We start from the raw sequence: 144,179 nt of genomic DNA, 5'->3' as shown, positions 1-144,179 counted from the left end.
GTATATTCTATATACAAACAATCAAATACTTGAGAGAGATGGATCAACAAAGCGAACTTACTTCAAATCGTGGAAGAAATGGCTCCGGGTTGCTTCTTTGGCTTCGAGCCTTCCTTCGAGAGGTCAGACTAAGTCAGATGAAGCTGATTTAGTTGAGAAAGAGGTAGAGCAGGTCAAGCTACTCAACCCAAGTGGTTTGAACCAAACAGGGTTCGATCCAAGTCAACTGGGTTCAGTAGGTTCGAACTCAGCTCAAGTAGGCTAAGTCTGGGTTCAGAAACCCAAACCGGAATCAGGACTAAAAAGGACTTTGACTTTGACTTTAAACCCAACTAGGTTCAAGTCAAGTCAACTGGGTTTGGACCAGGTCAAGTGGGTTCAGACCCAGGTCAGGTGGGTTAGGACCAGGTCAGGCAGGCTCAGACCAGGTCAGGTGGGCTCAGGTGGGCTAGGCTAGGTAGGGGAGGTTTAGGAGAGAGAGAGAAGGCAAGAGAGAGAGGGGGGGTCGAAATTATGAGAAGAGAGAGAGTGGGGAGGGCTATTTATAGCCCAAGCCCACCTCCTCTTGGGTTTTTCCATGCCCCTTTTACCCCTTGGCTTCTTTTAAATTCCTGGAGGTTCCTTTTGAGGTGGGGCCCACAAGATATTTCCATAGGATATTTTGTGGGTCCCACAAGATATTTTCTGAGGAATATTTCTGTGGGTCCCACCAATATTTCCGTGGGTCCCGCAAGAATTTCGGGTTTCCGGCGATTTTTTCCGAAAAATTCTGAGTACGCCATTTTTTTCGTATTGACGTAACTAAGAAAGTTGGCTCGTACGAATCTATTGATTTCGTTTAGTTAGGAAGTTATGGCTTCTAGAGTGTTTGAGCATATATTCGCAATTCGACGAATATCCTAAGTATAACTGGCTCGCAGGAATTGATTTGTTTCGCATTCTGAGAAGAAATGCTATTTTTACCGGTAAATGCCTCATGAATTTTATTCAGATTTTTTCTGAAAAATTGCGGGTCTTACATCATTACCCCCTTAAAGGAATTTCGTCCGCGAAATTCAGCTAAGAGTACAAGGTGAAGAGTTCAGGATATTTATCCCGCATATCCGATTCGGGCTCCCAAGTGCAATCATCGATTCCATGATGCTGCCACCTCACTTTAACAAGTGGAATGACCTTTATTCTTAGCACTTGCTCCCGTCGATCCATGATCTCCACTGGCCTTTCTTCTACCGTCATATCTTCTCGGATGTCAATGTCTTCATGTTGAATGACATGAGAAGGATCATGAACGTACTTTCTAAGCATTGATACGTGAAATACATTATGTATTTGCGCGTATTATGGTGGCAATGCTACTCGGTAGGCAGTCTCTCCGATCTGGCTCAAAACTTCGAAGGGACCAACGAATCTGGGGCTGAGCTTCCCCTTCTTTCCAAAACGAAACACACTCTTGGTTGGAGAGACCTTGATAAAAACCTTATCTCCAACCGCAAAAGCGAGTTCCCTACGCCGCTGATCGGCGTAGCTCTTCTGTCGACTCTGAGCAGTCAGTAGCTTCTTTCTGATCATGTGGACCTGCTCAGTATAATGCTGCAACACAATGGGCGAGTCCAAGGTTCGCTCACCCACTTCACCCCAATGGATCGGTGATCTACAGGGTCGTCCATACAAGGCTTCATACGGCGCCATCCCAATGCTAGCGTGGTGGCTATTATTATAAGCAAATTCAGCCAACGCTAGGTGGGAATCCCAATCACCTTTCCATTCCAGCATACAGACTCTTAGCATATCTTCAAGAGTCTGTATGGTTCGTTCTGATTGCCCATCTGTTTGGGGATGGAATGCTGTACTGAACTTGAGTTTCGTCCCTAGGGCTTTCTGAAGCTGCTCCCAAAAGTGAGAGGTGAACTTCGGGTCACGATCAGATATGATCGAAATCGGCACTCCATGGAGTCTAACGATTTCCCGAATGTAGATCTCCGCCAATCGTTCAGTTGAGTATCGAGTGTTGATTGGCAGGAAGTGAGCAGACTTGGTGAGTCTGTCCACGATCACCCATATTGAGTCATGTTGTCTCTTGGATCGAGGCAATCAAACGATGAAATCCATCGTAATGCCTTCCCATTTCCATTCTGGAATCTCGATCCGTTGCATCTTTTCACCAGGTCGCTGATGTTTGATCTTAACTTGCTGGCAGATCAAACACTTCGAGACAAACGTAGCCACATCACGCTTCATACCCTTCCACCAGTACTTCCTCTGCAAATCTCGGAACATCTTCGTACCTCCAGGGTGAATGGTGTACCTGCTGTTATGAGCCTCCTGGAGTACTTCCTGTCTTAGCTCAGGGTTATTTGGAACCCAAATCCTTTCTTCCATCCATATTCCTCCATCTTCTTTCAAATGGAAGAAAGTATCATCTTTTTCAGCACGAGCTTTCAATTCCAAGTACTGGGGATCCTTGAACTGTTCGGCTACGATGCGATCGAGGAACTCAATGTGGATCGTCAAACATGACATTTGGATTCTACCTGAATCAGCCAAAAATGGCTTCCACTTGACGAAATCCTCCATCAACTTCCATTGTCCGGTTAGGCTGGCCAGAGTGCCAACAGTCTTGCGACTAAGGGCATCTGCTACAACATTCGCCTTTCCAGGGTGATAGGAAAGCGTGAATTCATAGTCTTTGAGAAATTCCAGCCATCGCCGTTGCCGCATATTGAGTTCTTTTTGAGAAAAGAGGTATTTTAGGCTTTTATGGTCCGACATGACCTCAAATTTCTCTCCATAAAGGTAGTGTCGCCAAATTTTAAGTGCGAAGACTACCGCGGCAAGCTCAAGATCGTGGGTTGGATAATTTTTCTCATGGACTCTCAACTGTCGTGACGCATAGGCGATTACTTTGCCATGCTGCATCAACACACAACCCAGACCTGTTCCCGAGGCATCGGTATAAGCCACGAAGCCTCCCTGACCAGAAGGTAAGGTAAGGACAGGGGCAGTGATAAGCCTCTGTTTGAGAACCTCAAAGCACTCCTTACACTGGTCAGTCCATTCAAACTTGACTCCCTTTTTTAGTAATTTCGTCATCGGTACTGCGATTCGGGAGAAGTCCTGTATGAACTTCCGATAATATCCGGCAAGTCCAAGGAAGCTGCGGACCTCAGTGATATTTTCTGGCTGCTTCCAGTCCATCACAGCTTCCACCTTCACAGGATCTACTGCGATTCCATCTTTTGAGATCACATGACCAAGGAACATCACTTTATCTAGCCAAAATTCACATTTTGAAAACTTAGCATAGAGTTGGTTATCTTGAAGGGTTTTCAAGACGATTTTCAAGTGCTCCATGTGTTGTTCCTTGTTCTCAGAATATACGAGAATGTCATCAATAAAGACGATGACAAAGCTATCCAAATATGGTCTGAATATCCGGTTCATTAGATCCATAAAGGCAGCAGGCGCATTAGTGAGTCCGAAGGGCATTACTACGAACTCATAATGGCCATATCTCGTTCTGAAGGCAGTCTTAGGTATATCCTCTTCCTTTACTCTGAGTTGATGGTATCCTGACCTGAGGTCGATCTTGGAGAACACCCTCGCTGTTCTGAGCTGATCGAATAAGTCCTCAATCTGAGGCAACGGGTACTTATTTTTAACAGTTGCCTGGTTAAGCATCCGATAATCGATGCATAACCGAAGGGATCCATCCTTCTTCTTTACAAACAGCACTGGGGCTCCCCACGGTGACACACTCGGTCGGATGAACCCTTGTTCCATCAGTTCTTCCAATTGACACTTCAACTCACTGAGTTCAGCTGGCGCCATTCGATACGGGGCTTTGGATATCGACGTTGTTCCAGGTAAGGATTGAATTCCAAATTCAACCTCACGAAGTGGCGGAAGTCCTGGCAATTCCTCAGGAAATACATTGGGAAACTCCCGTACCACTTCCAAACTCTCAAGGGGTTGGTCGTTGGATTTTTCCACCGAGAGACTCAACAGGAAGGCCACACAACCCTTCCTAAGGTATTTTTGTACCTTAAGTGCTTATATGAGCCTTTTCTGTGGAACAGGTTTGGATAACCGGTATTCCATCTTAGGCAATCCGGGTCGAGATAGAATTACTCTGCCCTCGTGGCACAGAATCTTGGCATTATTTTGAGCCAACCAATTCATTCCCAGAATGACATCGTACTGTATCATATCGATCAGGATGGCGTCAGTAGGCAAGTGTTGCCCTGCTATCTCAATATCCAAATTTTTCACACACCGGATACATTTGGTGCGTGAACCCAACGGGTTATACACTTCGATCATTTTATCAATCGGTTGCACTGAAACGTGGAGTTGTTCGGTGAAATCGTCAGAGATAAACGTATGAGTAGCACCACAATCAAACAAGACGTAAGCTGCATGTCCATTAACAGGTACGGTGCCTTCAATCAGGTCACCATTTTCGACTTGTTTAGTCGTTACAGCATATACACGACCTGCAGCAGGCCTTTGTTCTACTCTAGGTGGAGGTCGTTGAAACTGAGAACGTTGTGGTGCTGGTCGAGAGGGTCCGGCAGATCCGGCACTACTCCTCTGTTCATCTGCAGCCTTCTTGGCGCAATCCCTTATAAAGTGGCCCATCTTGCCACAATACAAGCACCCACCAATGTCACGAGGACATGGCTTTCCGGGGTGGTTCATACGACACCTTGGGCAGCTGAAGTTGGACGGCTGACCATTCAGAGTTGTGTTCTGTCTTGGCCTGACGACTTGCTGAGTGTTGTTCCCTCCTTGGAACTTCTTCTTTTGAAAGGGTTGTCGTGAACCCTGACCACTTGGGAACGTCCTTTTACGATTCCCACCATTCACTATGGGCTTCTTTGCTACGATCACTTTAGATCGTGCCCAGTCCTCTTGGATTTTTGAAGCTGCTGCTACCGCAGCCTGAAAAGTCGAAGGCATGCTTGTTATCACTCGAGATCGCAGCCCTTCGCGCAGACCATTCACATATTTGTCGGCCCTTTCTTGGTCTGTTTCGAACAATCGAGAGCAGTAGCGCTCTAGATTCTGAAATTTGGTGGTATAGTCCATTAGACTCATACCGCCCTGTTCCAACTCCAGAAACTCCATCTTTTTCTTGTTTCTGGAATGCAATGGGAAGTAGTTATCCATAAAAGTCCTCCGAAAGTCAGTCCAAGGAATGACTTCGACTTGTGAGAACTGGATAAGTTTAGTGGTATCCCACCACTTCCGTGCATTATCTTTTAATCGATACGTGCCAAAGTTGGTCTTCTTCTCTTCTGGTACTCCCAGTACTGAGAAGGCACGTTCCGTTTCTTCGATCCAACTCTCCGCGAGCTCAGGATCGGCTCTGCCAATGAAAACTGGCGGGTCAAGCTTGAGGAACTTCTCATAAGTTACTCCTCCCAGGTGCTTGTTTCGTGGTGCGACTGGTTCTGGCCTCATTTCACGGATGGCTGTAACCAGGTTGTTGAGTGTCTCCAACAGGAATCCCTGCGTATGGGACTCCTCGCTTGGTATGGTTCTCCTCGTCGTAGGAGCCATTTATCTATGCACACACAAGCACTTGTTTTTAGTTTCTCAATGTATATATGGAAGTAAAAGCTTTATTTACTTAATATACATCACATTTACACAAGCATCGCCTTAAACAAAACGTCATGCCGCACTGGCAGACTTTAGGCGTTGAGAAACTATATACATGAGTCTACTGACTCCAAAGCATCACCAGTCTCTTTAAGACTTGGATTTCTTTGATGATGACGAACTCCAAAAGGTCCATCTATTGCCACATGACCTTGGAGCAGGCACTACTAGCTTTGGCTTGGGCGGCACTTCCGCACTAGCAAGCGAATATTGGGGATATATGAGGGACTCCAGTCCACTTTCCCAGTCAGCAAGATCAAGACTCTGGGAGTCTGGAATAATGATCGGCGAACAGAAAGAATCCCCTTTTTTGTTCCTACCATTTAAGCTCGGCATATGTGATGCCGGATGGTAGCTTGGCGAGTGATAGACCTCCGCAGGGAAGTTCAAATCAAAATCCCTCAGCCTTGGTAATTCATCAAAAGATGTTGGGGCATGGTTGCTCCCAACACTAGAGTGATGCGGTCCACTGACACGCGAAGTCTCATCCCTGAGACCCTTTGAAGCCCGCCGACCCATATCGGCGGTATATTTCCTTTGGCATTCGTTGGCGGAATGCCCATCCTCGCCACAATATTGGCAGTCTTGGACTTCATACGGGCATATCCACTCATCGTGCATGACCTTGCAGCGATAGCAGTATCCACGCGAGTCATGAGTTGCCATCTATACAAAGATGCACCCAAATCAGAACAAAAGTATAAAAACATATACTTACAGTGCGATATGGTGGACAAGACGGATCTCGAACCAGGTTTCTCAGACTCATGCTCTGATACCAATTCTGTAACGCCCCGGATTTCCAAAACAAAGCTAAGTTAAAATTTTCATGAATTTCTTTTTTTTTTCTTTGCAGCGGAACTTAGAAAAGCTTTTAGCAGCGGAATCAGACGATAATGAGTCGTCAGTTTTAGAAAACTCCGAGCACGTTGCAGGTATGTGGCCAAGCAACTCATTGACCACCAAAGTGTTCCATTTATCGAAAACCACTTGTTTATTACAACACCACTGCTTAGAAAAGCAGTGTAGGTTCAATAAAAAGGAAGCAGTACAACTCTGTCTAGAGAAACCCTGGAACTCGATGCCGCCTTGCTCCGCATATCGCCACGCAGGTTCAACACCTGAAATCCCCATAAAACGGGGTCAGAACCACTGATGGTCTGGTAAGCATGCAGTCATACATCCATTCAACTCAAGTACGATATTGACCACTCAGGGTCGCAATGCGCAATAACGACGCTCAAGCCTCCAAGACTTAGCGTATATCGCAAGAGCCTCCTCAGGGCTATGAGTTGAAAATCCGCTCGAGTCCTCATGACTTAGAGCAAGCCTTTTCAGGGCTGTGATTTGAATAGCCGCTTAAGTCTCCACGACTTAGCCATGACCTCTTCCGGGTCTCAAAGTGATGTCTAGCTCAAGTCTTCATACTTGGCACATTCGTATCCCACGCATCTAAGGACAACTCCTCGAGCTTCGCTTAGTCGTGCGGATACAACACGGGTCTTTGCCCAGTCGGTCCAGTAGTATACCGAACATGACACCTTCACAAAGGTTATGCAGGACTGACTCAACACGTCATCCACTCATACATTCAAAGCATCGTTGTACCTAGAACTAATGCATTGTTTGATAATTAACCGCTCCCGCCTTTGGTACGCAGGTAGAGCTATTGTCCGGGCATCAACGCGACGTTCTGGGGGTTGATTATTCTATGTATTTTAGATACCCCAGAGGCCTGTTGACCCTATCCATAGTAGGGCAGTGTGTTTCAACTGGGAGAATCCTACTAGGCCCATATTCGGATGCATCCTCTACTTGCAGTAGTTGGGTTCAATCCTTAGATCTTAAGGATAACCACGACCCCAAAACCCATGAGTGACTGAGGCCATCGTGGACTCTATCAGGTCTAAAGTAAAATACATGTCACTCAAGGCTGTACCATCACTGTCATTCCACAGTGAGCATAATTCCTGAAGGGGTTTGCCAGTCTTACAATTACTTGGACAGAATCTGCATGCCATTTAGGCAGCCCGTGCTTTCAGCACTACGGGAGTATATACCCGACCTCATTCAGTCTTCCCCAACACAGTCATTACTGAGGGGGTACCCCTAACACGATCTTCAACCGCGGGGTATGTGCGACCTTAAGTCTTATTCATATGCATGCAGAACACCGCTCTTTGGCACTTCGGCCTCCACGAGCATCACACCTCTTTGGGTGGAAACAACACACTCTGGCTCTTCGGCTCTTACGAGTCTGGTTGTGTAACCGTTCTCAATGAGCATGCATATGACTCGATCTAAATAGATCGACTACTCGGCGTATTTTTACGCAACGAGTCCAAACCTAGCCAAGGCGCAACCTCTACTCCGGCTCAGCGGCCCTTACGAGCAAGGTGCCCTTGCAGGCACAAGGATACGAGCCGATCTGGCATCGTTCCATCAACGGACATCATTATGCCGTTCCATTGGTTCCGGCAGCTCTTCTGCCGACCATTTCGTCAGCACCTCCCCTGCTCTACCGGCAGTGGTGCGACGAACCCTTCTACGTTGTAGAGGGCAAACCATGAACTGGGCAGCACTCTGCTATATGTCAGAGTATCCTGCTACGTTCTTTCTGAGCTATTCTTAGCTTCTTTAGAAATTTCAGCAGCACTTCCTCTCTTTTACGGAGAAAGCGTGCGTTTCTTTTATCCATTTCAGCGGCATCTCCCCTCTTTGGTAGGAAATCGCCACGCTTAATTCGGGGAAATGGATGCGCACCGTTGTGCGTACTTTGCATCCATCAAGGTTGCAGGAACCCTTGGCCATAGTCAGGCCATACGTAATTAACTTAGTCTTTACGTAAAGAGCATTTTGCCAAAAAGCGAAGCCTTTCCAATAGGGGCTTCATTCGTCAAGCAGAATCTTGAACGAGGAGCGGTCAAGGAATCGCATGGGCGATTTGGAGTTGATCTCCATTTGAACGCTCATTTATGCGCTATATATGTAGTATAAGCAGAAGCCTGTGCTTTATACAGCGGCGGCGTAAAGAAATGCATATACTATTGTTCAGGGTGTGTAACTGAACGAAATATTCTACATATATAACAAAGCAGAAGCCTTGGCATCGTTCGACGCGACGGCGTAAGTAAATACATTGCAGAAAGCAGGAGCCTTGGCATCGTTCGACGCGACGGCGTAAGTAAATGAATAATCGGAAGTGCAGTAATCGGAAGTGCAGAAAACAGGGAGCCTTGGCATCATACGACGCGACGGCAAAGGTAAATTACATAGCCTGTGCGATATAAGACGCGTCGGCAGAATCAGCAGATATAGACCTAGATCTGTATCCAACGATAGTTACGAGGCGAGCGAGTGAACACCGAAGTGTCCTAGAGGGCTCAACCAAGAACTAGGGTGAGATACTATTTTTGAAGAACGCATATACTGCGCATTCGAACATATATATCCGACGATAGTTACGAGGCGAGCGCGTGAACACCGAAGCGTCCTAGAGGGCTCAACCAAGAACTAAAGCAAGATACTACTTCAGAAAGTATATTCTATATACAAACAATCAAATACTTGAGAGAGATGGATCAACGAAGCAAACTTACTTCAAATCATGGAAGAAATGGCTCCGGGTTGCTTCTTTGGCTTCGAGCCTTCCTTCGAGAGGTCAGACTAAGTCAGATGAAGCTGACTTAGTTGAGAAAGAGGTAGAGCAGGTCAAGCTACTCAACCCAAGTGGTTTGAACCAAACAGGGTTCGATCCAAGTCAACTGGGTTCAGCAGGTTCGAACTCAGCTCAAGTAGGCTAAGTCTGGGTTCAGAAACCCAAACCGGAATCAGGACTAAAAAGGACTTTGACTTTAAACCCAACTAGGTTCAAGTCAAGTCAACTGGGTTTGGACCAGGTCAAGTGGGTTCAGACCCAGGTCAGGTGGGTTAGGACCAGGTCAGGCAGGCTCAGGCTAAGTCAGGCAGGCTCAGACCAGGTCAGGTGGGCTCAGGTGGGCTAGGCTAGGTAGGGGAGGTTTAGGAGAGAGAGAGAAGGCAAGAGAGAGAGGGGGGGTCGAAATTATGAGAAGAGAGAGAGTGGGGAGGGCTATTTATAGCCCAAGCCCACCTCCTCTTGGGTTTTTCCATGCCCCTTTTACCCCTTGGCTTCTTTTAAATTCTTGGAGGTTCATTTTGAGGTGGGGCCCACAAGATATTTCCATAGGATATTTTGTGGGTCCCACAAGATATTTTCTGAGGAATATTTCTGTGGGTCCCACCAATATTTCCGTGGGTCCCGCAAGAATTTCGGGTTTCCAGCGATTTTTTCTGAAAAATTCTGAGTACGCCCTTTTCTTCGTATTGACGTAACTAAGAAAGTTGGCTTGTACGAATCTATTGATTTCGTTTAGTTAGGAAGTTATGGCTTCCAGAGTGTTTGAGCATATATTCGCAATTCGACGAATATCCTAAGTATAACTGGCTCGCAGGAATTGATTCGTTTCGCATTCTGAGAAGAAATGCTATTTTTACCGGTAAATGCCTCATGAATTTTATTCAGATTTTTTCTGAAAAATTGCGGGTCTTACAGTTACGGCATAACAGTCCTAACACCATTTGTATGATCGATTTGCAGATATTGATTCCTACACTCTGGCAAACTGAAGTGCATTGGGTCTTATACATGATGGATTTAAAAGAAAAACAACTATGGTGCTACAATTTATTGGAGTTACACAGTGGTGTACGTCGTGACGTTTTGCATTTCGTAAGTTTTCATCTATAAGGATATTGTATCCTTTACGGAGGTCAAGAATTTACTTTCTTCTATATGAACCATAGGTGGGATTCGTTAAAGATGCTTTCGGTGTCGACATTGGCAAGTTGATCTTTCGCTTAACAGAAGATGCTCATTTACAAAATAATGGTGTCGATTGTGGCATATTTGTAATGAAGTATATTAAAGCAATATACGATGGACGAGAACCTGATTTCGATATTGTATACTGATTTCGAGCAGTATTACCTTCTATTATTGGGGACTTAATGTATAAATTGGTGTCACATTACATTTTTGTTGCAGCTTGATATGCTTGGATTTCGCACAGAACTATGCAAAAAATTGATAGAGTATCTAATTGCGGAAAAAAAGAACTCTACCGGCAAGAATACCTACAAGGCAACAAACGACGTGACCCCCCAGAAATAATATGATGTACATCGACTTCTAACAGATTTTATGTACTGTATAACCAAATTTTGTATAAAAAATTTTGTAAGACTATGTATACAAATTATGTAAATATCTCTAGGTTAAAATAAATAAAATTTCAATTTCACTAAATACAACAAATAAGTTGGATTGTTATATAGTAAAAGCAAATCATTGTTATGTTCAGCCTTCATAATTGAAAATCGTAAAAGTGATTAGCGTTGTGTAAAGTAGAAACGAGTTGTTTTCTTTAACGTGACTTTCTATAAGTGTATAAATCTATTTTAATCAGTGTAGCACACAAATGTCAATGAACAAATAGTTGTAATGATCAACCTTCGTAAATTAATATCGAACAAGTGTTTATATAAGGCTTAAATTATTTGCACAAACATTCATAAATGACGATCATGATTTATAATGAGGTCTGTCTTTAAGATAATGAGCTTTGTCTAAGTGAACCATAAGTACCATCACGATTTACACAATGACGTATGAAGGCTACGTGCTATTGTGATTTGCTTTTACAGGCAGTGTCTATGTCAACACAATTTCCTAATCGCTTTTATGGGCGATTGGGGTTCAGGGTTTAAGGATTTTGGGTTTTACTTCAACGATACAAAACGAGTTAAATTCTTAAACACAAATTGATTTCGTTTACGAATACAAACAAAGACATATCGTTCTCATCGTAACTTTGTAACTACAAATCCACATGATTTACAACCACATTAGTATAGAAAAAATATTAGTATTTAGTTACAATATCAATGGGAGGACAATTCCTTCGAACGCATATCTATGTTTTAGAGACTCAATTTTTTACAGAAGAGATCACCAAAACATCTGTATTGTTCATCATTGCGTCCTTCTATGCTGAGGATACATCCTCTGCAAGCAAACAAGCTCGAGGAAAATGGTAGCCCACTGCACCATTTTCCTCAGACTGAGGTCGATTCTTCGAGACTCTAGCATTGGTGCGCTCTTGACAATAAGCTTCAAAGGTTAGGAGTCGTTCCCTTGAAGGAGCCAAGGGGCTACATGATAGATTGCTCACCCTATGTATTTGTCATGAAGTATATCAAAGATTAGGCAGATATTTTTCCAACTGTGAAGTATGGTTTGCGAACAATATAGAGTCTGGCAGTAGGAATAGATCAAACAGATGAACATCTGTGTCCCCCCTCCCCCATGTCTATCAAGCACAAGTAGAAGGAACACATAAGAACAAAGAAGAAAGAAAAATACAAGGAAGAAGAAAGAGAAGAAGACGAAGGCGGAGGAGAAAAAAGACGAAGAAGAAGCTGCGCCGCCGCAGAAAAGAAAGAGGAAGAGAGGTAAAATAGATTAGGATTTTAGACCTGGATAACGGGTCGGGTAGGGTTTTATATGTAGATCTATATTAGGGTTTTACATTTTGCAGAGTTTTAGGCATGTGTACAGGCATCAACACGATGTGTAGTCTTGGTAAAGTACAAATCCAATTAACAGTTGCAAAACGTTATGAGTAAATCGCCATATTACATATCGATATCATTCACATAGACAAACAAAGACATGTCTTTGTTCAATGTTTAGTGCTTACTGTTTAGTGTTTAGGGTTTAGGGCTTACTATTTAGGGTTTAATTAGGGTTTTAGGTTTAGGGTTTAGGGTTTTGTGTTTAGGGTTTAGGGTTTAAGAAGCTACCAAGACAACAATATATCTTTGTTTGTCTTTCTTAACGATAGTGATATTTAATACCGCGATTGATGAGCTTTGTGTTTTAGGTTTATGGATTTTTGGTAGAGGAAATTGGAGTTAGGGTTTAGGGTCACGATCTTTATTTATGTGAACGATATAGCCTATCATAATTTATAATTTCATGTTGATTTAAGTCATAGTTGAAAATTGATTTCGCTGCTATGATTTGTCTAATCGCGATTTGTGTTAACGAGCTTTGTATATATAATGATTTTCCTATCGCAATTTACACAATCACATATAAAAGACGCAAAAGATGATGGAAATCAAATCCAAATGAGACTTGCTATCGTGATTTGACTAATTCGTCCTATCGCTTTGATTAGTTTTGTATAAGGAACATGAAATGACATTTATTAACTTCCTTACTACGCAATGCAATTTATTGGCTCTCATTTTTTGGTAACTGACGTTATTTTTTTGAATATTGGCGGTCTGTGAAACGATGTTTCCTTCATATATGAATGACACATCGCACAAGTACTAGATGGTGTGATTATCTTGTGCTTTGTGAATGAGTAACAAACAAACCGATGGTTCCTTTATAAACCTCATGTTCGTGAATTGAACATATAACCTGCTTCATCATAAATGGGGTATCAATATCGATGAAGGAGACGACGATAGCTACACGACCAACGATGGTGATTCAGGCGTATATTATCTAAACATTGTATCCATTTTCTTAAAAATTCATCTCTTTTATGTCATTTATGTGATTTGTGTTGTGTACTGTATAATGGAATTTCAATGTCGTTTATTGAATATTCTGCTAATTTCAATATCTTTTATTGCAAAAATATTAATAAATGGTGAAATCGATTTGCAAAAGCAATGACAATGCACCTTTACCATGATTTTTGCTCATAAACGGAGCGATTGCCATCTAGTTGTGACCGACATAGACGTCAATCCGTAAATCGTTATACCATCGCAATTTACAAAATGACGTCTATCTTTTAGACAATGAGCTTTGTCTAAGTGAACGATATGTACCATCATGATTTACACAATAACCTATGAAGGCTACATGGTGTAGCGATTTGCTATTACGGGCAATGTCTATGTCATCGATTTCTCTTAATCGCTTTTACGGTCGATTGGGAAAGATGGTTTAAGGATTTCGGGTTTTACTTCAACGATCAAAAATGAGTTAGATTCTTGAATACAAACGATTTTGTTCTGAAATAAAAACAAAGACATATCATTGTCGTCGTAACTTCGTAACTACAAATCTATATGATTTACATGAATTGCATGATTTACAACCTCATTCGTATATAAAAAATATTAGTAGTTGGTTACAATGTCTATGAGCAGCTGAGGATACATCCTCTCAAAGTAAACAAGCTGAGTAGTAATGCCATCACACTGTACCTTATTTCTCAGTAAACGAGCTTTGTTGTTTTGTTAAACTCTTAACAAATTCGACAATATGGAAATTGGGTGATGCAAAGAGGCATGACAACTAACTTGATGGTAATACTTAAAAATAGTCCACACACGATTCTTGTGTTTCATAGCTCACTTTCGAATTTATCTAAGCCTGTCATGAAAAAGAAAATATGAGACACTGCATTAAGTTTCACAAGAAATGGAAACATCCTTCTAACATTGATTACATACCAAAAGACTTGTAAAACTGAAGCTATCATTCTGGAAAATCTGGTCGGGAGGATCGAAGGTTACAACGTTGGAAATTACGTCTATAGGGTATTGTTGCATATTGAAAATTACACAAGTTAGATATTGATAAGCTTCACGTAATGCAATTTATATGAGAAGCAATATAATGTCTTACATACCTGTTCATGCGAAGGGCTTTGTTGCTTTTGATTAGAGGTTGGTTGTTTCTTAGACTTTTTCTTACTAACCAATTCTAGTGCACCCTTTGCCCTCTAACGACTGTGATCAGAGGCAGATTTTCTTTTAATACCCTTCGCTTGGTGAATATTTTCATCATAATCAACAATGTTCACTCCTGACTTATTGAACATGATGTTTACGCTTCGACGCAACTTCTCAGAAGTGTTAAGGGAAGCATGATTTTCACCTACGTTGTTCGATCACATTATCTTGGACTGGTATTCATGAGCTGCAACAGACTGGTGGTGAATTAACTGCATGTTTTCAAGAAACTCCATTGACGCTTTTCTCATGCATACATAGGCTTCTTCACTTTTCGATGCCAAATCTGCAACATGCATAAATGACCTACATAGTTGTTGGTAACGGGAGGTTATATGACACTTCTCATCAACACCAGATTGACTGACATTATCCATATCCAACAGTTCAATCTTTGTCAGTCTCCTCTATCTTTGCATTAAATATGACTCAGGTATTTCTTGTATCTTCTCTTGATTAAGTGCCTCTAATGCATGACGACATAAAATATCTTTGAATTCATATATTTTTCACGTACATTCAACTTTTCCATTGTCAACATTGTACATGACATGTGCTTCTTACCTTTTCTGATGCTCTTCGCCCTCCCATAAAATATGGTATTTATGCATATTCTCGGTTTGCATGAGTCCTTCTATGTTGCAATTCATGACATGTATAACATCTTTCTTAATCCATTCAAATACAATTAGTGTATACAGATCTGCAGGTCGCATCAATATTTTCATGCCCAAAGTTACAGGGCGTGTATTGAAACATTTCTCATCTTGTTCAAGCTCATTTTGTCTTAGACCGTCTATAAATAATTCATATTCTTTCATGAAGCGAAACATTGTTAAACATGAATACAAGGTTTTCTTCAGCGTGGCATGCATAGAATCAGCTCTTTGTGTGCTTATCATACCTGCATAAAAGTATTGTCTTCCATATGCCAATGCCCACTTCTTCTTTTTTGCATATAAATTTTGTAACCACAGACAGTCTTCAAGGTTGAATATCTGAATTGTTTTTTTCCAATCTGACATAAAGGTGACCTCGTCTACGCTCTCAAGTACACACCTTGTAAACTTTTTATCAAACTCTATCTTCTGATTAAATATGTGTCCTATGTTCTTTGTTGCATTTTGAAAGATATGCCACAAACATAAGCAATGATATGCATCTGGTCACACATGAAATATTGCAACCGCAATTGAGTGATCAACATCTGTAAGTACAGCTTCAGGTTACTTCCCATTCATTGTCTGTGTAAATACTTTGAACAACCACTCAAATCTTTCCTTGGTCTGGTCATACAAAAAAGCATCGTCTAATATACAACTCTGTGAGTGATGGTTCACTCTGACAAACTGCGCAAATGGCCACTGTTCAGTATTAATCTTTGAAGCATTCATAATCTACTATTGACTTTGAATCTGCCCAAAATATATTCACAACATATTCATCTTTATCTAGTTGCATTGCACTAAAGAAACTAGGGTTAATGCTTGATTTTTTCTGTAAGTAATCAACCAAAGAACATATTTCTCCATTCTTCATGTTATATGTCATCTTCCTTCTCAAGTGATTTCTTAGATCCATAGGTGTAAATGGCACATTCTCGCGACCACCATTTATGTGCGTTAATAAATTGTATGTCGTCATTGGTGCAATACTTGCGCTATCAGCTATTTCAGCCATTGCAGCATGCGCTACAGTTACTTTACAATATGACCTTAACATAGGAGTCATAAATGAAGAAGATAAATCATGATTACGATCACTGATTAAAGTACAAACTACAAATTTCTCATTTGAAAGTCTTCTTAACACCATTCTTGCTAGACATCCACATCTTGATTCTGGCATGCTCCTTGTTCGATTTTCAATTAATTTCTTCAAACCTTCCTTAGAACAAACATATGTCTTTCTCACCATGACACCCTGTGCATTTTTTGACCAAGGCATAATCATTGTAACATTTATATGCAGCATCCTCAGTATTAAACTGCATTTCTTTTATGGGAACAGATTCAGGTGTACTATCATGTACATTCCCAGTGCCTGCACCTTTATCAAGTGTATTGTCCGGATCGTCTACCTCATTATCGAATTGCATTTCTTCTGCTGGAACATTCAAGTCAAGAGTGAATCCAATGCCTGCACCCTTGTTATCATGTGCATCATTAGTGCACGTGTTCACTTCTTCAGGTGCGTCATTAATACATATGTTCACTTCTCCATATCTTTCAAATGATTGAGATAGATCATTTTCATTACAACCAGATGATAAGCTCACCACTGTTATAAGCAAGATATCGATTTGAGTTAGCAAGTGCATACGTTTACTACGATTTATTCAGGATGCATATAACAACGGATAATGATAAGGTTAAGAAAGTCAAAGAAACAATTTAATGAATCGCAGTATAAAAGCAATTGCGGTTTGTTATTTGCTTATACTATGCATCGAGTTGTTACTTACCATGCCAATAAACGAAACGACATGTCGTACATGTGTGTTGACGATAGCGTTTTAATTATATCTACGATGCTGTGAAGCGAGTTTAATAGAAATTGCTAAATGAGCAACAATTTGAATACGAAAATCGCTACCGCAAGCGCGTAAAAATGTATTTCTGTACGCACACGTTTTAAAAGTCTTTCTACAAATATCTTAGAAATATATACTACAAAACACGTAATATCTTACAAATCGATATACATATCGCATAATATATTACAATTTGGCATAATACCTTACAAATCGACACTACAAAATACATAATATCTTACAAATTGATAAATATAACACAAAATATATTATAAATTGATACAGAATTTTAACATAATAGCAAATAAATCGATATTAAAAAATAAAATAATTGCTCACAAATTGGTAGTATGTTACTAAAACTGCGATTTGATATATACAATGCATATACTGAGTGAATGGAGGATACCGGATGGGGTAGAGGCCCTTCCTCGCATTTGTAAACAAGCATTTTTGTCAACAGGTCCTAACGTCTTACAAATATCAATAAGTTCCCAACCATTAAAAGGACAAGATCCACCTGCAATAACAAAACAATGCTTTAATGGCACTCAAGACGACATACGTTCTTCAACGATAGCACGATGACATGGAAAGGTACTCACGATGCCTTAATGGCACTGGTTGAAATGTTTGTGCGTCATTGCTTTCTTTCATAATGCCTAACAACAATGAAAAAGAAGAGAAGACTGTAAAAAGAGATGGCCAACAAATTCGCCTATGACGTCCACCAATGATCGAACCAGTCGATCGCGAACACGAGAATGTTTTGTAACACAAGGCAGGAACGAGAAGGCGATAATGTATTGTAAAACAGGCTAAAAAATAAGGTTGGAACCTCGACTCAAAATGACGGCAAAGTTTGTGTTGTCAAAGGGAGCTCCTGTTACAGCAGATGGCGCAAAAATTTACTACTTAGGGCGAAAACAAAACGTTTGGACTTTAAAGAATTAACATCATACTTTCTGGATGGAAGACTTTTTTTGTCTTTTTTTCGAACTATCATTTCCCTTCTTTTGAATGGAGGATATTTTTATAATTTTCTTGAACCGTTATTTCATGGCGAGCATAGCAGAAAATAGTACTTAAGTCTTTGCAACCGCATCAGATTTCGATGCTAAGTGATGCCGACACACACAGGGATATGAGCTCCACGAGCTCGTATACGTGGCGCTCATTGGGACCCCTAAACACGAGATGTAGCTAACGGCCGTCTTCGAGGGAGAACACACACCACCCTCTAGTGGAGTTTTCACATGCATCCAAGTGGTATAGGATAATGAGACAGCCCACAAGGGCTCCTCTCGTTTGGTAGGGGAGAGTTGTGAATGTCACCAAGTTCACGGAACTTCACAAGTTCGAAATGTACGTGTGGTATATACCTACTTCAAGGTCCACTCTGGGTGTGCTTTCTGTTGCACAGGAGGACATCAAGGAGTTGGTATTACCAACTGGAGAGCAGTGAATAGGCGGTGGAGGTTCTATTTTTGAATTATCCTAAAAAAAAAAAGAAAAAGAAAAAGAAAAAGGATGAGATCAACAGTTTGGTCAGGCAGTCATTTTTCCTTTGGCTAGCTAACAATCAACAGACTCGTGTTTCAAACCCTATCTTTTGTAACATTTATATACATATATATATATATATATATATATATATATATATATATATATATATATATATATATATATATGACAGGACGTTGGGGCAGGTTGGCATACGTGGGTGTTTGGTCCTGGTGACATGACCATCCAATCTAAGTCTGCTCTTTTATTGATGTGACATCATCTAAGTCTACCAAATCTTTTGATAGGTAATGGAGAACCCTGTCTTTACCGGAAGCACATCAGGTTATTCTAAACATTAGCGTTTTTGCTCACGCGGGCATCGTGGCCGTCTGTTTGCATTTTGGATGAATGCCACCTGGTTTTGTTGACTTTTGATCTTTTTAAAATGCAAATCCAATGGCCACGATATCGGCATGATCAAAAGGGCTCATGTTCAGCATGACCTGATCTGCTTCCGTCTTTACCAGTAGCCCTTCACATGAGAGGTTGAGCCATTTTCTCTCTCTAGTCCCTTGGTATCTCCTCTAATTGGAATGCCCAGCCTATGTCACATTGCCACTTAAGTCCAGCAGTAATGGAACCTAAAAGCTGGAGCATTGGTACTTATGCGCACTCTAGCGTATCGTATCAGGTGTATAAGTATATGAAACTCCTCTAAAAACTATAAACTGAAGTATCAAACTTGTATCAATTACTTGAGAAAATGTGTCTCATCTTACCTAAAAACACATTTTTATTAGATTATAAACCAGTATCAAGTTAGTTTCTATTATCGTTTTTATATTAAAAAATAACTTCATTTTATAAAAATACTATTTTTGTTAAAAAATGAAATAACATATGTAAAAAATTATTGTACCTTAATGACATCATGTTTAACCATTTTAATTTATAAAAATATATACTTAGTATATCAACTTTTGAGAAACTCGTACCAATTCTTTTAGAAACAATATAAATATATATTAGAAATCGTATTGATCAGTTTTATTACACGTTTCAAATAAAAACATACCTGAAACTTTTATGCCCTCATGTACCCGTACAAGTATCTTGTACTCATACTAGTACCTGTACTTGTTTCTGGCAACTATGAACTAGACAAATGCATTTTCACAAGTGACGTCTGGAGTTCATGATTGTGGTCACCTATTGTTCAAGAGAATATACCCTAAGAAACCAAGTTACTTGTCTTAATTCTTAGGTTATACACGAAGACGATGCACATTATAGGATGTGGCCAAGGCATGATGTCTTAACTATGTTCAGTAAATTATGCCATAACCACAAATCTCGTTCTTAGAAAAATCTTGTACTATCTTAAGAATTTTGGCTTTTCTCAAAAAAAAAAAAAGTATTGGATATAAAATTATAAATATATAAAACTATCATAAACATAAGCTAATACAAAAATAGGGAAGGCAGTGGACCTAGGAGAATGGGCCTCGCCCCGCCTCACCCTGTTTGGACCGAGAATAGAGAAAATGAAACGGGGATAGAGGTTAAAATCAAAACCCATGCGGGGATAGAGGCAGGATGAACTTACGTTTTACCCCGCTCCGCCTCATCTTCATTGTGGGTCCCTGCCTTGCCCTGCCCTGCTCCATCCCCAATCTTTCTTTAGAGATGACAATAGACCGAGGGAAAACAGCCCGTTTGAACCGGGGATGGAGGACACGAAATGGGGATGGAGTTTAAAATCAAAACCCGTGCGAGGATAAAGGCGGGGATGGAGGGTAGGATTTTGAGATGGAGACCTTGTCCCCCGCCCCTGTCCACTGCCAACAGGGTAATGATCATTGAAAATATCATGTTAACATAAATATATTTTCAAAATATCAGCTATATTTGTGACCATGAATTTTAATAACCACAACTCTGTAACTATTTTTTGCTGCAGTGCAATCCATGTCAGTTGTACAAACCCTTTTGCCTCTAATCGTGATTATGAGCATCACGCTCATCATCCCTTTAAAGGTGACTTATTAGTGTTGGAGTATTATGATAAGAGAGTTCCAAAGGCAATTTTTCTTGAACTAATTAAACTAATTACCAGCCCCAAGGGAGGGTTGGTGCAGTGGGGTGGGGCCTTAGCTGCTAGATGGGCAGTCAAGGTTCGATTCTTATGGGCATCATCCCTCTGTGAAAGCAGCATAAACCTCAGGGGCAGGGGTCTTAGCCTCCAAGTTACACTGCCAGCACAATGACTTTAGGTATGGCAGACTGAGCCAACGCTACCAGGTCTTTGCGCTGGGTGCGGTTTATTCTGGTTATTAATTAAAAAAAAAATTAACTAATTACCGTTCCTAATCCTTTGAAAATATCTGTCTATATTAAAGGTGAAAGAGAAATTTACGCATGCACCAAAATGGAAGGCATCTTATTATTTGGTCTTCTCCTCTGTGTATCCCTCCATGAGAAAGCGACGTGCCACTTGCCTACCCATACTTTAATGTGAACTTCATGAAAACCAAATTGTACCAAACACAGCTAATTTCCGCTTGTCAAAACACTATACCTTTCCTACTACGCTTCCTTGTATTCCATGCCCCTTAATTTCTCCCACTTCGTTACCATATATCCTTGTCACCTTCTTCAACTTCTTGGTGGCAGCAGAGGAAGAAGCTATATTGCATATACACCACGTTTGGATCCAGGGCAAGATACACAATGGTCATGGGTGGTGATGATCAAGAATGCTACGACTCGGACACATGTCAGACTCCTCTGTGCGAGAATAATCGTGAGTGCCCGCCGGCACCCCGGAAACCGAGGCCTGAACCTTTGCGGAAGAGAAAGGACATGTCAAAGCTTCGCTTGATTGATGTCAGTTTTGACGAGCTTCGGAGTTTGCTCCGGCCACTGCACCTTGATCATCAGCCGGGCGCTTGTCAGAAGCGGAAAATAATGAGATGTGCCGCGGAATAAATAAGCCATCGATGCATCTCTAACCTGTGATGTAAGAGAATTACATTGTTAATAAATATGTCAGTAGATATTTAGTGCCATTCCCTTGTCCATTTGCTGGTGTTTGAAGGGATTGAAACTGAGCTCTATTTTTTGACGTGCCAAAGTAGTGATATGATGATCTTGATATATGTCATAGCTAGTTAGGTTTTGATCCTGTGTATTAATCCCCACAGGTGGCAATTGGCATAGATGTTGTTCTTAATAGGGCGTTTATGGGGTACAATATAGTATTGCTGAGCATGATTGTGGAAGCACTACAACCATAGTCACAAAATATTGCCTATATCTTGAAAAATAAATGTTATATTTTCAACGATCGGTATCATACTAAAAAAAAAATACAAAAAAAAATCATAATATTGCCTATTTTGAAAATACCATGTTTTTAAGCTTATGGTAAAATCATTTTTTCCTAGACACTGTTATTTTATACGTATTAAATATTAAAAATCTCATTTTCTTCCAAATATTGTAAGCGCTTCCCTAGCTGATATTTTCCCAAGAACAAGATTTGTGACTATAATTGCAACAAGTTTTGCATAAAATTTCATGATATTTTTTAACCTAACGATGAAAATGCCAAGGAGTTCTAATTCCAATACACCATGTACGTTATCTTTGTGATCGATTTCACAGAGAACTGAAACAAGTTTAATATGGATCAAATTCGGGTTCGTTCACATCCATGTCTGTCTAAGATGAGCAAAATCTGGATATAATTTTGGCCAGACCAGGAACACAGAGCTAGAACCATTACCAGGTCCACATAACACATCAATTAAGCCATATCTAAGCCATTTATGTTTAGCATTATTTGTTTATGCCATTTTTGTTAATCCATGTGTACTGTATGTAACATATTTTGAAATGCCTGAAAATAGATAGTGGCAGGAATTTGATTAGCACTAATAAGGATCATGTCCTCTTCACATTTAGATAGAGGCTAATATGACACATCCATACCTGAAACAATATCCATATGGGTATTAGCATGAGGCTCCATATCATCACAAATGGATACAATCCAAACAGCTGCCAACTCATATCCCACCTATTTTAATTTCAACCCTAATTTTTATGTCTATTTAATTTTTCATACAATCACAAATGACTCCGAGAAATTTATAGTGCCTGATCAAGCTCTTTCTATCCATCATTGAAGAAAACTTCAGATAAACTAAGAAAGTATGAAAAAATACATTTTTCATGTATTTAGGGGGGAAAATTCAATGTATTCAATGTCCATTCAATTTGATTTGTGTCACTCATGGATATGAAATTTGTAAAAGATGCATGCCTATTTAATTGTCTGATTTATTGGGATCAAGGATTATTCTGTGCTGAGTTCAAATCCTGCTTTTTAGCTTTTCAGATTTACGTTTGAGAGAGGTTGGGGTTTTGAATCCCACTTTCTCCAAATTTTTTAAAAGATTAATTTATTTATTTTTTTGGATTGCTATTGAAGCTCGTCTCGGAACTGTATCATTCAAGCTAGGCTCCGATCTTGGACAGGGGGTATTTGAACCTAGCTGAGTTCAAACACCCCAGGTTTGGCTCGAACTCGGCTCATGTGCATCCCTAGTTATAATGCCTATTCAAAGGCTTCTTTCAACTCGAACTTTTATTCAGAATTAGTACATCAAGATCTTTTGACGTGCTTGGTGTTGGATATTTTAAATGGAAAACATGCGCGAAGGATTAGATTTGCTAACGTGCAATACATTCATTTGTTTATAGATTTCAAGTACGCATATATTACAGCCTCAAAGGGGTTTGGCGTGGTGGGATAGAGCCTAGGCCACTAGGCAGGCGGTCTAGGTTTAAATCTCATGGACACCACATATTTCTCTTGAACATGTTTGTTTCACCCTTTCTAAGAAAGACGCCCTATTTCATTTGAAAGTTGTCCTTCACAAGAAAAAGGCATGAAACAAACTCCTAGGAAGCAGATTAGTTTGTCACCCCCTTGTACAAGCCTAAGTGCGGCGACTCTATGGGGCCAAGGCGTCTAGCTCATGAGTTTTATGCTGCTAGGACAATGGTCATAAGTATGGCAGGCCGAGCCAGCACGGCTAGGTTTTTGGTCATGGGGGCAGTTTCTCAGTGTAAATATCAAAATAAAAACAGTGCCCATATATTGCAAGTTTGTGAATAATGTTAACAACTTTGGCAACATCTTGACACCTTTAAATGCTATTGTGATTGCATTGGTAAAGCCAAATGAAGGGGAAAAAGGGTTTTCCCCACTACCTTATCAAAGTTTCCTGGTTTAGAGGAGCTCACAATGGCAATCCAAATGCAGCTAGGATTACTGTTTCCTTGGAGCAACTAATTTTCCATGCAACTGTACATATGTGTGCATGTGTCCGTGTGTGCGTGTGCATGTGAAATATGCTTCCTAAAATCGAGAAACCATCATAGGATCAGAGACCTAGCTACGCTGACTCTGCCTGTCGTACTTACGGTCGTTGTGGTGACAGCGTAGAATTCTGTGAGCTTACCCTTTACCCCTAGGGATTCGCTTCGCAGAACCTACACGTACACACACACACATATATATATATATGTGTGTGTGTGTGTGTGTGTGGTATTGATATGATCTGGATTCTAAACATTCAAATGAACTTGGCCCCATTTGGTTGACACTGAATTTAAGACCCAGGTTTGAGCGTATTTGAGTGACAACCTAATTAGTAAAAAAGCAGGTTTTTTAAAAGGGTTATTTCCAAATCCATCCCTACCTGACAGGCTAATCTCACATTCATCCTTCCCTTATCTCTAATCCCAAAAGAGTCCCTGCCTTTTGAACTCTTGGGACAAAACCGTTCTTATGTTAAGAATAACAGTGATGTTAACTTTGGTTACCATGGTCAAATAGAAATTGCAGAAAAAACGACTGAGGGTTGCTGATAGGGTTAAAAGCAAAGGCCATGGATATTAGGATGATAGGACCGAGTTAAAAAGCAGCCTATTATTGCATATTAGGATGTTAAGATGTTAGAATGATACAACGGGAAATCTATCATTTTGGGCGAGTTTTTTTAAAAAATAATCCTTATATTATTATATTTTTTGCAAAATCATTCCTCTTTCATGGCAAAATCATCATTTCAGTAAGCATAAATGGTTTCCATCACTTTGACGAGAATCCAATTGGGCATGGTTATGCAAAAGGCAGGGACTGTTTTGAGATTAGGTATAAAGCAGGGACTAATATGGGATTATCCTATAAGACAGGGATGGATTCGAAAAAAAATCTTTTTTAAACAACTGGCTAAGGGGGTATTTTGGAAAATCTGGTGAGGGCGGTTATTTCAACCAGAAACCTGGTTTGTTGGGGGCTATCCCCACCCATTGCCTTGAACCCTCTCTTCCACACCATCGCCTATGGCATCCCAATATTCCACTATGTCATAGGGACATGTCATTTTGGGTGGGTCTCCGTGGTGATACGAGCAGACATGCCCGGACACGTCAACACAGAGGCCACTAGTTTTATACTTTTTTTATATTATTTTAATATTTTCATTAAAATTGTGTTTTTATTGTGAGAAATTTTAAAAAACGCACCTTAAGTTTGGGTATTGACCTAAAATGCACTTAAGTTTTGAAAAAAATTTAAAATGGCACAAAAAATTTTGCACAGTTAATCAAAAACAAATAAATTTTTATCCATCTAACCTAGGTTATCAGCTACCCAAAATGAGTTAAAGAGAATTAATTTCTTAGTTAACCGTTCAACGACCTCTCTTTTTTAAGTGCATGTTTGAAAATATGTATATTGAGGGTAAATGGCAATTCTATATCACATTTAAGAACAAACTTGACGCTAGTAAACTCTTTGGCCTTTTTAATTAACCACAATATTTTTTTTATTGATGCCCAAGGATTTTAAAGGCGAGGCATTTTTTTAATATATTATCAAGGGGTAAGCCTTAATATGTTTCAAAGTTTAAGTTTTAAAAAAATAATAAACACACAAATACTAAAATAACCAGAATCAATTAAACAAAGAAAATATTGTATCAAATTACAAAAACAAAAATAAACTTAAAGTATAAACTAATTTTTTGTATCCCTTTTGCTCTTTTTAAGAAACTTTTTTTACTCAAAACATAGCAAAAAAAATTTGGCAACTGAGTTTGCAGAAAAACAAAAATTAACAAATGGTTAAGATAAAAGGACACGTTTGAAAGTGAGAAAGATGTAGAAAAAGTAACACAAAATGAAAAATTAATAAGGTTTTTCCGACCCTTTCAAATGAGAGCAAATTTATATTTGAAAGAATTTTTCTAAAAACTACACTTTTTTGATAGAAAACATTCTTTTGGAAGGTGGAGGAATGTTTTCAAAAAAAAAAATTATGAGCTCTCTCTCTCTCTCTCCATCTCACCACCACCTCCATCACCATTATCTATCTCACCACCACCACCAGCAGGGAGTTGGAGGGGAAGAGAAAGACGTGGATCTTGGAAGGCTTCATGTTTTCAGGCATGACGAAGAGAGAGACTGAGAAGATAAGGTCTGACCAGACATCAGGTCTAGAAGCTGCATGTACATGAGCATGGTGGTGGTGGCGCCCACGAACTCACCGAAGACAAAGGGTGAAAGGCCAATGTAGGCGGGAGAGTCATGAACGGACTGAAAGAAGAAGAGGGAAGATGTCGTGGATGGGACTGTCGATGGGCCGACACTCGGAAGAGAGAAGACGACGAAGAAGAATCACCACCACCACCAATTCCTCTTCTTCTTTCCTTTTTTTTATATTTTTTTTTATTTTTCTAATGCTACAAAAACAAGTGAAAAAAATTATTTAAAAAATATCATATCAAAACTTCAGGCAAAATTTTATTTTGTTTCGAGAGTTTTTCTTGCTTACAAACGTACCCAAAAAATATATTTTATGTAAGCATATAAGGCAAGTACTCATTTTAAAAGGTAGAAGAGGCGTGGGCTTCAGCAAAGAGGTTGAAGCCTTGAGATTGATGTTTTAGAGTGACGTTAGAGGCGTAGGCTTTTAACGCTCCTTAAAAAGCTAAGCAGGTTATATGTTCCCCCCTGAACAGGGCAGTTAGCTACATCTCATGTTCGGGGGTCCCAAAGAGCACCACGTATGTAAGCATGTGCATCTCGTATCCCCATGTTTGTCAGCATTAATTAGCGTTGGAGTTTGATGCGATTGCAAAGACTTAAGTACCCTCTCCTCCATTGGTGCAAAAAAAAATGACTATTCTTGAAAAGGAGTGATTGTAAAGACTTAAGTGCCCCTAAGATGATTATTTAAGACCCAGTCTCTGCACTGCAGGATTATCCGAGAAAGAAATCTCCCCTAGAGGAGGCCATGAACATCAACCCTCTCACTCTCTCTCTCTCCCTTCTCTTTCTGCTTCTGTGCACATCCAGCACAAGATCTTACATTGCTCCATCAAGCATTGACTGACCTGCACATTGACTGTTGTTGATACTGATTCAGAGTTTTTACCCTTACAGGATGAGGGTTTGGGGGCTCATCCCAACGTGGGTAGCATCATTCAACTAAATGAGTTGTAGATCCTGATTCAGAGTTTTTACACTTACAGGAGAGGGGTCTGGGGGCTCCTCCCAGCGTGGGTAGCACCATTCAACTTGAAGAGTTGTGGAGTCTGATTCAGAGTTTTTACCCTTACAGAAAGGGGGGTCTGAGGGCTCCTCCCAGCGTGGGTAGCATCATTCAACTTGGAGAGTTGTGAAGTCTCATTCAGAGTTTTTACCCTTACAGAAGGGGGTCTGAGGGCTCCTCCCAGCGTGGGTAGCATCATTCAACTTGATGAGTTGTGGAGCTTGATTTAGAGTTTGTTCCCTTATAGGAGGAGGGTTTGGGGGCTCCTCCCAACGTGGATAGCATCGTTCAACTTGATTCGTTGTGGAGCCTGATTCAGACTTTTTGCCCTTACAGGAGCGGGGTCTGGGGGGTCCCCCCGACATGGGTCCCGGGTGTCGTGGTCAAAAAATGCACAGGGTATCGTGGTGAGAAAGACATGTTTGTTCCAAGCAAGGTTGAAAGAAATCAATGAAAAATCCAACAAGGAGCATGTCAGAATCAAGATGTGGATGTCAAGCGAGAATGGTGTTGTGCAACTCAAATAACACAAAATAATAGGGGTATGGTTTTTAGTTAAAATGGGGAATGAAATGACAATAAAAATCGCTGAAAATATACATAAATAACTAGACTCAATAACGAAGACACCACTTTTTACAGATTTGGAATATGACCTTCGGTTAAGGCGATATGGCCCTGACAAGTTGGTCCTAATTCGAGTAGCAATTTACAGCGATATGCTTACTGAATAACACTACAAATCGCTATAGTGATTTACGGAAGACACTACAAATCGCTATAGTGATTTGTAGAAGACACTACAAATCGCTATAGTGAGATCCAACAACACTACAAATCATTGTTCAAAAGCCGGATAACACTATAAATCGTTGTGGGGCTCGTTGGAGACCCAAAAACACTATAAATCGCTATAATGATTTGTGGAAGACACTACAAATCGTTGTTAAAAAGCCGGATAACACTATAAATCGTTATGGGGCTCGTTGGAGACCCAAAAACACTATAAATCGCTATAGTGATTTGTCGAAGATACTACAAATCACTGTTGAAAAGCCGGATAACACTATAAATCGTTGTGGGGCTCGTTGGAGACCCAAAAACACTATAAATCGCTATAGTGATTTGCGAAAGACACTGCAAATCGATGTTGAAAAACCGGATAACAGTACAAATCGTTGTGGGGCTCGTTGGAGACCTGAAAATACTACAAATCGTTGTAGGAAAGCCCGACAATACTACAAATCGTTGTTGGAAGGCCCCAAAAAAATTTGGTTCGGACGGCGCTGCCCTCCGAGGCCCCCGCCAGGGGCGGCCCCTCTTGGGCCCTCGCCCGCTGACCACGCAGCGGGATCCGCGCCGGGGGGGAGGGGGGGGGACCCCCCCTCCTGTAAGGGCAAAAACTCTAAATCAGGCTCCACAACTCATCAAGTTGAATGATGTTACTCACGTTGAGAGAAGCCCCCAAACCCCCTCCTGTAAGGGCAAAAACTATGAATCAGGCTCCACAACTCATCAAGTTGAACGATGCTACAGTCAATGTGCAGGTCAGTCGGTGTTTGATGAAGCAATGTAGGATCGTCTGTTGGATGTGCATAGAAGTAGAGAGAGAAGGGAGAGAGATTGAGGGGGTTGATGTTCATGGCCTTTTCCAAGGAGAACTTTTTGCCTCCCTTGATTTCTTCTCTAGAGAGAAAGAGGGTTTTACAGTGTTTTACAGAGAAAGAAGAAGAAGACTTTGAAGAGTCAACATCATCCTCGACTTTCTGGATGGAGGACATGTTTATCTTTTTTTTGAACTATTTGTTTTTTCTTTTTTGAATGAAGGGTATTTTTGTCATTTTCTCAAACTATCGCTTTATGAGAAAAATAGCAAAAGATGGTACTGAAGTCTTTGCAACCACACCAGACTCCAATGCTAAGTGATGTCAACATACATGGGAATATGAGCCCCATGTGCTTGTATACGTGGTGCTCATTCAGACCCCCGAACACAGACGTGGGATTGAGTGAATCATCGAGGGAGAACATACACCACCCTCTCAAAAACACCGTTAATTGCCTTTCTTAACATTTTCCTTTTATTATTAAAATATCAGAAAAAGTTTTTATTGATTACAAAATTAAAAAATCCCGTGTCCCCTTGTACTACAACAACAAACAAACAACAACTACGCCTTCATCCCAAAACAATTGGGGTCAGCGATATGAACCAAAAAAGAAATTCATTTTGGGTCTTCCACATGAATCCTTTTCCTCCAATCATTTCTATCCAACGCCGTGTCCTCGGTGAGGTTCAAAGCATTCATATCCTTTCCTATCATCTCCATCCACGTCTTCCTAGGCCTACCCCGACCTCTTTTAACTAATATATTTTCCCATTTCTCCAACCTTCTAACTGGAGCATCATTAGGCCTTCGCCGAATATGTCCAAACCACCGTAAACGATTCTCTCGCATCTTATTTTCAATGGGTGCAACACCTACCTTCTTACGTATCTCTTCGTTCTGAATCTTATCTTTTATTGTATTTCCACACATCCATCTAAGCATCCGCATCTCAGCTACACTCATTTTTTGAATATGATGTCTCTTGGCAGCCCAACATTCCGTACCATATAGTAAAGCGGGTCTAATAGTCGTCCTATAAAACTTTCCCTTCAACCGCAATGGCATTCTACGATCGCACAGCACTCCAGTAGCACTTTTCCATTTCATCCACCCAACCTTTATCCTATGATTTACATCTCCATCAATTTCTCCATACTTTTGAATGATGGATCCCAAATATTTGAAATAATAATTCACCGGTATATCTTGCTCACCAAGCTTCACTACACTCCCATCACTACTTCGTTGCTTACTAAACCGACATTCCATATATTCAGTCTTACTCTTACTCAACTTAAAACCTCTAGCTTCCAATGTCTGTCTCCATAATTCTAACTTAGCATTAACTCCAGCTCTAGACTCATCAATCAAAACAATATCATCAGCAAACAACATACACCACGGTACATTTTCTTGAATTGATCTCGTAAGCTCATCCATCACTATCGCAAATAGGAAAGGGCTTAAAGCAGATCCTTGATGTAACCCAACCGTTATCGGAAAATTGGTTGTCACACCTCCACAAGTGCGGACATTGGTTACTACTCCTTCATACATATCTTTAATTATACTAATGTACTTGAGAGAAACACCTTTCTTCATCATTGTCCACCAGAGAACGTCCCTAGGTACTCTATCGTATGCCTTCTCTAAATCAATAAAAACCATATGCAAATCTTTGTTCCTCTCTCTATATCTTTCAATAAGTTGTCTAAGAAGATGTATAGCTTCCATAGTTGATCTTCCAGGCATAAAACCAAATTGATTCTCCGATATCATGACAACCTTCCTCAACCTAGACTCAATCACCCTCTCCCAAAGTTTCATAGTATGACTCATGAGTTTTATACCACGATAGTTTGTGCAATCTTGTATATCACCCTTATTCTTATATAAAGGCACCAAAGTACTCTTCCTCCACTCATTAGGCATCTTATTTGTTCGCCAAATCAAGTTAAAAAGATTTGTCAACCATTTTAAACCTTTCTCTCCCAAGCATTTCCAAGCCTCGATAGGTATACCATCTGGGCCAACTGCCCTTCTTGATTTCATTTTCTTCAAAGCCTCTGCAATTTCTTTCTTTTGAATCTTGCGCATGAAGTCACGATTTATCTCATGAAAAGGAATGGAGAAGTCTCCAAGATCTTGAGCATGACTATCATTAAATAGCTTATCAAAATAATCTTTCCATCTCTCCTTAATCTCCTCATCTTTGACTAAAACCCTTTGCGTTTCATCTTTGATACATCTAACCATACCCAAATCCTTCGATTTCCTATCTCTCATCTTTGCAAGCCTATAAATATCCTTCTCGCCTTCTTTGGTATCCAACTTGTCATAAACCTCCTTATATACCTTAGCCCTCGCGTTTCGAACAACTTTTTTAGCTTCCTTCTTTGCTATCATATACTTCTCCAAATTCTCATTATCACGACTCTTACTTAGATTTCTATAACACTCTCTTTTAACCTTAATAGCTAATTTGACATCCTCGTTCCACCATGATGTATCCTTACCTAGTGGTGCACCGCCTTTAGACTCACCCAATACCTCCTTAGCTACTTTTCTCATACCACCCGCTATCTTATTCCACATTGATTCTGAATCCTCCTCGAGACACCAATCAACTTCCTTAACTACCTGCTCTACAAACATTCCTTGTTTAGCTCCTTTCAGTGCCCACCACTTAATTCTAGGATCTATCCTATGTCTATCCCTTTTGCGGCCTTGTCTAATTCTAAGATCTAAAATTAAGACTCTATGTTGTGTAGCTACACTTTCTCCTGGTATAACCTTACAATCGATGCAACAACCCCTATCTCTCTTTCTAAGTAGGAAAAAATCTATCTGACTCGTATTAACCCCACTTTTAAATGTTACTAGGTGAGACTCCCTCTTCCTAAACCAAGTGTTTGCTAAGATCATATCATAGGACAAACAAAAATCTAAAATCCTTTCTCCACTTTCATTTCTTTCTCCTATACCATAGCCTCCATGGATATTCTCAAATCCATCCCTACTAATGCCTACATGTCCATTAAGGTCACCGCCGATGAAAAGCTTTTCTCCATAAGATGTCTCTTGTACTACTCCATCTAAATCTTTCCAAAATTGATGCTTAATGGAATCATCTAAACCTACTTGAGGTGCATAAACACTAATAATATTAATAATATCCGTACCTAATACTAATTTAATAAGTAAAATTCTATCACCCTTCCTACGGACCTCAACTACATTATCTATAAACTGACGACTCATAGCAATCCCTACTCCATTCCTATTCCTATTTATTCCTGTATACCAAATCTTATATCCACAAGGTTCTATCACTTTAGCTTTCTCACCTACCCATTTGGTCTCTTGAAGACATAAAATATCAATCTTTCTCCTACACATAACATCTACTAACTCTACCAACTTACCAGTTAAAGACCCTATGTTCCAAGTGGCTAACCTAATTTTATGGTCTTGGACTAACTTCTTTACCCCCACCCGTCCAACAAAGTGAGGGAACCCTTGCCTATTTGACACCACACCCGGGCGCCGGTGTGACGCGTCGCTTCTGGGCGACGACCTAGCAACCCTTGCACATTTATCACTGCCTCCGGGCCTAGAGAGTACAGCGCGTCGCTCAGTAGGGAACGCCCCAACGAAATTCTCATATTGGTTCATTTTCATAGGATATGACAAAGTTTTTATGCTGGCTGTCACAGGCCTACCGCAACCCTCCTCCTTTATCCGTGTCCCCTTGTACTATTTTCCAAAAAATAATTCACAGTCAAACATGCGTCACATGTCCTCCTGTCCACATATCATCGTGACAGTATCATGCCTCTTACCAGACATCTTTATAGATGACAATCACCCAATTGTGTAGTCCAGAACTGGTTGATTCAGAGACACCTGCTAACTGTTCGACAGAATACCTCAACGGAATTTTTCTGCTAGATGACGAAAACTGATGTTCATCCTGACAGCTGCTTCTTTTCTGACATGATTATTGCTTATTCACTTCTTCCATTGCTTGATCATGGCAAACAAAAATCATGCTACCATCAAAAGGAATCAAAGTGCTTTAGATGCTTTGGTGAATAATGTGCCTGTTGATATGTATTCAGAGTTTGGAGAATTGAATATTGTAGATGAATTATTCAGTCACATTATTAGGAAAATCGTCTCATGCACTTCAATGATCATTGATTGCACGTAGAGTTTGTTTCAGGTCAAAAAACATAAAAATCACAAAATCAAGTTAGTCGTCACTCAAACAGTGATTTAATCAGGTTCTCTACTTCACCCAAACAACAAAACCAGGTCTTCAAGGATTACAGAAACCAGATTAAATACCAAAGTAAAAAAAAAACGGTTATCAGAAAACTAGGTTTTTCATGATGTCATCCGAACAGGGCCTAATATAAAGGAACTACTCTGCTGTAATGCAAACATTAAGGCGTTCACTATTGTTTCTTTCCTTCTTCCAAGTAATTTAAGTTTCCATTAGGGTTGCAAAGGTGTTGGACTCAGGTCAGATCTTGGTAATACCGACTCTGACCTAATCAGATTTGGATTCAGATTCAAAGTGGGATGGGATCAGCTAAAGCCTAATCTGGATCCGACCAGCTTAAAATCGAACATTTACATGCAATTGGATTTGGAACTTAATTGGATTCGAACTCGGATTCGGATGTTGGATTTGGAACTTAATTGGATTCGAACTCGGATTCAGATGAAAAATCAAATACGAGTCGGGGTCAGATAATCAGATCCTGTTTTGGGCACCAAATCCAACTAATTGGATTCAGATTTGGGTGGGATGTTGGATATTATCCTACCCATTGACATTCTTAGTTTCCATGATGATTCCACCTATTCTTGGACAAAGTGTGATAAAATGTAATCACTATTTTTTAGCATAGAGCATCAAAACACTTGTATAATAATCAAAGTACCTTCCTAGTGTTAGACAGTTAAAAGCAAATTGTCTATCTTGCTTTTCTTCCAATAGTGCATCCTATTTGGCACGCGGAATCCTTTAGATCAATCCCAAATTTCTGATATGGAACTACTTTCATGTTCCAATTTGTTACAACAAAGGTTGGATGATTTGACGATCATAAGCAAGCACCTTAGAGAAGCAAAAAATAGTCACCTTCTTAATTATTCTTCCTAATCTTATTATACCCAATTATCTTTTCCACATCATTCTTTGGGGTAGATTAGAAAGCCTTGATCGTTAAGTTATAGTTAGGAGGTTTTTCTGTTACAAGTGGAGTTTGAAACTCTTTATGAGATTAATAGCGCTTCTTCTATAATAGCAACCATAGAGAAAAGCAAATAAAACTTCTACTATTTGCCTTGCACTTGAGGCTTTTGGAAGTTGGTTATAAATGTTGTTTAGAATTAATGCAAGTTAAGCACTTGAGAATTTCTGGACGCACAAATTGGACAATTATGACCAACTTCCCAACTAGCAGTTCATGTAACTTGCCCAAAGCAACCAAGCCAACTAGATCATAGATGCAAGATAATAGTTAAGAAAGAGGGAATTCATCATCTGTTTTGAATAGAAGCAAGTTAAAATCATGCAATCAGTCACCATCAAGGCCCTTGGCACAATTTAGTGCATTAAGATTGGAGGTCATAAGGCAATTAGTTGCTTGGATCTATCAATTATTGTGCCTAAGACATTTTTCTTTTCTCCAGGTCTTCAAGGTCCATATGATGCATCTATGCAGTTTGAGCAAATTTTGGATTTCTGGATGTCAACACATCGGATGCTATCTAATATCCAACCCGAATCCAATTTCAATAAATCAGATACTGTAAAGCAAATAGAACATGATTAATAGTTAGACTCTGGCTGGCGATTTTCCATCCGAGTCTGATGGATATCTGAACCCGATTACATAAAAAATCGGATTCAAAATTGTCCTTGCGCCCATCTGAATCCGAATAGCCAGTGTCTTTCAGTAAATGGTACGTCCAAACTGAATCCAAACTACTTAATCCCCATTTAGATTGGTTAGCCTGAATGAATTATATGTTACCAAGATGCCAAATAAACAAAATCTTATCAAGTGATCAACATCCGGCAATTTTTTTTCTATGGGCATGTGAAGATGTATTCATGTAGAGGTCATCAAGGCATTTATTTGGCTGTCTTGGCAGCTTGGGTCAGACTTGTACGTAGAGAAATTTTTTGGTCAGCAACCAATATTGCTCTTTTATTAGAAGACACTCGGGAGCAAATTTAAAAAAAACACTAGTACACATGTTCTGATGATATGGGATCTGTGCAACTTGTTTTGAAACCACCTTTGCTATCCCAACAATGGGTTTAACCTTGGGATTTGTAGCCTTCACTTGTTTCATCTGGTCTGTTAATAGTCACTGAGATTATTCACAGCAGCTTCCTATATGTGTGGGCAAAACCTTATACACCCAAGTTTTTTTTAAACTGCCATGTCGCACCCTTCCCACTCTCATCCGCACCCGCACCCGCACCCCCGAAGCAGGTTATATGCCCCCCCCCCCCCCGAACAGGGGAGTTAGCTACATCTCATGTTCGGGGGTCCCAAAGAGCACCACGTATGTAAGCATGTGCGTCTCGTATCCTCATGTTTGTCAGCATTAATTAGCATTGGAGTTTGATGCGATTGCAAAGACTTAAGTACCCTCTCCTCCATTGGTGCCAAAAAAAATGACGATTCTTGAAAAGGAGTGGTTGTAAAGACTTAAGTGCCCCGAAGATGATTATTTAAGACCCAGTCTTTGCACTGCAGGATTATCCGAGAAAGAAATCTCCCCTGGAGTAGGCCATGAACATCAACCCTCTCACTCTCTCTCTCTCCCTTCTCTTTCTGCTTCTGTGTACATCCAGCAGAAGATCCTACATTGCTCCATCAAACACCGACTGACCTGCACATTGACTGTTGTGCAGCCTGATTCAGAGTTTTTACCCTTACAGGAGGAGGGTTTGGGGGCTCCTCCCAGCGTGGGTAGCATCATTCAACTAAATGAATTGTATATCCTGATTCAGAGTTTTTACCCTTACAGGAGAGGGGTCTGGGGGCTCCTCCCAACGTGGGTAGCATCATTCAACTTGATGAGTTGTGGAGTCTGATTCAGAGTTTTTACCCTTACAGAAAGGGGGGTCTGAGGACTCCTCCCAGCGTGGGTAGCATCATTCAACTTGAAGAGTTGTGGAGTCTGATTTAGAGTTTTTACACTTACAGAAGGGGGGTCTAAGGGCTCCTCCCAACGTGGGTAGCATCATTAAACTTGAAGAGTTGTGGAGTCTGATTTAGAGTTTTTACTTTTATAGAGGGGGTCTGAGAGCTCCTCCCAGCGTGGGTAGCATTATTCAACTTGATGAGTTATGGAGACTGATTCAGAGTTTTTGCCCTTCTAGGAGGAGGGTTTGGGGCTCCTCCCAGTGTGGATAGCATCGTTCAACTTGATTCGTTGTGGATCTTGATTTAGAGTTTTTGCCTTTATAGGAAGAGGGTTTGGGGGCTCCTCCTAGCGTGGGTAGCATCGTTCAACTTGATTCGTTATGGAGCCTGATTTAGAGTTTTTGCTTTTACAAGAGGGTGGTCCGGGGGCTCCCCCTGGCACGGGTCCCGGGTGTTGTGGTCAAAAAATGCACAGGGTATCGTGGTGAGAAAGACATATTTTTGTTCCAATCAAGGTTGGAAGAAATCAATGAAAAATTCAACAAGGAGCATGCCAGAATCAAGATGTGGATGTCAAGCGAGAATGGTGTTGTGCAACTCAAATAACACAAAATAATAGGGGTATGGTTTTTAGTTAAAATAGGGAATGAAATGACAATAAAAATCGCTGAAAATTTACAAAAATAAACTAGACTCAATAACGAAGACACCACTTTTTACGGATTTGGAATATGACCTCCGATTAGGGAGATATGGCCCTGATAAGTTGGTCCTCATTCGGGTAGCGATTTGCTTACTGAATAATACTACAAATCGCTATAGTGATTTGCAGAAGACACTACAAATCGGTCTAGTGATTTGCGGAAGACACTACAAATCGCTATAGTGATTTGCGATAATACTACAAATCGCTATAGTGATTTGCGGAAGACACTACAAATCGCTATAGTGAGATCCAATAACACTATAAATCGCTGTGGGGCTCGTTGGAGACCCAAAAACACTATAAATCGCTATAGTGATTTGCGGAAGACACTATAAATCGATGTTGAAAAGCCAGATAACACTATAAATCGTTGTGGGTCTCGTTGGAGACTCGAAAATACTATAAATCGTTGTAGGAAAGCCCGATAATACTACAAATCGCTGTTGGAAGGCCCCCCAAAAAATTTGGTCCGGAGGGCGCGCCCCCCCTAGACCCCCGCCCACTGACCGCGCAGCGGGATCCGCGCCGGGGGGGGGGGGGGCGGACCCCCCTCCTCTAAGGGAAAAAACTCTAAATCAGGCTCCACAACTCATCAAGTTAAATGATGTTACTCACGCTGGGAGGAGCCCCCAAACCCCCTCCTGTAAGGGCAAAAACTATGAATCAGGCTCCACAACTCATCAAGTTGAACGATGCTACAGTCAATGTGCAGGTCAGTCGGTGTTTGATGGAGCAATGTAGGATCGTCTGTTGGATGTGCACAAAAGTCGAGAGAGAAGGGAGAGAGAGTGAGAGGGTTGATGTTCATGGCCTTCTCCAGGGGGAACTCTTTACCTCACTTGATTTCTTCTCTAGAGAGAGAGAGGGTTTACAGTGTTTTATGGAGAAGGAAGAAGAAGAAGATGACGATGAAAAGTTCAAACGAACATTTTTGATGGCTCAGGTTTGTTTCGTCGGATGACCATCGGATCGTCGACTCACCATCGTTTCGCCAGATTACCATCGGCGAAACGATTACGATTAAGGTTCGTTTCGCTGGGTAGATTTTGAAGAGTCAACATCATCCTTGACTTTCTGGATAGAGGACATGTTTGTCCTTTTTTTGAACTGTTTGTTTTTTCTTTTTTGAATAAAGGACATTTTTGTCATTTTTTTAAACCATTGCTTTATGAGAAGAATAGCAAGAAAGGGTACTTAAGTCTTTACAACCACACCAGACTACAATGCTAAGTGATGTCAACATACACGGGAATACAAGCCCCATGTGCTTGTATACGTGGTGCTCATTCAGACCCCCGAACACAGACGTGGGATTCAGTGAATCATCGGGGGCGAACATACACCACCCTCCCCCCGCACCTGCATCCGCACCCGCACTTATGTGACATAGACCCAATGCACATTATATTGGAGAGACGCAATGCAAATCATATAAAATTATTCTTATGATTATTAAAAAGTTCCTAACCATAAAGAAGATCATTAAAAAAAAAAGGACTTTCAACTTTCCTAAAACATGACATTATGTGAATAGTAATTTTTTTTTCTTTTTAACTTTTAAATGCCTAACCATCTTAATTCCTTGAACTAGAACTTGATGGTCAAGAGCACTCACATGAGAGAGCAGATCAGGAACTTTTTATGTAAAACGCCTAAAACAGAAAGCTACAACTGTTCTGTGTTGTGGGACCTACACCTACTTTGAGTATCAAACAAGACGTGTCATAGCATTTGTTGGCGTCTCATATGAACGTTGTAACCCACAGTTTTACCTAATCCGCCGTCGACAGGATGGTGAGAAGAGAACCTAAGCAGCTTTAATCGAGACCACCCCCACACTTCTAAATTTGATGCAAAGTCTCTAAGTTCTGAATTCCCACCTTTTTGATCCACTTTTTATATTTTCTTTTTAAGTTTTATGCTGCTTTCCACGTTGTAACACATACCCATTCATCTTTGCTTGTTTCTTGAGCTTTTAATCCCATACCTATTTCTGGAATGCGTATCTACCAACCTGTAAGCATTTATTGTACATTAGACCATAAAATAGTATGCAATACCTACATCTCCCAACCAACCATTAAACACACCTTAGCATATTAGCAGCATCATGCTCTGTGATTCTTAACTGGCATCCATGGTCTCAATTCTTTCTTTTCTTTCTCATGTAAACATGCACATACTTACACGTAGAAGGCAAGGAATATCCTCAGGAATCAATCTTATGGCATTAGAGTACAAAAGGAGATTATATAATTACCAGCCTAGATGGATGAAGAGGAAGCCAGTGCATCAAGGCAATTCATGTAAGGACATGAAGGAATGACTCCATATGCCAAGTTAACAAAAAAGTAGCAGAGACTCCTCTATCTTTGACATCTATGCCTCAGATGACATCACTTTAATTCAAATTGTAACGGTCGAGTTCAGGATCATACCTATCCTCATAAAACCCAGGGAAGACTTTTACCCAATGACCATCAATAGCAATTGTCCAAGAGATAAAATTAAAATATACAAATAGCAACTATATCTGCACAACACAACAGTCAAAACTTATTTAACACTATTAAGACAGTGAAATGTATCTGAAGTTCGGTATGAAAATCGGTGTCGGTGGGACAAAATGCCCATTTGTTTAGCGCTAAGAACTCGCCCTCTGCATGTTGAACATGTGTCTCCTTAAATTCACAATCCTCACCTTAAGACAGTCTGCCACCTGAGTGAGTCAATTTGCATGCAATCATCGTGCCAGCTCAGCACCCTCCTAGCCATTTGTCTATTTAGACAAATCCTATTCATCCTTTAGATTTCTGGGCACCAATCGCTAAAGCATTTTAAGGAAAGAAGAAAGGAAGAAGGAGAATTACATGCACTTTCATTAGCTTTAATTTGCAAAATTTGCAGTTCCCTTGCTCACATTAAGCATTGAAAGGATCACCATGGGTAGGCTATTTCCAGCCACCAACTTGTTGCCACATAGCCAGGGCGATGCTGCAGAGAATTTTTGATTGGTGTGGAGAGAAATTCAAGCGCCATTCATCGTTTCAATGTTAAAGGATCACCGTGTGGATTTGTGGAGTGATGTCTGTAATGCTTTTTGTTTAGGTCTACATGGCTGTAGTGATTGCTTGTGTGAAATTGTTGGGCAGAAAAAGGTACACCAAGTATAAATTGGATGCTATAAAAGAGGATTTAGAAATGAAAGGTTCCTACCCAGTGGTTCTTGTTCAGATACTTATGTTTAATGAGAAAGAGGTAAAAAGCATTTTTACCTTTTTAGTTTGCTATTATGGAGTTCTAATTTTAATTACTCATTTGAATCACAAATATATCATTAACAATTTCACTATTTTCAAGTGTACCGGCTATCAATTGGAGCTGCATGTGGGCTCTCATGGCCATCTGATAAAATCATAATTCAAGTTCTAGATGATTCAACTGACAAAATGACTAGGGTATGACAATAATCTTGACTCAACCCACACAAAGAAATGGAAAAGATCACCCAATTTGAGGCACTTGGCAAAGTTTGAAATTCTACTAGAGGGGGATGAATAGGGAATTACTAAACAGATCGATAAATTAAAAATATGATGCAATAAAGGCACAACACATAAACACAGAATATATACTGGTTCGGTCAAAACCCTGACCTACATCCAGTCCCCAAGCAAACCACTTGAGCTTTTCACTATAACATCTGAGTCACCGGATAAATAGTACAACACCCTCTTCCTCAGAGGTCTTCTTCTCTCAACAGAGAAGGGGCACACCCTCTTCCACTGTAACGCCCCAACTTTTTATAGTAAAAATTTTGGAGTAAATTTTTTTTTGTAAAATTAGTTGACCGAAGAATTTATCAGTCGACCGGAAAGAATGTCTGTTTTCTGGAAAAGTTTAGCAGCAGTCGACTGAAGGGTTTATCAGTCGACTGATCATAAAATTAGTCGACCGAAAGTTTTATCAGTCGACCGGACAGAATGTCCGTTTTTTTAAAAATTTAGCAGCAGTCGACTGAGGGGTTTATCAGTCGACTGAACAGAATATCAATTTTCTGAAAATTTTAGCATTAGTCGACTGAAGGTTTTATCAGTCGACTGATCAGAATATCTGGTTTCTGGAAAAATTTTAGCATCAGTCGACTGAAGGTTTTATCAGTCGACTGATCAGAATGTCTATTTTCTGGAAAAATTTTAGCATCAGTCGACTGAAGGTTTTATCAGTCGACTGATCAGAATGTCTATTTTCTGAAAAAAATTTAACATCAGTCGACTGAAGGTTTTATCAGTCGACTGAACAGAATGTCTGTTTTCTGGAAATTTCTGCAGCAGTCGACTGAAGGTTTTTATCAGTCGACTGAACATATTATCAGTCGACTAACTATTGTCTCAGTCGACTAATTTTGCCGTTTTTCTGTAACTTTTTAAAAGGGCGTATCTTTTTATTTTTCAAACATTTTGATCATTCTAAATAGACTGTTTTGCCACCCCTTTCATCCTCAATGTATGGAATCTTTCAACTATAAATATGAGTGCATTCCACACTCAAAAACATCGAATCCAATCGAATTACCCAATAGGAATGATATATCTTTATTTTATCATGATGTGAAATAGCAATCACGTATACATAACTTCAGACTTGATTAAAACCATTCAATCTACAAAGTAGGAAAGGTGTATTGAACAAGAAAATACAACCAAACAATAATTTCATGAATAATAATCCAAGATACTTAAGGTTCCACGCCATTTGCCTACTTTATTTTTGTTTTGATCTTGAATCCGTCATGGCTAACACCCACACCAAAATATATGCATTTTCCTACACAGATTCGAACTGTAGGTTTTGATATGAGTACTACATATTACCAGGCACACACATAGGAATAAAATGCCCTTACAAAGAACACCACAGTGCCCCAACGTTGGCCAAGGGTGAGAATCATTGGCTGAACCACTACATATTGACCTATTGGCCAGTAGGTGTTTCAACTCATGCCACCTGGGTCTCAAGGCCCTAAACATACCTACATATAGGTGGTGCTTGTCATGTAACCTCTATGTTATTGCAACATAGATGTGCAACAAGGCATCAAGCACTTACATACAAATAACAATGTTCCTTACCTCTTTGGAGTCTCACGACGGCAAGGCTGCAATCCCTTCTCTTCGTTAGAGCGGCACCCCACGTCGATAATGGATATTCACGCGTTCAGCAAGGGAGGTCCACACAGTCCAACAATGGAGGTCGACCACCACCGAGAGACAGAGAGAGAGGGAGAGAGCGAGAGAGAGAGAGAGAGAGATACGTCTAATGTAACTCCTTACCAAAAATCTCTCATTTAACTCCTCTATCTAGGGAGAAGTTACCAATTTTTCAAAGCATTAAATCTTCACCCAAATCTCACGTTTTTGGTAGGTGATGTCTATTTCCAACAATGCCCCCCTCCTTTCTTTGGCATGATTTCCTCTAACTTCCCTCACTATTTGCTTTATTGGTACCCCTCTTCCATGTCACATGAGATTCTCCTTAATCCTTGGTAGAGTTAGATGAAAAAGCCAAAAATTTAGGCTTAACTTAATCCCACGTTTTTACCCTTTTCACCAAGGTAGAAATCATCACTTTCTTGTGAAAAAAAAATAATTTATGCACAGAGGGTTTTGAACTTGGGTTGTGGTATCACACACCGTGTGTCCTACCACAACACCACACCATCACTTGGTGTTTACTTTTGCAAAAATATTCTTTTTATGTCATATTGGGACGTTTTTCCTTGTTGATGGATTCCTTCCAATTTCAAGTGGGTTTTTCACCCGTTGGTTTTAAACTTGCACCCGCTTACTTTAAATGTGCTTTGGATCTCACGCTATCATCCCGAAACCATCGGGTTTCCTTACTTGGCCTCGTGAACCGGGTCAGATCATCGGATCTCGTCAAAGCCCGGATCCAAGTACCCTTTCCAGTATTCGTTATTGGGTTCGCTCGACTGGCCCGCAAGCCTCAAAATCACATTGAATATCTCATAAACCATATTAGCTCATGTGAACACATTTTTATTTCATTGAAAATTCTCTAAAATTCATGGGTTTTACATCCTACCCTCCTTAAAAAGGATTTCGTCCGCGAAATCACAAACATCACTTAACAAAAAGGTTATGGTATTTCTTACTTATTGGCACGTCTTTTCTTTCAATGAAGTCAAATCAGCTTAAACTAAATTTTCAGTAGACTTCTTCGGGCAAAACTTAGCAATATGTCCTGGTTGCTCACATTTGAAACACTTGCCATTATAGAGAGGGCAAACTCCGAAGAGATGATCATCATCGCACCGTCGACAAATTTGTTGAACCTTTGGTTGTGATTTCCTTTGTTGCTGGCGGTTCGGGTAGCCTTCCTGCCGCATTCTCTTTTTTATAGGTGGTGTGAACTCCCTTTCACTAGGATTTTTCTCATTAGTACTCACCTTGATCTGTTGCTCGGGTTTATTCCATTGATTCTTTTGCTCTTTGACCCAGTCTTCTTTCAATAGGGTCGCTACTTCGATGGCCTCATCGAATGATTTTGGCCCTCGGGTGAACACCTTGGTTCTCAAAGCTGGCTTCAATCCACGAGCAAACTTCATTGCTCGATCCTCTTCCACGGTGTATACATTTGAGCAATATCGTTCCAGACAATGAAACTTAGTGATATAATCCGCCAGTGTTGTTGCCTCTTGTTGTAGGTCTAAAAATTCTTGCATCTTCTTACTACGTTCATGCTTAGGGAAATATGCAGAGTTAAAAACCTCAATAAACTCGTCCCAAGTAACCTTTTCATTCTGGAACTTGACCGCATAGATTGTATCCCACCACTTCTCAGCGTGGTCCTTCAAACGATAAGTACCGAAGTTCACCTTTTGTTCCTCTAGAACATTCAAAACACGAAAAATACGTTCAATCTCATGTATCCACGTCTCAGCCGCTTCAGGATCCGTCTTGCCCTTAAAAACAGAAGGATCCATTTCCATAAAGCGCTTGTATGTGACTGCACCCATATTCTGCCTACCTTGGGCCACCTGTTGAAGGTTTGCACCCACTTGTTGCATTGTAACCACCTGCTGTTGCACAACCTTGGCAAGGTTGTTCACAGTGTCCATGATGTCGTTGCACCTAGCCTCCCATGCCATCTATCAGAATAGAAGCATAATAATAGTTAATCGTTAGGTTACACAATTATGCTTGCTAAGTAATATCCTTAGCAATCTTTCATAGTTCTCAAATGCACGATACGCAATTCAAACAGTGCCACAATAAAATTTATTGGTACAATAACTCATTTTATACATATATTCTTCGAACGATCTCAAGCGACATCGCATAAGGCCGCTATCGTCAGAAAATCACCATTCTAGACGACTCACGTTAGAGAACTTCCACTCTAATACACTATCCAGAGAATTACCACTCCAATATCATAAAGAAAGAGTTAACACTCGAATGACATCGTTAGAAGATCATCATTCTAACGGCATTGTTGAAGAATCACCACTTCATTAGAGAATCATCATTCTAATGACATTGTTAGAGAATCACCACTCTAACGACATTGTTGAAGAATCACCACTTCAACAACATCATTAGGGAATCGCCACCCTAATGGCATCGTTAGAGAATCACCACCCTAACGGCATTGCTGAAGAATCACCACTCCAACAACCTTCATTAGAGAATCACCACTCTAATGGCATCGTTAGGGAATCGCCACCCTAATGGCATCGTTAGAGAATCACCACTCTAACGGCATTGCCGGAGAATCACCACTCCAACAACCCTCATTAGAGAATCACCACTCTAATGGCATCTTTAGGGAATCACCACCCTAGCGGCATCGTTAGAGAATCACCACTCTAACGGCATTGCTAGAGAATCACCACTCCAACAACCTTCATTAGAGAATCACCACTCTAATGGCATCGTTAGGGAATCACCACCCTAGCGGCATCGTTAGAGAATCACCACTCTAACGACATTGCTGGAGAATCACCATTCCAACAACCTTCATTAGAGAATCACCACTCTAATGGCATCGTTAGGAAACCACCACCCTAGCGACATCGTTAGAGAATCACCACTCTAACGGCATTGCTGGAGAATCACCACTCCAACAACCTTCATTAGAGAATCACCACTCTAATGGCATCGTTAGGGAATCACCACTCTAGCGGCATTGTTAGAGAATCACCACTCTAACGGCATCGCTGAAGAATCACCATTCCAGCAACCTTCATTAGAGAATCACCACTCTAATGGCATCGTTAGGGAATCACCACCCTAGCGGCATCGTTAGAGAATCACCACTCTAACGGCATTGCTGAAGAATCACTACTCCAGCAACCTTCATTAGAGAATCACCACTCTAATGACATCAGTAGAGCATCACCACCCTAATGACAATGTTGGCATTACCCGGAATCACCACCTGAGCCAACTCAACTCACCACAATCCCTTTCAACTGTGGTTGGGAAACACGAATTCCCACAACTCTCTTTCAAAAACCATAACACCCAGAAGTCTGGTGCTATGTAGTCCACAGCATGACCCTCTCAGGAGTCGATTGCCATCATCGGCAACCCAGAAGCCATTTGCTAAGCATATAACATCATTTACGTTCTCATCACCAAGAACAACTGGGGATCTACAACATCCTTCAATGAGGAACTCAAAGGTTTAACGGGCACAGACAAGGCTTTCACCTTCTGTCCGAAAGATTATTCGGGAAGGTACCCCTCATCAATGATAGAGTCACTAACATCTCCAACGAAGTTGGAAAAAGGAAAAACATTAACTTAGAACCTCATCTGATGACTCTTATCAAAACAATCATCGTTTCCAATACGATTGGGATAATAATTTTGAGACTCGTTATGATTCACCAATCATTTTCGAGAAGGTAAATTACACAAGCAGTCTTTGAGTTTCGGTCTAGAACTTCAACTCTTGCAGGAGTTGACACGAAACTAGCTTGGGAAGTTACGCCCTCAAGCGCATTCACGTTTCTCATCCAGAAAAATCTATACCGTACTTTAAGTGGCACTCATCTTCTATGTGTCCTCTAATGGGTCACAAGATGTAAATTGTCACCTACCAGTTGCATTGCAGCAACCTGTCGGCCTACCACTTCGGCCAGTTTATGTAGCATCTCCATAAATCATTGCAATGGTTTACCCAAGCCATTCGTTTGGGAAGTAAAAGGCCATTCTAACCTTAGTTATAACTCCATGAAAATATAATCTGCAATTATATGTTTTTATCTCTATATTAAGAAAACCACATTTCTACATACTTACAGAGTCATCGCGGTCGTTGGAAGAGCCAAGATCTCAGATTTTTCAGTCCTGCTCTGATACCAAAGCTGTAACGCCCCAACTTTTTATAGTAAAAATCTTGGAGTAAATTTTTTTTTTTTTTTTTTGTAAAATTAGTCGACCGAAGAATTTATCAGTCGACCGGACAGAATGTCTGATTTCTGGAAAAGTTTAGCAGCAGTCGACTGAGGGGTTTATCAGTCGACTGATAATAAAATTAGTCGACCGAAAGTATTATCAGTCGACCGGACAGAATGTCCGTTTTTTTTAAAATTTAGCAGCAGTCGACTGAGGGGTTTATCAGTCGACTGAACAAAATATCAATTTTCTGAAAATTTTAGCATTAGTCGACTGAAGGTTTTATCAGTCAACTGATCAGAATATCTGGTTTCTGGAAAAAATTTAGCATCAGTCGACTGATCAGAATGTCTATTTTCTGGAAAAATTTTAGCATCAGTCGACTGAAGGTTTTATCAGTCGACTGAAGGTTTTATCAGTCGACTGATCAGAATGTCTATTTTCTGGAAAAAATTTAGCATCAGTCGACTGAAGGTTTTATCAGTCGACTGTACAAAATGTCTGTTTTCTGGAAATTTCTACAGCAGTCGACTGAAGGTTTTTATCAGTCGACTGAACATATTATCAGTCGACTAACTATTGTCTCAGTCGACTAATTTTGCCGTTTTTCTGTAACTTTTTAAAAGGGCGTATCTTTTTATTTTTCAAACATTTTGATCATTCTAAATAGACTGTTTTGCCACCCCTATCATCCTCAATGTATGGAATCTTTCAACTATAAATATGAGTGCATTCCACACTCAAAAACATCGAATCCAATCGAATTACCCAATAGGAATGATATATCTTTATTTTATCATGATGTGAAATAGCAATCACGTATACATAACTTCAGACTTGATTAAAACCATTCAATCTACAAAGTAGGAAAGGTGTATTGAACAAGAAAATACAACCAAACAATAATTTCATGAATAATAATCCAAGATACTTATGGTTCCACGCCATTTGCCTACTTTATTTTTGTTTTGATCTTGAATTCGTCATGGCTAACACCCACACCAAAATATATGCATTTTTCTACACAGATTCGAACTGTAGGTTTTGATATGAGTACTACATATTACCAGGCACACACATAGGAATAAAATGCCCTTACAAAGAACACCACAGTGCCCCAATGTTGGCCAAGGGTGAGAACCATTGGCTGAACCACTACATATTGACCTATTGGCCAGTAGGTGTTTCAACTCATGCCACCTGGGTCTCAAGGCCCTAAACATACCTACATATAGGTGGTGCTTGTCACGTAACCTCTATGTTATTGCAATATAGATGTGCAACAAGGCATCAAGCACTTACATACAAATAACAATGCTCCTTACCTCTTTGGAGTCTCATGACGGCAAGGCTGCAATCCCTTCTCTTCGTTAGAGCGGCACCCCACGTCGATAATGGATGTTCACGCGTTCAGCAAGGGAGGTCCACACAGTCCAACAATGTTGGTCGACCACCACCGAGAGACAGAGAGAGAGGGAGAGAGCGAGAGAGAGAGACAGATACGTCTAATGTAACTCCTTACCAAAAATCTCTCATTTAACTCCTCTATCTAGGGAGAAGTTACCAATTTTTCAAAGCATTAAATCTTCACCCAAATCTCACGTTTTTGGTGGGTGATGTCTATTTCCAACAATGCCCCCCTCCTCTCTTTGGCATGATTTCCTCTAACTTCCCTCACTATTTGCTTTATTGGTACCCCTCTTCCATGTCACATGGGATTCTCCTTAATCCTTGGTAGAGTTAGATGAAAAAGCCAAAAATTTAGGCTTAACTTAATCCCACGTTTTTACCCTTTTCACCAAGGTAGAAATCATCACTTTCTTGTGAAAAAAAAATAATTTATGCACAGGGGGTTTTGAACTTGGGTTGTGGTATCACACACCGTGTGTCCTACCACAACACCACACCATCACTTGGTGTTTACTTTTGCAAAAATATTCTTTTTATGTCATATTGGGACGTTTTTCCTTGTTGATGGATTTCTTCCAATTTCAAGTGGGTTTTTCACCCGTTGGTTTTAAACTTGCACCTGCTTACTTTAAATGTGCTTCGGATCTCATGCTATCATCCCGAAACCATCGGGTTTCCTTACTTGGCCTCGTGAACCGGGTCAGATCATCGGACCTCGTCAAAGTCTGGATCCAAGTACCCTTTCCAGTATTCGTTATTGGGTTCGCTCGACTGGCCCGCAAGCCTCAAAATCACATTGAATATCTCATAAACCATATTATCTCATATAAACACATTTTTATTTCATTGAAATTTCTCTAAAATTCATGGGTTTTACATCTACAAAGGTCTTCTTCTCTCAACAGAGAAGGACAACACCCTCTTTCACAGAGGTCTTCTTCTCTCAACAGAGAAGGGCAACACCCTCTTTCTCAGAGGTCTACTTCTTTCAACAAAGAAGGAATACAGTGAATAACAGAAAGTTACAATACTTCCTATAGAACCTTCAGAATGATATGAATGCACGAATGAAGGATTCTCAGAATGTTTTGTTCTTTTCACTCAGAAGATACTCTTTGTCAAAGAGCTATTCTTGACTTTTTCTCTTTTTTTTTTTAGGCTCTCTTTCAAATATCGAATAGGAATTTTTCTCGTTATAAGCTCACATATCCATTCCTTGTTCTAATAGTTTATTTTGAGTGTGTTTATATAGCTTTAAAAAAGTAGTTGTTACTAATTTGAAATCGTAGTCTTTTTGAGATGTGAAATGTCATGTCATTTCAAAAACCAAATTTATGGGTTTTCGAAAAAGTCTTCTTTCCATAAAAGTAAAATACAGGGTACAATAGTCGTTGTAATATTTTAGGTAATATATATTTTATGTAAAAAGTCTATTTCTTCCAATAGTACATTGAACGTTGGATTGTAGGCTGTCATGTAGTTTTGTCTTTATCATAATTAATGATTTGTGGTACATAAGTACTTCTTTACTTTAAATGAGTGTAAGTACAATAAATGCTTTGAGATATTTATTTATACATAGTCATATCAAGAGTTTTCTTTATGATGTGTTTTTCAATGTCTACAGAGAGAATGAAGACTTTAAACAAGTCGACATTCTTGAGATGGATATTAACAAGGATTTCTTACAGGAGGTATTTATTGCTATACAAAGAGAATGATGAGTTCAAGTAAGTCGACATTCTATGGGTTTGTAAAAAGGTAACTAAAGTCTTTTCACCAAGTATTATATTTGTTTTTCTTTGTGTAGCCGATTTCCATGTTTTGTCTTTTTCCTACACATTTGAAATCATTTTTTTAAAAAGGTAACTAAAGTCTTTTCAACAAGTATTATATTTGTTTTTCTTTGTGTAGCCGATTTCCATGTTTTGTCTTTTTGCTACTTTTAAAATCATTACTTTTCAAGTTGTCTTGTATATGATAGAAGGTACAATTATTGCTTTTTGAAATCATGAATTATATCATGTCAAAATACCTTTTCCATAAAGGTTTGTAAGAAGGTACAATTATTGGTTTTCAAAAAGGTGCTTTTTGAAACTATCGTATACTTTTATGAAATAGCTTTTATGAATGAGTATGTAATATGCAATATGCATGCTTCTGAAGGTTCTGTTACATATGACTCTAAAGAAGAAAAAGTCTTCAACTTGAGGTAGCCGATCTCTTTAGATGGTCTTTAGGAATGCATGGCTCATCAAGCTTTTTCTTCAAGGAGTATGATTGCACCATAGTTGTACTTGAAGAAGAGGTCTCCATCCTTTTTGAGTGAGATATCCTTGCATCAAATACTCGTTAGATATATGGCAAAACATATCCAGTCATAATATAACATTTTTCAAGAAGACATATTATCATATTATATAAAATCAAATACGATAGTGTATCATATTATGTGACATCAAAACAGAGTTTCTCAACATTCTCTCCCTTTTTTATTATGACAAAATATGCTCCCTCTGTCAAAAAGACATTATGCATAGAAGTAATTAATAGCATAAAAAGATTGAAAAATGTTAAAGAGAGTATTTTTCTCCAATGATGGAGACAGGTTTTTCTCCCCCTTTGTCATGGACAAAAAAGAAGTGATCAGAGTAAGCAGAGTTATTACAGACCAAAAATAATGTAAAGTTATTACAGACGTCATGAATGAAGAGTTCATTTTGATTCAGAGGAGGGGTGAAACTTTCAGAGTAAAGCATCTTGGCCGAGTTGTAGTGAAGCTTGATTCTTCAGAAGGAGATCCTGGGTGTTCTGGACATTGACAAGAGCTGAGAAGATGTCAAGGTCAGAAGTTGTTGCTTGATCTGCTTCTTGAGGGCCTTCGTCGTCAGAGTTTAGGTGAGAGGACTCTTCTTCGTGGAGAGAGGAGTCATCAAATATATGGTTTGAGTAGTAGACGACATCGGTTGCAAGAGGAATCTGGAAGAATTCAAGAATGAGTGTGATGAAATATCCGAAAGGAAGAGACTTAAAAGACCGAAAGTTGATCATGTTGTGGAAGATGACACTGAACCAGTTGATGGTAAAGGCAGAGAAGATGGCATAAAGAAGAAGGGAGACTTCATTTGCAATAAATCCCCTAGAGGGCAACTTGGGGACGATATTGGAGGAAAGAATTTTGGATAACAATAGAGCATGAGGTTGGAGATTGCTCTCATGCCATGGGAAGTGAGTGAAGCGAGTGGAGAGGAGGATTTTCTGAAACACAGAGTGGTCGAGAGGAACAATGTTGGGAAGCTCAATACCGTAAGAAAAAATATTCAAAATGTTGCCTAACTGAGATATGTCGAAGGAGAAAATTTTTTCATGTACCATGGAAGTGATAGAAGAGTGATCATGGTCGATAGAAAGGTTGGTGTAGAATATTTTGATAAGATGAGGATAGATGGGCATTCGTTTCAGAGAGGCTAGAACATGAATAAGTTCGGAAAGAGAAGTTTGTAAATCAAAAGCTGGAAAGGCTTCAAGGTGAACCAAACTGCCTGGTAGGATGGTCAAAGATTTTATGGAGTGATAAGTGTGAATGAGATCCGGAAATCTCAACTCCGAAGCTTGGAGTAAGTCGGATGTGCAAGAGAAAGCCATTGCAAGAACTTAGGAAAAACGAGCAAGAGAGAAGAGCTTGGAAGGAGTAGTAGTTTGTAAGAGAATAGAGATATTCGTGGGGAATTGGTGAGAGATGAATCAATCTATTAAATAGAAGGAGAAAAGTAATGGTGATAAGAAATGAATGACATTGGAAGTGAAGGATTTTTAGATTTTAGCTGAAAGAGGAAATGCGTGAGTTGGAAATAAAGAGGCTTGTGAATGACAAATCAAATCAGTTTTTTTGGATGATAGTGTATTGTATGTTAAGAAGGACATAATTTTTAAATTTTTCTATATACAGAAAGGTTTACTATGGGAGAGTTTGTCGAAGTTTGATATGTGTCATGTGATGCATATGGACTATCTTATTAGACTAGGATTTTAAAGAGTTTCGTGTGATGAAGAGATGTGAGAAAAGATGTATAGTGAAGGAAATAATGGCCTAATAAAACAAACAACTTTTTTTTTAAGCCAAATATTATGTTACTTTATATGAAAGCATACAAAATCCGTGAGAGATGAATTCGAAATAGGACAAGCAAGGATGCAATAATTTCTTATTTGAGAAGAATTTTTGTAGGAGAGTGAAAAAAAAGTATAAAGACAAGTGAGTTGATATACGAATTTGAAAGAAAGAGAGAGAGAGATTATAAAGGACAACAATCACTTGATGTATGACATAAAGTCATGATTGATGTTTGGCTAAGAGGACATGGTTTTAATGGAGGGAGTTCATGGTTTTTGAAAACGATAAATTTAGATGTATAATGGTCATGGATAGAGATTCACTTTGTATTGGATGAAGAGCGACAAGAAAAGTGTGGTACTAAATAGTACATAAGAAAAAGAATGATGGACAAGTTTTTGAAAATAATAATTATTCATAAAGAGGTGTGAATGATGACATGATAGAAATAGAGTGTACGTAATATATGATATAACAAATGATATAGTAAAATTATACGTGAAATACAACAACTTAATTTTTGAAGAAGTAAAAGAGAACTAAAAAGATAATCATTCGATTTTGACTAAAATTTGAAAAGCAAGATTTTTCATAAAATACTATTCTTGTTTAAGTTACGTATAGGCAAGTTGAGAGGAATATGTTATCATGTTGAAGGTGAATTAACTTATCGTAAGAGAAGTTTTCACAAAAGGACAAAAATAATAAAAGGTGTTATGAGATGAGTGATGTGAACAATGTCATGATAGCTTTTACTTAATATAATTAGTTCTTATGGATATAAGTGAAAAGAAATAGGACAAGGAGTCATTATAGATGTGTACTTGAAAGATGACAAGTTGAAAGACATAAAGAATGTGTCATGATGAATGTGTTTTTATAAGTGTTTAGAGTATACGTGAATATAGAAACATAGTTTGATTTTTTTTTTTAAATAGATATAAGAAATCGATAAGAATGAAACCGAATAAAATAAAATTTTAATAGAACTCATAAGATGTTTTAGTCTTAGTAAGTGAGATTAATTATAAGTCACTTAGTTTGCATATTCCTAAATCTCTTCTAATTCGTGTAAAGTCTTCATGTTTTAATAGTTTAGTAAAGATGTCAGCTAACTGTTGATTAGTGGGTATGAATTCGAGTTTAATTATGTTGTTTAAGACTTGTTCTCTTAAGAAGTGATGTCTTATTTGAATATGCTTAGTTCGTGAGTGTAAGATAGGATTTTTAGATAGGTTAATAGCACTAGTATTATCACAGAAAATAGTTGTATTTTCAAAATTTAAACTAAAATCTTTCAAAGTTTGTTTCATCCAGATGACTTGAGTACAGGCTAGGCTAGCAGCAATGTATTCAGCTTCAGTGGTAGATAAGGATACGCAGTTTTGTTTCTTACTGAACCATGAAACTAGTGAGTGCCCTAGCATATGACATGTTCCACTTGTGCTTTTTCTGTCAGATTTACTTCCAGCAAAGTCAGCATCGTTGTATGAGATTAGATCAAATGTAGAGGATTTTGAATAAAATAATCCAAAATCAACTGTGTCTTTTAAATAAATCATTATTCTTTTTACAGCTTTAAGATGTGATTCTTTTGGATTTGACTGAAATCTAGCACATAAGCAAACACTGAACATAATATTTGGACGGCTAGCAGTTAAATAGAGTAGTGATCCTATCATACCTCGGTATACCTTTGTATCAACAGACTTACCATCTTCATCTTTGTCCAAAATAGTGGTTGTGCTCATAGGAGTGGTTTTTGAAGCAGTTGAGTTCACGTTGAACCTCTTTAGAAGTTCATGAGCATACTTGGATTGATTGATGAAAACTCCATCCTTGGTTTGCTTAATATGCAGTCCAAGAAAGTAGTTGAGTTCTCCCATCATACTCATTTCGAATTCCTTCTGCATGGACTTAGAAAATTCTTCACAGAGAGTGTTGTTAGTAGATCCAAAGATGATATCGTCCACATAAACTTGAACAATTAAGGTATGATTATCCACAACTTTTATAAATAGAGTAGAGTCTACCGAAAAACCAGTTTTTAATAAAAAGGTTTTGAGTCTATCATACCAAGCACGAGGTGCTTGTTTTAATCCATATAAGGCATATTTTAGTTTGAAAACATGATCTGGATATTGTTCATTTTCAAAGCCTGGAGGTTGTTTTACATAAACTTCTTCATTTATAAAACCATTAAGAAAGGCACTTTTAACATCCATTTGATAAAGTTTAAAATCCATATAGCTTGCATATGCTAAAAACATCCTAATAGATTCAAGTCTAGCAACAAGAGCAAATGTTTCATCAAAATCAATACCTTCCTCCTGGTTGTATCCTTGAGCTACTAGTCTTGCCTTGTTTCTTATAACATTACCTGTTTCATCTAACTTGTTTATGAAGATCCATCTTGTCCCAATGATCTGATGATCCTTTGGTCTTGGTACAAGATCCCAAACTTCATTCCTTTGGAATTGATTCAGTTATTCAGTCATGACTAGCATCCAAAACTCATCGATGATGGCTTCATCAATCTTCTTTGGTTCAAGTTGAGAAATGAATGTCATATTTGCAATCCGTTCTAGCTGAGCTCTAGTCTGAACCCCCTTTGTCAGGTCTCCCAAAATCTGCTTTTGAGGATGATCTTTAATTTCGACAAATGTTCTTTGATGATCATCTTCATTAGATTTGGTTGTGTTATGTAGGAACAAATCTGTACTTTCAACATCATCATCGTTAGTCTGTTTAAGAACAGATTGATCAATAGATTCACAAAAACTGACATGCATAGATTCTTTAATAGTGTATGAACTCTTATTAAAAACTCTATATGCTTTACTATGACTTGAATATCCTAAGAATATGCCTTCAATAGATTTAGCATCAAATTTATCCAGGCTATCTTTTGTGTTAAGGATAAAGCATTTACATCCAAAGACTTTGAAATAGTCTATTCTTGGAGTCCTGTCATAGAATAATTCATAGGGAGTTTTATTCAATAAGGGTCTAATAAGAACTCTATTTGTTATATAGCATGCAGTATTAATAGCTTCTGCTCAGAAAGATTTAGCAAGATTATTATGTTGGAGCATAGTTCTAGCAGATTCCTGAAGGGTTCTATTTTTTCTTTCTACTACCCCATTTTGAGGTGCAGCTCTAGGAAAGGCAAAGTTATGAGAAATATCATGCAAGTTACAAAATTTTTCAAAAAGTTCATTTTCAAATTCTCCTCCATGGTCACTACGGATTTTTACAATAGAACAAAATTTTTCATTTTGTAATTTTTCGCACAAAATTGACAAAACGTGTCACTTTTGTTTTTCAAAAATATTACCTAAGTAAATCTTGAGTAGTCATCCACAATAACAAAAACGTATTTATTGTGATTAAGACTAGCTACTCTAGAAGGACCAAAAAGATCCAGGTGGAGAAGCTCTAAAGGTCTTTTGCTTGAAATGATATTTTTTTATTTAAAAGATGATTTTGATAGTTTTCCTAGTTGACATGCATCACAAAAATAATCCTTTTTAAAAGATATTTTGGGTAACCCACGTACTAACTTATCTTTAGCTAATTTAGACATGTATTTGGAGTTGACATGACCCATTCTCATGTGCCATAAATATTAAGTGTCATTATTAGCTATAAGACAATGTTCAGAGACGTTTTCTAGGTATAGTTCATATATATTATTTCTTCTTATACCTTTTAAGATGATGTTCTCGTTGGTGTCTGCTATAAGACATGCATCATGATTAAAGCTAACATTATAACATGTGTCACACATTTGACTAATACTTAGAAGGTTATGTTTTAAGCCTTTAACCAGGAGAACGTCTTTGATAAGAGGTTTATCAATATTACCAATATTACCAATACCAATATTATCAAACCTTTGTTGTTATCTCCAAAGGTGACCGTTCCTCCTTCTTTGTGATGAAGAACAGCAAAAAGGTCTGGATGTCCTGTCATGTGCTTTGAACATTCACTGTCTAGTATCCATCTGTTCTTCTTCTTTGGAGCCTGCAAAACATTAAGTAAAACTTCTTTTTGGTACCCAGTCGGGTCCCTTTTTGTTAGATTTTGGAACCCAAATCCATTTTGATTTAGGTTTGACTACAGCTTTAAAGGAGTTTAAGGAATTAAAATTATAATACTCCTTTTTAGGTTCAGAAGAACTTGTCACAAAAGTGGTCTTTTGATTCATACAAGAAGGCTTGTTGAAATGAGAGTAGCCAATACCATTCTTGTAGAAAGAGACTTTTTGAGAGGATAGGAGTTTATCCAAGTTCTCTTTTCCTTTAGTAAACTTGAAAACTGTTTTCATAAGGTTCTCAGGTTTACTTTTTAATTCTGAAATTTCTACTTGCAGATTTTTAGTCTTGGAGCTAGTAGAAGAGATTTCAGAAGTAATAAGAAGATTTTTCTTTTGTAACTCAGAATTTTCAATACTGAGTTTTTCATTTTTCAGAATGAGCTCTAGATTCTCAGATTTTAAATGTCTATTTTTGAGAATTATTTTCCTTGATTCTTCAAAAAGTTCCTGAAAAGCATTTTGAAGTTCTTCAAAGGAGAAATCAAGGGATTCACTTACAGAGCTTTCTGCCATGAAGCACATGTTGGCGGTTTCTGCTTCATCATCATTTGACTCTTCACTGGTGGATGGTTCTGAATCATCCCATTAAGCATGCAGAGCCTTTTTCTTGAAGAACCTTTTCTTTGGTTCCTTAGTCTTGGATTTTCTTTTGAGAAGAGGACAGTCACGTCTCAAGTGACCTGGCTTATTACACTGGTAGCACATAGAATCTTCCTTTGGGTCTTTTCTTTCTTTGTGCTTATTTGGAAGTCGGTTCCTTCTCATAAAGCGCTGGAATTTTTTGGTGAGTAGCGCAATCTCAGTTTCTTTTTCTGAGTCCTCATCTTGAGAAAGGGCTGGGAAGGCTAGAGTTTTCTTTAAAGGTTGTTCCTCTTCCCTTCTTTCCTTCATGTGGACTTCATAGGCCATAAGATTGCCTATTAAATCGTCCAGGGTAAGCTTGGACAAATCTTGAGCTTCTTCAATAGCAGTAGTCTTTTTCTCCCAATCAGTTGTGAGAGATCTCAAGATTTTCGTCACCTTTTCTGTCTGAGAGTGGGTTACACCCAGAGATTTCAGATCGTTGGTGATGTTGGTGAATCTGGTGAACATCTCTGTGATGGGTTCATCTTTGTTCATTTTGAACAACTCATATTTTCTGACAAGAGATGAGATTTTGGCTTCTTTCACTTTGTTGGTTCCTTCATGAATAACCTCCAAAGAATGCCAAATATCATATGCAGATTCACATATAGATATTCTATTGAATTCATTCTGATTAATGGCACAATATAAGGCATTCATAGCCTTTGCATTTAGATTTGCCATTTTCTTTTCTTCATCAGACCATAAGCTATAGTTTGTGGATGGAGATGTGTATGGATGCTCAACAATTTTCCATACAGCAAAATCTATGGACTTGAGAAATATAGTCATTCTACACTTCCAATATCCATAGTTAGAGCCATTGAAGAAAGAAGGACGAGATGCGTGTTGACCTTCAATATCACGAGCATAGAAGGTAGATGCCATTTGTGCTGGAAGACTTGTTATGTCGAAACCAGCAAACCTGCTCTGATACCAAATGAAATTCCACTAGAGGGGGGGGGGGGTGAATAGGGAATTACTAAACAGATCGATAAATTAAAAATATAATGCAATAAAGGCACAACACATAAACACAGAATATATACTGGTTCGGTCAAAACCCTGACCTACATCCAGTCCCCAAGCAAACCACTTGAGCTTTTCACTATAACATCCGAGTCACCGGATAAATAGTACAACACCCTCTTCCTCAGAGGTCTTCTTCTCTCAACAGAGAAGGGGCACACCCTCTTCCACAGAGGTTTTCTTCTCTCAACAGAGAAGGACAACACCCTCTTTCACAGAGGTCTTCTTCTCTCAACAGAGAAGGGCAACACCCTCTTTCTCAGAGGTCTACTTCTTTCAACAAAGAAGGAATACAGTGAATAACAGAAAGTTACAATACTTCCTATAGAACCTTCAGAATGATATGAATGCACGAATGAAGGATTCTCAGAATGTTTTGTTCTTTTCACTCAGAAGATACTCTTTGTCAAAGAGCTATTCTTGACTTTTTCTCTTTCTTTTTCTAGGCTCTCTTTCAAATATCGAATAGGAATTTTTCTCGTTATAAGCTCACATATCCATTCCTTGTTCTAATAGTTTGTTTTGAGTGTGTTTATATAGCTTTAAAAAAGTAGTCGTTACTAATTTGAAATCGTAGTCTTTTTTAGATGTGAAATGTCATGTCATTTCAAAAACCAAATTTATGGGTTTTCGAAAAAGTCTTCTTTCCATAAAAGTAAAATACAGGGTACAATAGTCGTTGTAATACTTTAGGTAATATATATTTTATGTAAAAAGTTTATTTCTTCCAATAGTACATTGAACGTTGGATTGTAGGCTGTCATGTAGTTTTGTCTTTATCCTAATTAATGATTTGTGGTACATAAGTACTTCTTTACTTTAAATGAGTGTAAGTACAATAAATGCTTTGAGATATTTATTTGTACATAGTCATATCAAGAGTTTTCTTTATGATGTGTTTTTCAATGTCTACAGAGAGAATGAAGACTTTAAACAAGTCGACATTCTTGAGATGGATATTAACAAGGATTTCTTACAGGAGGTATTTAATGTTATACAAAGAGAATGATGACTTCAAGTAAGTCGACATTCTATGGGTTTGTAAAAAGGTAACTAAAGTCTTTTCACCAAGTATTATATTTGTTTTTCTTTGTGTAGCCGATTTCCATGTTTTATCTTTTTCCTACACATTTGAAATCATTTTTTTAAAAAGGTAACTAAAGTCTTTTCAACAAGTATTATATTTGTTTTTCTTTGTGTAGCCGATTTCCATATTTTGTCTTTTTGCTACTTTTAAAATCATTATTTTTCAAGTTGTCTTGTATATGATAGAAGGTACAATTATTGTTTTTGAAATCATGAATTATATCATGTCAAAATACCTTTTTCATAAAGGTTTGTAAGAAGGTACAATTATTGGTTTTCAAAAAGGTGCTTTTTGAAACTATCGTATACTTTTATGAAATAGCTTTTATGAATGAGTATGTAATATGCAATATGCATGCTTCTGAAGGTTATGTTACATATGACTCTAAAGAAGAAAAAAGTCTTCAACTTGAGGTAGCTGATCTCTTTAGATGGTCTTTAGGAATGCATGGCTCATCAAGCTTTTTCTTCAAGGAGTATGATTGCACCATAGTTGTACTTGAACAGGAGGTCTCCATCCTTTTTGAGTGAGATATCCTTGCATCAAATACTCGTTAGATATATGGCAAAACATATCCAGTCATAATATAACATTTTTCAAGAAGACATATTATCATATTATATAAAATCAAATACGACAGTGTATCATATTATGTGACATCAAAACAGAGTTTCTCAACAAAGTTCACTAAAGGCATGAACTGACCACCCATCCATAATGAACGGGGAAAGCACCCAAATACCTTAAACACAAGCTAAATCAACCAAGTCAACACTAAATTAGTTCAATTGGTGAACTGATTTCTCTTTCAACATCTTATTTTCCTAAATGATTAGTTTATACCTAGCTTTTAACAACATCATGGCTCATAAACTTCTTTGATCTGCAACGTTATTCCCTTTTAACTACAAATAACTAGTTATGTGTTTTGACATTTAACAGGATTTGGTAGAGATGGAATGCTTCAAATGGATGAGCAAGGGAGTGAATATCAAGTATGAAACGAGAAACAACAGGAATGGTTACAAGGCAGGGGCACTAAGGGATGGACTTAAGAAGAATTGTGTTAAAGATTGTGAGTTCGTAGTTATATTTGATGCAGATTTCCAGCCAGAGGCTGACTTTCTCTCTAGGACAGTACCCTTTCTTCTTGGCAACCCAGAACTAGGCTTGGTTCAGGCACGATGGAGATTTGGTAGGTAATATATAACTATGGTAAAGATGAAAGCTGACCCCAAGTGAGCAGGTTACTAACTAAGATCAGTCAAATAGTTTCTTGTAGCCAACATCAGAGCAAGCCAATAAGAATCAATGTTGTGGAGATGGTTAAGCTATGAGCTTTGCTGAATCATCTTCAAACAGGTCAGAGTGGCACAGTGACCAATCTGAAGTCCAGTAGCAACACCAAGCTTGATAAATAACCAAAGGACATTAGCATCATAGAAAAATGGACTTAAACGCATGGTAATGCACCATTGCTGAAATCTAGTCACCATTTCACTACTGAAATTCACTTGGGCAGCAGTATAATTGACACAAACCATGAAACCTACTTTAATGGTTGTAAACTGCAGCCAGCTAAGTCAAATTAGCAACATTAAACCAATACCCATTGTGCTACTTAATTGCCACAAAACCAAACACTAACAGTAGCAATTCTGTCATTGTACTCAAACCTATAATGACAGTCTACTGACTATGATTTGGGTTAGTTCTGTACATTATATCTAGGTTCCATAACAGGCATTTTCAGGTTGAGTAGTTTCACTAAAAAAGAAGCAGGTGTTCATCACCTTGCTAGAGTTTCGTGTCCCATATATTTAATGCATAGAACGTTGAATAAATCATTATCACAATAACCACCACTATCACTGATCAAAATTGTCAACAATGTTCATTTAAATGCAGTGAACTCAGATGAGTGCTTAATGACACGTCTCCAGGAGATGTTCCTAGACTACCACTTCAGCGTAGAACAGGAAGTAGGGTCCTCAACATATTCCTTCTTTGGCTTCAATGGTAAACGAACCAACAAGCATATTGCACAATTCCTCGTCATTTGTGCTTTTCATGTCAAAGCCATAAATGCAGAGAATTAGTATTTGCAGGCACAGCAGGAGTCTGGAGAATTCAAGCCCTTATCGATGCAGGTGGATGGAAAGAAAGGACAACTGTGGAAGATATGGACTTAGCAGTTAGAGCCAGACTCAAGGGTTGGAAGTTTGTCCTTGTGGGTGACCTCTCTGTGAGTTTGTCGTTTCAACTTTTTTTACTTTATTGCTCTTCAATTATTTGTTTTCCCTTACTAATGCATTTACCAGATAGTCCCATAATTAAGAACAAAATGGCAGGTTAAGAATGAACTACCCAGCACATTTAAAGCATAACCGATGGTCATGTGGGCCTGCCAATCTCTTCAGGAAAATGATGAAGGAGATCATCTTGTGTGAGGTATGTGCTTAAACATCTGATGTTGTCATATGTTTATAGTAAAACCTTTATATCCTTCCGAAATATTTTATTGATAAAATATACTTCGACAACAGATTTGTTCACACACGTTTACTTTATCAAATAGGGCTGACAGTGTGATTTAGTTATCACATGTTCGTCCCAGTTGCAAAGTAGTCATGTAGTTGGCCGCCTGCATCATGAAGTTAAGTAGCAACTAGTTCAGTTGCCCATACATTTATACAACTGAAATAGAGAAATTCTGAGCATAGAATCAGTTCAAATGAATCTGACATAGCTTTGATACAAAAACTTCCAGAATTGTGTAGGCCATGAGCAATTAACCCAAGAACGCTTAGTGCTGCCTCCACTGAGCTGACTCATGACACAGAGCTTGTGTTAACACTTGACAGAAATCCCATGATGAGGCATGACTCTTAGAAAAGCCTATAATCCAAGATCAAAACATTGGTGATGGATCCATGGGCTATCATCATACGTGCATCTTGTTAAAATAAACATATGCAATGTTGTGAATAGCGTTGAGGCATAGCGAGGTGTAAGCCTCCAGATGTAAAGCCTAAGCTTTACAGAAAATATTAAAAAATCACTACACAAATAATTGCATCATTCATGTTTCTCATCTATGTAACCGGTCGGAATTGTTTGACTCTTTCAAAACCCAAACTATTTCCGGTGTACTATTTCAAAAAAAAATGAGGTTAAAATTTTAAGTTTTTAAGTTAAAATTTTGGGATATTACAATGATTTTGTAAAAAAATATCATATTTAAATATTGATATAACCCTTGAAATTATGCAAGGTTATTTGATGCATGTTTTGCTACATATGATACATAATGCATCAGTTGTTGTATAATATGTTTGTTGGCCCTTATAGCCCTTTGTGAGATGTTAATCCAAAGTATGGCTATGGAGTCTCAAAATAGAATCCAAAGACAGCCAAGGTAGTGGATCCTTGGTGTGCAGTTAGAATGGGGGTGTTTATTGAAAAGTGGGGCATGTTTCTCCATAAAATATGGTGAATCTCTTCCATTACATGTATGAAAAAGCAAAGAAATAAAAAATAAAGAAATAAAAAGATAAGAGAGCTCTTTCCAAAGGAGATTGAGAGATTCACCGTAGAGAAGAATGGGGATGGAATAGCTCAATGGCAGAGCATGTGATCTTCACAAGGTTTGGAGGTTTAACCCCTCGTTTCAGGACACATGCCTCATCGTCCATCACCGTATCCTAATCATATTTGAATCTTGGTTCCATCATCTCTCTCTCTCTTACAAACAAGATGGATGGACTTTCACTTTGAAAATTTTTGTGTTTTGCGTTTTGGTGGGGTTTTTTTTTTTTTTTTGGTAGTTTTAGCATGTGAATCAAATTTGGTGGAGGATTTTTCTTTTGAGTAGTTTGTCATGTGAATTGAAAACTACTTTGTTGGTGGGAGGTTCCCCTTTTTGCGTTTTATTGGGTGCACGGATATCCAAGGATTGTTTGATGTTATAATGTCAAAACAATTTTGGGTACATCTGAGCCTCCGTAACGATAATCCACCGGTTGTCAACGGAGTTGCCAACATTGATTAACCCCAGGCCACACCTCATAAGAAAAAGGTCTCCCCAACCTCTTTTCTAAATTTCCAGAGAGCGAGCATTGTTGTCAGGCTGACCGGCGATCAGTGTTGGACAGCGGCATAATCTGAGCTTGGACGAGAAGGCAACTTGAGGAGGGTGAAGACCCAAGGGATATGACGTAGTGGGATGGGGCCTAGACCATCTGACAGGAAGTCTAGGTTCAAATTCCATGGGCGTCACCCCCTGCGTAAGCCAATGCTTAGAGACTCCCTGGGGTCGAGGGGTATGCACTCGGAGTTTTACGCTGACATGGACAGAGACTGTAGTATGGCAGGCTGAGCCAGCGCGGCTAGGTCTCTGCCCTTAGAGCCGTTTCTCCGAGTAAAAATAAAAACAAAAACTTGAGGAGCGCCAGGTGGAGTGAACTTGGTTAAACCCTAGGTTTAACGGGAGCTGTCAGTAAGAGAGAAGAAAGTGGCAATCATGTAATTTTATTATATCTAACTATGATTTAACCACAGTTAAACCAACTGAGCTTGAGAAGGCGTGTATTTGAGAATTAGTTGCTTAACTAAGCGTATGTTTGTAAATTTTCAAAAGATAGGTGTGTTTTTGTATATAAGTCAAAACTTAGGCTGGTTTTTATAAATTTTTTTCTAAATTATATATCTTATATTCATATGAATTCACACTAGCCGAGCACCTCGTTTTTTGTTAACAAGCTGCTCGTGGCTCGACTCACCATCTTGATGAAGCGAACGCAAATAATCATGGCGAGCCGAACCATGAGCTGCTCGGCTTGTGTTTCCGCCCTACTGTCAAGCAAAACTGCCTGTGATCATGAACGCCAAAAGACTTAAAAGTGATTCTACCCTTATGCTGACCAAAGGGATGAAAAGCGACATGAATGCCACATTTTCTTACCCTTGTGAGAATCATTCTTTTCAAATTTGAAGAGAATGATTTTCAGTACAACCAAATTCTCATGTGACTGCAAACTTGAGAAAATGATCGATAAAAAGTTTATTCCCCAATTTTGTGAGAAAGAGTCACAAGATCAACCTAGTGGTTTTTTTCTCAGAGAAACTCTCCGCTCCTGCATGAGCCTGTTTTGTCTGTCTGATTGTTCTTTTTCTCTTTTGCTTTCTTTTATTTGTTTTGGCTTTTGCTCTTGTTCAATTCATGGGTTCAACATTCTGTTGATCTTCATGAGTGGTGGTAATGATGAATTTCTTTAGGCTCTCTCTCTCTATCAAAAATGCTTGCAAATGTGGCCAAGTCTTTTAGTCTCCTTTAATCTAAATTGCCTTTACGTTGGGGTATATTGACCTCCAACCATGATTTTTGAGGGGCATTTTATAGGCTTCTTTAATGAAGACTTCTTTCCTAAAAAGCCTTTCTTTTATTTGTAACGAGCCAAATGAATGGTTTAAACATAGGGTGTTCAAGCTCTCCTCATTCTTTTGAGGAGTAAGCTGAGCTTAGGTTGGTTAGTTAAAAAAATACATTTTTTAAAATTAAAATAATAATCCAGTTTTTGGCCGCCACTAAAAGTCTTTTTAAGGACTTACCTCACAGGTCTGACTCGGCTGTTAATCGGACCCTTTTTCTTGTTACAAAATTGTAAACCTTACCGGATCTTGTGCGAATGGGGACTGGGTCATGCTCGGGCTACCTTCTCTTTTCCTGGTATAAGGAATATGAGTCTTTTCCTTTGCCACCCATGTTGTGCCCAGTAATGCCCTTAGTCCTCGGGCTACCTTCTCTTTGTGCACTGATTGTCCTCACCAACACAGACGTTCCTACTTCAACTTTCTGTATTTTGAAATAGAAAAAATTTGGTTGGTACCTTTTTCTGGATTTTGAAAACATTTAAATCTTTTACTTTTTAGATTTTACAAATTTCTAAAATTTTGAAATTGATTGTTTAGAATAAGAAGCCACATTATGCCCGAGGTGGCCTAGGGCTATGAAAATTAACTGAGTTTGGCAACTATATACAATCCCTACTTGAACAGCTGGATGAGCTTGGCAAAAGGCCTGAGACCCCTCTACTTGAGCAAGACAAACCATGATTGCATGAATAACAAGGCCTGTCCTTGCGTCATTCTCATATGAAACATGTATATCCTAACTGTGCCTTGAGGTCACCAATTCTTTATATTGGTCCACAAACTTTAAAGACCTTGTGTAGGTTGAGGTCACCAAGTGGGAGGAAACCAACCGTTATATATATATATATATATATGTGTGTGTGTGTGTGTGTGTGTGTGTGTGTGTGTGTGGAGAGAGAGATCAGTAGCTCCTAAACTATCTCAAATCTTCAAGTGCTTGCTTAATACGAATTCGTTAATATACTTTCTAGAAGTTGGTAAAAAAACATATATTAGATTAGGCATTTTGCTTCTCAATATGTGTTTTTGAGGAAATTGAAAATCGACAGCTTATATTGTACTAAACTTGGCAAAATAGAAATCAAGGTTCTTTGTTGAAATGATTCAATCTAAAGAATGGTTTTTAGTGAACAAGAGATGATGAACTTATCTACAAGTTAGGGTTAAGCAAAAAACATGTACAACCATATTTTTTAGAAGTGTTTATGAGAGTTCAGTCATAAACTCTTTAGGAGCTACTCATTAAGTAACCTATACAGATTATGTTTATGAGTAACCATTAAGAAAAACACATGAAACTTTGCCCTTTGGATTGTTTGGGAGATAAGACTGTTTAGAAAAGCTACTCATTGCTTATGTAAATATATATATATATATATAGAGAGAGAGAGAGTTGACTGCAGGTAATTTAGTTGAGAATCATGGTTGCAAGTTGTTTTCAGTAAATCTGATACTGCAGATTCAGCACAGTTGACTTTGTTATGAACTCTTGGATTGTGTCTGTCGATGTAAAACTACATTCTTTTAGTTGAAATTTTTGAATTATTTGTAGCTGCTAAAAACCTACTTACAAGTCAGAATCTGGTGGTCCAATTGCTAATTCTCACTAAACAAACCATGTAGATCAAAGCCTCGTGGTTGTATTTGCCAAAGAATAAAAAACAAAGATTCAAATTTGCTAGGTAGATTATATATACAATTAATTGCAGCAAATCTACTCTCTCTCTCTCTCTTAGGGGAATGATACTTCCACTATACAATTAGATTCTTTCATTCTCACTTTCAAAAATCACATTTAGAGGTGTTTTTTTATAAATCCAGAAGTACAATGTGATTTTTACAGTAAAAGAAACTAGGAACCAAATCTTGGATCAAATTATTTTAATATGTGGATATGACTATAAATAATTAAAAAGCAATTGCTTTAAAAATTTTAAGTTATAAAATTATATTTGCAAATAAAAAAAATTTATTCTAGGTTTTTGACTAAAGAAAAAATATTCATATGGACAGATTTGTTGAAAAACATCCCTGAATATGATTTTTGAATGTAAGAACAAATGACCTGAACTTTTAGGGGAGGACCATCCCTCTTCTCATGCACCTTTGTGTGTGTGAGTGTGTGTGTCTTATATATATATATATATATGTGTGTGTCTTATATATATATATATATATATATATATATATATATATATATATATATATATATATATATATATATATATATATATAGGGATGGTCCGCCCTTTGTCCTCCCATTCAGAATATGTATGCTTGATATATTTTTTGGCAGATCTGACTATATGGATGTGATCCTCATAGTTGAAAACATATGAATAGACTCTTAGATCATTGTAGATGGGATTTTATAAGGATAAAAAAATTAACAGTTTTGAATTTTTTGAAATTTTCAGTGTTATAAAATCTTACCTACATACACATCAAAAAACTTTGATCCAAAAGTCTAATCATATGTTTTTAACCATAAAAATCACATCTATATGGTCAGATTTGCCAAAAAACATATTTAAGATACAGAATTTTAAAAGGAAGACAAGGGGTGGACCATCCCCTTCTCTCTCTCACTCTCTCTATATATAAGAGTAATGTGCTTGCCCCTTCAAAAATTGTAGTTTTCAGTATTTTTTTCTCAACGTCTAACACCATAGATGTGATCTATAGGTTTTGTTTAGTGGAAAGAGGCCTTTGGATCACTGGAATCTGACCTGTATACAGGTTTTTCTGGTAATCCAAAATCAATGGCTATGAATGCATCAAATTTTTCTGGCTCATAAAAAAATTATTTTTCATGAAAAAATGCAATCAAAGAATCAATTCTCACTAAATCTAGCATGCTAAACACATCTAACGGTTCAGATCTATCATAAAACACTTCAAACTATAGAGCCTAACGGGGCAGAACCAGAAAAGATGGCCTAACATGTTCAGTTCTCTATAATTTATGTTTACCTTTTTTCTTTTTTTAAAGGCAGGTTGGGGTTAGGCAGACCCCCACCAGTCATTCAACTGTACCACTGGGTTTTGAACCTTCAACGTCTCACTAGGGTTTTGAACCTGCAACGTCTCAACACAAGGAGACATGCACTGACAGCTCCTACCGACCACGCAGAGCACCCGTTGGTGTTTACCTTGTTGTAACGGAACATTCCAAATCAAGATCTCCTGTCTTCTGAACATCCGTATTCTGTTCAATGTTTATGCTTATTTTTTTCTTTCTTTTTCTTTTAAATTTATCTGTTAATCCTCTACCAATTCATTAAAAAAAAACAGCAGTTTTACATTGTTAGGTAAGGCTGACAATGGGTCAGGTTTCAGTCAGGTTTAGGCTAACTCAATCAGCTCTTCGGATCGCATGGATTGGTTGAGTTTTAGTTTCGTTCTGAAAACATAGACCGCCTCCTGAAGCGGGCTCTGGTTGCAATTAAAGTTTGGTGGTCAAATTTTCAGTGTATAAAAGAGAACTTGTTTCATGTAAATAAATAAATAAATAAATAAAAACCTAAACTTGTATAGTTTCAATCTTATTGCACATTATTTAGCATAATAATGTTTAATTAAGTCATCAACTTACAAGGCCATATATCATTTTTGGTTTTTGGTTAAACCCAGCTCTTGTTGGCTGCAGCCAGAATGGTTGCGAGCCCTAGTGAAGGCCTCCGCCAATATGAAAAAACATGAGGTCCACTATGCCTCCATTCCATCTGTTCTGTTCTACTGTTTCGTTCAAATGTGGACAAGCAATCAAACGCAGTCTCAGCTTCGACCTTGCGGCAAAAGACATATCTTCGTGTCCAAGTCTTGGGCCGCATGTTCAAAGTTGTATAGTTTTTGAAATGGGAAACCTGGCATGTGAAACGATGAAAAAAGTCCAAAAACAGTTGAACCTTCATATAACTATGAGAAACTGCCCTTCAAGGTAAATGGTTGATGGCTCACATAAAATTGCACTTAATCCCTGCTCCAAGAATTTAGACACATTTTAGGGTTGAGCGAGACAGCAGGACGGTCAGGTCACATGCACTATCAAAACCAAGGAGCCTCCGGTTCGAATCCCACAGTGGCTATCTCCGTTTATTTATTTTTACATGAAGAAACTGCCTCAGGATCAGAGACCTAATCGCGCTGGCTATCCCCGGCTTGAGTATCAAGAAAAGCTTACATAATGGAATTGTATATACTCGAGGTATACAATGACAACCAACAGGGGCTCATGAGCTTGTGTTGGGACGTTGCAAGATCGAATCCCTATGGTATAGTTGTATAACTGGTAGGGGTCTGCCTCTAACCCCAGCTTTCTCTGTCGAAAAAAAAAGGTATACGATGACATTTCTGTCTTTTTTATTAAATAATTTATCTTTGTATCATATGGTCTTTTGTTAAACAATTCAACAATGACAGCATTTTTACGATGAAATGTCTGTCTTTTTTATTAAATAATTTATCTTTGTCATCATATGGTCTATTGTTAAACAATTCAACAATGACAGCATTTTAATTACATTCAGGACCAAACAAAGGTCAATTAGCGGGTTTTAGCCTTTTTAGTATATATCAAGCATGTTTTTGAAACATACTTTTATAAAAAACAAGCAGTTAAACATAATAACCCAAACTTTAGGTGGCCTTTAAGGAACGGGACTCAATTCACAATCACACACTAATTTTGAGGAAAGAAAATTCTTAATTTGGAATATATTCTTGATCTTATGCATACACCAAAACATCTCACTCCATGATTAATATGTCCAAGAAAAAGTGGTTAGCCTTCATTGAGAAAAAAATATTAGCTCCAATTGGCAAGCATGAGGGGCCAGCCGAAATGGCATATTGCTCCTAGAGAAACCTCCCCCTTTTTGCAAATTCAAACTAGCCATTGATGAGTATTGCAAAGATGCAAACATTTTGGTTTGAGTTTTTTGTCACAAATATCTCCCATCTTTTGAAAATATTGTGATTCTCTTATTATGTTTTCAAAAGACATTATATTACTGAAAAAGGTATTATTTCTAAAAAAACATATTTTTATCACAATACTAATGTGGTGAAAATAGTTTTGTGGCATTTTATATCATTCACATTTAGACTTTTATATAATTCTTATTTTTTATATATATATATATATATATATATATATATATATATATATATATATATATATATTGATTTATTTCAAAATTTTCAAAAATAACATAACACGAAGTTTTTTTTTTAGAAAATTTCAAAAAAACTGGGGCGAGGGTCCTAGCCAGGGAGTTTTTCCACCATGGGTGGTCGATCTATGATCTACCTGCTACCAGGCTTTGGGTTTCTCTGTGTAACTAAATAAAAATAATAACAAAAAATATATACTTAAGCTTTGAAATTTGTCAAAAATGAACCCAATCTTTTTAATAGTTACTTAAGAAGAACTTAAGAGTTTACTTCCGCCAAAGTTTCTGTTACATTTGTGCTAAAGTTTCCATTTTTCCATTGAGAAAATGCTTTCAGAGAAGCTAACAAAAGAAATTTTAGGGTAAAATAGTAATTATATCTTCAAAATTCAGCTTGTGTACATAACACGAGAATATTCCTTTGTTGAGATTATCTATGACATGTATTGGGCAAGGCTGCTAGCTTCTAGCCTCTCTGATATTGAAAATCCCGCATCCTTGGGGTGAGTTTTCCTATGAGAATTACATGAAACTGAAGGTGGGAAGTTCATGGGCGTCGGTTAGCCTGAGAAATGAGATGAGCTGGTGGTGGCTCGTCTTGAGTTCGACTTGTAAAGAGCTCATTCAAACTCGTGAAATAGGCTCGGCAAGCCGAACATGAACAATTGCGTTCTTCGAATTGGTTTGGCTTGTACAGTGAAGCGTTCATCTTGCATGCAATAAATTTAGATTTCAAATTCACAAGCAGAGGTGCTTGTGACTTGTGAGGGTGCTGAGATGAAGGCACCGGATCAAACCCCACTGGGTATGGGTGTGTCCGCAGCTTTCAGAGGTGGGTCATGTAAGACAGGGTGGTCGTGGGGCCTCATCCGAGGTTTTCCTCGCTTCGACAAGGGTTCTCATCATAAAAAAAGAAAAGAAACTATACCAGTTTGAGCTTCACTTAGTAGGTTTAGAGTTTAAATTCTATTATTTTTAATTTAAAAAAAAATGTATCTTTTTTTTTTCGTAAATTAACTCGTTTACCAACCCTTACATACACAAAAGGAAACAAAAACAAACACACCTGCCTCGTTTTCTGTGCGTCAGACTATACCATGGCCAGAAACTGTTCGATTCCCAGGAATCTATCTACCATGGATCAGTTGAACCAAACACGAGAATGCGAAAGCATTTTATAACCAATACGAACAAAACCAAACCCAAGTGGGACAATCACCTGCTGCCTACCATACCAATACCTATGCATTGTTTGCATAATTTGGCCGGACGTCCGACTCAGCACCAACTCACCTTCCTTACGACTGGAATCTTCATGATTAAGGTGGGGACTGGCTGGTTATGAGTTGGTGGGACCCAACAGTCTTTTGGAGTCGTAGAAAAACAAAAATTAAAAATTAAAAAGGTTGTGGGTGATGAAATGGACAGGGGAAACGCAGATATTCGAATCCCAAATAAGAGAGTCGTGGTCCTTTTGGGCTGTGTTTTGAAATTACCAAAGCTTTGAATAGGGAGGGGGGGGGGGGGGGGGGGGGTTAAGAAAAGGGGGCCCCACAAGATAGATAGATCTCGCGACTCTGAAAGCTAGCGTACTGGGGGAGGGGTGTGAGATTTTGGAATCCCACTTCTTCATTATTTCTCTCGTGATCGATCGCATTCTCGCATTCAATTCCTCTCATTTTTTTCTTTGGATGGCAGTGGACCGGTGGAAAACAGGGCCCCGTCCTGTCTCACCCCGGTTTGGACTGGGGATAGAGGATATGAAGGTGATGATGGGAGGTTCAAATCAAAACTTGTGCGGAGATGGACTGAAGCTCTCCCCCATCCTGCTTCATCCGGCATTGCCCCATCCCCAATCCTTCTTTAAGAAAGGCAATGGACTGAGGGGAAACGGGGGCCCGCCCCACCTTGCCCCTGTTTGGACCGGGGATGTAGGTTAAAATCAAAGCCCATGCGAGAATGGAGGGCAGGATTTTGAGATGGGTCGGGGGTGGAGACCTTATCCACTGTCATCCCTAACTGAAAGTACCCTCTCCCTACTGTTTAATGATGTGAGAAAGTATGAGTATGACCTTTATTGGTTGGGAAAATTTGACTATTCGAATTATTGGGACTAGTGATTGTTTAGTGGTTAAAAAAAAATTGCTAATAAAAAAAAAAGTGATTAAAATTTGTCACCGGGTAGATCTGGTTACTGGCTCAAAACTCCAATAGAACTTTATGGATTCGGGTGCTTTATTGGGGAGTGGATTCGTTTTTAGCCAACCATTGTTTTTATTCAACCCCTATCATCAAAAGATATCATTAATTCAAGTTGTTTTGACCAAATCTGACCTCATAGATGGATTTACGGTCGCGCGGGGTCCATCTGGGCTAGTGGGGGTGGTTGTGAGGGCGTTGGGACAAAGACACTGGATCAAACCTTGCTAGCACACCGATACGTCCGTAGCTTTTAGAAGTGGGCCACATAAGGTAGGATGGCCCCACCTGAGGTTTTTTTCGTTTTGGCGAGGGATCCTTATCATCAAATAAAAATAATAATAATAAGGGTAACTTTGTGGATGTGAAAGCTTACATAACAGAGTCCGTTTCAGAAACATAAAACCATGCACTTTTTTTCACACTTATGAAACTTTACGAAGCTTGCTTTCAAAAGAGAAAAGTGTTTCTTGTTTTTTTTTTTTTTACCGATTTGAACTTTCTCCGATGTAGGAAATATCTTTTTGGTTTTTTGTTGTATAGGCAAGCTAAAGGATAATCCAGTGGGAATCAAACAGGGGTGTAAAATGGTTTGGATTTGAGTTGGATGCACCATTCACTGAAACCAACCTGATATGATACTGGCTATTTGGATTCAAATTCAAATGGAAAAGGGCAATACCAACTACCCAAACCTATGCAAACAGATTCAGATATGAATTGGATCTGGATATCCATCAGATCCAATAAAAATAACAAACCAATTCTAAATCCACATCCAATTATTAATTAGATTTGATTCAGCTTACTGAATCCAACTGATCGGCTTCAGATTCAGGTCAGATCCCAGACAACATCCGATCTGATGGCACCTCTAGGTTCGAACATGACACCCCTCAATTTTGAAAGTGCGAACTAACCATCCAGCTATCTCATTGGATCCCTTTGAAAATCTCTTTTAATAAGAAAAGATTTATAGCCTTTTTGGGTGAGAGAGAGAGAGAGAGAGAGAGAGAGAGAGAGAGAGAGGGGGGGTTAAAGGTTGCACTTGAGTAAAAGTTTTATTAACCTTTTATATCACTTTTTAGCTGCTTCGTTGTTGCTTCTTGCCTTTAGACTACTCAAACTGATGGTCAAAGGTCGCTTAAATATGCAGTTTGGAAACATGGAAGCCCCCAATTCCTGAATTTCGTTGTTACCACCTAGATAATGTGGGAGTTACCAAATCCATTTTTTAGTGCAATACAAAGGGGAGACAGACTCACATCCTTTCCCAAATGCCTAAACTACCTCCTCAACTTCATTCTCCCAAGCAGCCACTACCAAGGTAGTTAGACCAACTTTTTACCAAACGCAATAAATTCCCATCCCAACTACCTGTTTCCAAACAGAACCTTACTCATTTCTCGCATACTCGATTCTCGCTTTTTTGCCTCGCGCATTGTTTCTTGCATCCACTTCTTACTTTGGTAACTATGGTTCTAGCTACCATAGGAGCTGTCAGTGCACGTCTCTTTGTGGTGGGACTTTGCAGGTTCAAACCCCAGTGATACCTTGAATCATAACTGGTAGGGGTCTGCCTAAGCCCAGCTTAACTTTCAAAAAAAAAAAAAAAAAGAACTATTGTATTTTCGTGAGCGAAACCGCATCCTTGTCCGGCTCTAAACGCCAAACCCGATAAGCGGCATGTGTCCCACTTATCAAGTCCAGGTCAGAGTCTGGTGGGGTTGGGAATGGGTAGGGGTCGTCTCAACCCTATCCTTTCATGGCAACCCCAAAATTAAACGACAGTCAGGGTTTTCCATTAAGACGGCCTGAATGAATAAAACAAAGGCTCGGGGGAGGAGGCCAAGTCTTACCAGCATGCATAGACGTGATGTGTTAAAAATATAAGGATGGGTTTCAATACGAAAAAATATGATATTTGTAAAGGCGATAAAAATGTAAATATCAATGCAAATTATTTTTCCTGATTTTTTATTTTTTGTTATTTTTTTTATTTTCATCAATTCTATTGTTGATATTTGACCAATAAAAACTTGAAAATATAAAAAATCAATTTCTCACGAGAAAATGTGGGTGTTATACTTTTGTCACTGTGGTCTCTAGAACGGGGTTTGACGTAGGGGTGGCCATCGGGCCTGCCAGATAAAGTCCCGACAGACCTGATTTAAATCTTGGCACGAGCTTGGCCCAATTCCATTATGCTTAGGTTTGGGTGGGGCGTGACCCGGATAATGGGCCGGACTTGTTGGGCCTTGTGTATTTTACACAGTGGCCCAGCCTGATTCGGGGGCTGCATTTTGGAGCGCGGGCCTGACCTTATATGGATCGGGTACCTGACGGGCCATTAAGCACCTTGCTTGATGGCCACCCCTAGTTGGACCCCCAAACCATATTCAAACCTAGGGTTGTGTCTTCCACGTTGGGGTGGTTTTGTATGCCTCTTATCCATTACTGGGATGAATAATTATAATTGTAAACATACAGTACAAAAACTTGACATTTGTAAACACCTCAAATTTTCCTCATTTATTTTCAAACACCCTCTTTCAACAGATGCCAATCTTCTTAGGAGTCTAACCCTAGGTCTGTCCCAGTTTAGGTATCATTTTACCTCATTTTGTTAGAAAAATTTACTATTTTACCCCTAGGTAACCTTAGATCTATGTTAGTCAGACACAACAACTAAGCTCATTTTAAGTTTAGAATAGTTAGAATGTCAGTCATTTCTATCTCATATGAGCTCACGATGAGCGAATCTTGTTCATTTCTGACCATTTCAACTAAAATTGATCCATTTTATGAAAAATGACTCATTTCTAGCTCGAATCCAAGCCAATTGTTTCCAAGTCTGTCAATTCCAGTCAATCTTGTTTTCCTGTATTTAACTTGAGCTCACCAAAAGTTCAAGTAGTTTGATTTCAATTCAAATTCATTTCTCATATTGTTAGAGTCCATTTTAGCCCATTTCAGCTCATTTCAACTGAAATTGAGCTAAGTTTAGTCAGTCTAGCTAGTGTTTGAGCTCTAGATTTAGTTCATCTCAGTATTTCTGACCTTAATTTTAGCTCAAACCCAGTGCAATTTTGTGATCTACCTCAGTCCAGTGTGCATTTCTCACCATTTCTCTAAGAATTGTGTCATTTCTCGATCACTCCGTCTAGGAGTTTGGTTGAGTCAGTATTTTTTTAGTTCGACTGAGTTTAGAAATCCTAGAATCTAGTTCAAACCTCATTTTCCAGTGTCACTCTTCGCCCTACAGGGGCAAAATCATTTCTCATGTCATTTTCATTCTGAACATTCTATCATTTTTCATGCTGGTGCAAGTGCCAATATGGGCTCAGAACGATTCCTTTCTTGAAATTTTAGATATATCTGAGACCCAATTCATATTTGGATCAGATCCAATATCGGATCCGATATCTAATAATCAATTTTCATCTTCAAACAGAAATTTCTAATTCCTTGTCTATGCCAGGGGTCCGAGACTTCAAATCCCTCATCAAAGGTTTGTGTTTCGCATATCATTTTATACCATTTCATATCATTTTATGTCATTTCTTGTCATTTCACATCATTTTATTGCATTTCATGTCATGGCATATCATTTTTGAGATCCAGCACTCTTGTTTTCAAAATATAAAATCTAGATTCGATTTGAAAACCTTTATTCTGAAATCAATTTCAAAAACCTGGGTTTTAAGTCTGTATTTTCCGTTTGGCCAACTCCCAGGGCTTTATATTCCTTTATTTCAAAGTATTTTCTTTAGAAAAATGATCTGGATTCGTTTTGAACTCGCTTTTTAAACCAATTTCCAATTTTGTTAAATTTCTTCAAGTAGGGCCCACCCTGCAGGGGTGCAAATCCTAATTTTCCATTTTTATTTAAATTCATTTTATTTTATGTCTTACTTATTTCAAAAATACAAAAAAAAAATCTAGTGGGTCTAGGTGTCTTTTTGAAAATATCATTTTTAACCCCTTTATTTTCCCCCTTTTAAAATTCATTTTTTTTAAATCAAATAGGGCCCACATTAGGTGGAGCCACATTTGAAGGTGTTTAGGTTAGTTTAGGTTTAAAAAGTGTTCTACTTAAGTTAGAAGTTTGAAAAGTCAAAGTTTAATTGATTTTAAAACTCCACCTTTATTTTAGCATTTTTAGCCTTGTTTTAAACTTTTAATTAAGGATTTTAAAACCAAATGTGGGCCCACATAGGTGGGCGCCACATTTGAGAATTTTCAAAGTTTAATTAAGAGTCAATTAGGTTTAATTAATTAGGGTTTTATTAAGTTTAAAACTCTCAAGAAAAATTGCCCCCTCTTTGACTTATCCCCTTTTAATTAATAGAGTTTCGATTAAATCGAAACTCTCAAAAAACAAAGGCTAAAAAAATCTATAAAAAGGGCTATAAGGGGGTCGATCTCCCACATGTGTGTTCTATCCCTCTCTCTTCAGCTCTTCTTCTCCCTCAAGCTCCTCAAGTCCAACAACCTTCATTGTTGCAATCCCTTCCTCTTTTTTATTTTTTTACTTTTTTTTATTGTTTTCCATATTTTGTCATTAAATACCTCATTGCCGCCCCTTGTAGTGTAGGTTTTTCTTTCATTTTTTTAGAAATCGTGTGAGGGGTCCAAGATGATGATCCACTGATCATTCAATGTGTTTTACACATTTTTGATATGTGAATATTGTTAGTAATTTGTTTATTTCGTTAATACTCAAAAAAAGATCGAGATTTGATCCCTCTATGGATCAAATCCCTTTTTTAATGGCTAAATCAAATTTGTGACCATGCTTCCCTGATTTTTTGTTTTTGTTTCAATCATATTCATATTTATTTTCAGTTGTTCATGCACTAAATCATGATTCATATCATTGATTACACGTTTATAATGTTTTAGGCATGTTTAATCAAGCTTATTTTCTTCTAGGGTTTTAGATTTCATATTTTCAATTCTTGTCATTTGATAATGCAATTATTTTACCAGTCTATATTCATTAATTAAATCTGAATTTTTTATGATAAAATCATGGATATGCCTACAATTTTCAATAAAAAAATCAGATTTTTTTGAGGTTTGTAACCCAATTTTCAAAAATCAAAGTCGGAACCTGTTTTTTCAACCGAGAAAATACTATGAAAATTTAGGAGCATTTTTCTGAGGTCTTATCTCTCTCATCGAAGATCGTATTGATAATCCGTAAAAAGTAGCATCTTTGTCAGAATGTTTAATTCAATATGTGAAATTTTTATAAATTTCTATGGTGAATTTATATTTTATTTAACCCAACAACAGCACCTGTATTTCTTGAACCGACAGACATGGTTTCGGGCCAGGGTCAACTTGCCGAAGCAATTTCTCCCTAATCAAAGACTGTATCGACAATTTGTAAAAAGCCACTAATCTGTCTGCATGTCTATTTTTTATGATATGATTTTTATAAATTTTTAATATTGATTTATATTTTTTTGAAGCCCGCAATCAGAGTCTGTATTTCTTGAGTGACAGTCTTGATTTGTACCATGGGTCATATTGCTAGAATGATTTCTCCCTCATCTGAGATTGTATTTCTGATCTATAAAAAAGGTTTTTCTCATTATGATCTTTAGTTTGTATTTGAAAAATTTTATAAATTTTGATGGTCATTTTCTATATTTTCTTAAACCCGAAACCAGATCTGTCTTTATTGCATCGTTATGCATAAGCCAAAATCAGGTACATATTCCTAGAACGATTTCTCCCTAACCAGAGATCGTATTCCAGATCTGTAAAAAGAGTTATTTTTATTGATCTGTCTAGTTTCTTTTTCAAATTTCATAAATTTTCACTGTTGTTTGATATCCAATTCTAGTCTGACACTGTAACAGATACTGAAAAGTAGATAAAATCACATATTTTTCATCTTTTTATTTAATATTCATATTCAAAATAATCCCAAAATTTGATTTTTCGATTTTATTTTAATGTTAAAGTTATTATAAGTATCTATGTCAATTTTTGTGATTTTTGGAATTAATTTGATATGTCATTTAGTTATTTCATAAAATCAGGATGTCTGTTGAGTCCTAATTCAACTGAAACACGGACAAAAATCAATATTTTTCTATTATTTCATTTTTTTCATAAAAAGTTTTATATTTTTAGGATTTCATCATGTTCATAATAATATCAAGGTTCTCTCCACCCGATTAGGCATTGTTTTGAATTCGTTTAATCCCCGGATTAAGCATATTACAAAAATCTTTTCTGAAAAAACCTGTTTTGCAAATAAGGTCAATTTTCAAAGGTATTTTGGCCATTTTCCCCCAATTCCAAATTTCAAAGTTATTTATTTTTATTATTCATTTAGTTTTGGATCATTCTTTATTGTGTTTATTTCAGAGAAGCATGGAAAAATGCTTATATCTGAATAAGTTCCTCAATTTTCAGATATTGTTGGATAAATCCAGAAAAGCCAACATTTTTCTACTAACATTTTGTTAATTTTGCAGGAAAGCTCAACATTAGATTTTTCTTTATTTTTCATTTTTCTCTTTTCTTATTTTATTTCAATTATAGATGTAAAATGTAAAATGTAAAATGTAAAATGTAAAATGTAACATTAAAATAAGAATTTCTTTTTCTACTTAGATTAAGGTTGTATTTGCATATAGTTTATTTTCAATAATATTAATCATGATGGATGATGATTCATGCATATTTTAAATTCATCATGGTCAACACGAATGGCACGTGTACTCACTTCTAAGGAGTTAATAAACTCGGTAGAGTTTATATTTGTTGTCACAGTCAGAATACGAACAATACCCAGATTTATCATCTTCTTTTAAGTCACAAACGACCTACACTCTTAGGCCATCTTCAGAAATCATTGCACATTTTCAAAAGTTGTCCAAGTATTTTTCCTTTTAGAATCAAATGAGTTATATTCAAGATATATTTGTAGCCATAGTTAGGAATATGTGGCAAATCTCTCTTATCTAAATTCTATAAGGCACAAAAAATATTTTTTATCAATAATTTTTCTCGAATTCTTCAGAAAATATTTTCTCAAATTGCATTCATGCATCATTTAGGTTTAGATTGCATCATAGGGCCACACACCCATCCTTTTGATTAATTCAAGAGTTTAAATCTTAGAAAAATGGATTTTCTTAAAGTCACCTAGTTTTTCTTCAAAAATCAATTTTCTCAAAACAACAAGATTTCCTTTTTTTCAGAAATCAATTTTCTCAGAATAGTTTCCCTTTTCAAATATTTTTTCAAGTCCAATTCATGATTTTTCAAGTTTTCTTTTCTTCAAAATATTTTTCAAGTGTGGAAAATGATTTTCCATTCATCTCCTTTTCCAGAATTTTCAAATATTTGAGGCATACATCATGTTTTCAATCTGCATTTTCTAAAGCTCATAGCACATGCCTGATTTTTTGTGCATTTAGGAGTAGAATAACGATTTAGACAGTTGAGCAAAGCAAAGCATATGATTGATCCATGGTTCAATTACCCTTGGTTATGGTACCAGGAACGATTGAACTTCGTAGCGACAGGCGAGTCCCATTCCTCAGAATTTTCTCGCATTTTAAAATGAAGGCGAGTTATTTTCAAAACTTTTTCAAAACGTTAGTTTGACTTGCAAAAGTAAAATTTTGCAATGATAACAGGTTTGACTACCGAGATGGGACCTGTCTGCACCTGATCAATCTTGTGCCTTGCTCCATTCAGCTTGTCAAAATTGTATTCGATAATGTCAGATTTATATCTTATGAACCTAGGAGCCTAGAATCAAACTTTGCTGACATGGATGGCATGTAGACTTAGGCATGGTTTGGTAGGATCGATTGAGAAGGCATTATTCATGCTCACATAGACTTAGGTTTCATACAACCCTTCTCATTCTAGGATCTGATTGAAAACATTGTTTGCTTCTTAAATATTTTCAAAATTCTACTTCTTTAGGTTATTAGAGCTTTCTATTTTCTTGCATATTGATCATATTTTAAAAACAACCCCACCTATTTTTACCTGCCCACCACATTGCTGGGCTTTCTTCCAAAACTATAGTTTGGGACAAAGCCTCATAACTGGGCCACCTATTTGAGATGATCCCCCCTGCCACATACCGAGGGTCACAGTTCAAAGTATATTAGAAGGCGCTCAAGGATGTTAGAAAACATGAGCCTAAAACTGGAGAAAATATTTTTATGCCACGTATATTAGGCCTCGGTTCGAGTATATCAGCATAGCATGATTGGACACAGATGATCTGAGCCTTAGAGTTAGGATTAGGATCCTACAGTCATTTTAAAATTTATACATTTAGAGTCAGCCTTTTAGGGATTGTTGTATGTGCATACTTGTTTGTGCAGGATGTGATGTGATGTGAATGTATCTCCGCTATTTTCCATTTATTTTTCTTGTATTACCTTGCATTCTCTTTTGTTTTTATATAGATTTTATTAAACCTTAGATGATTTTTCAAAAAATCCTCTATTCTTAAAAACTCCAAGTGATTTTTCTTTCCCTTCCTTTCTTCTTGATCTCGAATTTTTGACCTTATTTGATCTTGCCTGCTATTTTCCTTAAAAAAAATCGTGTGTTTTTCTCATGAATTTCAATTATGTTATCCGTTTTCAAATCTCTTTATATTTTCTGGTGAATTCTCATATCATTGTAGTGGGAAATTATTCGCCCACCTTTCCTTTTAAGTTTACCTTAGTTGCGTACTTCCTTCGTTGGAGTCACAACGTAATTTTCGTAATTTCAGCGATGACTCAATCCCTGGTAATGGGGTATCCTTTCAAAATTGTCAACCTGATCTCGTCAGATTTTTTTCTTATCATTTTCATTCGAATTGTTGCCCTCAAAAAATTTTCCTCATTCTGATTATCCCCTTTGTCCTACAGAGAGTATCGGCATTGTTGCATGGTTCAGACTAGATCAGGCAAGAAGACTACACCATATCAGCATGTCAGCAATATCAACAACGAAGAAAAGATGAATTCCCCAGGTTCAGCCAGAGGACAGGGTTTGACAGACAGGGATGACATCGATCTTGTCGTATATCAGTTGTTTAAGAAGATGATGATTAAAATGATATTTGAGCATGCAGAAGCCAGTTCTAGAAAGGTTTTCGTTGAGAAAAAGGCACCTATCACCTTCTCCATGAGCACCACTCGCCATAACAGCTGCAGCGGTACGAGAGGTTCTAAGCTCGATAGAGGCAACCTTCAAGCAAGACAGTAAGTCATTCCAGTCGAGTTCTCACCAGAAATTTCTGCATAAAGAAAAGATAAAGCATGATGGCTGGAGTAATGACCGCAAATTCACTCCCCTGGATCAGCTGCATGAAAAGGTTCTCAAATACATATTAACTAAGGGATTGGCCAAGCTTCCAAGAGACTTCAATCCTCCCACAGTCATGGGAAGATTTAAAGATCAATTTTGCAAGTTTCATCGGACGATGGGACATGACGCTAAGTATTGCTTCATCCTAAAGAACATCATCTAAGACTACATCGACAAGAATCTCTTCGTTGAAGATGAAAATGAGGACCAACCGACTGTCCTAACCAAGCTCAACAGAAATCAAATACTCAACAAAAGATACCATGCGATGGTTGGAGCCATGATCGCAAACTTACCCCACTGGATCAAACACTCGAGAGTATTTTTTAGTACATGCTGGCAAAGGACATGATAAAACTTCTGAAGCTTGTTGATTCTTCTGTCACTCTGGGAAGATGAAGGATTGATTTTGTAAGTACCACCGAGCATTGGGGCACGACATAGAACATTGTTTTGACCTTCAAGAACATTGTGTAGGATTGCATCGACAAAGGAATTCTTGTGCGAGACAAGGAGGAGGATTAGCCAGCTATCTCGTCGACACTTTTTCTAGACATGAAGAAGAATGATGACGCCAATGCTTCCTCATCTCTTTCATTTTGCTTCTGTCATTTTGAAGGAATAATGTGGTCTCAATTCTTTCCTCGATTTGTCATCTTTCTTCCAATGCATCAATAAGACATCAACTTTTCTTATAGTTGGCGCCACCTTCTTTATATATTGTTGCTCTTTATCCTTTTGCAATATGTTTTTGTGAAGAACAACCTCTTTTAGAGTGCCTCCCAAATCAATCAAGAAGCTTATTTCCCATCTTTTCCCTGTTATCTTCGGAAAGCGTTTGTCAAATATCAATTATTTATTATTTTGTTCAATGTCTTACTCTCTAGTCACATTGGGGCATTTTTTTGAAAATTTATCTTTACCTCAAAATGTCCTGTATGCAGGCAGGATCAAACAAAATCTTTCACCATTAATTTGCATTCATTTGCATTTATTTGCATTCATTTATATTCATTCGCATTCATTTGCATTCATTGTCATCGATTTGCATCATTTTGCAACTTTTATTACTCATTCAGGATAAGGGATAATCCTGAGACCCCGACAGTTGTCTAAGTCATTGTGAGGGTGAAGATTGAAAATCTCTCATCATAATCATCAAGCACTTTCAAAACACCAGTCTTTTTCAAATTCAACCTTTGGGTCAAGTCTTTTATCAAAACCTTCGGGTTAAGCTTATTCTCAAAATCCAGTTTTCACTGGTCGAACCTCTCAATTCCAGTTTTCACTGATCGAACCACCTAAATCCAGTTTTCACTGGTTGAACTACCTAAATCCAGTTTTCACTTGTCGAACCTCTCAAATCCAGTTTTCATTGGTCGAACCACCTAAATCCAGTTTTCACTGGTCAAACCTCCCAAATCCAGTTTTCACTGGTCGAACCTCCAAGATCTAGTTTTCACTGGTCGAACTTCTCAAATTCAGTTTTCACTGGTCAAACTACCTAAATTTAGTTTTCACTGGTCGAACCTCTCAAATCCAGTTTTCACTGGTCGAACCACCTAAATTCAGTTTTCACTGGTCGAACCACCTAAATCCAGTTTTCACTGGTCGAACCTCTCAAATCCAATTTTCACTGATCGAACCACCTAAATTCAGTTTTTACTTGTCAAACTTCCACAAATCCAATTCTTACTACTCGAACATCCAAAATCCAGTTTTCACTGGTCGAACTTCCTAAATCCAGTTTTCACTAGTCGAACCATCTAAATCCAGTTTTCACTGGTCGAACCACCTAAATCCAGTTTTCACTGGTCGAACTTCCTAAATCGAGTTTTACACTGGTCAAACTATTCTAAATTGAGTTTCACACTGGTCAAACTATTCCAAAAAAATCCAGTTTTCACTGGTCGAACTTCCTAAATCCAGTTTTACACTGGTCAAACTATTCTAAATCGAGTTTCACACTGGTCAAACTATTCCAAAAAAATCCAGTTTCACACTGGTCAAACTACTCCAAAATTCAGTTTCACACTGGTCGAACTATTCCAGAATTCAATCTTTGCACTAATCGAGCTTTCAAAATCCAGCTTTTAAGCCAATTTTCAAATCCAACTTTCGAGTTGATCTAGTTTTCCTTTGAAGATTCGAGTTCTGACTCAAAATTTTTTTTTTCAAAATCCAAGCACTGATCTAGTTTTCCTTTGAAGATTCGAGTTCTGACTCGAATTTTCTTTCTTTCAAATCCGAATTGGTCTAGTTTTCCTTTGAAGATTCGAGTTTCGACTCAAATTTTCTATTTTCCTTTGAAGATTTGAGTTTCGACTCGAATTTTTTTTCCTTTAAAGTCGAATTGGTTTTGACCCAACTTTTTTTCAAAATCAAGCCATCGAGTTGGTCGAACTTCCAGATTCAACTTCATGCTTAGTGCCCATTTCTATCGATCAGACCCATGGGTCACTCAAGTTTGTCGAGCAGACCTCCGGGTCACCAATTTCATCAAACAAACCTTCGGGTTACCAATTCTATCAAAGTCAATCATTTTCGACCCACGGGTCGCTTTTGCTAATCATGGTCATCCAAGATTCGACCTTCGTGTTAGATTCATTCACAATTGGTCCAATATCAAATATCAAATATCAATTATCTTTCTTGCGAGGGACCTTGTTTCCAGGGAGAGTTCAAGGGAGATCGTTCCTTTCATATGTTTTTATTGTTCGTTCGCTGAACCCCTTTTCGAGGGAGATTTTGAAGGGACTCATGTCTTTGTGAATAATTTGCAAAATAATCTTTATTATCACATAAGGAACCTTTCTTTCAGAGAGAGTTTCGGCGGAAGCTCATTTTTTCTTATGGTCCCCCAATGTCTTTTATTAGGCCATCCTGTCATCAAGGACCCTTTTTCGAGGAGAGTATGATGGACTTGCTCCTCTATGGCAATTCATCGACCTTATCCAATTGGCCATCTTTTCATAAGAGAAGCCTAAAGTTAGGGAGTTTTGACGAAAACTTAATTTCTCTTCGAAAGTTCATTTTGCAAACACCTCCTCTTCAGGGAAGAGAGGGGTATCGTTTATTACCCGTTCAGGTAAGGGTCAAGCCTGAGTCTCTTCTTTGTGGAAAGGAGAGGCGGATCTAGTCACGGATATGTCAGTTAGATATCAAGTGATTTCTTTCACCAAGGATTTCAAGAATATTTTGCCAATATGTCATAAAAAATAGTTATTGATATAAAAAAAAAATCTTATTGCACAAAATTTTACCTCAAATTACCTTCAATATTCTTTTCAAAAGGATAAAACTTTTGCAAAGAAAGAATAAAATCTAAAGTTTTTCTGTTGGTCAACAAAAAGAATGAAGAAAAATCCTCGATATGACCGGTAAAGAAAAATTCAATGATGTTGAAAAGCCACAAGTGAACTGATATTGATAATAACTATGACACATTTTTAAAGACCATTCTTCTTGTAATAAGGCAATGAAAATATCTCGCGCGATAAAAAAAACCACTCAAGCTTAATATCTCTTCAATCATTTAAGTTGCAATTAACTATCTGTAAAAGGGTTCTCTCAACTATTGTCAAGTTGAAGACTGATAGACGAGTTAGACTTCAGGGTCAAAGAAGACTCGGATCATCTCCAAGTTGAAGGAGCATGTGATGTGTCCTTCCAGAAAAAGTTTAAATCATCATCAAGTTGAAGGTTGATGCAATGAACCTCTCACCAATCCCTAAAAGATATTTGATTTATGTTATCATAAAAAGATTTTCAACTAAAGAGACAATATAATCAATCTAATTCTTGAGACTAAAGAAGACTCAGATCATCTCCAAGTTGAAGGAGCTTGCGACGTGTCCTTCTAGGGAAAATCAGAATATCACCAAGTTGAAGGCTGATGTGATGAAATTCTCGCCGAATCCCAAGAGAGCTCAATTTTCATGTCTCAAAAGAGTGCAAAAGATAATCAAGAGATCAATGCAAGAGACTACAACATTAATATAATTTCTAAGACCAAAGAAGACTTGAATTATCTCCAACTTGAAGGAGTATGTGATGTGTCCTTCTAGGGAAGATCAGAACATCACCAAGTTGAAGGTTGGTGTGATGAAATTCTCGCCAAACCTCAAAAAAGCTCAATTTTCATATCTCAAAAGAGTGCAAAAAGATCATCATGGGTAAACCCCAGATATCAAACTGCCAAATCTGCCAAGAATTATCGTTATTCATGTAAAATTTTACTACAAGAAAAATGTCAATTAGCAATGAAAATTTATGACGAAAATAATTCATCACAATTTTACGACGGATTAGCGAGAGAAAATGATCCGTCCCTAAAATTGGAATTAGTGGTGGGATTTGCGATGGAATAATATCCGTCGCTAGGTAGCGACGGATATTATTTTGTTGCAACCTATGTTGAAACTTAATGATGGAGTAGCGATGAATATTATTTCGCCGCTAATTAGCATCGGTGTTGGTGACAGAATTGTTCTGTCGTGAATCCGTCGCTAACTTTCGATGTAAAATGCCATCTAGGGCATGAAATTAAGTCTCTCTTTCTCGCACTCTCTCTCACCCGCGTTGCTCGCCCCGGCCACCTACCTATCTTCAACGACCACCCTGACCACCTACCACCCTTCGGCGACCGCCCCACCCACCTCCTACCCTCAGACGACCGCCTCAGCCACCACCTCCTCCCAATGACACCCCGACGAACCTAAGAACCCCCCCCCCCCCCTCTCCATGTTTCCTCTTGCTTCCTCTGCGGCAACCGGCGACCCGCACCGGAGCTCTGGTGAGCCACCCCCTCCCTGACACCATCTCTCTCCGACCTCATTTTATTTTTTGCCAGGGAGAGGCTGAGCCTCCTTGTCTTACGGGATGCGAGGGAGGGGCTCAACCTCCTCCCTGTGCTTTTTTCGCCGGGGAGGGGCCGAGCCCCCTCCCTATCTTACGTGTTGCGCTGGAGGGGCTCAGCCTCTCCCCTTTTTTTTTTGCCTGGGAGGGGCTGAGCCCCCTCTCTTTTTTTTGTTTTCGCCAGGGAGGGGCTGAGCCCCCTCCCTGTCTTATGAGATGCGAGGGAGGGACTCCGACCCCTTCCTATTTTCTTTTTCGTCAGGTAAAGGTTGAGCCTCCTCTTTGTATTATTTTGTATATTTGTGCTTTGCAGGTACGTTGTTGAGCTAATTGCGCGATGCTTAGTGCTAAGCATCACATGCCTCTAAAAATGCAATGCAAAAAAAATAAGAAAAAAATGCAAAGGCAAAAGCAATTCAAATCGAGTAAATACCCGTGATGAGTAAGTGATACAAGCGCATCATATGTTATTTAATTTATTGGATACAACACTTTTCTGTTCACACACTCACTTAGTTGTGGATATCTAAGACTGTTTTAATGGAGTTTGGAGATCATGCTGAGCATGATTTTAATGTATGAAAATAGAAGTGTTCTTATTTTTAGTGTACGGATTCCATGCTAGGCATGGTATTAGTTAGCGGGATATTGGAGTGTGTTTGCTGCAGGTATATGTTTGACATTGTTTTGATATGAATGATTTGAATGTATTACAATGTTTGATGCGTCTGCATGAAGTTATTTTCTATTTGATTATGCCTTCTATGTGAAATTGTATCATGAAAACATGCTTCAAATAAATGTATCATTTTATGGAATGTGATTTCATATTTCTAAATATCCTCGTGATGTGTACAAATATGATGTGATGGTGTTATGTACGAAAATATTTAGTTTATAAATGCATGCATAATAGTTCATAGAATTGCCTTTTATGTTAAGTATGTTTGCAGTATATAGGGAAAGTAAATTTACGCATTAATTGAAACAAAAAATTGCTCACAAAAAACCACCAAACAAGAATTAATAGACAAATTAGATATTTTTTTCATCATAACATTATTAAGATTCTCTTTTAACTGGTGATGATAATATCCGCAACATTATAAGACAAAATAGTTGCAAACCGCGAATGGATGTACCACAGGATAGTTGATAATGAGGTGTCACATGAATATATGGATGGTGTTGACAGTTTTTTGAATTCACAACGGCAAGTGTAAGTACCGTGGATCCAACCGGTCGGATCAGATGCCCCTGCATGATGTGTAAGAACAATTGATTTGTAGAACCTCATGGCGTTAGACATCACCTATACAGGAAGGGTTTTGTTAGTGGTTATCAGAATTGGATGCTTCATGGTGAAGAATTTTAGAATAATTTTGACACACGGGTAGATGTGGTGCACGATAATCCATATGTGGATTTGATATTTGATGTCACAGGACCAAAAATGAGTTCTGCTATGAGACATAGTGATGCATCAACTGGGGTAGAGGAAGAAGCAACAAATGATACAACTAGTAGATTTTATGACTTACTTATAGATGCTGATGAGCCACTGTGGAATGGTTGTGAGAGTCACACTATCTTGTCTGTAGTTCTTCAACTAGTAAATTTAAAGTCAGAGTATAATTTGAGTCAATCATATTTTGATTGTCTATGCTCTATTGTGAAGAGTATGTTGCCCAAAGATGATAAATTGTTAGAAAATCTCTACTGTGTGAAGGTTATGGTTAATGTTCTAGGTATGGGGTATCAAAAGATAGATGCTTGTCCAAATCACTGTGTGTTGTATTTCAAAGATCAAGAAAATAGCAGATCATGTCCATAATGTAGACATCCTCGATTCAAGCCAAAGACAAGGGAAAATGGTAGCACGAGGTCAAAAGAAGTGTCATACAAGTCACTCCGCTACTTTCCTCTCACCATTAGATTGCAATGACTGTATATGTCTTCGAAGGCAGCTAAACAAATGATATGACATGCAAATAAAGTTCAACATAATGAAGACGAGATCACACATCCTGTTGACATGAAAGCTTGGAAGCACTTTAATCGTACTCATCAAAAGGCTTATGTACAGATGAATTTAATCCATTTGGGGGTAGATCAACCCCATACTCGTTTTGGCCGGTATTTGTCACCCCATACAACCTTCCTTCAAGCTTGTGTATGAAGCGTCAAAATCTTTTCTTGTCTCTATTGATCCCTGATCCGACTTCTTTGGACCAAAATCTTGATGTATATTTAAGGTCATTGATTGATGAACTGAAAATACTATGGGATGACAGTATTCAAACGCATGATGCTCACAAAAGACAAAACTTCAATATGAAGGTTGTTCTATTTACAATCAATGACTTCCCTGCATATGGTATGTTATCTGGTTGGAGCACACATGGGAGGTTGGCATGTCTGTACTGCATGGAGGATAAAAAATCTTTTAGATTGACACATGGAAGGAAGTCATGCTGGTTTGATTGTCACCGTCGATTTCTACCCAGCAACCATCTGTTCTTACGACAAAGAAATGTGTTTCGAGTAGGCACAACTAAAATGAAAGGTTCACCCACAAAGTTGTCTGACATAGAGATTTTAAGAAGTTGTGATACTTTCCATGTGGACTGACAGATGCCCGTAGCCTGACACCCTTCCTTAGATTTGAGAAGGATCACAATTGGACAAAAAAATCTATATTTTGGAAACTACCATATTGACTGACCTTATTGATATGACATAATTTGGATGTGATGCATGTGGAGAAAAATATGTTTAATGTGTTCAATACAGTAATGAATGTGAAAGAAAAAATGAAGGATAATCTGAAGGCCCGTATGAATTTAAAAGTAATATGTAAAAGACCAAAATTGGAACTCAAAGAGTATAATGGCAAAGTACTGAAACCAAAGGCAAGGTACGTGCTTGGACCAGATCAAGTAAAGCAGGTATGTCAATGGATGAGACAGTTGAGATTTCCAGATAGATACGTCTCTAACATTGCTCAGGCTGTAAAAATAGATGAGGGATAATTATATGGGTTGAAGAGTCATGATTGTCATGTCATTATGCAACGGTTGATACCCCTAACATTCCACGATATGTTAGACAAACCTATATGGGGGTATTGTCTGAGTTGAGTAGATTTTTTAGAACATTGTGCGCATCAGAAGTTGTAGTATCTGAGGTAAAGAATCTCAAAGATTTTGTTGTCACTACTATTTGTCAGTTAGAGAAGCTTTTTTTGCCAGCATTTTTCGATGTTATGAAACATGTGATCATACATTTTCCATATGAACTAAGGGTTGGTGGTCCAGTGTAATATCGATGGATGTACCCATTTGAAATGTATATTTTTTTTTATACTTTTCTCTTCAATACTATTGAGAAATTTATTGTAATCCAAGATGTATATTGTTGACAGATGCATGTTTGACCTAAAAAAAATATTCAGAATAAAGCAAGAGTAGAGGGCTCTATTTGTGAGGCGTAAACTTTAGAAGAGATTTCAAATTTCTCATCTATGTACTTTGAACCTCACATTCCAACACATTACACATGCCCACCTCGTAATGATAATGGAGAACAATTTACTGTAGCTGACAAATTATTGATATTTTAACCACTTGGGCATGCATTTGGCAATTGCCGATCAAGACTCTTGAAAGATCGAGACCAAGATGCAACATCAATCTATATCCTTTTTAATTGCTCAGCAATTAACCCATACATTGAGTAAGTATACTTAATATGTAACACTAAGTTCTATACGTGCGTACATGGTTCGGTAATATAAGTATTTGTTAAGTGCAGACTATTTGATCTGAAGTTGCGAAGAAAACTTCCACATCTCACTGATACAGAAGTAAAGAAAGAACGTGAAAATAAGTTTATGGCATGGTTAAAAGAGTTGGTAAGAATGATGACATACATTCTTTCCGTATAAACAACAATAAGATACTCAATTGGTTGTGATCACAGTCATTGTTTATGCTTGTAGGTCCGTCATGATGATATTAAAGATCAAGGAATATGTGATTTATAAAATGGTCTGACCAAAGTTGTGTAATGTTACAACGGGTACATCGTAAATGGTTAGCGATTCCATATAAAAGACTATGGTATCAACAAGTCAATGATGAATAGTGGTGTGTATATCAAGGGTAGCAGCTACAGTGAATATGAACATGACTACTATGGTGTTATAGAAGAAATAATGAAGTTGACTTACTTAGGCACAAATAATAGTGTAACTTTATTCAAGTGTCATTGGTTTGATCCTACAACAACAAGAGTCGACAAAGCCTCAGGCATTGTGGACGTGAATCATAAATCAAGGTTTGGAACATATAAACCATTCATATTAGCCTCACATGCTCAACAAGTTTACTATACTTCATATCCGAGTACAAGGAAGTCAGGTAGGAATGAATGGTGGGCAGTTTATAAGGTGAAGTCTAAACTATACCCCGAGTATGATCAGTTACAGGAAGACAAGATTGTTGAGGAGGGTGATTACTATCAATCAGATGATATGTATGACTTCTCTTATGGTCACGATGTCGCACATGATATACATGTCATATCTCCATTGTCCGATGACACATACATGGAAGAATGTGATCCAAATGATATACCCAGTAGATGAGTGCCCAATGAAGAAGATGACGAAGAGGAGGATGAGGAAGAAGAAGAATATGAAAGTCAAACAAGTGATGAAGAAGCATTCTCGAGCTAGTGAAATACATCTTGTAATACATACATCTATTTGATGTGAATGATTTGAATGTATTAAAATGTATTGCAATGATTTAAATGATTTGAAGGCATTGCAATGTTTGAATGTGTTGTATGAAATTATTTTTTATTTGATTATGTATCTTCAATAGGTATAGAGTTATGATTTGAATGTATTGTAACGTGTTTGAATTATTTGAATGTATTGCAATATTTGAATGTCTTGCATGAAGTTATTTTCGATTTGATTATGTATCCATGAAGATATAGAGTTGTGTAACTGATCCAATTGTATTGCAAGTTAAGTATAAGTTATCCATGATTAGCAAGTGATGTCATATCTTATGTTTTAATGTATTGCAATATTTGATGTGAATGATTTGAATATATTGAAATGTATTGCAATGATTTGAATGATTTGAAGGTATTGCAATGTTTGAATGTATTGCATGACATTTTTTATTTGTTAGAATATGGTTTGTGGAGGTCACAGTCGTTGAACACCCAGTGGTAGCCAGTCTCAGTCTTCATCTTCACGGGCTGCTTTGATAGGTATATCATTTAAATAATTGTATACTTGATTAATTTAAATGTGCATTATGCGAATTTCTAACTCATTGTTCTGTAGATGATGTTTCGCCTACACATGACCCACTAATACCAACTACTCATACACATCACGAGACAACGCCGAATGTAGGGTCTTCTCAGTGTGACACATAATGACTCATTCAAATAGTGTATATCAATAGTAGACCATAAGTATTTCATTGTAACTTGTCTAATACTTATCTTATAAATAGTGTATATCGACAGTCGATTGTTAATGTGTATCAATTCATGTACAGTGCGAGGTTTGAGCAGCAAAAAGTAATACGAGACATTAGGAAGTCACTATTGCAACATCTTTTAGGACCGATCGCGCAATGAAAAGAGTATCTGACGGAGGTGTTAGACAGATTAATGTCCTTATTCATTGTATGCAATCATTTATTATAATTAATGTGTTTAATATTTAATTTTTTGTTATGATCATGTGTGCTAACTTTCTGAAAGTATTTGCAGGCTTCCCATCACTTCGCGACTGCGAACGAGGAGAAAGACATGAGGGTAGTGTGGTAGAAGGTGACTGCCAATCGATTTGCCGACATGCTGCACAATATGAAGACTACAACAAAAAAAGCAGCTGGTGGGATAGATGATCCACTGCAGTGGAAGGGCCATGGGCCTTCTACTATCAGAAGAGATTATTAGGAGGGCATGTGCGACAAGTGGGCAAGCAATGGATTTCGAAACCGCTCAGCAAAGGCTACACAAAACCGAACGAAGATGCTCGATGCCCATCTACACACAGGTGGATCTAGGACTTTTGGGAGCCACCAAAAGAAAATGATAACTCATCAATATATATATATATATATATATATTGTCAAATTTGTAAGTAAAATTTTGCAATGATAAGAGCATCCTAGGAGAGTCATAAACATTTCTTGGCATGAATTATCAATGGACAACGGGTCGGGCTGACCCAAACTGCTATTTGACAGGATTTTTGACCCCCACTTATAATTTAACAAGCCTAACACAGACTTGGCTATACTTGTTGTGGGATTTAAACCCCTTGGTGAAACTCATGTTCACCAAAACAGACTATAAATATGCATAACATGGTCTAAATAGTTGAAGCCACCTCTTGAATTTTGGTTTTTTAATGTAACAATATATTCATGGGCTGGCCCATGAGCTTAACAGGCAGACCGTGGTCCAGGTATCCAGCAACATGTCAACTCAAACCATACTGTTGACCTAGCTGGCCTGGTCAAATATGGCCCATCCACTCATCAAATTAAGGTGCTGCCTGGTCGGCTTCTTTCCCAGCCCTAGTTAACTTTCATAAAAGTCGAACTATAGTAACTAGAGTAAGAACCGGGTGCAATTAACCATAACTACCAAGACCTTTTTTTTTCAAACTTATATCCCGAAGAAACCCCACCAAGCACAAAGACCTGGTTGTGCTGGCTCAGCCTGCCATATATTCAGTCATCATGCTGGCAGCGTAAAACTCCAAGGCTAGGACCCCTTCCTCCGGGATCACTACACATAAGCAGAGGGACGACGACCATAAGAATCAAACCTTGACTGCTAGTCTAGCAGCCAAGGCCCACCCCACTACTCCAATCCACCATTGGACCACAGCTACCAAACTTGAAATGACAAACCATATTAAACAGTAAAAGCATGATTAAAAGGTTTAGCATTTGAAAAGACAAATAAAAAGACTACACACAAATGAGTTGTACAAAAAAATGGTGAGCAGTTGGATTGGTCAATGGAATATGAACAGTATAGACTGTTAAAGCCAAGAGGATCAACACTGAACTAAGATGGTGAAAATTGTTATTTGTTACCACGCTGAACCATTCAATTTATATTTACATATGGGTAACTGCCTACGTATGGTATTTATTTACATAAGGTAACGTTACAGCTATTATTTCTCATTCAATGCTGTGAATGAAAAATAATAGGAAGGTAGCTCTTGGTTTATCCGGATGATGATATGGAAAATTCAAATTCAAATCTTAGATTTGAATTTGAATTGTATAACTGATTTGCCTTTAGTCGAACTTCCATTTTAACAGGCCCCCTCAAGTTGGTAATCCTGGATCAGCTATTGCCAACTTGAATTGTAACTTCTCAAACACATCACGTCCAACTGACTTGGTGAATAAATCGGCTACTTGCTTTGACGAGGGAATGAAGCATGTTTTGATTTCTCCATTTTGTATTTTTTCCCGTATAGTGTGGCAATCGATCTCGATGTGTTTGGTTCTCTCATGAAAAACTGGGTTTGCAGCAATATGTAATGCTGCTTGATTATCGCAGTACAAATTCATGGGTTGGTTATGTTGAATTCCCAGATCCTTCAAAAGACTCTTAATCCAAGTAAGTTCACAGCTTGCAAGCGCCATAGATCTGTACTCCGCTTCAGCAGATGATCTGGATATCGTATGTTGCTTTTTGCTCTTCCAACTTATTGGACTGTTTCCAATCATAACACAATACCCGGTGGTCGATCGCCTAGTCATTGGGCAGGATGCCCAGTCTGAGTCACAGAATCCATTGATCTGAATCGGACAATTGGAAGACATGAGAATTCCGCGTCCTATGGTGCCTTTCACATATCTGAGCAGCTTGTTCATAGCTTCCTGATGTGTAGTGCGTGGTTGATGCATGAATTGGCTCAGAATCTGGACCGCATGTACTAGGTCGGGCCTTGTGATAGTGAGGTATATGAGCTTACCTACTATTTTCCGATAGTGGGTTGGATCTTTGAGTAGCTCTCCTTGTTCATTATCCAACTTCAGATTTTGTTCCATAGGGATGTGAGAAGGTTTCACTCCAAAGTAGCGAGCCTCCTGCAATATTTCAAGGCAATATTTTCTTTGGGATAAGAAGATCCCACTTCGTGATCGTGCTACTTCAATTCCTAGGAAATACTTTAGTTTCCCCAGATCTTTTAACTGGAACTTATCGTTGATGATGATTTTCAATGACGTCATTCCTTCATAGTCATCTCCAGCGATGATTATGTCATCTACATATATGATGAGAAATATTTTTCCTTTGTCACTTGTTTTTGAAAATAAGGAATAATCTGCCTTGGATTGCACAAAACCCATGAATTTGAGTTGGTTTGTCAGTTTGGCAAACCAATTTCGAGAAGATTGCTTTAAACCGTATATGGATTTGTTAAGTCGACATACCATATTCTTCTCTTTCCGGGTGAAACTAGGAGGAAGTTGCATATATACTTCTTCTTCCAGATCTCCATGCAGAAATGCATTGTTGACGTCGATTTGGAATAAATGCCAGTTGTGAATTGCTGCCAATGCAAGTATGCACCGTATCGTGGTGACTTTTGCGACTGGTGCAAAAGTTTCATTGTAGTCGATTCCCTCGGTCTGTGTGTAGCCCTTTGCCACCAGTCGTGCTTTATATCGTTCGATGGATCCGTCTGACTTGTACTTGATTTTGTAGACCCATTTGCATCCAATGGGTGTTTTTCCTGAAGGCAAGTGTGTGAGGGTCCAAGTGTGATTGTCTTCTAATGCTCGTACTTCAACGCTCATTGCTTCCTGCCACTTTGCATCCTGCATGGCTTGAAGAAAGGTTGTTGGCTCTTGATGTTTTACTAAGGCTGCGAGGAAGTGCTTGTGAGTTGTGAGATAATTGTCATTGTTGAGGTAGTTAATGAGGGGATAACGAGTACCTTTGGATTGTGCAATTCCTTCACTCAAGGCTTCTGAATGGAAAGCGGGAAAGACCGAGAAACACTTGTAGTCTTTTAAATGCATGGGTATATGCCGAGTCCGCACAGAGCGCCTAGGATGCTCATTGTGAGTTTGTGGTTCCGGATTTGGTTCTTCGAGTGGTATGGACTGGAGTTGGGCGGGATCATGTCTTGATTCGGGATGAGTGTTGTTTGGCTCTGACTCGTTTGATTGATAGTTGGCTTGAGTGGATTCAGTGATAGGTAATGATCCTTGAACTTCATCCAAATTGTGATCACCTATGGGAAGGGGTAATACGGTGCATTCTTTATCATGGGATTTTGGTGCGTTTTGGAACAAAAAACTTGCCTCATAAAATCTGACATCACGACTGGTGAAGAGGGTTTGATTTTCAATGTCATAAACCTTATATGCAGCTTGCCCATATGGATATCCGACAAATATACCTTTAATGGCACGAGTGTCAAACTTACCTTTCTTATGAATGTTGACAGCGTAGCATAGACATCCAAAGGTTCTGAGATGATCATATTTAGGTTTCTTTTTGTGCAAGATCTCATAAGGAGTTTTGTTCAAAATAGGGTGCGATGGGAGTCTGTTCAAAATGTAGGCTGCCGTTAAAACGCTTTCCCCCCAAAATTGAGGAGGTAGGTTTGCTTGGAACATCAAAGCCCTGGCAATGTTGAGTAAATCCTTGTGTTTGCGCTCTACCACTCCATTTTGTTGGGGTGTGGCGACACAACTGTTTTGGCGATCAATGCCTAAATCATTCAGAAGTTTTTGAAATTCATGAGAAAAGAATTCAGATCCATTGTCGCTCCTTATGCATTTTACACAAATTCCATATTGATTTTTCACTAATGCAAAAAAAAATTTTTAATAACCCATAGGTTTCAGATTTATGTCTCATAAGGTAAGTCCACGTGCATCTTGAAAAATCATCGACTATAGTGAGAAAATAGTGAGCCCCTGATAAGGAAGCAACATGGTAACCTCCCCATATATCAGAGTGGATTAATTCAAAGATCTCATGAGTGGATATAGAGCTCGAATGAAAGGGCAAGCGAGATTGTTTGGCATAATGGCAAATTTCACAATCATCAAGAATTTTATTGAATTGAAAACGAGTATTAAGCAGAGAACTTATTTTTGAATAAGGAGTGTGTCCAAGCCGATTGTGCCAAGTTTGAGAATTGACACCCATGCAAGATGTGGCAGCAACGCATGCATTGTCCAACACATACAAGTCGTTTGATAGTCTACCCGTTCCAATCGTAGTCATCGAGTGAAGGTCCTGCACATTACAAATGGACTCATTAAAGGTGACTTTGCAATTGGAATCACGACATAGTTTTGGGACGGAAATAAGGTTAAAAGAAAATGTGGGGATGTGAAGGACATCTTTAAGGATAAGATTGGGGTTCAATGTCACGTCTCCAACATGAGTGACTTGAGAAGTCGTTCCATTGGGAAGGCTCACGGGTGAACATTTTGCTATTTTCGGTAAACTTAGAGTTTCTAAAGAATTGGTTATGTGGTGTGTCGCACCTGTGTCAATAATCCAGGTCAAGTTAGTGTATGAGAGGGTTTGGTCATTACCTGCGAGGTTTATTTTTGGCTCACCATTGGATTTGGACTCATTTGTTATGAACTCAGTAAATTTTTGGATAAGTTCAGGAGGGAAATATGGCTTGGAATCCATGCTGGATGCACTAGTAGCATTGGCTTTGATGCGCCGTTGTTGTTCATCAGAAGATCTACTTGGGTATCCTACGAGTTGGTAGCACTTTGCCTTGATATGTCCTACTTTTCCACAGTGATCGCATCTCATCCGGTTTTTGTTTCTTCCTCTAATTGAAAACTCTCTTTCTTGATCATGCCTTTGTAAAGCAACCGCTGCAATGGATTCTGAACCAACCGGTATAGTATTAATTTCCCTCTGTCTTTCTTCTTGAATAATGAGATTGTAGGCTTTCGAGACAGTAGGAATTGGGTCCATTAAAAGAATTTGACTTCGTATACCATTGTAACTTTCGTTTAAACCCATCAAGAATTGAATCAGTTGATCCCTTTGCTGTAATTCAAAAACAGCTTTCATTCCTCCACAGGAACATTGTGGAAGGGTGACGTATGATGCAAGCTCGTCCCACAATCCCTTCAATTTTGTGAAGTATGCTGCCACAGATGACTGCATCTGCTTGCAACTTATAATTTGCTGCTGGATTTGATATATACGAGGGGCATTAGTCTGATAAAAACGTTGCTTTAGTTCAGACCATACCTCAGCCGCGGATTCTGCATATAACACTGTAGGGGCCAGATCTTTGTGGAGGGCGTTAAGTATCCATGACTGCACCATATTATCGCATCGCGTCCATGACGCAACAAAAGATGGTGGCTCAAATGGCTTCGGAATAGTCCCATCTACGAATCCCATCTTATTCTTTGCAGTGAGCGCCATGGTCATGGCACGACACCAAGCAACATAGTTGTCGCCGTTCAACGGTTGTGAGACCAGTGTGGTGCCCGGACTGTCGGAATGATGCACGTAGAATGGATTGTCTACATCCATATTTGGGTTGGTCGTCTCCTTGGCCACGCCTTCAGATATCATCTCAGCCATCTTGGTTCAGTTTGGCTCTGATACCATGTTAAAGCCAAGAGGATCAACACTGAACTAAGATGGTGAAAATTGTTATTTGTTACCACGCTGAACCATTCAATTTATATTTACATATGGGTAACTGCCTACGTATGGTATTTATTTACATAAGGTAACGTTACAGCTATTATTTCTCATTCAATGCTGTGAATGAAAAATAATAGGAAGGTAGCTCTTGGTTTATCCGGATGATGATATGGAAAATTCAAATTCAAATCTTAGATTTGAATTTGAATTGTATAACTGATTTGCCTTTAGTCGAACTTCCATTTTAACATAGACGGGTTTGATTGTGTTTGATTTTATATAGAACCAAATAAAAAAGCTAACTTATATATGAGATTTTTTATTGAAAATCAAGTTAAGATCAATATTGTTAAAATCGGTTCACTAGGTGAATCGATTTCTTTAAAAAACTAAACAATCGAATTGAATTGAATCATTTTCGAATAGGCAGATTTTTTAATTAAAAGATCATCACATAAAGATGATATTTGAAAAAATGTTCATAAAGTAGCATCACAATTCACAACCCATTAAATAAAACACATTTCGCACTTTACATAAAAATGCTGCCGATTCTGATCCGATTCTACTTCAAATTGATCGGTTTTGGCCGATTCAAACGATTTGAAACTACATTAGTCTTTTTTTTTTTTATTATCAAGCTAAGAGATTAAGGCTCCCCAACTTTACCCACAGGAGACATGTCCTACTGTGGTTATACATACAGTTAATAAACCCAATCTAGAGGTTTATCTTTCCATAGAACATAGTCCCCAACTCTTAAACATGTTTCAATTTATATGGAAACTGACAGGAAGATAGTCTGGACCAACCATGTGTCATGGTATGCACCATGCCTCTTTGGGCTGCCCTCATCCAGCTTACCCATCATTTATTATTTGAATGTACCCAGATAATATTTTCTGCCGATTGAATAATTTCAAGCAGCTCTTCAAGAATTTCATCCACCAATTTTTTTTTTGACAAAGAAAGCTAGGTTAGGCAGTTATACAACTATACCATAAGGATTCGAACTTGCAACGTCCCAACACAAGGTGACCTGCACTAACTAACTGCTCCTGCCACACAAGCAGAGCCTCCGTTGGTACTTTTCATCCACCGTTATTCAGACGAAGGTGCCCCTTTTTTTGTGCACAAAACACATATTTAGAGGCGGTCTTGACCACAGCTAAATGCTTGAGAGGAAAACAGGTCTTTAACCGTGTTTAAAGACCACCATTAAGTCATGTTTTTGCACGATTTTACACAAAAATTGAACGCTCCTTGAGTGTTTACGTTTGTTCGACGGGAAGGGGGTTCAATGATACCCCTTCCCTTAGATGGGGGTTGAATCGACCCCCTATTTCAAATTGGCTAAGGGCTGATTGGATCCAAATCAGCCAATTCAGGTTGATCCAGACTAATTTTGTCAACATTGGTTAGGATCTAAGAACTATATGATTCAAATTCAAGATTCAACTTGGTCATTATTCAAGATCCGATAAAATTAGATCCACAAATAGTCTAAATGTATTTTTTCATATTCTAACATTTCTCTCATAAGAAACAGGTTTTTGTCATTTTTAGATAAGGGAAGAGTTTCTTTTTTGTTTAAGGTTCCCATACTTTCATTGAGAAAGACGGGATTTAAACAGAGTTTTTTTAATTAATGGTGCAAACAGACAATATGCCAAGTGTGTGAAAATTGAATAGTTTAAGAAGATAGCCAGCAAGAAGTAATAATTAAAGGGAGTACAAAATTATATAAGAAAAAAAAAGTAAACGAAAGTAAACAATATTTGTGCCTTAAATCAACCTTTTAATTATGTTATTCAAAAATTTGCATCTTCGTAGGTTTTATGATAAAAATGTATTTTTTAAAAAAGAAAATATAAATTTACCAACATGGAAGCTGTATCTCCAAGCACATTGAAAGTTGAATGTCATATTAAAAAATAATCTATTATTTATTAAAAGTAAGTCACAATCACAAGGTCAATCTTGTGTTAAAAAATCACAAATTTCAAGGGTAAGCCCATCGAGTTTTAGGTGACAAGTATGACAAGCATGTTGGATTTTGAATCCATCAAAAAATTAAAAATACTATCAAACATATTTACGCTAAATAGTTGAAAGCAAAACTGAAACCAAATCTTAATGCTAAAGCATACCTAAATTCATTGGTGCTTCAATAGATCATTAACGGGTATGATATTCTAGAACCTGTATACGTGATCATTTTTCTTTTTTTTAATCTTATAAGAGAGACTGATTTCTCTTATTGTAAGCGGAGAGTCTACAGAGATAAAAAAACCATTATATATGGTTTGAGGATCATAACCTAATTTGTAACACCTGTGAGAGTCTCTTTTCAATTCAACATATCATAAAATCAATAAATGACATAAGAGCATAAGAAGTCTCTTCACATAATAAGACCATACCATATGAGATATCAAATGGTTCAACCGAATTAGATTATGTAAAAAGAGCCTAAACCGTAGACATCCTATAATGTAGGATTTGCCTTAAGCCCACATGATTTTTCTCAATAAAACAGAGCGATTGTGTAAATATATAAAAAAAAGAACAAGCATTCTTAAGTAAGAATCTCAATCACATCATGCATTTTTTTGTAATTCAAGAAACTTGAGAAAGTGGGGTGCTTGTAATTTGCAATCACAAGATCATGAGAAAATACCAGAATCAGGAAGCGTTGCAAACATGCACGAGTGTTTCATAAAGTCTCATAGTTTCATACTTCTAAATTTTGTTTTTTAAGTTTTATAGGGTTGAACTCCAATGCTTAACCAACTCTTGGCACTAGTAGTGTCACAAGGATGTTATTTTGGCTGCGTGTCCCTCATGACATATTTGGACACCGACACACACAGCGATGGTATTTTGATATATTTTAGTAAGTTGAATATTATTTAAAAATATTTTTTAAATATTAAAATATCAAAAGATAATTTTCCATTGATTAGAAACTTAAATAGCTCCATGTCCTCATATCCTAATTTTGGAAAAAACTTTCCAAACTTGTGAGTTGAATCCATGTTACCAAAGGGAAAACCCCACATCACCAACCACACATTAGCTGTCCTTGAGGTCATTCCCTTGTATCGAGCTTGTGACATCTAGTCAACTTGGTGTCATTCACAAGTCACTCCTACCAGATGAGCGAAGCCCTTGCAGACCGTGATCAGGCTTGGCTGCCAGCCATGTCGATCGAGTCAAGCCTAACCGACCCATTCATATATAGAAAGTAGGCTCCTGCAACCATTCGTGCTAAGATCCCGGATTCAAGAACTCTAAATGGATCAGATATAGTTAGATGTTAGATATCCGACCTAAATCCAACATATTATTTCTAGATTTGGATAATCAAAACAAGATCCATATGTGCATTCAGATAGGATTTAGATTTGCATATTCACATTATTTTCAGATTAGGGTCGGATACGAGTCAGTATTTGAGATAGGATCTAATTCAAAGTCAAATTACAATCCAATCCAATTACAATTAGAATGTAAAAAATCTTCTTCTTATTCTTGTTTTACCGAATCGCCTAATTATCACAATTCATTTCAGACCAAGATTCAACCATACCTCATCCGATATGTCTCAGGTCCGGTTTCAGATTCGTATCAGGCATGATCAGATCCAAATCCGGTCCATTTGTACCCTTGATAGAAGGGCTGGAAACTAGCTGAACCTGACGATCTTGAGGTGTTCAAGCTTGGCTCATTCTTGTGGCGAGCCAAGCAGAGTTTGAGCTTATAATGTGCCCAAGTTAAACAAGCCGAGCATGAGCTAGCTTAGCTGTATATGAAAAAAAATACATTGTTTTAAAATTGAAAGAAATAAGATTACAAAAAAAAATGTCAAATGTATTTAAAATATGTCTAAATTATATTTCTTACTGAGCCGAGCCGAGCCGGGTCACAAGCGTCTCGGTTGGTTTCCCAGCCCTACTTGGCAGACTCCAACAGACGAACGCCTTTGATTTTGACCACTGTATCGAGACACCATCTGATTCGAATCGTATCGTATCGGGAGAGTCGACAAACGAACAGTTCTCCAAAAGAGAAATTCAAAACGCCGCCCGGACCGAGGCATCGGGGAAGCCCAGACCAGCTGTCCGATAAAAGGGTAATGTGGTAATTTGATAGCGCAATAATTACATTGTGTTTCGTAAGGCAATTAATTTACGAGCTGCGCTTCTTATAGATTCCCTTACCAGTTCCCCCTCTCATTATTAAAAAAGGAGAGCCACACTCCCACGGACGGAACTCCCAGTACAAACCCACCCACATGCAAAGTGCCCCCGTTCCGTTTCCCTGTAATCGCGCCCTTCCCCCTCTCATCCAAAAGTCACTTAGAAAAACACCTAATTACGGAACAGAAGAAGGGAACAAGTTTCTTAACCGCTGTTCTAAGTTCAATATTTGTTTTGACCATTTAACGTTTGTTACGGACATCATGGACAAGCCATCAAAATGCTTAAAAAAATCAAAGGAAATAAAAAAAGAAGAACAAGAATACCCTAATCAAGGAAAAAAAAAAAGATCAAAGAAAATCAAAAGAAAATAAAAATTAAAAATAAAAAAAAGAAGAAAAAAATAAAAAATAAAATGAAAACGAAGAAGAATAAAAACGAAAAAGAAAAATAAATAAGAAAGGAAAGAAAGAATAAAAAGGTGAAAGGGAGAGAGAACCGTGCCGGGTCATCGGCAACCTAGCTGGTCGCCGGTGGCCTCATCCAGCTTGCACAGGAGAGAGATAGAGGGTTTGGGGACCCCTTCCCCCAACTTTTTTTTTTTTTTTTTGTAACACCCTACTTTCGTTCCTCGTGTATAGTTCTTTTTGTAATAAGGGAGGAGGGGGTGTTACTAAAATTACATGTTTTTTTTTTTTTATGTAACGAATGCGTTTCGGACTTTCGCCATGTGCATCAAACAAATCCTTCACACGTCTCGTTGCCCACCGGAGAGTACATCAGCTTCGACCTTTCTTTCGGCAAAAGATGTTCACTTATATGTTTTGAACTTGTGACGTCCCGTCAACTTGGTGACATTCACAAGGCGCCCTTAACAGATGGGCGGAGCTCGAACAGAACCAACGAATCCCTGGTCAACACGGCATCTAAAAACGACCTTGGGGATCTAAGTAGGAATAAAAACGTAATTTTACGAGAGAGCATATCATATCCACCCTTTGTCGGCCCCACGTACGAAAGATGAGAAAGTGACACATGCTTGCGCTCGCGCGCCATCTCGTACGAAATACCTCAACCCTTCTCATTCATGTCATCATCATCGTCATCACATCATACAATGCATTGCATCCATGATGATGTGAACATGCATCACCCACCTCGTCATGCCCCTCTCCCCCTCTATTTATGACGCTGCCTCCCCAAGCGTTTCCACTTTCCGTTTGAACTAGTTGTTTCTTTTTCTTCTTCCACATTCGTTTTTTCCTATCTGAGAGTCTAATTACAGAGAAATGGGCGAGGTCGGTGGCTCAGATCTTGCTTCTTCTTCCTATGAAAACTAAGTTTAGGGGAAAAATCCCCTGTTTTGATTAGTTAATTTGCTCATCTTTGTTTTCCGAGAGTTGAGAAATTTCTGGTCTGGGTTTGTGAATGCAGAAGCAAGGCAAGGAGGAGGGAGGGAAGAAGGAGGAGAAGAAGAGCGAGGCGAAAGAGCAGAAGGGCGAGGAGAAGAAGGAGGGAGATGGGGGCTTCACCATGGTCATGAAGATGGATTTGCATTGTGAAGGCTGCGCAAGACGAGTGAAGCGTTACATCAAGAAAAGCGATGGTAAAGACGAGATTTTTTTGCTTGATTTTTTTTTTTTTTGCGATTTTTTTTTTTACGGTTTTTGGGGGTGCTGGTGTTGAGTTAGGGGTGGATGACGTGAAGGTGGATTTCAGCAGCAATAAGATAACGGTGGTGGGAAAAATGGACGGGCTCAAATTGAAGGAAGGATTGGAATCCAAGACGAAGAAGAAGGTGGAGATCATCTCCCCCAACCCTCTGCCCAAAAAGGAGCAAGTTGAGAAGAAGAAGGAAGAAAAGGCCGAGAAAAAACCAGAGGAGAAGAAGAAAGAGGTAGATTAGCACAATCCGAGGGAAAGATTTTCCCTTCTCTCCCCTCCTCCAGAGAAACTTTTCTCGCTTCTTCCTTTCACCCTTAATTGGTTGATTTCGGTAGATCTTAGTGGGAATTTCACAGATCTTTGATGGATTCTAACGGCAAAGATCTGAGAAAATTTTTTCTTGGTATATTTTCCCAATTTTTTTATTTTCAATATTTTCAGAAATGAGAGTGACGGTTGCGAGATCCAGATGCGACTGTCGGAGGGGTAGTTTCGTAATTAAGTAAAAGTCCCAATTCTGTGAAATTCTAGAGGAATCTCCTTTGGGAAAAATTTCTTACACGACAGGATGAGTAGGTCAAGACTAACTTATTTTGGTAATTTTTTAATCTCTAAAATGTCGTCATATGTGACATGACGGAAATGTCCTTGTAATAATGAGTTATTTCGATGATATTAAAATACAAAAACCTGAAAAGGGCTGTTCATCTTTCGGTAGATTTCTCACCCACCACGGACCTTCTCGTGTGCCCATCCTGACAGATTGTTTTGAAAAAAAAAACCTTTTTTTATCGGTTCGCTGTCTATTTTTTGGGTGGTAGATTTGTAATTTTATTGATTACCAAGGTTAGCTTGGTGGGGAAGAGGTTAAAAAGGTCAAAAAAAAAAAAAAAACTATCTGATGGTGGTGTTTGTTTTGTGTTTGGGTGATGCATGGGAAACGCAACGCAGCCGCCGGCGAAGGTGGTGGTGTTGAAGCTCAGACTTCATTGTGACGGTTGCATCCACAAGATCAAGCGCATCATCGGAAAGATCAAGGGTCAGTATTCTCTCTCTCTCTCTCTCTCTCTCTCGAAATGTTGAGATCTCGTAAATTTGGCGACTTCTCTGTTTGATTTTGATTTTGATTTCGTGATCATCTTGAAAACCCTGTTGAGAAAGTAAGTACTACCGCCAATCGGTTCCCTGTTGGAAAAGTTTCATCTGATTAGAAAGACGGTCTCATCTCATCGGAAACTGATCCCCCACAGTAGTCCTCGTTATAAGAGAAAAAATGACGTAAAATATTCAAATGAACTCCCTGGAAAATTATTTCTTCCATTTTTTGCTGAATTTCGAGGAGTGACTCTCTCTCTCTCTTGGTGTTTTTGGGGAGCTGTTTGGTTAGCTAGTCGGGATGGGAATTGTCGTTAGACTCGGATTGGAGGGAGTAGAAAATGGATACGGATTGCTGAACCCGCCTACTCACGCGCAGAAAGTTTCGGACGACTCGGACGAAAAACTTTATTCGAAAGCTGAGAACGGGCGACTCCGTCGAGTCGCTAGAGTGATTCTAGAACGGTACGCTAGTGTAGAAATATAGAGTTACGACCGACAACTCGTACTTTTCGGAGTGGGCGTAAATCGAGTCGGACCGTCCACTCATCCGAGACATTACGACCGAATCGGGTTGGGCACTGTTAGTTACTGTTGCCCACTGAACCGGGTGAGAAGCGGCAGTTGAGCCAGACCCAAAAGCCTCTTCGGATCCGATTAATATAATGGTTGCATATGGTTGTACGTTATGTGACAAATATTGCTGGAAAATATCCCAGATTTTATTATGATATTTCCAGAGGCCGATATATTTTCCAGAAAAACCTGATATTTTCAAAATGTTACCTGTTTATAATGAATCTAATTTTTGCTGCATATATATAGGTTTTTGTACTTTTTATATATTTTATATAGTTTTAAATTTTCATATTTGCCGATATATTTTCCTGAGATTTTCTCAATATCGCAAGATTTTCCACTCACCGAGACTTTCTCAAGAACGAGTTTTGTGACGTTGGTGTCAATGACCTCCTCCGTGTGAAAGTGTGCAAAACAAGGATTTGGAAAGCGTGGATTCTCTCGCATTTTTGCTTTTCCAACAAAACCCTTTAAGATTGAAGATCCGTTTTAAACCAACTTTTATGTTAGGGTTAAACGGGGATAATTGGATCCGAATCAGGTAACAGCTCCCCCTACCCATGTCCTAATCCCAGTACGCTATGAATGTGATATGTTGGGTCGAATCAGGTGACGCCCACATCCGAAGCGAGTCTGACCCGTTTTACATCCTGATTTGCAGGTGTACAGAGCGTGGATGTCGACGCTTCAAAGGATTTGGTGACCGTGAAGGGTACCATGGACGTCAAAACCTTGCCGGATTACCTCAAGGAGAAGCTGAGAAGGGGCGTCGAGATTGTTTCTCAGAAGGAAGAACCCGTCGGGGGTGGCGGCGGCGACAAGCCTAAAGAGGGTGGTGGGGGCGGAGATAAGAAGGACGCTGGTGATAAAAAAGAAGGTGGTGGCGATAAGAAAAAGGACGGTGGTGATAAGAAAGAAGGTGGTGGCGATAAGAAAAAGGACGGTGATGGCGGCGAGAAGGACGGTGGTGGCGAGAAGAAACCGGCAGAGGCGGCAGCAGCGGCGGCACCGGATGCCAAGAAGGAAGAAGCAGCGAAGGTGGAGGCCAACAAGATGGAGTATTACGGGCATGGATACGTGATAGAGTACATGCATGCGCCCCAGATGTTCAGCGACGAGAATCCCAACGCCTGCTCCATAATGTGAAGCCAAACGTTGTATTAACTAATTCCGCAATATAAATTGTAGATAAGAAAGCTTTTAGATTAGAGAAGAGAAAAGAGAAATAAAAATATGAGGGTGGTAGAGAACGGGGAGTAGTGTTTTGGTAAAAATACTGTTTTCCTACTTTTGTATTTGGAGTAGTGATTTTGGGAAAATACTGTTTTCCTACTTTTGTATTTGTTATATAGTTTGGCTGCTTTGATTCAAATTTTTTTGTTTGATAATTGGTGTGCATGGGAGAGTTGGGTTCTGAGGATGAAGGTGGTGTGTGCACCCCTCGTTTCATCACTTTCTTTTGTCCTGTTGTGAGGATGGGGGGATGGCGTCCTTGCGAGGGTCTGTTTGGTGGGGGCTTGGGCATTTTGTTGGTATTCGAACGTGTAATGATTGATGGGACTAAGGAATGAAGCTGGCTTACGGTGGTCCTCAGATGGTGCACTGCCGTTAATCTCAGGGAAGGTGCTCGGTATAAGTCACAGGGACACTGATTAAAAAAGACAGGATAGGCTGTTCTTCGTAATTTCATTAAGAATAGTATATTAGCAAATATGATATGATGTTAATAAATTGGAGCCCCTCTGTGGACGTAGGTGGCTATGCGTCGTCATTATCAATTAGTTGTCAATGGGTCATGTCTGGTTCCAATCTTAAGTTACTGCTACTAGGTCCACCGCAAGAAAAACATACGCAAGTCCTATGAGGATTACACAAAAAACCACAACTGGTTCATATTCGATAAAATAACTTTTTTTGTTCTGTTTTATATCGAAAAAATGCTGGTTTCTGGTATAAAATTTTACAAACCATAACCGACTCTATATTATTCTGACCTTTTGGGTCTGATACGGTTTCTAACCAGACCTCTTTATCGTCGAACCCTGATCATAAATGGATCCGGATCAAACATGACCCATTGAATACCACTAATTGTATTGAGTTACAGGGCAAAGTTCTTCCACAAAAATAAGTAGGATATAGGGTTAAATGGCCCGTCTTAGGTTTAGTGTCTAAATTTTCAACTTTGACCGCATTCAGATTTCAGCCTTAAAACGGTGGTTCAGCTCAAACGAAAACAATGAAGTAGTTACATTTATTAAATATGTCTTAGATTAGGCTTTTTATCTGAGAAAAAGAAATAAAACAATTTTTTCAAAAACTAATGAAGGGTACTTCAATAATTTTTTGTTTCTTAAGTGAAAGTGACTTTTTGAGAAAAATACAAATTTTAGTAGTGATTTGATATTTTAATCAATCGAAAACAGCTACCTGTTAAAATATATAACTTTTTGCATTAACTCTACACGCATATAAAATAGTAAAATTTGTCTTTCTTTAAGCCAAAGGCAAACGACTCCTCCATCACTCACCAGTCACCACACATTCCCCGCTGCCCATTGCAGGGATATACATCCAACTTCGATGTTGCAGCAAGGGATGCCTCTTGGGAATTCCCAACTCCTGACATCTTGTCAATTTGGTGACTTTCTCAATTCACTCCTACCCAATCAGTGGAGCTGTTGTGGGCAAATAGTAAAAGCTCTATTGTTTGACTGGATCAATAAGACAATTTAAAAATAACCAAAAACCCCTCCCTTGTTTAGAATCGAAAGCTCCCGCCAAGACCTTCAGTTCTTCCGACCCTTGTTGGAAATACCACCTAGGCTTTGATAAGTCTTTTTGATTTTTTTTTAGATTGAGATATAGAGAGAGAAATCTTACATCTAACGGCCCCATTTTCATATTAAATAGTTTGAAACTTGCATGCCTAGTGGAAACATGTCATCATAACGAAACCTCACCCAAATTAAATAAAATAATTTTCTCTCCAAAAAAATCACTGCTCCATGTATGTGAGATGTCTTCCCTTTTGGCATTCGAATATACTAAGTTATTAACTGCCACATTTCAACGAAGAGAGAGAGAGAGAGAGATTAAAATAAAGAAAAAAAAGTGATAGGAAGAACATTTCTTACAGATTAAAAGAAATAGTAAGACATGAGTTATTGGAGGATACAATTAATGCCAAGCGTGGTGATTCAGCTGTACCACTATTTTATATCCATAAACTAACGGCGGTCGTTGTTTCAGTTTTCCTATCAACTCATTTATTTTTGAGGGGAACCATTTTGAAAACGATTAGTTTTGTGTTGCAGATCCAAGCAGGTTATATGTTGCCCCCCTACATGGAGTGTTGGGGGTTTCAACGAGCACAACACGTGTGGCTCGTATCCTCATGTTTGTCAGCATCAGTTAGCATCAAAGTTTAGTGTAGTTGTAAAGACTTAAGTACCTTTTTCGCCATTGGTGCCATAAAACAACGATTCTAGAAAATGAGCGATTGTAAAGACTTAAGTACCTCAAAGATAGTTATTTAAGACTCAGTCCCTGCATTGCAGGATTATCCGAGAAAGGAATCCCGCCTGAAGAAGGTCATGAACATCAACTCTCTCGCTGCTTCTGTACACATCTAGTAGACAATCTTACATTGCTCCATCAAGCACCAACTAACCTGCACACTGACTGTAGCATGGTTCAACTTGATGAGTTATAGAGCTTGATTCAGAGTTTTTGCCCTTAAGGGGGGGAAGGGGGGTCCAGGGGCTCCCCCTAACGTAGGTCCCGCTGCGCGTTCAGCGGGCAGGGGTCTTTGGGGGCAGCGCCCCCCAAATTTTTTTTCTTTTAGGCCTGATATAAATTCCTTCTTTTCTTTCCCTCTTGTAACTGTTGAAAAAGAGTAATAAAGTTTTTTCTTTAGACGGTCATGGTTTTTTACTCCCTCTCAGATTTGAGGGGAGTTTTTTTCACTTAAATCTGTGTGTCATTGTGTTTTGTTTGATCGTTCTTGTTTACTGTTTCCCTCGGTTGTTTCTTGCTCACAGTTTTCGTAATACTCTTTCCCGCCATTGGTGTCATGAAATGACGATTCTAGAAAAGGACAAAATTTCTTTTTTTTGCTATGCAATTTACGAAAATCGTGTTGCGATTTGCCTTTTTTTTGCAATGCAATTTAGCGATTTACAAACATCGCGTAGCGATTTGTTTTTTTTTTTTTTGCTACGCGATTTCATAAATCGCTACTCGATATAGCGATTTGCCATTTATTTTACCGCAAGGTCCATGACGGGAAAGCCAGAGAGGAACATGCCATTCCCGATGTTAGCGGGGAGGTGGATCTTGTCGGAGAGCATGGTGCCGGAGGTCGAGATGAGGACCTCGCGGTGCCAGAACCAGACGAATGTCCGCCATGACTTGAGGGTGCGAACGCCCGTGTTAAGCAGCGTCAGGGTGGCCTGGAAGGCATAGCTCTGATCAAAAGTATTGCCAACGTAGAGGTAGACAAATTATACTTTGAAAGACTCTGTTGTAGGTGTAGTGGAGGAAGATTTCATTGTAGGTGTCCCTCGAAGGTGGTGGAGGGCCCATCACAGTCGATTGCCCACTGGACAAGGGCAACATTCTATCCACTGCTAGCAGAAAGAGGACGACGATCGCCATCGGATCCACTACAAGAATTCTGCGGATTAGCGATAGATGTTATACGACGCTAATCTATCACTAATCCGTCGTTGAACTATTTAGCAACGAATTGACGATGACTTAGCGATGGATAACGTTCATCATAATTTCTTGATCGCCAATGAACGACAGAACAGATCTGACACTAATTTGTGACGGATTAGCGAATGTCATGATCTGTCTCTAATCCATCGCTAAATAAGCACTGATTTGGTTTTACGACAGAGACATATCCGTCGCTAAAATTTAATGATGAATATGTATCTGTCTCTAATATTCGTTTCCAATTTAGCGATGAATTACATTCCGTCGCAAAATATCGACTGATTCAGTTTTTGAGATAGATAAATATCCATCCCTAATCCGCCGCTAAATTGGTGACAGATATTATTCATCACCAAATACCATGGCCATTTTGCGACTGATTTTCTTCAAAAAATCCATCGCTGAATATTAGTGACGGATAATACCCGTTGCTAATCCATCACAAAATTTAAAAAAAAACAAAACAATTTTGTTTAAAATATAAATATTGAGAAAAAATTTCTCATTATATAATTTATATAACCTATGTATAAAAAATAAAGTACACATAAAAAATATATATACAAAGTAGGAGAAATGAATTTAATACAAGTTATAAGTGAAACAAATTTAACAACCCAGTATAATCCTTGCCAAGTTCTAATTAATTACAAGTGAACATATACAAAGAGTTTCGTTTGAAACAACAAGTACGTGAAACAAATTCAACACATGAAGCTAATCCTCGCCAAGATTCGGAGCATCATCTTCTTCATTGTCTCGATCTGCCCCTCCATCCATGCCTCCATCAGCGCCTCTACGCTGATCATCTCCAGTATCTTACAAGAGAACCAAAATGTTAGTATTGATAAACAAAATATAATGAAATAAATTATATCTAATGCACCTAATCTAAAGCAATCAAAGTAACATGGCTGAATGACACATAGACTAGCAATAAAGTGAAGGACATTAACAGAATTCAGAGGTTGTGAAAAAAAATTCATAGTAATGAAATCATGCTTATATGTGTTCTAAGGTTGTCAAAAAATTTTCATAGTGATTCAATCATGCATATATGTGTTATTGTCAAAAAAATTTCATACTGATTTAATCATTTATATATTTGTTCTAAGGCTGACAAAAAAAAATTATAGTGATTCAATCATGTAGACATGTATTCTAAGGTTGTAAAAAAAATGTCATAGTGATTCAAGCATGCATATATGTGTTCTAAGGTTGTAAAAAAAAAATCATAGTGATTCAATCATGCATATATATGTTCTAAGGGTGTCATAAAAATTTTATAGTGATTCAATCATGCATATATGTATTAAAAAGGTAATTACATAGTAATTCAATCGTGCATATATGTGTTCTAAGGTTGTAAAAAAAAAATCATAGTGATTCAATCATGCATATATGTGTTCTAAGGGTGTCATAAAAATTTTATAGTGATTAAATCATGTATATATGTGTTCAAAAGGTGTCAAAAAAATTTATAGTGATTCAATCATGCATATATGTGTTCTAAGGTTGTTAATTTTTTTTTATAGTGATTCAATCATGTATATGTGTTCTAAGGTTGTCAAATAAAATCCATAGTAATTCAATCATGCATATATGTGTTATAAGGATGCCATAAAATTTGTATAGTGATTCAATCATGCATATATGTATTCTAAAGGTGTCAAAAAAATATATAGTGATTCAATCATGCATATATGTGTTCTAAGTTTGTCAAATAAAATTTATATTGATTCAATGATACATATATGTGGTCTAAGGTTGTAAAATTTTTTTTATAGTGATTCAATCATGCATATATGTGTTGTAAGAGTGTCAAATTTTTTATAGTGATTCAATCATGCATATATGTGTTCAAAAGGTGTCAAAAAAATTTATAGTGATTCAATCATGCATATATGTGTTTTAAGGTTGTCAAAAAAATTTCATAGTGATTTAATCATGCATATATGTGTTCTAAGGTTGTCAAATAAAATCTATAGTAATTCAATCATGCATATATGTATTCAATCATGCATATATGTATTAAAATCTAACGACATGAAACTTTAGATATGTATTGAAATAAATGTTATATGTACCTGACGGGCACCAAAGCTCATGTTAAAGGCAAACAAAGTTTCTTTGTCCCAAAAAAAGTTGCACAACTCATAATGAACAAGGTTGAGAATAACTTCATGTAAAAAGTCACGCATTGTGTAATGAAGAAGTTGGCAGACACCATCCCAAGAAATAGCAAGGTCAATCGAACGTTAAGAGTTGATGCTGGCGGGAGAACTCTGAGAGCCCTGGCTGCAAGAAGCAATGACTGCTATGGTGTTCATGTTACTCCCATACCCGAACACACGACCTTTTTTGGGTTCATCGATTGCAGTTACCCATGCTACAGTATCAAAAGGCGGATGTTGAGTGGAGTCATTGCCATATCGCTTTACCATCTGTTACTCGTATGACTCCTATAAAGTAATGATTACAGAATTAATTAATAATTAAGAATTACAATGTTTGTGATAATGTAATTCATGATAACTTTTATATTATGATATTTATTAATACAATAAATAATACCGTTGTCGCTCTCGCCTTCTCTGATATGAACTCTTCTGTGCTCTTACGTTTATGTGTTTCAACAAACACATCTTTGTAAAGCACATGACCTCCTTTTTTGACTTCCTACAAGATTAAATGATAAAAAAATCAATTAGAAAGTGTGCAGAAATACTTATAGATTTGATGATATATATATATATATATATATATATATATATATATATATATATATATATATATATATATATTGATGAGTTACCATTATCTTTTGGTGGCTCTCAAAAGTCTTAAAACCATCTGTGTGTAGATGGGCATCAGGCATCTTCGCTCAGTTTTGTGCAGCCTTTGCTGAGCGGTTTCAAAATTCATGTCTCTCTCACTTGTCACACATTGCATCCCAATAATCTGACCTGATAGTAGAAGGACCATGCCCCTTTCACTACAGTAGATCATCTATCCCACCTGCTGCTTTTATTGTTGCAGTCTTCATATTGTGAAGCATGTCGGCAAATCGACTGACAATCACCTTGTGCCACACTAGCCTCACGTCTTGCTCCTCCTTCGCAGTCGCGAAGCGATTCAAAGCCTACAAATAATTTCAGAAAGTTAGTACACATGACTATAACAAAAAATTAAATATGAAACACATTAACTATGATAAACGATTGTATACTATGAATAAGGATCATAATCTGTTCAACACCTCCTTCGAGTACTCTTTCAATTGAGTGACCGGTCCTTGAAGATGCTGAACTAGTGACTTCCTAATTTCTCGAATCACTTATTGTGGCGCGAACCTCGTGCTGCATATGAATTGGTATACATTAACAATCGACTATCGATATATACTATTTATAAGATAAGTATTTGATAAGTGACAATGAAATACTTACGGTTGACTATCGATATACACTATTTGAATGAGTCGTCGCGTGTCAGATTGAGAAGACCCAGCATCCGACATTGACTCGTGATATGTATGAGTAGCTGGTGTAGGTGGGTCATGTGCAGATGAAACATCATCTATAAAAAAGTGAGTTAGAAATTCACACAATGCATATTTAAACTAATCAAGTATACAATTATTTAAATGATATACCTATCGAAGCATTACGTGAAGACGAAGGCTGAGACTGGCTATCACTGAGTTGGGATCCTATAAATACGATTAACAAGTAACAATTTTTATATCAACATATAAGCAAAAACATAATGAATACCTATAATTAAATATAACACAAATACATATACCTAATGCTGTCCCACGACCTCCACTTTTTCCTCGACCACTAGGTATTCGACTACTGCAACCTCTACGAACCATATTCTAACAAATAAAAATATTATTTGGATCAGTTATATAACTCTTGATCTTAGCATGGACATGAAATATGCATGAAATGTAAAGATTTAAAGGTCCTACATAAATTAGTTTTATAACTATGCATGAATTGTGCATGTACATGCTAAGTATGCATGGAATGTAACATGATATGCAAGATATACTGTGCATGTAGATGGTGCATATGAGAAAGTGATGTTGTATGTATTACAAGATGTATTTTACTAGCTCGAGTATGTTTTCTCATAACTTGTTTGACTTTTATATTCTCCTTCTTCTTCCTCTTCCTCTTCTTCTTCTTCATTTGATGGCCATTCACTTGGTATATCATTTGGATCATATTATTTCATACGTGTGCCATCGGACAATGGATATGTGACATGCAGACCATCTGTGACATCGTAACCATAAGAGAAGTCATACATATCATCTGATTGATAGTAATCACCCTCTTTAACAATCTTGTCTTCTTGTAACTGATCATACTCGGAGTATAGTTTAGACTTCACATTGCAAACCACCCATCATTCATTTCTATCTGACTTTCTTGTATTTGGATATGAAGTATAGTAAACTTGTTGAGCTTGCGATGCTAATATGAATGGTTCATATGTTTCAAACCTTGATTTATGATTCACCTCCACGATGCCTAAGGCTTTGTCGACTCTTGTTGCTTTGAGATTAAACCAATGACACTTGAATAAAGTTACCATGTTATTTATGCTTAAGTAAGTCAACTTCATTATTTCTTCAATAATACCATAGTAGTCAAGTTTATTTTCACCGTAACTGCTACCCTTGACACACACACCACTATTCATCATTGACTTATTTACACCATACTCATTTGTATGAAATCGATAACCATTAACGATATACCCGTTGTAACATTGCACAACTTTGGTTGGACCATTTTGTAAATCACATATTCCTTAATCATTAACATCACCATGGCAGACCTACAAGCATAAACAATGACTTTAAACACAACCAATTAAGTAACATATTATTGTTTACACAGAAAAAATGCATGTCATCGTCCTTACTAACTCTTTCAACCATGCCCCAAACTTATTTTCACATTCTTTCTGAACTTCTGAATCAGTGAGATGCGGAAGTTCTCTTCGCAACTTCAAATCAAATTGTCTGCACTTAACAAATAATTATATTACAGAACCATGCACGTAGAGAACTTAGTGTAACATACTATGTATACTTACTTGATGTAGGGGTCGATCTCTGAGCAATTAAAAATGATATAGATTTGTGTTGTGTCTTGCTCTCGATCTTTGAAGAGTCTTGACTGACAACTGCCAAAGGCATTCCCAAGTGGTTTAAATATCGATAGTTTGTCAGCAATAATAACTTGTTTTTCATCATCATTATAAGGTGGGCAAGTGTAATGTGTTGAAATGTGAGGTTCAAAGTACATAGATGAAAAATTTGAAATCTCTTCTAAAGTGTACGCCTCACAAATTGAACCCTCTACTCTTGCTTTATTTCGAACCTTTTTTTTTAAGGTTAAGCATGCATCTGTCAACAATATACATCTCAAAATACAATAAATTCTCAATAGCATTAGAGAGAAAAATATAAATAAAAATATGTCTTTCAAATGGGTACATCCACCGATATTGCATAGGACCACCAACCCTAAGTTTATATGGCAAGTGTATGATCACATGTTTCATAATGTGTAAAAATGTTGATAGAAATATCTTCTCTAGCTGACAAATAGTAGTGACGATAGAATCCTTAAATTTTTTTACCTCAGTTACTACAACTTTCGATGCACACAATGTTCTAAAAAATCGACTCAACTCAGATAATACCCCATATATAGGTTTGTCTACCATATCATGGAATGCTAGAGAAATCAATCGTTGCATGATGACATGACAATCATGGCTCTTCAACCCATATAATTGTCCCTCATCTATCTTCATAGTCTGAGCAATGTTAGAAACGTATCCATCTAAAAATCTCAATTGTCTCAACCACTGGCATACTTGCTTTACTTTATTTGGTCCAAGCATGTACATTGCCTTTAGTTTCAGTACTTTGCCATTGTACTCTTGGACTTCCAATTCTGGTCTTTTACATATTACTTTTAAATCTATATGGACCTTCAGATTATCCTTCATTTTCTTTTTAACATTTATTATCGTATTGAACACATTATCAAACACATTTTTCTCTACATGCATCATATCCAAATTATATCATATCAATAAGGTCGGCCAATATGGTGGTTTCCAAAATATAGATTTCTTTATCTAATTGTGATCCTTCCCAAATCTAAGGAAGGGTGTCACACTACGGGCATCTGTCAGACCATATAAAAAGTATCGCAATCATCTTAAAAAATCTGTGCCAAACAATTATGTAGGTGAATATTCTATTTCAGTTGTGTCTGCTCGGAACACATTCCTATGTCATCAGAATATATGGTCACTGGGTAAAAATCGACGGTAACAATCAAACCAACACATCTTCCTTTCATGCATCAATCTAAAAGATTTTGTATCCTCAATGCAATACAAACATGCCAACCTCTCATGTGTGCTCCAACCAGATAACATATCATATGCAAAGAAGTCACTAATTATCCATAGAACAACAACCTTCATATTGAAGTTTTATTTTTTGTAGGCATTGTACGTGAGAACACCGTCATCCCACAGTATTTTCAGTTCATCAATCAATAGCCTTAAATATTCATTAAGATTTTGGCACAAAGATGTCGAACCAAGGATCAATAGAAACAAGAAAAGATTTTGATGCTTGATACACAAGCTTGAAGGAAGGTTGTATAGGATGACAAATACCGACCAACACATGGGGTTGATTTACACCCAAATAGATTAAATCCATCTGTACATAAACCGAGCCTAACATTTCTCACTTCTATTGTGAATGTCTGATGAGTACGATCAAAGTGCTTCTAAGCTTCCGCATCAACAGGATGCATGATCTTGTCTTCATCATGTCAAACTTTATTTACATGCCATCTCATTTGTTTAGCTATCTTCGAAGACATATACAGTTGTTGCAATCTAATTGTGAGAGAGAAGTAGCGGAGTGACTTGTATGACACTTCTTTTGACCTCGTGCTAGCATTGCCCCTTGTCTTTAGCTTGAACCGAGGATGCCCACATGACAGACATGATCTGCTAATTTCTTTATCTTTAAAATACAACATGCAGTGATTTGGACATGCATCTATCTTTTGATACCTCATACTTAGAGAGTTGACCATAACTTTTGCACAATAGAAATTTTATGGCAATTTCTCATCTTTGGGCAACATACTCTTCACAATAGAGCATAGACAGTCAAAACATGATTGACTCAAATTATACTTTGACTTCAAATTCAGTAGTTGAAGAACTGCAGACAAGATAGTGTGACTCGCAACCATTCCACAGTGGCTTATCAGCATCTCTAAGTAAGTTACAAAATCTACTAGCTGTATTGTTTGTTGCTTCTTCCTCTACCCAAGTCAGTACATCACTAGGACCCATAGCAAAACCAAGTTCTGGTCCTACGACATCAAATATCAAATCCACATATGGATTATCATGTACCATATTCACCCATGCGTCAAAATTATTCCAAAAATTTTCACCATGAAGCATCCAAATTCTTATAACCACTGACAAAACCCTTCATGTATAGGAGATGTCTAACGCCATGAGGTTCTACAAATCGATTGTTCTTACACATCATGCAAGGGCACCTGATCCGACCAGTGGGATCCACTGTACTAACACTTGTCGTTGCAAATTCAATAAAACTGTCAACACCATCCATATATTCAAGTGATACCTTATTATCAGCTATCCTACGATACATCCATTTACAGTTTGCAAGGATTTATCCTATGATGTTACAAATATTATCTTAACCAGTTAAAAGATAATCATAATAATGTATGATGAAGAAACTATCTAATTTATCATGCATTGATGGTAGATGTGATGATTTGATATATATATGTATATATAATGACTGAGTTTTCCTTGTTAGTTTGCTATAATTTGCATATTATAGGTTATAAAGTTTTTATTTTGCTTATTGCTTGTGTTGAGTTGGTTAACACTTTGTTGTGGTTTACAAATCTATTAGAATTTCTTGTTTGGGTATTGTTGGTGAATAATTTTTTTTTTCAGTTAATGCGCAAATTTTCTTTCCCTCTCTATCACAAACATGCTTAACATAAAATGCAATTCTATGAATTATTATGCATGCATTGATAATTCAAAATTTTCGTGTGTAACACCATCACATCATATTTACACACATCAAAAGGATATTTAGAAAGATGAAATCACATTCACAAACACGATATATTCAATTTAAGCATATTTTTATGATATAATTTTACATGGAATGCATAATCAAATCGAAAATAACTTCATGCAAGCATGAATAGTCATGTTAAACATTGCAATACATTCAATCATTTATATCATAATAATGTCAAACATGTATCTCAAACAAACACACTCGAATATCTCGCTAACTGTAGCGTCCCAAATCCCGACCATGGAAAAACCTTTGAATTTTTAAGATTTTTTTTTTGAAAAGGGTCTTTACAATAAACAGCAGAAAGCAAAGACACTGGGGGTAACTGAGAAGCAAGGTTACAAGTCTGAGTGGGCCACAGGTTCAGAAAAGCATATCCAATATGTTTCAAAATCTACAAGAGTACAAATCTAAGTTTTGAGAATTATACATCTCATAAGTTTTAAAGATACAAAATGAGACAAAGTACAACAAATCTATCAGTCTCTCAAAAACCAGGGGATCATCCCCACAAAACCCAAAACCGTACAGAAGCAGGATCGACAGATAAGCGTGGGTCCTCAAGCCTCCATCGTGTGTCGTCGCATCGGCACTGTACCTATTCATGACCTGCATCCCCATAAAATGGGGTCAGCACTCTTGCGAGATGGTGAAGAATCAACATCATATCTCATTTCTCAAAGGAAAACATGTAGCAAGAACATGTAATATGTGAACAATAGATACAAGTGTCGATGTCAGGTAAGTGCACATGTAACAGGTGCTAACAGGGTAAAACAATAATCAGAAAATGGAGCAACTACAACACGAGTAGCTAAGAAACAGTAAAGAACATAACAAGTACTGAAGTAAGTAAGCAAGTAAAGTAACAACTACATTACGTTATTTGTGATTGGTTAATCTTTAAGTTCTTCTGATTACTCCTTCGGGTACGCGAAGGAACCTCGCATTCTGTGAGCCATGTGCACGACGTCTGTTATACAAATTGCAAAATGGTAACCGAGGATGCTACAAACCTAATAAACCTCATGCGAGTAGCACGCAGCTGAGAGAAACTCTTGCATAGGTAAGGATTGCAATCCATACTACTGCAGTAGTAAGGTCCTAAAAAGGTAACCTCGACCTCCCTGACTCTGAGTGATTGGAGGTCAAAGGGCGCTACAGCTCTTGTCAAAACACGTGTCGTAGTAACGACAAGTCTCTCAGGGTTATACTATCCACCCTCTCTAAGGTGAACCATTTTGTGAATGGGGCACAACCGATTTATCTTTCTTAGGTTCATTTATCTTGTCATACCTCTCTTTCGAGGTGTTTATGCCTCGTGGTTCACGCGGGGTACGCAAACAAGGTCTTAGCCTGCCCACTCACGTGCTCAGCCTCACGCTGCAAACAAGAGCACATCGCTCGTGAAAGCGATTCTAACACCATTTTATCTTTTTCATTACTAGGGTATATACATACGTGAGCTCACTCACGAACAAGGGGCCATCGCCCAAAGACTCCAACAGAGTCCAAAACTACAACAGTGTGCTACTCATACCCTATGGTGTTCAAGTTTTCATGTCACTCTTATCATTACATGTATAATGTACACTTCGTGCACCCATCAATGCCTCAAGCATGAGACCAAAATATACCCTTTTTGTGATACATACCAAGTAGTACAGGTGTCAAGTTATGCTACGTGTAGGTGCAAACTAAGAACCATATGATCTTAAGTTAATCACACAATTTAAGATATAGAGGCCATGTACATATCTAGGAAACACATTTCAATTATGTGAGAATATGCAAGTGAGTGTACAATTCCACAATTTCAAGAGATATGTAATTTAAGAGCATAACGTAAATGCGACTGCAAGTACATTGAGCTGAAACAAGTAATGCAAGCTTCTAATTACAATTTCAAGTAATTAGAACTTCAACTGTCAATATTTGGAAATTCTCGCATAGCGAGGCCACTTTCATAGAAAAGATTTATGATTTCGGTACACTCATGTGTTGAGATTGAAATCTAGAATATTCCCATTCATATGGAAATTACATTCACATTTCTAAGGTGGATCACCGTACTTGCGAACGAAACAATGTAAATATGTCATAAGGACAAATATACGTATATGCATCACTGGGTTACTAATGTTTGCAAAACATCTTGCTCTGATGTTGACAAGGTGGAACCAATTCCATAAGGGGATTCATGAATTCGACACTTATGTGTCGATAATGAAATCTAGGATATTCCCAAAATATGGGAATAACATTGGCATTACCACGGTTGGGGTGTCGCGCCGGCGGACCCAACGATGAAATGCCGAAAATCCTAAGGCTTACAACAAATGTAGGACTTTATATCTATGTGGGTAGCACGGAGCTCACCCAACTACCAATACTGAATCTACTAAATAGGACTAAAGAGGAAACAAGTTTTACATCTGAACAAGGCACAAGAGTGCCATGTGTCTGACTGGGTTCCACTAGACAGCGGACCCACATCGTCCAACATCTCTATATATATATATTTGGTTACTTGTATTTCTTTCTTCCATGCTCATGGTGCCCTAATCAAATGTGGCCCGAACAATTGCACAAAAGGGCAAAATATGGAGGAAAAAAAAGGTTCATGTCTGGTCCTTTGGACCAGACCATGGTCTTGGTCCAACACTGCCCTGAATGCCCGGATTCGGTCCAGGTGGCTACGGGTGATAGCAGCCCAAACAAAGAGAAAAAGGCATCTGTCCAGCAGGGCACCCGAGTGGGGTTAGCGCCCGGCAGCCACTGCTGCGATAGGGTGAGCCCAATAGGGCCCAAGTGCAGGTCTGGTCCCCAGGATTAGACCATGGGTTTGACATGGGATTCTGGTCTGAACCCATGGTTCAAATCAGAATATCAGGTCAAGGAGCGGCATACCCCAAACGAACGAATCTGGGCTCCCCGGGGTGCACCTTTGTGCTAAGGATAATGGAAAGGGGTCCGAGGGGTTGCCCTTGGTCAGGGCCATGGGACTGGTCCTCTGGGCCAGACCATTCGGTCTATCTATCCCGCAGGTTGGAACCACCGGTTCAGACCATGCCTCTGGGTTAACCAGGCTAATCCGGGTGCACCTAGCATCCGATGGTTAACCAAAAGCTAGGCTAACCCTGGCGGGTCTGGTCCTCTAGACCAGACCACTCAGGGTTGCTAACGCTCTAGTTTGAACCTATGGTTCAAACCAGATAGACGGCTCAACGGGAAAGAGGGTCCCGAAATAGGGCTACCCGGGTGAGCTTAGCACTCGACGGCCACCATGCGTCAAAGGCGAAAGCTTAAGGGTTGGGTCATGGGTCTGGTCCTCTGAACCAAACCGTTTGATCTGACATTCCCACTGGTCTGGGCCCATAGGCTCAGACTAGACTCGCCGAAAGATGGGCCCCCAGTTCAGGCCAAGGCCGGTTAGGTTACCCCGGGTGCCCCCCCCGGCACCCGGTGGTGTACCGTGCGCCAAGAGGGAAAAAGGCTACAATGGCTAGAAAAGTGGGTGACCTGGCCGAGCCCAGCTCGGGCCAGGGTGTACCTAGCTGGGTCTGTCCCAGTAGGGGACCAACCAGCTGCACACTCAGTGTCCACGACAAGGAAGAAGAAAAAAAAAAGAATAAAAGAGGTAATGGAAAAGAGAAAGAAACAGAATGGAAAAGGGTGGCCATGGCTGGACTGAGCCACTAACAGATCCCATCCGATGCTCCTTCCACCACATGAGTTCCAAGTCATGCCTCAGCCATCCCTATGACTGTGAAAGGAGCTGAGGTCCCGGCACACACCCACCATTCTAGGGAGTACACGCATGCAAAGGGTGAGGCCCAACCAAAATGTGAAAGAAAGGAAAATGCATAAGAGAAAAGCATGGCAAACCTCTTTTTTTTTTTAAGAACCACCATGAAATGCTAATGAAATAACCCACTAATCATTTTCAAATGAGCATCACCCACGAATAATAAAAGTACAACTCTTAAGCAACTAAATCCCCTAAGAGCCGTGCATGCCCTATGCGTCCGTCGCTCTTGGGTTCACGTCGTCATTACAAGCCAACTTCCATGGAGGAGGAGAACGAAGTTGTTATCTTCACCTTGGGTTTCAGTTGGAGAAGGTAAGGAGAACGATTGGATGCTTCCACGAAAATGGTGGCAGCCACACCACTCGGCTAGAGGAAGAGAATGAGAGAGTGAAAGAGGGAGAGAGTGAGAGTGAGAGCTCCCAAAACTCGTCAATAGCTCTCTCTCTCTCTCCTCCACTTCAAGGCTTATATGACAAGGGCCCATAAGAATCAACAGCTAGGATTGAGGCTGCAGGGGATGGGTGGCTAGGGTCAAACACGCCCATCCATGCTCTGAAAGAGCAATGAATAGCCGCCCCCCTCAGCTAATGCATGCACCCTCTGAAAAAAAAGAAAAAAAAACTTACCTAAGTGTCATGGGGTGCAACCCCATGCACCACTTGAAATGACGCACACCTCTTAAATGACTTCTTTGGAAACAGTATAAGGGATTTTCGAAATCCCAAGGGGTGCAGTCCCATGCTGATTACATTGGAGAGGCTCCCCACCTTCATGATGGTGCTCCTTGCACCATCATGAGAACGACTTTATGGGTAGGGCCAATCGTGACCCTCCCTTTAAAATCATCCTACACATATTACTAGAACACCATTGCCCCAGCTGGTCAACTTGATCAGCTGGTCTTGTGGCTAAAGTCATCCCAATATGTCCTAAAGTGGTCGACCCATTGACTGACTATCTGAGAAATGCTTTTACATCAATTTATTAATTTTGTTAATTAAGAACAAAATGTATCATGCCACATATTTTTATCTTAAGTTTCCAATACAATTACTTTTCAAAAGCTCATCTCGGGAAAATTTTCCATCTCTTATGGAAATTGCTCTCGTATCACCCCTCGTTCTACTGCTAGGCGATCTTCTGTAATTCACATGCACTGACAAGTTTTTTTCATCATTTGAGCCTCAATTTTGGGGACAACCTGAATATACACATTATGGATTCACCCTAAAAATTTTGGAAGTTAATTCATCATGGATTTTCCTCAATTTCTACTTACATTATACTTACGCGATTTCCAGAACTCGAGTATCTAAATAGGTACAAAATGAAAATTTCTTGAATCGCACAAGAAATTTGCATATATTGAAATACTTCGTATAATATTACCTTAAAATTATCATGGATCTTATATCCTTCTCTCCTAAAAAAAGGTTTTCGTCCGCGAAATCACCCAAATTAGGTGACAAAAAGATCGAGATATTTCTCTCTCATGCTCGCTTATGGTTCCCACATGCATTCTTTGATGCCATGGTGTTGCCAACATACTTTAACTTGTGGTACAGTCTTAGTATGCAAAACTTGATCTCGTCGATCAACAATCTCAATCGGACGCTCCACCATTGTCAGGTCTTCTTGAACCTCTACCTCTTTATAACGAATGATGTGTGATGGGTCAAGAATGTATTTCCTTAGCATCGACACATAAAAAATATTGTGAATATGGGCATACTGCTGAGGTAACTCAACACGATATGCCACTTTACTGATCCTCACCAAAATCTTGAATGGTCCCATATATCTACGACTCAACTTCCCTTTCTTGCCAAAATGAAACACGCTTTTAGTCAGTGAAAATTTGATAAAAACCATGTCACCGACCTCGAACAATAACTCTCATCGTCTCTTATCGACATAATTCTTCTGTCTGTCTTGCGCTGCTTTCAAATGTTCTTGAATCCTCTGCACTTACTGAGTGTAGTGCTGAAGAACAATCAACAATTCTCTGGATCTATCGTTGATGTCATCCCAATATGAAGGTGATCGACATGGTCTCCTATACAACCTTTTGTACGGAGCCATTCCGATACTAGCGTGATAACTGTTATTATACGCAAATTCAACCAAACACAAATGCAAATCCCATTTGCCTTTCTAATCGAGCATACAAGCCCGCAGCATGTCCTCTAATGTCTGAATAGTCCTTTCTTATTGACCATCAGTCTGGGGGTGAAAAGCTATACTGAACTTCAACTTCGTACCCAAAGCAGACTGCAATTGACCCCATAGTCGCGATGTGAACCTGGGGTCACGATAAAAAATAATCGATCTCGACACACCATGCAATTGTACAATTTCTCTGACATACAGGTCAACTAAGCTCTCAAGAGACTGACTGATCCTGATAGGTAAGAAATGGGCAGACTTGGTGAGTCTGTCCACAACTACCCAAATCGTGTCATGCTTGCATATCGTTCGCGGTAAACCTACCACGAAGTCCATCGTAACATCTTTCCATTTTCACTGAGGAATCTCAATCCTCTGTATGGAACCACCAGGATGCTGATGCTCAATCTTGATCTGTTGATAAGTCAAGCATCTCAAAATGTATGTTGCTATCTCACGCTTCATACCGTTCCACCAATACTTCCTTTGTAAATCCTTAAACATCTTTGTCCCACCATGATGAATTGTATACCTAGTCATGTGAGCTTCATCAAGAATCTCCTTCTTCAACTCAGGATTGTTCGGAACCCAAAGTCGATCTCTCATACGAATACCATCCTCATCTTCCATACTAAAAAATGTGCCTTCTTGTCTTGCCAAGGCTAGAAACTTACCATACTGGTCATTAAGCTTTTGAGCCTTCACAATTCTAGGCAAAAACTCTGATCGAATAGCTAGACCTGCCAATCTGATCGATCCGCTACCAATTGAAAAAGGCTTCCAAGTCACAAAATCTTCAACTAGCTTCTAGATCTACACAAGACTAGCTAGAACACTACTCGACTTGCGACTAAGTGCATCTGCCACTACGTTCACCTTACCAGGGTGGTAAGACAACGTAAAGTTGTAATCCTTGATAAACTCGAGCCAACGTCTCTGTCTCATATTCAACTCCTTCTGAGAGAACAAATACTTGAGACTCTTGTAGTTTGAAAAGACCTCGAATGATTCTCCATACAAATAATGTCGCCAAAATGAGAAGCGACATACCCCAAAAGAACGAATCTGGGCTCCCCGGGGTGCACCTTTATGCTAAGGATAATGAAAAGGGGTCCGAGGGGTTGCCCTTGGTCAGGGCCAAGGGTATGGTCCTCTGGACCAGACCATTCGATCTATCTATCCCGCGGGTCGGAACCACCGGTTCAGACCATGCCTCCGGGTTAACCAGGCTAACCCGGGTGCACCTAGCACTCGGTGGTTAACCAAAAGATAGGCTAACCCTGGCGGGTCTGGTCCTCTAGACCAGACCACTCAGGGTTGCTAAGGCTCTGGTCTGAACCTATGGTTCAGACCAAATACACGAGTCAAGGGGAAAGAGGGTCCTGAAATAGGGCTACCCGGGTGAGCATAGCACCCAGCGGCCACCATGCGCCAAAGGAGAAAGCATAAGGGTTGGGTCATGGGTCTGGTCCTCTGGACCAGACCGTTTGATCTGACATTCCCACTGGTCTGGGCCCATTGGCTCAAACTAGACTCGCTGAAAGGTGGGGCCCCAGTTCAGGCCCAAGCCAGCTAGGTTACCCTGGGTGCCCCCCCGGCACCTGGTGGTGTACCACACGCCAAGAGGGAAAAAGGCTACAATGGCCAGAAAAGTGGGTGTACCTGGTCGAGCCCAGCTCGGGCCAATGTGTACCTAACTGGGACTATCCCAGTAGGGGACCGACCAACTGCATACTCAGTGTCCACGACAAAGAAGGAAGAAAAAAAAAAGAATAAAAGAGGTAATGGAAAAGAGAAAGAAACATAATGGAAAAAGGGTGGCCATGGCTGGACTGAGCCATTAACGAACCCCGTCCGATGCTCCAGCCACCACATGAGTTCCAAGTCGTGCCTCAACCATCCCTATGACTGTGAAAGGAGTTGAGGTCCCGATACACACCCACTATTGTAGGGTGTACACGCATGCAAAGGGTGAGGCCCAACCAAAACGTGAAAGAAAGAAAAACACATAAGAGTAAAGCATGGCAAACCTCTTTTTTTTTTGTAAGAACCACCCTGAAATGCTAATGAAATAACCCACTAATCCATTTCAAATGAGCATCACCCAGGAATAATAAAAGTACAACTCTTAAGCAACTAAATCCCCCAAGAGCCGTGCATGCCCTATGCGTCTGTCGCTCTTGGGTTTACGTCATCGTTACAAGCCAACTTCCATGGAGAAGGAGAACGAAGTTGTTATCTTAACCTTGGGTTTCGGTTGTAGAAGGTGAGAAGAACGATTGGATGCTTCCACGAAAATGGTGGCAGCTACACCACTCAGCTAGAGGAAGAGAATGAGAGAGAGAGAGAGAGAGAGAGAGAGCTCCCAAAACTCGCCAATTGCTCTCTCTCTCCTCCACATCAAGGCTTATATGACAAGGGCCCATAAGAATCAAGGGCTAGGATTAAGGCAGCAAGGGATGGGTGACTGGGGTCAAACACGCCCATCCATGCTCTGAAAGAGCAATGAATAGCCGCCCCCCTCAGCCAATGCATGTGCCCTCTGAAAAAAAAGAAAAGAAACTTACCTAAGTGTCATGAGGTGGAACCCCATGCACCACTTGGAATGACGCACACCTCTTAAATGCCTTCTTTGGAAACAATATAAGGGATTTTCGAAATCCCAAGGGGCGCAACCCCATGCTGATTACATTGGAGAGGCTCCCCACCTTCATGATGGTGCTCCTTGCACCGTCATGAGAACGACTTTATGGGTAGGGCCAATCGTGACCCTCCCTTTAAAATTGTCCTACACATATTACTAGATCACCATTGCCCCAGCTGGTCAACTTGACCAGCTGCTCTTGTGGCTAAAGTCATCCCAATATGACCTAAAGTGGTCGACCAAAGGCTTGGTCGACCCCTTGACTGACTATCTCAGAAATGCTTTTACATCAATTTATTAATTTTTTTAATTAAGATCAAAATGTTTCATGCCATATATTTTTATCTTAAGTTTCCAATACAATTACTTTTCAAAAGCTCATCTCGGGAAAAATTTTCATCTCTTATTGAAATTGCTCTCGTATCGCCCCTCATTCTACCGCTAGGTGATCTCCCATAATTCACATGCACTAATGAGTTTTTTTCGTCGTTTGGGCCTCAATTTCGAGGACAACCTGAATATACACATTATGGATTCACCCTTAAAATTTTGGAAGTTAATTCATCATGGATTTCCCTCAATTTCTACTTACATTATACTTACGCGATTTCCAAAACTCGCGTATCTAAATAGGTACAAAAATGAAAATTTCTTGAATCGCACAAGAAATTTGCATATATTGAAATACTTCGCATAATATTACCTTAAAATTATCGTGGACCTTACACTAACTACTACCATGACTAGCATGAAATTTGAACTACAGAAATAAGAGCACTTTTATTCCCATACATTCAAATCATGCTCAACATGATGTTCAAACTCCAGTAAAACAGTCCTAGATATCCACAACTAAGTGAGTGTGTGAGCATGAAAGTGTTGCATCCAAGAAAGTAAATAACATGTGATGCACTTGCATCACTTACTCACCATGGGTATTTACTCGATTTGCATGCTTTTGCATTTATATTTTTCTTCTTTCTTTTCACATGAAATTTTAAGTCGTATGTGATGCTTAGCATTAAGCATCGCGCATTTTGCTCTGCTACGCACCTGCAATGACAAAGACTGCAGGTCAAAGACAAAGACACAGGTAGAGGGCTTCGCCCTACCCTGCCCGACGAAAGGGAAACACGACAGGGGGTAGACCCCCCCTCCCCCTGTCGGCAGAAGAACTACTCAGATAGGGGCTTCACCCTACCTACTCGACGAGTAAAGACAACAGCAAGGAGGCAGAGCCCCTGTCGGTCGGAGAAACAAAGTGGACAGGGGGCGGAGGGGCTCCGCCCCCTACCGACTGAAAGAACCAAGGACAGGGGAGCTCCGCCCCTGACAAACCAAATGAAAACAAAGAAAGAACGGGGGAGGGACTGAACCCCTCCCTCGTAACCCAAGCAACAGGGAGGGGGTCTTGGCCCCTCCCTTATAAAGAAGGACAAACAAGAGGGGGTTGAGCCCCCTCTCAAAAACCAAGAAAAAGAAGTTAGGGATAACAGGGAGGGGCTCTCGACCCCTCCCTTACGAAGAAGGAGAAACAGGAGGGGGCTGATCCCCTCCCTCAAAACCCAAGAAAAAGAAGACGGGGAGGAAACTCGACCCCTCCCTGGCGAAAAAGAAGGAACGAGTGGAGCAAGGGCCTTACCCCGGCATGCCGGAAACACCCAGGCAGTAGAAGCGAAGCCCCTACTGGCCAGAAGGAACGAGGTAGAGGCCCAAAGCTCCTGTTGAAAAATTTGTCACATGCGGCAGGGGGTGTCTCCTCTGCTAACCTGTCAAAAAAACTGGCAGGGGAGCCCCTGCCGACCGACCATGGTTTGCTGGCAGGGAAGAATGATAGGCCCCTGTCGATCGACAGAGTAGAAAGAGAAGGAGAAGAAGTAGTAGTAAAAGAAAAAGACACAGGAAAAAAAGAGAGAGGATGTGAGGTTATCTAAAAAGGGCTCGACGAGAGGGAGAGCACCTATGTCAAGTGTAGGCGACATGCGAGGTGAGTGAGGGTTTGACTATGAGAGTCGATCGAGGGAGAGGGTTTGGGGTCCGATCGAAGAGGGGGTGGCCGACGGTCAGTGGTCGACGGCGGCACATGATGACGAGAGAGATTGAGTGAGGAAAGAAGAAGGAGGTGAATGAGAGAACTCGGGCGACGAGCGGTAGGCAGCTGCTGCGTGTGAGGGATGAAACAAAAAAGGGAAAGAAAGGGGCTTGCATTAGGGTTTTACGGGAAACGTAGCGATGAATTAGCAATGCAAACATTCTGTCTCAAACTCCACCGCAAATTAGCGATGGCGTAGCGACAGAAAAATTCTATCGTTCATCCATTGTGAAGTTGCGATGAAATGTTTTCGTCGCTAATTAGTGATGAATTTTGAGACAGAATTTTTCTGTTGCTAATTCTAATTTTACGGATGACTAGTTTTCTCTAGCTAATCCATCACAAATTTGTGATGAATTATTTCTATCGCTAATTAACATTTTTCTTATAGTGATCGTTGGCTTTTTGCTTCCCTTTATTTCTTCTTTAGAGAGAGATAGAGATAGAGATAGAGATAGAGGGTTTTACAGTTTTCAAGAAGAAGAAGAAGAAGAAGAAGAAGAAGAAGAAGAATAAGAAGAAGAAGAAGAAGAAGAAGAAGAAGAAGACGACAATGAAAAGTTCAAACGGAAAAGAAAGAGAAAGTGCTTCAGGTTCATTTTGTTGTTTGGACTTTGAAGGGATAACATCATCCTCGACTTTCTGGATGAAGGATATTTTTGTCCTTTTCTCGAACCGTCGTTTTCCTTTTTTTGAATAGAGAATATTTTTGTCATTTTCTTGAATCATCGTTTCATGATGGGAATAGCAAGAAAATGTACTTAAGTCTTTGCAACCACACCAGACTTTGATGCTAAGTGATGCTGATACACATGGAAATACAAGCCCCACATGCTTATATACCTAGCGCTCATTCGGACCCTGAATGCACACTGTAGCAAACAATGCGTCCTCGGGGGAGAACACACAACACCCTCTCGTTGCATATATAGCCAGTGTTTAAACCTTCTTTGATTTGTTTTTTTATCAACTACTCTGCGGTCGCCGGTTGGTTCCAACTTCCAACCTCTTTAATATTAGGGTTACTTATAAAATCATACCCCCATATTTTTCAAAATTCAGATTAATACCCCAAAGATATCTCAATTCAAATGCACACCTTATTTTTCTTACGGTTAATCAAGATAGTACTTCCGTGACGGTTCTCTTCTTTGAACACAAAGTTCGTTATACCCTTGTAATTATTGAGAAAGTAAATTTTGCCCTTTAAAGGAAAGCGTTTTTCTTCTTCTTTCCATCTTATTTTCTTCTTTTTTTTTTACAACGAGGAACCCTCACCAAAGCAAAGGAAGGGCCCCACGACCACCCTGCCTGACCTGACCCACTTTTATAATCATATAACCTATATATATACATATATATATTATTTTTTTTTTGAGTTAGGATAAGAGAAAACCCTCCATCATCTACCACAAATAGGCAGACCTCCGGTTGGTATACCCTTTGAGGTCCGCCTGACTTCTAGGGAGTATGCCTAGCTTCTACCTTGTGGCAAGAAAAGTCCTTCATGGGTTTCAAACTCGTGACATCTCATCACTTGGATAGAGGGGTGTCAGTGGGTTGGGTTTGGTTCAGACCCCATGTGAAATCAGACTTGGACCATATTTTTGGGTGTGGGATCCGGTCTGAACCTGGGTCTAATCGGGTCTATTATAAGAATCATACCCAAACTTGATAAAAACTATATGAACCAAATCCAGACCATACCCCATAAAACTATATTTTTATCATTTTTACATTGAAAATTTGTGCATCTAATTAATTGGAACTCGGGTCGGGTCTGTGTCTGGTATAAAATTTCACAAACTATACCCAGGATTATGTATTAATCAGATCTTTGGGTTTGGATCTGGGTTATAATCAGGTCTTCTTATTTATCACTATACCCGGACCCTATAGGATTTTGTTTGGGTGGGGTCCAGGTAAACTAGGTTATAAGCCCTTGTGAGCTCGTGTAACTTATCTTGGTTACATGACACTTCACATACCTCCATCTTCTTCTTCAATCATAGGTATGGTCACAAATGTATCCGATACAAGCCAGATCTTGCAAGAGATCCAAACTGATATATGACAGATAAGCCATATTTCTGTTTCATTGAGAAAAAAAGACAAATATGCCATATGTCCAAATATGAGCAAATTCACATGAGATACAATAAAGTCAGGGCAGGTTATATGTTCCCCCCCGAACAGGGCCGGTACTGAGATCTCATGTTCGGGGCTTCCAAATAGCGCCACGTATACGATCGAGACCGGCATGGTTCCCGATGACAGTCCGCATCATACTGTATCATAATTTGGTGCCGCAACAAAGACTTAAGTACCCTTTACCGCCATTCGCTTCATCTTCCTCGAACGGACATAAATGCCCTCCTTCTAGAAAACTGAACCGTCGGTTCGTGAAAAGGACAAAACTGCCCTCCATCGTTATCGCGCCAAAACGTTCTGCAGAGTTTGCGTATGTAGCAAGCGTTATGTTGTAGGATTCAAATAGTTCGAAACAATCCATTCTCGCTCTAAGCACTCTACCGGAGATTCTTTTCTTTCATCTGGAGTCGTCAGAGCATCCTTTCCCTTTGTTCCAGAGCATCTGTTTCCGTCTTACCACTGCTTACTCTACAGTTGGAATATCCAAATTCCCATCGTTTCGGTGAGTTTCGTGTAAGGTTTCTTTATTCAATCTGAACTTTGCTTCTTATACAACGATTTGTTTCTTATGAATCCAAATATTCTGACGATTTCTAATCATGATGATCGTGTAATGTGTTGCGCAGGTTAACAATGTATGCGCCTCATCAGATTAGAGATACCTCGTCGTTCTATGGGTTGTCTATTAGAGAAGTGATCCGCCAGTCTCATCTATCTAAGGTTTTTGAAAGATACCAAAATATACTTAAGATTGAGAACGATAAAAATAGGGAAAAAGCCTTGGAATCGTATTATGCGGAGGATTATCCATCAGATATCAAGGCTGCGGATCAAAGGAAGAACTCTGAATTACGAAAGATGCAGAACAAGGATGACGAAGAGAAGGCAAAGGCAAGAAATATTGTTGAGAATTTGAAAAGAAGGCTGAGGATTGACGCACGGGCGAGGGAAAGGATGAAGAAGAATGAGGAGCAATATCAAAGTTATGTTAGCTATTTAGTGGATGAAACTGCAACACAATGTAAGAGGAGAGACTTGGAGCGCAGTGCAATGTTTAACAAGGCATGGCTACTGAAGAAGGAGGAAGAGAGGCGAAGGCAAATGAATAAGGAGGAGGAAAAGAAGGAACAGAATATTCCTCAGTATAAGAAAGAAAAGGAAAGGCGAATGAGGGAGGAGTTTGAGGAAGCTAAGGAAATGCAAAGGCAGGAGAAGGAAAATGAGGAAAAGAAGGAAAGGCAACGGAAGGAGAAAAAGGAGGTAGAAGAAAAGGAAAGAGAAAGGAAGAAGCAGGAGGAAGAATTCCAGGAAAGAAGGAAACAAGAACTGAAAGAGAAAGAAAGGCGGCGGAAGGATAAGGAGGAGGAAGAAAAGGAAAGAGAAAGGAAGAAGCAGGAGGAGAAAGTGCAGGAAAGGTTAAGGAAGAAGCAGGAGGAAGAGGCGAAAAGGGAGAGAGAAATGAAGCGGAAGGATGAGGAGAAAAAGCAGAGAGAAAGGAAGGAGAAGGAGGAGGAGGCGAAAAAGGAGAGAAAAAGGATGCAGGAGGAGAAAAGGGAGAGAGAAAGGAAGCAGAGGAAGGAAGAGGAGAAAAGGGAGAGAGAAAGGAACGATAAAAAGGAGGAAGAGAACAGGGAGAGAGAAAGGAAGCAGAAGGAGGAGGAGGAGAAAATGGCAAGAGAAAGGAAGCAGAGGAAGGAAGAGGAGAAAAGAGAGAGAGAAAGGAAGGAGAAGAAGGAGGAGGAGAATAGGGAGAGAGAAAGGAAGCAGAAGAAGGAGGTGGAGAAAAGGGAGAGAGAAATGAAGAAGGATGAGAAAAGGAAGGATAGAGAAAGGATGGAGAAGGAGGGCGAGAAAAGGAAGGCAAGAGAAAGGCATGCGATGGTGGAGCCGGTAAAGATGGAGATTGAAATGCAATTGGAGGCAGTGGACCCACCAGAAAGTCCTTGGTTGGATGGAAAACAACAGAAAATAGCGACCAAGGTAAATATATTTGTTCTGTCTGTGAAGATTTAATAACATGTTTAGCGATTTTGATATAACGATTACTGTGTTAGGTATTAATTTGTATAGCAATTACTGTGATAGTCTGTCTGCAACCAATATTATTTATAGCGGTTAGTAGAATAGTATTTATAAGTACAAATGAAACTAAATTACAATTGGTAGAAATAATATTTTATTTTATGTTACAGGGAGTTCACAGGAGAAGTAGAGCACTAGGTGAAAAGCTCGAAGATCGGTGTCAATGGCCTGTAGTTCTGTCGTGGTATGGTCAGCTGAGTGCATATCAGAAGGACCGATTACGAAATATGCACTTCGGTGGCCTTTTGGACCAGCAATATTTTGAAACTTGCTGGAATACCATGACCCACCTGGTAAATAAATGGAATGATAAGACGAACACATTCCAGTTTGATTCTTTTGAGATCACCATGACTCTAGAAGATGTGGCGAGGATCACTGGCCTTAAGTGCGATGGCAGTGCTGTCCTGTTACGGCATTCAAACTATAACGCAAGGGAAAAATGCACGACCCTGTTAGGAATGTCGATGGACGAATGGAGTCAATGTATTTCTGGTGGATTAAATTCCACATCAATGAAGGTCTCATTTTTTCGTAATAAATGGGAAGGCCACTCCGCTACTTGTGCATCTGAAATAGCTGACCAAGAGTTGCGCGGCTTCCTTCTATATTTTTTTGGTCTTACATTATTTTCCGATTGTTCTGGTTCGAGAATAAGTTCCATGTGGCTGCAGTACCTGGCAGACTTAGACGAAGTAGACAACTATGCCTGGGGTGCCGCTATGCTCGCACACTTATACAGTCAACTCCACCGTGCGAGTAACGGTACGAAAACAGTTGGTGGATTTTGGCCATTTGTTCAGGTATTTGTTGATTACATACTTAGTAATTGTAGAACAATCTCATTGCAGGATGTGGTGTTACTAATAATATTGTTTTTGTTAGGCCTGGGCGTTGGAACATATTATCCCATTGCGTCCTCGTTGTGGCCCTCCGATTTGTGGTTTTCCAAAGATCGGTCATTGGGCTTAGAATAAACGTCACAGTTTATAATGCTAAGTCCATTTTAGATGGGCTGCAACTAAATGAGGTAAACGTTCTAAAATTATTTACAATCGCGACAACATTTACCATTGAGTATTATAAATCGTTGTAATGTTCAGCATTCTTAAGTATCCATCGCTGCAGGATTGTCTTCCGTAGTACATATCGTTGTTGCCATATCATGCGTAAATAAATGTTAATATATTTGTCATTCGTTATTAAAAAGAATTACCAATGTACAGGTTTTGTGGAGACCTTATGGAGATGGGGAGGACGATGATGAAGACGTTGTTGCGGTGGCTGCTAGATTGTCTTACCGCGATTTGTGGCTATTCTGCAATTTTGAAGCCGAGTTGCAGCAAGGTAGTTGAGTTCTTCTATAATCTGGCTTGGGGCAGTCTATCCCAAATAAGCCTTTAGAAGTGAGAAGGAAGATGAATAGTGGTGGTGGTAGGAACGTTAATTGGCCCGATCGCTACAGGGATGAATTATTAAATTGGAACTCAGGTGGTTTGATCCCTTCTATTTCGAAACCACATGAAGGACGACAATTTGATCCCTTCTATTTCGAAAGGTATTGGAAACCAATGCGGCAAAATCGGAAGATTGAAAAAATTGTGAACCCATGCCTCCCAACTGCCCCTTCTCATGTTGCAGCCCAGCCTCTACAACCAAAACGTCGTCTCTCTCCGGTTACTACGACTGGTCCCTCAGTAACAAAGTGCGAGGAAGAGCGAACACTTGCACTAAAAGAAAACATTGGCACTCCCTCAAGGTTCGAAGTTATGGAGAGGGAGAATAAGAAATTAAGGGCAGAAGTAAGCACTATGGCATATTCATAATGAAGCATATTGAAGCAATATACAATGGAATAGATGTTACTTTCCACGCTGTATGAGCTTTGTATCCGATGTTATTGTTTATTCATGTTATATATTCGTTTCACATTACATGTTTTGTTGCAAGATATTATGCTGGAAATACGCGACGAAATATGCGAACAATTGATTGAGTTTAAAAAGAACGACAGACAAAATATGTTGTCTTCCTCTCCGCCATCACCGTTCTCGCCCTCCTCCTAGACAGCAACCCAGTCGGTGCAGTCGCGCTGAAGATGGCCAGCAGAAGCTCCACCACGTTGTCTTCCTCTCCCTAGCGAGGAGGTCTCAGCACAGCCACCGTTCCGGTGACGGGTGTTCATCTCGTTCCGGTGACGGGTGTTCTACGAAATGTAAATCGTAATCAGAAATCGCTGTATTGCTGAACCTACGGTAAGGTACGCCTAAGGCGATTTCTTGGGACGCGTCTGAACGTACTTTTGGATTAATTTGAGATCGAAAAATTCGATCTAATCGCATTGATTAATATTTGGAATAGCCCCCACATTGTTCAATTTCATTAACGCGGAGTGCATTTTTACTGAAGATTTGCTTTTGGTTTAATGAAACTGACGTATATACTTGAAAACTGACGAAGGGTGATAGGACGTTTCATTAATATTTGATTGACACAACACACACTTCCACTTTGCTTCGCGAATAAGGAACCGACAAATCGATAATATTCACACCGACAAGTTTTCATGGTGGTAGCAGTGTAGTTGACGGTAGACCACTAAGCGTATCGCTTCGTACTATTCGTAAAATATGAAAGCTACATTAATGGCCGTTATTCACCACTTTTTTCATATGCCAGCAATAAAGCGATGTTTAAGCATACAACATTTCATAGCGATGTTGAATATTATCATTTCGAACATTAGAAGTCTTTGTTCATTAAAATACATCACAGTCTCACTCAGCGACTGTCAACCACACCGGTTGAGCGCACATCTTTTATCAATTGCAAGCCTTTTAGATGCTCGCGAGGCCTCCTTCACTTTCTCCTCCGCAATTAGAAAGGACGTCAATTTTTTGCAGAGTTCTTCGCGGAATCCGTGTATATCAACCTGCAAAAAGAGATTATAAAGTAGAAGCAATAGACATGCACTTAATCCCCAATAACAGAGGCGAAGAAATAGCATACAACGTCGAAAAAGGGTTCTGCACCATTGTATATTGCTTCAATGTACTTCATTACAAATACCCTGCAATCAACGCCATTATCTTGTAAAGGAGCATTGTATGCCGTGCGATAGATCCACTCGCTAGCATCGACTCCCAAAATGGCTTTGAGGAAACCAATCTGAGAATAATGCGACCGATAGTAAATTCATGACCCCAGTACACGACTTGTTCCTCACATAGATATTGAAACTTACGAGATGGGAAATGTCTAGCCGTAAACCACTGTCAACTTCCAACGAATTGTAACACCATAGTTGTTTTTCGCGTAAATCCATCATGTATAAGACCCAATGCTTTTCAGATTGCCATAGTGTAGGAATCAATATCTGCAAATAGATAAAAAAATTGATGTTAGCACTTGTTATGCTGTAATATTGCACTCTAGGTTTGTTTGCTTACCTTTTCACTTGACAAAGGGTATCTGCAGTGATTACCGTTAACCCAATAAGGTATGCCGTCTTGAAATCCACTAGAGTATGGCAAATGGCGTAAGATAGTCTGCAAACCCAAACATTGCTAACACTAACGATAACATACGAATCAATTGGAATAAATCAATAACGGAAAACAACATAAAATAAAACTGATATACCATGAAATACGGGCTTACGACACATATAGTCTGGCTTGGTGCGCTGCTTTTAATATAACTGACAAAATCAGATATAGTCTGTTTGCAGCAAATATGTTGTTGTTAACGGACGTACACATGGCTTACATATATAGACAACTGCTACTAGTTTCATACTAACAAAATTACTGATCATGTTGTATTGTGCGAATTCACTCTGCATTCTGTTGATGTTCTCCAGAAGTAATTGACTAAGTTTTCGCCCAACTTCGTCGGTGGATGTTCGACTGAAATGAATGTGGACATTGCAACGAACGATATTGAAAATACATTATACAGTACACAAAACACAAATCGCAAAAAACGTCATGAAACAGACGGATTTTGATGAAAATGTAGACGATGTGTAGACAATATACCCATGATTCGCCATTGTTGATCGTGTAGCTATCTTCGTCTGTGTAAGTTTGTATGTATGAAGGAACAGTCTGTTTGATTGTTGCTGGTTCACGAAGTAGAAGACAAACACAGCTTCTAGTACTCGTGCGACTATTTATGACCTAAAAGATGTACTGCTCAACCAACATGATCAATGAATACTGTACGACAAATCAAACATTTATTGTTATCCGTTGTAACTGAGTAATTCGACTTCATATTCGCTGCATGGCGATTTGTGGTTATCGTTGAATAGCGATTTGTGCAGCAATACTCGGCCTTTGTAAAGGGTGTTAGTCAACGCCGATTTGCGGTGTTAAACGATACTAGTATAAATTGATAGTGAACGTTTGTTCATAATAACCCCACGGATCTAAAAAAAACCCACGGGTTGAACCACATATCGATTGTGAGAAATTGTGATGTACCACTCACACTTGCACTTCGACTGTTAAAGCGAACAATGTTCCCCCTGTACCAGATGAAGAGGTTGACTTACCTCTTAAGAAATAAAGTGAGGAAGAGAAAAGACACATTGAGTAGCCTTTTATTTATAATATATGGATACAACATTTCACAGGATAACAATAATGATTTCAAAAGGCAATTGGAGGTGTCACAAGAATCTCGTGTAGGCAATTAATTTAGTTGTCATGCCTCTTTGCATGCCCCGATCTCCACAATGCCGGGTATGTTTTTGCGTTTATAGTCATTTGTCACTGACGACTTGCGGTTCGTGGTTGGATTTGCTTAAATCGATAGATAGCAATTTTTTGCTTCTGCATGAAGTCGATCGATGACATCACTGTATGGCGATTTATGGTTATCGTTGATTAGCGATATGTGGCAGCGCAACATAGCGATTTGAGGGTATTGTTCGACTGTCGATCTAAGCGCGATGACAATGGTTGTTCAAGTAAGCTTTTTTGGGGCATTGACCAAGGTTGCGCTTCATTTTATGATCCAAGTAGGCTTTCAACCGCGCAGGTGATAGCATACTTAGATCATAAAATGGAACACAACCTTGCTCATTGGCCGAAAAAAGCTTACTTGAACAACCTTTGTCATCCCGCTTTGATCGACATTCGAACAATACACTCAAATCACTTCGCTGCGATGCCACATATCGCTAATCAACGATAATCACAAATCGCCATACAGTGATGTCATCGATCGACTTCCTGCAGAAGCAAAAAATCGCTATCTATCGATTTAAGCAAATCCAACCACGGACCGCAAGTCGTCAGTGACAAATGACTATAAACTCAAAAACAAATCCGGCATTGTGGAGATCGGGGCATGCAAAGAGGCATAACAACTAAATTAATGGCCCACACGAGATTCCTGTGTCCCATACCTATCTGTCGAATGCATCAGAGCCTGTCATGAAAGAGAAAATATTAGACACTGAATTAAGTTTCACAAGAAATGCATACCTCCTCGCAACATTGATTACATACCAAAAGACTTGTAAAACTGTAGCGATCGTTGCCGAAAATCTGGTCGGGAGGAATGTAGGTTTGAACGTTTGGTGGTACTTCGGCATGGTATTGCTGCATGATGGACATTACACGAGTTAGCTATTTGACAAGCTTCTCGCAATGGGAAACAATATAATGTTTTACATACCTGTTCATTGCAAGGGCCTTGTTGTTTTTTATTACAGGTAGGTTGTTTCTTAATCCTCTTCTTGCCAACCAATTCTACTGCACCCTTTGCCCTCCGACGACTGCGATCAAAGGCAGGTTTTCTTTTGATACCCTTCGCTTCATGAATATGTCCATCATAATCAACAACGTTCACTACTGACTTGTTGAAGATAATGTTTACGCTTCGGTGCAACTTCTCAGGAGTGTCAAGCGAAACATGATTTTGACCTACGCTTTTCGATCCCATTATCTTCGTCTGATATTCATTCGCTGCAATAGACTTAATGTGAATTAAATCCACGTTTTCAAGTAACTCCGTTGCAGCTTTTCTCACACATGCATAGCCTTCTTCACTTCTCGATGCCAAATCAACAATATGCATGAATGACCTACACAGTTGTTGGTAACGGGAGGCTATGTGGCACTTCTCGTCAACACCAGATTTACTCGCATTGTCCATAACGAGCATTTCAATCTTCGCGCGTCTGGTCCATCTTCACATTACGTAAGACTCAAGTATTTCTTGTATCTTCTCTTGATTGAGTGCCTTTAATGCATGACAACATAGAATGCCTTTGAATTCATACATTTTGCACGAACATTCTACCCTTCCGTTGTCAACATTGTACGTGACATGTGCTTCTTGTCTTTCCTGATGCTTTTCGCCCTGACAAAAAATATGGTATTTGTGCATATTCTCGGTTTGCACGAGTCCTTCTATTTTGCAATTCATGACATGCAACACATCTTTCTTGATCCATTCAAATACAGTTAGTGTATACAGAGCTGCAGGTCGCATCAATATTTCCATGCCAAAAGTTTGAGGTCGTGTATTGAAGCATTTCACGTCATGTTCAAGCTCATTTTGTCTTGGACCGTCTACAAATAATTCATATTGTTCCATGAAACGAAACATTGTTAAACATGAATACAGAGTTTTCTTCAGGGTGACATGCATAGATTCGGCTCTTTGTGTGCTTATCATACCTGCACAAAAGTTTTGTCTTCCATATGCCAATGCCCACTTCTCTTTTTCTGCATATAAATGTTGTAACCACAGACAGTCAGTAAGGTCGTATGTCTTAATCATTTTGTCCCAATCTGACTTAAAAGTGACCTCGTCTACGCTATGAAGTACACACCTTGTAAACAATTTGTCAAACCCTGTATTCTGATTAAATATGTGTCCTATGTTCTTTGCTGCATTTTGAAAGATATGCCACAAACATAGGCGATGATGTGCATCTGGCCACACATGACGCACTGCAGCCGCAATTGCGTGATCACCATCTGTAAGTATAGTTTCAGGATGCTTCCCGTTCATTGCCTATGTAAATACTCTGAACAACCACTCAAAGCTTTCCTTGGTCTGGTCATACACAAAAGCACCGCCTAATATACAACTCTGTGCGTGATGGTTCACTCCCACAAACTGCGCAAATGGCCACTGTTCAGTATTAATCTTTACTGTAGTATCAAACACAAGCACATCATTGAAGCATTCATAATCTACTCTAGACTTTGAATCTGCCCAAAACATATTCACAACATATCCATCTTCGTCCACTTGAATTGCACTAAAGAAACCATGTTCATTGCTTGATTTATTCTGTAAGTAGCGAACCAAACAACATATTTCTCCGTTCTTCATGTTATCTGTCCTCTTCCTTCTCAAGTGGTTTCTTAGATCCAAAGGAGTGAATGGAACATTTTCGCGACCACCATCTATGCGGGTAAATAAATTGTATGTCTTCCTTGGTGCAATGCCGGCGCTATCGGCTATTTCAGCCATTGCAGCATGCGCTACAGTTACTTTACGATGTGACCTTAGCATAGCAGTCATAAATAATGCAGATAAATCATGATTATGATCACTGATTAAAGTACGCACGACAAATTTCCCATTCAGATGTCTTCTCAAAACCAATCTCGCCTGACATCCACATCTTGATTCTGGCATGCTCCTTGCTGGATTTCCCATTGATTTCTTCCAACCTTGCTTGGAACAGATATATGTCTTTCTAACCAAGACACCCTGTGCATTTTTTGACCAAGAAAACCTTCTCACACTGAAGCCAACTTTTAAGGCATAATCATTGTAAAATTTATATGCATATTCCTCGTTATTAAACTGCATTCCTTCTACAGGAACATAGTCACGTGTAATTCCATGTACATTCCCAGTTCCTACGGTATCAAAATCTACCTCATTATTGAATTGCATTTCTTCTCATGGAACATTCAAGTCAAGTGTACTTTCGTGTACATTCCCGGGGCCTACACTTTTATTATGTGCACTGTCATCAAAATCTACCTCATTATTGAATTGCATTTCTTCTCCTGGAACATTCAAGTCAAGTGTACTTCCGTGTACATTCCCGGGGCCTACACTTTTATTATGTGCACTGTCATGGTAGTCTAACTCATCATTGAATTGCATTTCTTCCGCTGGAACATTCAAGTCAAGAGTGGGTCTAATGCCTGCACCATTCTTTTCATGTGCATTGTTAGTGCAGATGTTCAATACTTCAGTTGCGCCATAAGTATAGATATTCAATTCTCTAGATCTTTCGATGGATTCAGCTACATCATCTTTATTACAACCAATATATCAATTTGTGTTTTGCAGCAAAATAGCAAACAAATCGATATTAACTAACAAAACGAGAGTCTGTTACTAATACAACGGTTTGAGATACAATGCATACGATGAATGAATGTAGGATACCTGATGAGGTAGAGGCCCTTCCTAGCATCTGCAAACAAACATTCTTGTCAATAGGTCCCAGCATCTGCAAACAAACAGATGCTGGGACCTATTGATGGGGTAGAGGCCCTTCCTAGCATCTGCAAACAAACATTCTTGTCAATAGGTCCCAACATCTTACAAATATCGATAAGTTTCCAACCTTCGTAAGAACAAGATCTACCTGCATTAACCAAACAATGCCTTAATGGAACACAAATCGACATGCCTTCTTCATCGATCGCATGATGAGATGAAAAGCTACTCACGCTGCCTTAATGGCACTGGTTGGAATGTTTGTGCATCATTGCTTTCTTCGATAATGCCTAACAACAACGACAAATAAAATAAGACAGTGAAATGTTTTGTAAGCAATATATCAATTTGCGTTAGCAAGCGGCATAGCTTTACTACGATTTAATCAGGATGCATATAACAACGGATACCACCAGGGTTAAGCAAGTCAAAGCAACGATTTAATGCATGACAATATCAAATCAAGTGCAGTTTGATGTTTGCTTATACTGAGCATCGACTTATCGCTTACCATGCCAATAAAATACTCATGTTGTACATGTGTGTTGACGATAACGCTCTCATAATATCCACGAGTCTCTAAAGCGAGTTCAATAGAAGTCGCTGAGAGAGCAACGATATGCATGCGAAAATCGCCCCGCCATTCGTGTAACAATGTGTTTCTGCATCCACATGTTTTCAAAGTCTGTGTACAAATATCTTACAAATACATATTACATGAAATATAATATCTTACACAAACGATATGTATGTATAGCGATTTGTAAGATATTGAAAATCGATGTGGCAGTTCAGCATAATAACTTACAACTCGACGATACAAAACCATACTATCTAAAAGGTCGATAAATATATCGCACAATAAATTACAAATCGATAAGGAAGAACTTGAGCATAATAGCAAACAAATCGATATTAACTAACAAAAATGTATCTCACAAAAACAGGAGTCTGTTACTAATACAGCGGTTTCAGATACAATGCATACGATGAATGAATGTTGGATACCTGATGGGGTAGAGGCCCTTCCTAGCATCTGCAAACAAGCATTCTTGTCAATAGGTCACAACGTCTTACAAATATCGTATGTATAGCGATGTGTAAGAAATTGAAAATCGATACGGCAATTCAGCATAATAACTTACAACTCGACGATACAAAACCATACTATCTAAAAGGTCGATAAATATATCGCACAATAAATTACAAATCGATAAGGAAGAACTTGAGTATAATAGCAAACAAATCGATATTAACTAACAAAAATGTATCTCACAAAAATGGGAGTCTGTTACTAATACAGCGGTTTGAGATACAATGCATACGATGAATGAATGTAGGATACCTGATGGGGTAGAGGCCCTTCCTAGCATCTGCAAACAAGCATTCTTGTCAATAGGTCCCAGCGTCTTACAAATATCGATAAGTTTCCAACCTTCGTAAGAACAAGATCTACCTGCATTAACCAAACAATGCCTTAATGGCACACAAGACGACATGCCTTTTTCATCGATCGCATGATGAGATGAAAAGCTACTCACGCTGCCTTAATGGCACTGGAAGGAATGTTTGTGAATCATTGCTTTCTACCATGATGCCTAACGACAGCAAAAATGAAGAGAAGACACTGGAATGTTTTGTAACGCAAGGCAGGCACGAGAAGGCGACAGTGTGTTGTGCAACAAGATAAAAAACAATGCGGAAAGCTAGACTGGAGACGAAGGCAAAGTTTTGGTTGATAATGGGAGCAACTGTTACAGCAGATGGCGCAGGAGTTTAATGAATAGGGAACGTCTCCACTTTAAATGGTTAACATCAAACTTTCTGGATGGAGGACTTTTTTGTCTTTTTATCGACCCGTCGTTTCACAACTTTTGAATGGAGGATATTTTTGTCATTTCCTCGAACCGTCATTTCAGGGCAGGAAAAGCAAGTAAGGGTGATTAAGTCTTTGCAACAGCACCAGAGTCCGATGCAAAGTTATGTCAACATACACGGGAATATGAGCCCCATGTGCATGAATACGTGGCGCTCATTCGATCCCCTGAACACAGACGTGGGATTCAGTGAATCATCGGGGGCGAACATACACCACCCTCTCCAATAAAGTAGGTATATCCAAATCCAAAATGTAAATGACACTATTGAATCCGATATAATAAAACAAAGCATGTAATTCCTGTAACAAGCAGTTGATGTGTTTTGAACTATTTAAAAGAACGCGCATGCTCTTACACAGTTTATAATATAAAACGAGAACAACAGGACTGTTTTAGCGACCCCATGTCTAAGCAATGCATTAATTTTGAAAACGTTGGTTTTCAAATACATTTCTTTTGGCCCAAAGGGGTATGGCTGAGTGTGATGGAACCTAGGCCCACTAGGCAGGTGGTTTGAGCGTCAGTGCGTCACCCCTTGCGCAAGCTGAAGCTACGCAACTCCCTGGGAGCAAGGGGTAAGCTCACGGAGTTTTATGCTGTCAGCACAACGTAAGTACGACAGACAGAGCCAGCGCGGTTAGGTCTCTGATCCTGACGATGGTTTCTCGGTGTAAATATATAAAAAAAAAATACACTTCTTTTCAAATGTTAATAAACCAGTTCAAGTTTATAATAGGCTTGAGCTAAACCAACCGAGTTCGAACTGGCTAGTACTTTAGATCGGATCTAGTTCCGATACAGATCGAAATTTGATCCCATTTCATTTTTTTACAACTAACAACTTAGTTTTTACTGTTTTCTACCGGACACTAATATTACGACCTGTTTTGGATCTGGATTCAACCCTACGGCATGAGATCTTTGTTGGATCTGGATTCAGATTCAGATCTACATAACACATTTGGACTCAGGTTCGGATTTAACAAGATCCAGCTCATATCTGATCAGTTTGCATCCCTAACTTTAATGCGCATATTCAGGTTAAGTCAAATGCCTAATGCAAACCTGATCCATTTACAACCCTACTCAAAAACTGAGATTCTTAACACACTTTTGAGGATTGACACCTAACAAAATGATTCAAAGGGAAACCGTTTTTTTTTTTAAAGTTTTTAGGAGGTTTGGCAATTTGGGC

The 144,179-nt window shown here is 38.8% G+C and overlaps 1 protein-coding gene and 1 pseudogene across 1 annotated transcript; both read left to right on the top strand.

Annotated features, from left to right (window-relative positions):
* The first annotated feature begins 39,699 nt into the window (after positions 1-39,699).
* LOC149822435 (glucomannan 4-beta-mannosyltransferase 1-like) lies at positions 39,700-80,516 on the top strand (annotated as a pseudogene).
* A 22,042-nt stretch (positions 80,517-102,558) lies between these two features.
* LOC149822434 (heavy metal-associated isoprenylated plant protein 3-like) lies at positions 102,559-106,122 on the top strand. Its single transcript, XM_089981470.1, has 5 exons — positions 102,559-102,696; positions 102,833-103,004; positions 103,090-103,295; positions 104,015-104,102; positions 105,399-106,122. The coding sequence occupies exons 1-5, from the start codon at positions 102,688-102,690 to the stop codon at positions 105,881-105,883; spliced, it is 960 nt and encodes a 319-aa protein (XP_089837596.1). The 5' UTR covers positions 102,559-102,687; the 3' UTR covers positions 105,884-106,122.
* The last annotated feature ends 38,057 nt before the right edge of the window (positions 106,123-144,179 follow it).

The sequence above is a fragment of the Nuphar pumila genome, chromosome 11 (genome assembly GCF_984573655.1).
Source record: "Nuphar pumila chromosome 11, dmNupPumi1.hap1.1, whole genome shotgun sequence".
In the NCBI taxonomy this organism is placed as follows: Eukaryota; Viridiplantae; Streptophyta; class Magnoliopsida; order Nymphaeales; family Nymphaeaceae; genus Nuphar; species Nuphar pumila.
The sequence above is the reverse complement of the archived record's forward strand: the minus strand, read 5'-3'. Positions and strand labels throughout refer to the sequence as shown.

Excerpts from the sequence above, each read along its gene's own strand:
- LOC149822434 (XM_089981470.1), top strand. Across the intron at positions 103,005-103,089 it reads TTACATCAAGAAAAGCGATG|GGGTGGATGACGTGAAGGTG; the intron begins GTAAAGACGAGA and ends GTGTTGAGTTAG. Across the intron at positions 103,296-104,014 it reads CAGAGGAGAAGAAGAAAGAG|CCGCCGGCGAAGGTGGTGGT; the intron begins GTAGATTAGCAC and ends AACGCAACGCAG.